The sequence below is a fragment of the Setaria viridis genome, chromosome 1 (assembly GCF_005286985.2).
Source record: "Setaria viridis chromosome 1, Setaria_viridis_v4.0, whole genome shotgun sequence".
NCBI lineage: Eukaryota > Viridiplantae > Streptophyta > Magnoliopsida > Poales > Poaceae > Setaria > Setaria viridis.
This window is the reverse complement of record NC_048263.2, coordinates 35439815-35576314: the sequence shown is the minus strand read 5'-3', so window position 1 is coordinate 35576314 and position 136500 is coordinate 35439815. Positions and strand designations below refer to the sequence as shown.

Here is a 136500-nt window from a genome sequence, read left to right as displayed (position 1 = left end):
CCGATAGGGGGCTAAATCAGGTCGGCCCAGTTTGCTATCGAGACGAGAGGTCCAGAGATTGTGAATCAGCTCTGAAATGGTGCTATGCTCTATCCATAGGCAAATCTTGATTTCAGTTAGTTTTTAGAAGCGTTGTGACAAATCAGCATGATCAAAAGACCGACTGAGAAATATAAGATAAATAAATCAGAATCAGAAAAAAAAACTAAAGAAAGGAAGGAGAGAAAATGGCTTAAAAGGACCCGTAAATGTTCCTCTAAAGAAAGCTGCTGTGATCTACGTTTGATATTTTCACACAGTAAACCTTCCAGATTTCTCCAAAATCCATATTGGTTCATCATTTTCATTAGATAGAGCACAACTGGACAACAAAGCACTTGGTAATAATTCTACATCAACCCCTCTCGTCGCTGCAAAGTACACCAAATTTTGTTCTGCCGATGGCACTTACCTCTAAAAAGATCCTCAAATTCGAAGCAATGCACAGAAGCATTAGGCTAATCCCACTGGATGGTTCATAGATGTTTCATGCACAACACATATAATGACAGAGGAAAAGAGTTTCATTAGGACTATGTATGCACTGTTTCCAAGACTATAATACCTGTTGGAACTTGCATTGGGGGCTATAGAGTTTCATTTCATCTGACCATATTCAATCACATACCTTGTAATTAAATGGTACGAGCAGCCTATGAAATCGTGAAATGAAACTCTACATTGGGAACATTATTTCATTCATCAACTCAAACCTCTTTTGATGACATGTCACTCTTAAAAATCTCTTTCGATGACACGTCACTCTTGAAAACTGTGAGATTTCCAACTACTTCCCGGTGCTGCTCCTTGTACGACTACTTCTACGTTCAGGGTGGGCCATTGATTGAACAGTGATTTTGGGAACTTTTATTGGTTTTGTAGCCATTGCACCCAACTAATATCGAGGTCTGATTTTGGCGCTCCAAATTGACCACCGAACTGGCAATACAGGAGGAATTGGGCCCTTTTGCTGGTTTCAAAGTTTTTTTCCCCTACGTAAGTATTTCATGAAAATAATAAAAATCTTGTTTATTCTCTAAAATCCATAAATTGTTCTTTTCAAATCAGAAAAATATGAAACCATTACCGATTGTTTTCTAAAAATATAATACACATGTTGGTGCTCTATTTGGAGTCATCTAGATCTTATTTATTCATGTCCCTAGTCTTTATTACTAAACCCCTCCTCTACATGAGGTGCTATATATTCCCCCTAAATAGGGATACAGATATATATAGTGGAGTGCTAATCATCACTTGGGAAAGAGAACAAAGATCGAAGCTATTGCTTATGCATTTGCCTCCTAATTTGTCTTTCGAACGAGATGGTTCGTTATTACTAATACATATACGAGTGTTGATCTAGAACTATTTCTTCATCCTCTTGAAGCTAATTCAATTGCCCCCTATGCGACGCCGACGACAAGATGGCGTCGAGCGCCTCCCTGACTTGGGAGATCTCCGGCGCCTTTCCTCCCTGCGCCGGCCAGAACTCGTCTGTTGCAAGAACCTGCAATTGGCCAGTCGACACAGTTAAAATTACAGCAATGGCTAGCTTGGAGCAATGCACAGGCACGCACATAATTAACTGCATGTGCCCTCTAAATTGCTCGTGTTAAGCACCTTGACTTGCAGCTGGAGGAATTTGACGTAGCTGATGGCCTTCTCCAGCATGGTGACCAGGTCGACCTTGGTGCCGTTGGGCACCAGCTCCTGCAGCGTCCGCAGCCGCTCGCTGATCCGCTCCCGCCGATTCTGCAGCAAGAACGACGGCTCAGATCACCGTAGCAGTGCAAAGACTTGAAGCGCTTCAGTGGAAAAAGCTTCAATTTTGGTCGTCACCAAGGTTACCTTGGCAGCGAGGCTCTGGGGATCCTTGGTTGGGATGGTGGGCGCCGACTTGGCCCTGCTGGTGGCCTTCCTGTCCGCGCCGCAGTGCTTCTTGTTGGGGCTCACGGCGGCTGGCGGCTCCACACCCTGCATACACGCGCGCGCAAACCGTGAGGAATTCTGTGCACGAGGGATCCAGACGGAATTGTGTTTGTGCGGCACCTACCACGTACGTCCGCTTCTGCGAGGCGCGCGCCGGCGCCGCCGCCGTGCTCGGGAAAAGCAGCCCGAACGCCCGCCCCGCGCCGCCCGACGATGCCGCTCGCTCCGTCAGGGTGAAGCACCCCGTGGACGCGTCGAAGCCCACCGACACCGTCGGGGTGCGCGCGTGGCTCGCCTCTGGCGCCGCGGCGTCGCCGTAGCTCTGGTCCGTGGAGTCGATCCACGCGTCGCACTCCTCGTCGTCGTCCTCCTCCTCCCCCGACACCGCCGCCGCCGCCGTGGCGCGGTCGAACGCGAGGACGGACGACGCCGCCCGCGCGCCCGTCGGCCAGACGATGTTCCCGCTGTCAGCCGCCACGCAGCCCGCGCCGGCGGCGGCGTATGATCCTCCGCCTCCCCCGAACAGCGACGCCGCGTCGAAGCCCAGCATCGCGTCGTGGCCGTACCCGAGCGCGTCGAAGGCATCGGCGCCGTCGAAGCCACCGTACCCACCGTGCTCCCTCACCAACGCCATGATCACGGTAGATGATGAGACCTCCGCTACAGTTCGCTGGAGACGAACGAAGTGGCTAACTAATCTGCACGAGCACGACGAACTGTGTGTGCTCCTACCCTACGCGCCAACAGACGGCTGCTACGCTGGTGTGCTCTGCCTGCGGCGGAGGAGTGTGCTTCCATTCGCGCCACGGGCCGCCGCTTTATATACACGCGACGCGATTGGTGACGCCATGCACATGGGAGCCAAGGGGGATCCGCGCAGGTGCAGCTAGGCGCATTAAATGCGCGAGCTTAGCTAGGCGATTGAGCTGCTGATCCTTGTCCCCGGGCGGGGGTGGATGGATGGGCGTTGGAGGAAAAGGGGAGGCAGGGAGCGGAAGCCGCGCCGGAGCCGCCGGGGGCGCCCACGTCTCGAGATTCCGGACGCCTCTCCTCTCCCGTCTCACGTGGCCGCGATGCCGCTTTGCCTTTGGCGCGCCTTTATGGCGGGCATGCAAATGGGTTTCATGGTTTTTCTATAATGCAGGAGGAAGCTAGTACTTGTGCATGGGCATCATATCTTACATTCTTAATTTTCCAGATTTCCCTTTACCAGTTTCTTGTTCTTCAATTCCCAACTATCTGATTTGAGGTCGAAAACGGTGGGGCAAACGGATTTCATTACATACTTGTGCATGGCTGCATCAGTGCATGAGGCCCATATTTCCCCGAAATTCCTGAATCCTTTATAGTAGCAAAGAGGGTATGTGACGGTGAAGTTAGCTGACAAGGTAGGCATTGTTTAGTTATATTGTGCATGTTCCTAGTAGTAGTCTAGAACTATAGCTAGTAATCCTTTGTCCACTTATTATTTTTATTTATAATACCAAATTTGCAAGTTTGAATCAATAATTATATTAGTTGCACACTAAATGTAAATTCTACTCCCTCCATCCCAAATTATAAGTCGCTTTGACTTTTTTGATACGTTCACTTTGCTATGTATATAGATATAACAATATGTCTAGATGCATAGCAAAGTGGATGTACCAAAAAAGTCAAAGCGACTTATAATTTGGGATGGAGGGAGTACTTATCTCGGGTCACTAGGTTGACCAAAAATTTATTAAAATAAGCTAAATGGTATAACGCATAATTACTTTATGGGAGAGAAATAAACTAAAATGGCATACCATGTGTAATTAGTTAGCTGACCCAAAAAAAACAGCATTTGGTACCCATTTGCATTTCTACCCTAGAACACCACCAACCTGTATATTTGCTAAACCGATAATCGCGTTGTGTTTGGCGTGGCGCATGCCCTTACAAACTTGAGGCTGCCACGAGTAATTGATCTCTACTAACTAAATGTATACATAATGTTTGTACATGCATCACGCAATGGGATGCCATGCGAGTTCAATTTGGACGATTTAGTGAAAAATTAGATGCCATGGAGGAGGATCCGAGGATGTCGACAACAGCATCAGAACCAGCTAAATCTGCTTGGTGGTGCTGAGCTTGAGGAAGAAATTGCTGGATGTCCATGTTCCATGTCCTCATCCTGTGCTTGGGTTGGCGCACGTTGTGCTGCTGCACCACCAGCACGGAGCCGCAGCCCGCCAGGTCGTCCGAGGCCAGCAGCTCGCCGATGGGGCCTAGCTCCGGGCACTCCTCATCCCAACCCCCCATGTCCCTCGTCATCACGCCTCTGTCGCCGTCGGCCTTGCCGCCCCTGCCGACGACGAAGAGCGAGCACGTCCCCACCATGGAGCTCAGCACGTTCACCGTCTCCGCTCCGTTGCTCACGTGCCTCTCAATGTACGCTACCTGCCCCGGCGCCACGAACCTTCCGTACATGTCCGCCATGAACTCCTCGTCCAGCATCGCCTCCTCCGCCGTGTCCTGGTTCCCCAACAGGCCCTTCCCACTCGGAAGGAGGAACCTGCACACCGTCACCTCCGCCGACGGCTGCGCCGCCATCCGCGCCGCGTATGCCACGGCCTCCCTGTCGTCCGCGCCGCCGAAGAACAGCGCCATCACCTGGAGGTGCTCCCCCGTGACCTCCTGGGCGAAGCGGCGCTCCACAAGGATCCCCACCGTGCACAGCGCCCGCTGCAGGACCCGCTGATTGAGCAGGCGCCGGCCCTCGCCCCGGGACACCATGCGCCCGTCGTAGCGCTGCTCCATGTGGTAGGGCATGATCACCAGCGACGCGCGCGCGTCCTCCACGCTGTGGCGCACGTCCGTGTCCATGGACGTCAGGTTGGAGATGGCCGTCATCTGGCGCACGGGGATGGCGTTGTCGTAGGTGAAGGCGGCCACGGCCTCGGCCACCATGTCGATCTCGCGCGCGTAGCCCCACTCGTCCTCGTCCTCGCCGCCGTCGCGGGCGTGGTAGAGCTGGTGCGTGATGGCGTACTTGCGGGAGGTGACGAGCTCCACGAGGTGCAGGAGGTAGGCGGGGACGGGGAGCAACGCGCTGCCCTTGGAGAGGTTGGCGATCGTGAGCATGGGATGGACGCCCCCGGCGGAGTGGACGCACACGAGCACCCGGATCTCGTCGTCCACCCTGAGGTCCTGGAGGCAGCGCGAGCGGTAGCGGAAGGCGCGGCGCTGCTGGCGGACGATGGCGGCGGACGCCGGGCCGGCCATGAACGTGTTGATGATGGACGACAGGAGGAGCACCACCTGGACGGGCTCGCCCCAGACGTGGACCTTGTTCCCGAAGTTGATGGCGAGGATGTCGGAGTAGCCCTTGACGTTGAGCAGCGCGCCCAGCACGACGGCCTCCCTCGTCGCGATGCCTAGCGCCCGGCACGCCAGCACGGTGCCGGCCACCTTCCCCGCCGCGCTCAGCAGCGTGGTGAAGGCGACGGCCACGATGAGCTGGACGGCGGTGAAGTGCCCGATCTTGGCGAAGTCGAGGCGGGCGCCGATGGCCCCGAAGCAGAGCGGCATGATGAGCTGGTGCACGGGGTAGGCGAGCCGGTCCATGAGCGTCCGCGCCGTGGGGCCCTCGCGCGGCATGGCGAGGCCGATGAGGAAGGCCGTCATGGAGGCGCTGTAACCCAGGACCTGCTCCAGCAGGGAGAGGATCATGACGAGGATAAGCATGCCGCACAGCTCGTACTTGCTGATGTACTGCCGCCCGCGCTTGAGCCGGTTCAGCAGGCGAGCCACCCACGCCGCCAGGCTCACGGCCACCCACGCCGTCGCCGCCATCACCGCCAGCCTCGCGGCCTTGAACGCCGGGGAGAGATCGTCCTCCTTGGGCACCGATTCACCGTACACGGTGTGGGTGACGATGATGACGCTGAGGGCGGTGAGGCTGGCCATGTCGTTGGCGAAGGCGGCGCCGATGGCGAGCTGGCCGGTCTCGGAGCCCGTGAGCTTCAGCTCGGTGACGATGCGGATGAGGACGGGGGAGGCGGTGCTTGTGAGCACGAGCGTGAAGAGCGCGGTGGAGGCGTAGATCTTGTCAGGCTGGAAGGAGGCCTGACCCGGGTGCAGGAGACCGTAGGAGAAAGGCCCCGCCAGCACGGCGAGGACGAAGCAGAGCGCGGAGCCGCCGCAGGCCACGGCCAGCGACCGGCGCAGGTTGTGGCGAAGGTACCGCAGGTCCAGCTCGAGGCCGATGAAGAACATGAACACCATGCGGACGAAGTAGATCGTGCCGCTGAGCGCGCGGCCGGCGTCCTGCATGCCGAGCTCGCGGAGGTCCATGGCGCGGCCGAGCACCGTCGGGCCGACCACGATACCGGCCTGCATGGCGGCCACGGCCGATCAAGAAAACTAATTGTGAGCACGATTAATTAATCGGTGGATCGTCCAACCGCTAGCTGACACGTGTGCATAACATACCAGGATGTGGGAGATGATGCTCGGCTGGCCGAGCCGACGGAGCGCGGAATGGAAGAGGCCGGAGAGCACGAGGACGGTGGCCATGATGCCGGTGATGGCCATGATGCTGGCCATGACGTAGGCCCCCTCGCCGACGGCGGCGGAGCACTTCTCGTCGCCGAGGTCCAACATCGACGACATCCCTTTGGCCGAGGATGGATCATCGGGCTCCGGCGAGCCAGGCCTTCCGCGCGTTGCCCCCCTAGCTATATTTGCTCGACGTGGCGATGATCGCGTTGGCTTATTAGGTGGCGCATGCCCTTATTACAAACTTGTGGCTACTACAAGTCGATCTTTACCAACTAAATATACACATAGCGGTGTATTACATGCATCATCAATTCAGTTTTGGTTGTGGTGGATAATCCGTAGTTGTGGTTAGAGGATAATTTTTGCCGAAATTTTTTAGAAGAACAAAATAAACACATGTTACCAAAGTGACTTCAATTTGGTTGAGTCAATGTTAACTAGCGCAGCAGTACTAGCACTCCGCTAGGGATCTTGATGATAGATGACGTACTAGGGATTAAAATAGCGAGACAATCTGCTTCGGATACTGTTAATCCCCTGGCTTCGATGCTGCACAGCAATGTGCTTCGGATACTGTTAATTCCTGGCCTTGATGCTGGGTTGCTGGCAAATCAAACATCGGAGGCAATTCCTGCTGTTCTCGAGCTGCCTGTTCCTTGTTTGTCTGTAAGGGCGGTTATAGAGAGCAATTCTGTAACTTGGTACACGTCACCTACAGAGAGCAGTAAAGATAAGGCACCCAATGGATCAGCTTTCACACCTACCTTTTCAAACTTTTGTGAACCTCACGATTCAATTTTTTTTAATCACATCTCTCTCCCTGCGCTCTATGTTTGTGGCCGCACGGATGGCCGCCTCCACTGGCCACCGGCCAGCCGCAGCCCTGCAACCACGCACCAGCTCCGCGCCATCCCCTCCGTGCTGGCCCCTCTCCCAAGTGCCTAGGCCCACCCACAGCCTGCCTCCTCGTCCACGCACTGTCCTCACCGGCCTTGGCTGCCTCCCCACACCGCCGTGCCGGCTCGCTTCCCCGCAGCGGCGACCGTGGCCGGACTCGCGACGACGGCCTAGAGCCCAACCTCCGCACGCACTCGGGCTCCTCTGCGATGTCGTCCGTGCACCCACAACTCGTCGGAGCATCTATCGGCGGCGTAGCCCGCGAGGCTCGGTGGCGTGGCGGCAGACGGCGGGGCATGCGGGTCTCATGCTGCTTGCCCTGGCGACGCGGCGAGGATGCCGAGCTTGACGATGTTGCAGCCGACCGCCGGCGGAGCCCATGAGGCTCAACTGTTCATCGCCGCCCGCCCGCCTTGGCTCCCGTGGAGTCCGCTCGCAGCAAGCTCATCTCGCCCCTCCGCCGCGTCCGCTGCCTGCAACACCCGCCGGCCGCACCGGCGGCCCTTCCCACCCCTTCGGCCGTGTTCGCACCCTACCCGCTGGCCGCCGCCTGTGACGTCACCTGCACCGGCGTCCCCTCCCGCGCTCGTGCCCACGGCACCGCGGCCGAGATGCCTCCCACTGGATCCTGTGGCAGCCGTGCCCCTCCCTGGTCCTGCAGCGAGCTCGTTGCGCTCGCCGGCCGCTGCATGCGTAGCTCTCCAACCGCGAGGCAGAGGATGCGAAGAAAGGATAAGCACGTGGTGGAGCCCGCTTAGCACGGGGTGCGTGCTAACGGCCCTCACCACATTTAGCGACACTTTCTTCTCTCTCCTCATTTCCATTTCCTACATGGAGGCTTACAGGAGCCTATCGACACCCACTGCGAGTGCTCTAAGATCAGAAACCCGATGCACCCCTGCTCTTTTTTTTATTACATGCACACGCTGTGATTAATGCATAATCCATGCGCGCCATCAATGCTGCTGGTAGTATTCGCTCCTATCGATCCCCTTCTCCGAAGTTGATGACGATCGATCTGAGAGCAACTAGTCGTCGTCGTCGTAGCATAGCAGGCCCTTAATTGCGAGTCAAGAGTTGTAGCTTGCGTGCATGCACGTCGACGTGTCGAGAGCGAGCTCAATCTCCCCCCGATCGATCATGGCCGGGCTTGCTAGGGCGTCTTGGGGCTCTGTTCGGGTACGGATGCATGCACAGTGCACTGATTCACAGTCAAGTTCAGCGCATACGATCTCCATCCGATTCTGTGCTGGTTTAATTCGCACGTGGCATCGTTAATTTCTCTCACATTTAGTATAACACAGTTAGTGAAGCAGCTACTGAAGCTAATGAAGCTGCAATTACTTTTGAAGTTTTGATCACTCCAAAAAAAAATTTATGAATTGATCACTCCAAAATGACGTGATCAATAAAAATCTATGACATGTGAAAATGTATTAATTTTGGAGTATACTACAGTCGATCTATGAGTACTGTGCTATGCTATCATTAAGTAACGTGTACATTCGTTGTAACCAGTACTCTAATCCTAGTGTGAGTTGGACATTTCTTTTACGGTTTAACTAGTAGATAAATCCACCACCTCAAACCAAAGGAAGAAAAATACTCCAATGTGTGGGAGGATTAGGCAATTAATGCGGCAAGATTACGGCATTAATGGTGCCCGTGCCAGCCAGAGGTTGCTCAAATAATCTAGCCATGCATGTGGAGTTCATTAATGAAGGCACAACTTGCTTTACATGCTTCCTGATCACCAACTAACCCCAAGCGGCCTCACTTTGGCCGTTGCCGTGATCACCCTGGCCCGGACTGCATGCATGTGCATGTGCTCTCTACTCCTCCATCCATCTCTAGGATTCCCCTGCAATGGCGCATGCAACAATGACCAGCTGAGAAGAAGAGGCTAGAAATGAACCGACCAGCTGACACAAAACTAAGCTTGCAGCTCTGGTGGTAGGTTATTCATGGAGCGTGCGGCATATGCCTACCGAACTCAGGGGGTTCCGGCCGGGGTTCACACGTGCATCGCTGACATTTGGAGCTAGGAGCCAAGACCACGCACGCGTGAAAGATCTACTACACACTACTGCCGGTAATGGCAGTTGTTTGTTATAGTGCTACCACTTACCACTATAGCAAGCTTTGGTAGAGTAGATAGTGGTGGTTACTTGTACTGCCTAGTGTTACTTGTTTGGACTTGTGAAGAACTAGTTAAACTATACTCCCTTGGTCCCAAATTGTACGTCGTTTTAGCATTTCTAAATTCATAATTTTTACTATATATCTAGACATAGTGTATATCTAACTAATGAATAGCAAAAGCTATAAATCTAGAAGTGTCAAAACGATAAATTATGGAATGGGGGGAGCAGCATAAAGCGGATGCTCTAGATCCTTAGCTTCTCAGGTTTATCATAATGGCATGTATTTTGAAGGGTCTAAAGATAGATCGAAAGCCAAAAGGAGACAATGGGGTAAGGCAATAATGGGAGATGAGGGGCATCAGTACAAGATGATTAGTATTTTATTAGAGAGAGGTCCTTGACTTACCCAACTTGTACACGAGTTGTACATTTGGAGTTTGTTTGTCTGTATCTGAAGCAGATCATTGGTGGAGCATCTTCGTTTCCTGCTGCTTGTATATGCCATTTCTACATATAGTAATAATTTATGAACAGAAATGGCATCGCTAGCTAGTCGGCAGGGACTAGCATAGGAATATGCCTGTGGTCCTATTTGGGTGGCTGACGGTATGGCCTTTTGATCGTGGGTCGATAAGCTGAAGTGTTGGTTTACTACAAGAATTTGTGAAATGTTGGCTCACTGGAAGAATTAGGTTTACAGTTTACAAGAGTTTGTTTGCTGTTAGTTGCTGCATTATCATTACAAATCCATCTCTCTGTCTCAGTGTACAGCAGAGCTATTGGCTTACAGCATCGTGTGTAGCCCAGCCAATGAAACATTGTATTAATAGGCAATGCACACAACACAATGCAGCACTCAATCATATATGAATGATGGCTCAATTGAAACATCTCAAAGAAATTTGCCAGAGTCAGCCAATTCCAATAGTTACCTAGTGGGGCTACTTTGCAGCTTGATTGATGCATCATTTATGAAGCTAATACCCTAATACATATTAGTGGTGTAATCGGTCAACTAATATTCTACTGATATTATGAGTCGTCGTCGATCATTTGCGACGCGGCGAAACAAGCTAGCTGTTCGGCATCATCAGTGTCAGAGCAACAGCTTCAAGGGTTATGCTGCTATCACCTTTAACTATTCTTTTTTCTCTGACTAAAAATTGTGTTCTGCAAGATCGGCAGATCAGAAATTAATGTGCATCGACCCTGAAAATTCTGACGACCTCGTAGTTATGCGCAGCGAAGGACAAACTGCACAACTCTGCACTGAAAATGTCAAAAAAATGTGCGCACTGAAACATTTACAGGATTGTAATAAGTTCCTTTCAGGAAAAAGAGAAGGAATTGTAATAAGTTTCGAGGGGCCGACAGAACGGACGCCGCTCTTGCTGTTGCGCGGTTCGTTAGCTGCACGCGTGTTGAGCCCTGGAGCCTGCAGGGCGAAGATGCATGCTGATCGCTGCCCTAAAGAAATCGATCGAGCAAGGCGCGCGCGGTGCCCATTCAGCTGCGGAAATGGTCGCCGCACGCTGCAGTGGCTCCATTCGTGTGCGTGAGAATTTCTATGCTCTGGAACCTAAAATACTGTGGGCGCCAATTATTGCCGATGCTGCTGGTGACAGTTTGGCGACAGTGAAACCGCCCGGGATCGTTCGCACGTGTGCTCTTTACTACCGTCCGGTCAACAATTGACTGTTAATGACAAGAGCCATTGATCCATTATAGAAGTAGGTGAACCATCAGTCAGGTCTTACGACTCGAGCCCAGCTAGATGGAGATCTTTTAGCATCCATGATCAGCTCTGTCCACTTCAACAGAAGCCATTTTTCAGTTGTTGGTGCTGGCTTAATTGAGGGGAAATTAGAAACAGGGCATGGAACTGATCAGAGTTTCATGTACTGCTCGTTCTCGAAAAAGAAATCGCAGTGTTATGCAGTGTTCTGGTTGATTCCATCCAGAGTCATATATATGTACATGGAGTAGAGTAGTCGCCATTTGCACTTCAGATTTATTACAAGCACCTTCTAGCTAGTTCATCCACTGCAATCTTCCCGGGATCACTAGCTGCATTCAGAGACGATCGTATTAATGTTCCAAATCCTCTGATGGCGCCGCTATATAAGAGAGTTCACACATCTTACCTTAACCAGAGTATAGCACTGCAAACAGAAATAACAGTAAGTACTTGAAAACATTGATAGAAATATATGGTAATTATATTGCAGGAATACTCATACTGCAGTATTATAGATGAACCATACAACCATTGATCCTCAAAGGCTTTCATGACAGAGTTGTTGAGAAAGTAGAAGTACAAGAAAAACCCACCACGTCAAAAGAAAAAAACAAAAAGAATCATCAAAGACCATAGCAATTTCGTAGTTTTACTAATTATTACTGTTCTATGAGTCATGATGCATCGGTGGCCATTTCAGTTTCGTCAGAAAAGAAAACGCATAATCTTTATACAGTTATATGCTCCATGACGTCTGGATCTGAACAACGACCACTTTAAATGCAGATTCCATCTGATGATTCACCGAATATACAGGATATTCAGAAGCGCAGCCAGCGATCATTTTGTGAGCACTTCTAACTTCAAGCAAAAGATACTGCAATTTGCTTTGCATCCCATAGTTAAGTAACCAATATTCAGATTACCAACCACTCCACGTACAAGCAACTAAAAGCCATGAATTCAAGTCCTAATTAACTCGGTCTAAAAAATACCATAACCTGATTATAAGTATTTTGTATCAATGTCAGGTGCCTTTTCCAGCTCTACAGCAGGCAGATTCCAACTAGAAAAAAGAAAATCAATTATTGGTCGTGTCCAGAGGCAACTATCATCTCCCTGATTGATCAGTTCTTTGACTGAAGGAAGAAAGGAAGATGATACTTTATCTGATTCATTAGTTCTATCTGACTGTGAAGTGCAATATGCTTAAGTAAACACTGGTTTATCATACCTCTGCTGTCAGCAAGCAAGTACTATCTCAAATAATTCCTCGTTGTCTAGATAGCAAAAACTTGCGTTATCAAAGCAATCCGCCAGTGGTTTTGTGACTTTGTCCAATATGAGTTTACACAGTATATTCAGATCACAGCGATCATTTCTTGAGCACTTCGAACTGCAGCGAAAAGATACTGCAATTTGTTGGGAAACCTCCAGTTAACTTACTTATAATAATCACAAGTCTTCAGATCAGTAACTCCACGTAGAGGCAACCAAAAGCACATTAATGCAAGTCCTAATTAACAATGAGTCGATTACAAGTATTCTGGATCATCTGTAAGTGCCTTTTCCGGCCCTGCTGGGGCAAATTCCAACAAGGGGTCAAGGGGTAAAAAGAACAATCAATAATTGGCGCCCAAATGCATTTATCATCTCCCGTGTCCTGTGTCCTGTGTCCTGATCGGTGCCTTGACTGAAGGAAGAAAAAGTAGCAGATACTCTTATCTGATGCAGTAGCTCTATCTGACAGTGGAATGCAAGCAGCTTAGGTTAATACTTTACATAACAATGTGGCTTTATTGATCATACTTCAGCTGTCAGCAACGGAAAGTGAGTATACTAGTTCCACGTACTTGCAACTAAGAACAAGCATTGATGCATGGAGTTGGCTCAAGCCTGGTACGAGGAGGCAGCTGAACTTAGCATTAGATATGGACCAGGCCACCAGGTTCAGTAACAGTCAAGTGCAGTGCGGTCTAACAGGGGGTGTTTGGATAAGGGTTTTTGTTTGAGCTGAATATTCTTCGTCCAAACAAACCTGAACTTCAAACCACCAGAGTTCAGAGTAATGCTGCATTATTGTAGGGCATAGCTCACAGCTGAGTTTTATTGGGAATTGGAGGTGATCTCGCTCGCAGCCATAGCCACTAGTTTGGTGGTTTTGTTTCCAGATTCCTGCGGGCAGGTAGCTCTTGTTCGTTTGAAAATCGTTAATTCCAAGTAGGATCGCAGAAGACTGCAGGGGCATGAGCTGACTTCATAGAGCTACACTCCACAGCCTAAAACTTTGAAACTTTAGCTAGAAAGAACCGAAAGTAAAAAAAGAACAGGAATAAAGGCTGAACTTTTGGTGAAGCAAAGAACCAAATAATGAGCAAAGTAAAGATAAACGTGTTTGAGTTTGATGCTCCTTGCACCTTCCTTTTTCCCATCAAACGTCTGCCTTCTCCTGTTTTACTTTTCTTTTGACCTATTCCGCCTTCACTTTTTATTTTGGAGAGGATGGATATTCCGCCTTCACTATTAGCCCATGATCTTGTCTGGGCCGGTGTCTCACCACCACACAGAACGGGCCTCCCTCCGCTGTCCAGGCCCAGATCCTGACCGTGTGAAAGCCGAAGGCCCAGCTTCCCTCGGCGGTGGCGATTCCGTTCGTTGTGTTGTGCTCTCTGAATCCAAAGAACAAAAGGGCTTCGCGCATCATCATCGTAGGACGCACACGCCACACCCATGTTCTCATCAAACTATCAAAGCATCGCTTCGCAGGCGACAGGTTGTTGCACTGGAAGCCTCTGCTGTCGTACAGGTCTAAAAGGATCATCTTTTTCTTTGCCTTTCTTGGAAATTGCTATTAACTGCTGTTGCGAGATCTTCGTGAGATGAGGATACTGTACTTTACATATAGATTGAGAGCGAGAAAAGCTTCCGCGAGGTGCCTGTTTTGTGTTGTTAAAAAAGAAAGTGCTCTATCCGGTCGGGTGGCTGTACAACTAAATAAGCTTTGCTCTTTTTTCTTTCAGACACAATACCAATACAGACACTCAGAAACATGCACATCCATTGAACATCTACAAGAGTTACGTGAAGATCGAGCGTAGCTCGAACGGTTTACATCTCAATATTGACAGAAATAGTTTGAGTTTGCAATTAAGCTTCAATTTTTGCATGGTTCAACATCCAGCAGATTCATTCCCGTAAACAAAAAACAACACGACAGCAGTAAAGAAAAGATACGATGTCCTGACGTCCATGGCGTTACGAAGGAGAAAAACATGTCGTGAATTATGCCAGGAGCTTTGTCCAATCCGTGGTGGAGAAGGACGTTGTCTAGTACCACTCGCTCCTTAACACCATTCAGATATGATGACGTTTCGTTTATCAAATTGAACGTCATGTAAAAGTTAGAGAAATATTCGGAAAAAAAGGGTATTAGAATCCTTCTCCACTCTGCATTACAAAAGTAAAACGATGTAAAAGTGGCGGTTCTCATTATGTACCGTACTTATGACATCCTTTTTCATGTTACATTGCTGGTAACAACTCTAAATTTTGTTACCCAAAGTCCCAAGAATATCTTTTCACTGCTACAGTAAAAACAACGAAGGGCGGTCCATGTTTCGTCAATTAATGAAAAGGACTTGACAGAGCAGAAACTTTGAAGAAAAGCAGCAGGTGCAAAAACAATTTATAAATAAAAAAAGAGAGAGGTGGGGAGAAAGGGAGGTTTTGTTTGGTTTTGCTTCTCTCTTCCGCCGCAAATTCCTTTGCTTTCTACTACCTGCCATCTGCTTCCACAAATCATATAATGTTCTGTCCTCCAAAAGGAACAGCCGGGATCCGAAGACCGAAGCAGCCATAGCCAAAGATGCCGGAGCCAGGTATGTGTGGCCGACGTCCCCAACACCCTGGCGCCTCGCCGCACCACGCTGGAAAGTTTTGGGGGAAATAAAGGCCCCCGCGCCGCCTCGCCACGCACCTGTCTGTCACAATTAAACTAGCGGCGGCGACGAGATATCGGGCCCGAGCCGATAAGGCGGACACGCCCGCCAACTTTTGGGTGGTCCACGCCTCAGCGACAGCGAGGGCGCGGAGTGACGACGGGTGCATTCAAGTGCCGCCGGCCGGCGCTGCGCCGCAGCGTCACGCAGCGCAGCGAATATTCGAAACCCACCCCCCGGGCAGCTAGCCCCCACCCCACAAGCCCACGGACGCCGCGCGGGTCTGACGGTTCCTGCCCCTACTCGCGCCCAGGGGCCCAGGGGACGGCGCGGCCCTCGCGGCTCGCGATCGTGGAAATCACGCACCCTCCCATTGTGCCGTTGGGCGTTCATGCTTCCCATCCCAGGGAACGTGGCTTGACTGGCGTCCCGTCGAAGCGTCGAAACGCAGCCGATGTTCCTTGGATTCTTTATGTTATATATGTTGCCCATGTTCTGATGAATTGATGATCCGACCAGCTTGTTAAGGAGCTGCGAGTCATGCGAGCATGTCGTGCCAAGTGCCATGCTAGACTTGCTTAATTATGGGGCTGTCTTGATTTGTCTGCATCCTTTTGCCAATCACTAAACTAAGTACGTAATCTTGCATTATTTTTTACTTGGAGTGGTTGGAATTATAATTGTACCAAGAATGCGACGATGCTGTAGGGGTCGTTTTCATCGCTAGCCAAACCGTTGGTTTTATATGAGACGATGCAGGATCAATATAAAGATCAAAGTATATATCACTTGAAATAAAAAGCAATTAGTGGCATGCACGTACTTGTCAAGGGCACAATTGTACATGCGTTTGGATATGTACATTTTAATATTTTTTTGAACAAATATTATCAGTCAATGCCATTAGTTTATATGACGCAACAGGGTATGCTTATTTGACGAACATCTCCCATCTTGAAACACGACCCAAACTTAAAAATGTAATACTTTTCCAACGAGAAAATGTGGAATAGCAATTTCTCTACCAAAACAACTTTGTCTAACACTACTGAAAACTAAATCTTGAGATATGACGCAGACATTCGAAATTAAGAAAACACAAATTATCTCCTCGTACTAATAACCTCGAACACATATTTAAGGATATTTAGGACTAATCTAACAGGTGTATCCTTACAGGCTTATAGCAATCACATATTTAAGGATATTTAGGACTAATCTAACAGGTGTATCCTTACAGGCTTATAGCAATCTTTTTATCAAGCACCCCTGTTCAAAGACTCTCTCTTCAAAGGCTCCTGTCCAAATTTTCTCCCAAAATGGTTTTGATCAAGTTCATCAATCTTTTGAAAAAATTGGTCAACTTCTCTGGTCTCAACGTATGTACGATCAAAGGTTCGTTTAGACCTTGCAACCTTGTTCTCGTTGCTTTAGAAATCAAGCTACTCAAAATTGCTCCGTTTTACATGAAATTCAAATTGCTGCGTTTTTTTGGCTCTACCAGTACGCCGCTTTAAGCATGAAGAAACAATTAAACACGGAACAAACTGCACAATACTTTCCAAACCTAGGTTGTCCAATGTCAGGCTGACAGGCAGTTTGCATCCACTCACATCGATGTCCCCGTTAACCCTCAAATAATAGTCCAATGAGAGGACCCCGAGTCGGATTCAAATGATCACGTCATCGAAAACCCAAAATCTTTGGGGGTTAACGTGGTCATTTGCCGCACCGCACGCTCCCTCAGCGAGCACCGCTTTTTAGCCAGCCGCCAGGAAATTTACCACACTACCCCTCCGCCCCCCTCTTCCTCTCCCCTCCTCTCCCTACTGCCGCTCCCTTTCCCAAATCTGGCCGCACGACGCACCAGCCAGCCACCACCCACCAACCGAACCCTCCCCAACCCGACCCGAGCGCCAGGTCCCGTACACCCCGCGCGCTCGCCCCCCTCGCCTCTGCGCCGCGTCCGGCCGCCGGGAGCGGGCCGGGCACCTCCCGGTGAGCGCCCTCCCCGCAGATCCGTTCGGTTTTTTTTTCTCAGCTTGGTTCTTGGGGGTCTTGGGATTTCGAGGGTTTCTGCCCCCGGGGGTTCAAAAGTTACAGCTTGGTAGGCGGCTTCTTGTTTCTTGGTAATGCGGGGGTTTCTTGTTGCCCCGATGGCAGATTTGTTCGGTTTTCTTGATAATTAGGGTTTCTTGGCTTGGCTTTCATGATAATTAGGGTTTTGGTGGAGGGAGCCTGGTTTGGTAACCTGTGTGTTTTCTTGGCTTGCGGAGTTGCAGGGAGGGAGAGGCGCTTTGGTTCTTGGATGAGCTGTGAAGGGACCGGGGGCAACAGGAAGGCGTGATGTTTACTCCGCAGGGCAAAGGATGGACCGGGTGGTCGACACCGACTCCAGCGAACCAGCGGAGTGGTGGTGGTGCTCCGGCCGCGTCGGCGCCTCTTGGAAAGGGGAAAGGAAGGGTCACCGAGCTTGAGCACGAGGTTTTTTCCAATCTTTGCCTAAGTCCAGTCGATGTAGCCTCTGAATCTGAATTGACCATGTTTCTCTGCTCATCTTTGTTTCGAAATGATTTGGAACTTGGACTCTGAAGTATGTTGAACTGTTGTATCACTGACTATTTCTGTAGAATGTATTCAGTCCGTAAAGGTAAATACACTTTAAATTTGTAGACTTCCAATTGGTCACTTTAAACCCAGGTGCTTTTTAAAAGTATGTTATGGTATCAAATTTTATTAGCATGAAAAAAACTTAGTTACAAAACTATTGTAGCATTGCGTTTGATGGAGTGAGGGGTTTACTATGCACCACTTCTGGAAATAAGCTGAATTTCAGATGGCCCAGTGAACAAATAATTGTGAAATAAGCAGTACTTCCAGGGCTATAGGACTTTCCTAGACCTGTAAAATCTTTTTCCATGTTGGTTTCAGTGATTTGAAAATATAATTACATTGTGTTTTCGATTGCGGAAAGAACTGTAACAAATTATTGCTTAAAAGAAGGTATGCCAATGCCTATGCAAAATGCCTTGCATGATTGCCTTTTATCCCATGCTTCACTCATGCAGTTTTGATTTTGCATCCAATTTCTTATTTCCTTGTTGAAGGTTATTTGCTACCAGGCATTTTTGTGTGATTGCATTTTATCCCATGCTACATTCATGCAATTTTTATCTTGCAGGCATCTTTAAACCTCCAATTCATTGGCTTTTGGTATTATTGTAATGTTTATTCACTTCTGCGCTTTCATTCGCAATCTGCAGTTACATGAATATCAGTACAATATGGGGCTGCTCTTGCTTGAGAAGAAAGAATGGGCAGAAAAACTCGAGGAAATCAGTCAAAGGCTGAAACAAAAAGAGGAGATATTGAAGCGGGAACAAGCTGCGCACTTGAATGCTATATCAGAATATGAAAGACGGGAGGAGAGCATGCGAAAAGCATTGGGTGTTGAGAAACAATGTGTAATTGATGTAAGTTGGTTTACCTAGGAATTCCTTATTCTTGCAGTTCGACCAACACTTCTGATCTGGAAATGCCATTAGTAATAGAGCACAAAATTATGTCCATACTCTTCTGTGTAAAAATGAACGGAATAGGAAGAAAACCATATCCATACCCTTCCACGACCTGTTAATTTTGAAGGTGGCTTTAATAGCCAGAATGATTCCGTATAGTAATTGATAGGCAACACTTTCCCACCTAGTAGTAATTCTGTCCCGGGTCCAGCACGTTTGCCTTTCCACTCTTTTAGTTGTATAGTTAGATGGGTACATTTTTCCTCAACAGCCTTTTGATTTTATCTGAAATATTTCCTTACTGCTGTTTTTTTAATGCGGCAGCTGGAAAAAGCGTTGCGTGAAATACGTGCAGAGATAGCTGAGGTCAAATTTACGTCTGAGAAAAAGATAACGGACGCTCAGTCTCTTGAGGCTAGTTTGGAGGAAAAATCCTTGGAGATTGAGGGAAAACTTCATGCTGCAGATGCTAAACTTGCAGAGGCAAACCGTAAGAAGGCACAAGTTGACCGGGACTTGGAAGAGGTTGAAGCTCGTCAACGTAGATTAGAGAAGGAGAAATTGTATTTTGAGACTGAGTATGTCAGTTTTGCTATTTTATTGTTTCTATCTATGCTTGATTGTGCTGCACATGTGGTTAACTGGCTATATTGTGTTTCATTGTTTTCCCATGTTTAGGCGGAAGGCACGAGAAAAACAACTTAAGGAGCAGGAGGAATCACTGCAGGAATGGGAGAAAAAGCTGAAGGAAAGTCAGAACAGACTTGTTGATTTGCAGAGGTCTATAAATGATCGAGAGGAGAGAGCTAACAAGAATGACCAGCTTTTCAAGATCAAACATGATGAATTGGAGGAAGCAAGAAAGTCAGTGGAGGCAACTAAACTTACTCTAAAAGCTAAAGAGAATGATATTAACAAAAAACTAAATGAATTACATTCAAAGGAAAAGGTAACTATCCGATTTGTGACTGCCTTTTTTTAGGTTTTTTGGTGATCTTGCCCCTACTTTGAAGTGCAATTGTGTTTTTACCCTCGTTTTTTTAACTTTGCAATTTTGCCCTTGGTCTTTGCGTATTTGCCCCTGTTCTAACTGTTGACTAAGGGCAAAATCGCATTAACTTGTAAATAGTTAGAGGGTAAAATCACAAAGTTGAAAAAATGTGGGCAAAATCGCAATTACACTTCAAAGCAGGGCCAAGAACACAAATGCCTCCTTTTATCTGGTATTGATGTTTAACAGTTCAAAAGAATTATGTTTGCTCATTTGATTTGTTTTGCAGGATGCTGACTCAAAGCGCAAGGAGCTGGAAGAACGAGAAAAGAAACTGATTGAGAGAGAGGAGAAGGCTAGTATTAGGGAAAAAGTAAGTGCAACTGAGAATAATCTTGTTTGCCTCATTTTGCTATGGAAACCTTTGATGCCATTCTTTGACACCAGTCTTGATCATGTACCCTTTGCACCTTATGTCCTGTGGAATTTCTGTTATCTTTTGTTCTTTAGTTGTAGCTTGTTCCTGTATTACCAATTTACCATTTACTATATTCTTTATGCCATTTCTTCTGCTATTGTAGCATGCCACATTTTCTGTGAACGTTTATTGTCTCTAAGCATCAATCATTTTGGGCGCACCATGTTGTTCTGTATGTTTTCTTCTTCAATAGACTGACCTTGCCCTCCATTGTTCTTCAGGAGGGGCTTCAGAAGCTTCTTGAGGATCATCAGGTCGAGCTTAAATCCAAAAGACGGGATTTTGAATTAGAACTAGAGAGCGAGAGGAAATCCTTTGATGAAAAGATGACACAGAAGCAAGCGGATTTAGTGAAAAGGGAGAAAGATGTCAAATCTTTGGAGTCTAAGCTTTCTAAAACTGAGCAGGCATTGAATGACAAAAAGAAAACAGTGGAAGGTTGGCAGAATGATCTTGATGCCAAATCCAAAGCTCTGAAGAGGTGGGAGGAATCATTGAAAAATGATGAGAAGAGGTTATTGGAAGAAAAGCAGCATATGGATCAGGAAAAACAGCAAGTTGAGGTTTCAAAATCAGAGCTTGAAAGGATCAAATCCAGACTTGAAGCTGAAAAGGAAAGAATATTAGAAGCGCAGAATAATCTGAAACTCACAGAGGAAGAGAGGCAGGAGCATAGCGTGCTGACAGAAAGACTTAAGAAGGAGATTGAGGAATACAGAATGCGAAACAACTCCCTCTCTGAAGAAATTGAAGATTTGAGGAAGCAGCGGCAGAAGTTCGAAGAAGAGTGGGAACAACTAGATGAAAAAAGGGCTCACCTAGCAGAGGAAGACAAAAAGGTGAAGATTGAGAGGATGAATTTGGAACGGTGGCGTGACAGTGAAGAAAAGAGGTTAAATGATGCAAAGTTTGAAATGGAAGAAAAATACAAGGAACAGCTGGAGAATCTTGAACGCAAGGAAAGGGTTTTGAATGATGATATAAAGCACAAGCAAATGGAGAATGATGAACTTCTGAAGGGAGAACGTGCTGATCTTCAGCGTCAGTTGCAGCTCCATCGGCATGAACTGGAGATGGAGATGGAGCAAAAACAAGCAAGTAAAGAGAAGGAACTGGAAGACAAGGCAAATGAGTTAAACAAGAAAAGGGACTTTGTGGATAATCAACTCAGACATGCAATTGAGTTAAATGAGTCCAAGATTCAGAAGATAATATCAGAGAAAAAGCTGCTGGAGGCGGAAAGAAAAATTCTACTTGAGGAAAGGCAGAAACTGGAAACTGATCAGGCAGATATTAAAAGGGACATTGATAGTCTTCACGGGCTGAGCCAGAGTTTGAAAGTACGCCGAGAAGCATATAACAGGGACATGAAAAACCTCATTGATTTATTTGAAAAGTACAAGGTGTGCAAAAACTGTGGTATTACTCTCTTTGAGGGATTAGATTCCCTGGCGCTAAAAGACAGCGCTGAAATTGAGCACCCCAGTTTGGCTGTTGAGAGAGATCATCGTTCCTTGAATGCTGACACATCAGCTCCAGATACAGGAACACTTGTTAATTCAGGTGGCCGCTTGTCTTTGTTACAAAAGTGTTCGAGGCTGTTCAAGTTCTCTCCTATAAAAAAGGGTGAGCAGCCAACAGAGAACATACCTTTTGGTGCAAGACTGGAGGAAGCGTCACAAAGCGATGGAGATTATGAGCCAACTCCTGTCTATGAGATAGCACATGATTCTTTTGGTGCAGAGGATGATCTCCCTTCTGAAAGTGGAGCAAGGGACAATGATGAGTCCGAAAGGCATGACCCAGCTGATGATGTCCAGATGGAGTCTTCAGTTGGTGTAGCAGATAATAGTATTGATATTCTTGGAGCTCAATCGTTTGATGGTACTAACGATAAAGCAGTTGATGCAACTATTGCCTCTACTGATCAAAATGGGAAGGACCCTGCAGCTCCTGCTGAAGCAGATTTACAGCCTGAAACATCAAAGCAAGGACGCCGCCAACAAAACAGGAAGGGTAGAGGAAAAGGTGGTGTGAAGAGGACACGATCTGTCCGTGCTGTAGTTGAAGATGCTAAAGCAATTCTTGGCGAGACTTTTGAGGAGAAGAATGATGGCCAGGGAGATCCAGTTGCGGCGGTGGGTGGTACACGTAAGCGGCGTTTTGCTGGAGCTACAATAAGTGAGCAAGATGAAGAAGGCAGCGAAGCCCATTCAGAAAGTGTTTCACTTGGAGGGCAGCGTCGCAAGAGGCGGCAAACTGCTGGAGCAGTCACAGAGACCCCAGGAGAAAAGCGTTACAATTTGAGACGCAGCACAGTGTAAGTATTAATCTCTAGTTCATGTCTACTTGGTTTTTTTTTTCTGTTTCCTGAACCAATACTTTTGCATTGTATTTTTCCAAAGTGCAAACGCCACCGCTGCAACCGCCCAAACTGACAAAAAGAAAGCTGCGAAGACAGGAAGTAAACATATGGTACAGGCTACTGCTGATGATACCGAAGGAACCTCAAAGGCTGATGAGGAACCTGCCCCTGAGAGCAAAAGGGCATCAGAATCTGCAGACTATGGTGCATCCCAGTTGCATGAGTTTTCCCAGGTAATACCCTTGTATTATGTTTGTTCTTGGTACTGCTGACATTTACTGTCACTGGTGTAATCACATGCCTTTTCCTCCCAATCTTTGAATGGCTTTCAACATTTGGATACATTTGCAATTTGTCACACATGTGCCTCTTCGCATGTTAGCACATATATGGGACCAGAGTCTATAGCTAACTGGAGCCTTGTCTTTGTTTTAGGCTGAAATTGGTGATGCCCACGCCCCTGCAGAGGGTACTGGTGAGGAAGACGGTGATGTCGTGGACGGTAAAGATGCATTGCCTGATGTGCCCATGACTCCATCTGGAAGTGAGCTTGGAGCAGAGCAGGATGATGAGGATGACGATGACTCGGAGAGACGAAACCAGTCAATCAGCAAAAAACTATGGTCGTTCTTCACCACATGACGGTTGAGAAGAGGCTGCTGAATAGATTGTTTCTAGCTTTTGTGCTTCAGATTCATGATTTCTCATTCTTGGAACTGTATGGCGTGTGCTTTTGGTGATGATGTACGGCTAGATCTTCCACTCATTTGTGCTTCTCTCCCGTGTAATTGAAATATATTTGTAGTAGACAGTTTGATGGCGCTCACAGAAGTAGCTCATGAGATGTACAATGGCGATGATGACTGTAACCCCAGTAGCTTGGTTTGTAATTGCTGTTCCTTTTCCCAGGTTCGGATTACTTAGTTGACCTTACAAATTGTTGTGCCTTTGCATGTTTGTGTGCTTTTTGAAACACGCTGCAAGTCAGAATGCCAGCAGCTTCAGCCAGTTGCCGAAACGTTTATTCTTTGGTGGAATTGTTGTATGGCTTTTGTGGGTACGTCCGGGAGCTTGAAGTCTTCCGTGTCCGAAACGCTACATGGCTTGAGCTGGTTTGAGAATGAAAAGTGGGGACGTCGGCGTTCCAGAGTCTTTCAGTCGTCACACGTCACACGGCTAAGGAATACCACATGCTTATCTCTCTGTTTTTCCTTCGTAAGTAAGGTATGGGCTATCGTGGAACCAAGGCAAGTAGGGAACAAATTGATTCGTTTCCGCTGGGAATCTGGGATGCACGAGGAATCAAGAAGCATCAGTCAATTTTCCTGCTACATATACGTGTATGAAAAAAAATGTAAGAATAATTATGAGAAATTTTTTTATATGATTGATGATTTGTTAAAGCGTGTGGATTTATAAAGGACGCTGTGAGATTTGCTTATGGTTCTCAATGCGATTTATTTCGTTCTCAATTTTAGTAACTGTGCAATGAAACTATGCACTGAGACTGTCCTATACCCAGATATACATATACGTGTGTGAAAAGGTAATTTCAGGAAGATCATGAAAAAAATGTAAGAACAATTATGAGAAATTTTTTTATATATGATTGATGATTTGCTACTTGTAAAGGACGCTGTGAGATTTGCTTATATGGTCCTCAATACGATTTACGATCCTCTAGCAAATATACTAGGACTACTGTACACGGGATACCCGCGTGTGCCGCGTCTGGTTTTCCCTTTTCACCCCAAAACGTGTGCTGCTACAAGGCAACAAAATATCGTCCTATTTTACTACGAGTAGCAATTAACAGTACTCCCGCACATCAAAGCAACAAAGAGTTCTCAGCCACGCCATCAAAATCCATCGTCGTCGTCATCAGCCTCGAAACATTATTCTAGGCTTCTCAGCGTGCCGTGCCATTGCCCATTGCTTCGGCAGTAAGAAGAGTTGGTGGTTGGTTGGGATTGAGCAAAACCCGAGATCGCACCTCTCCGCGTGGCGATGCGTGGGGGAGACGCGGGAGCAGCAGCAGCGGAGGCAGGGTCGCCCCGCTCGCCGGACCTCTACGACTTCTCCGACGACTCCGACTACGCCGCCGCCTCCCATCACACGGTACTGGCCCCCGTCCAATCCATCCGCCCGCCCCGAACTCCGATAAACTCGACGCTACCGTCGTTCATCTCGCTTGCTCCCGTGCCCGATTTGGGGGCGGCGCGAGTGGATTGCTCGATTAGGTCACTGGTTAAGTTGGGGCCGGGGGAGTTGGATTGCTGTACTCTTACGTGGGGGCAAAGTGCTGTTGTCTGTGATGCTAATCACTGCAGCAGTTGCCCGCTCTCTACGCAGTTATATGGATTGGATTGTATTAGTAGTAGAAAATTTCTAGAAATTTGTTGGTTTCGTGGGGTTGTGCGGGTTGTGGAGATGAATATCCTATGTTTTCCTTTTGGATTGAACTGATGTTTGTTTGGTGATTGAAGGCGATGCGGACGGATTCGGTGGACAGAGGCTCGGATGAGACGGCGAGGATTGATGTGGTTTATGAGAAGGAGCGTGTGACAATCCACCTGACGCAGTATGGCTCCGGCCGGATCAGTGGGAAGCTGCGCCTGTTTCTGCAGCGGGGATCATTATTCCTGGTGAGGCAATCCAGCTCATCTCCCTTTGTCATTATCCTTCATATACATAAATAGTCGGTAATTTATGTCTAAATATGCACTGAGCAAATGGAGTAGTTTGCTAGAACATAGCGTATAAAGCAGTCTCAAACAATCAAGTGGAGTTCATACCATAGTGGACATGTAGTCCCCTCAACCTTCTATGAGGACTGAACCTCAGGCCTTTGAATTTCTTAGGATGGCAAACAACGTTACTAAATGAACCATATGTCGTTTATCTTAGGTTAAACTGAGTTCAGCATTATATGTGCTAATAATTGGCCACATGCTACTCTTTGCTTATGTTTTGATCAAATATTTATGACAGAGCTGGGAGCCAAATGAAGGAGCCGACTCTTTGTCAACCAGTTCAATCGGCGTGGAAATAGAAAAATGTATGCCAGTACAGTTTGTTTGTTATCACTGTTAATCATACTGGCATTTGGCAATTGAAGGACATTGATGATGGCTTACTCTCTCAACTTCCTGCTCCTACGCAGATAGAAACCTGTACACTATCAAGGCCTTGCCCTTAAGTGATGTACGCTTCATCCGTAGGCATACCCCAACATTTCGATTGGACTACATAATAATTGTTCTATCATCAGGTGAGGACGTGAGGTGTTCTAGTTGTTTGTTCATCATATCATTAGTTTGGGACGACTCCTGATTACATTGGTGATGCTGATTTGCTTTCATGCTCTACCTTGTTGACACATAATAGCATTTATGCTTTTTCTATCAAGATAAAATCATTTCATGCTCATGCTGATAGAATACTATAGAAAAATGATCTTTATTTTACTTGCTAACTTTTGCAGGCCTGGCTTATCCTCCGTTCTATTTCTATAATGGTGGAATTCGTGAATTGTTTGCAACATTGAAACAGCATGTCTTCATTATCAGGTTTTCTTTTTTTCAATGGTTCTAAAACTCAATAAAAGTGGTTCATTGTTTCATTTATTATTGTATAAAATAACATTTTGGTTTCATCATATGGAAAATTAATGCTGCTTGCACTAAAATAATTGAGTTTTCTGTATGGGTGAATCATCCATACAATAAGTCAGATAACATATTGGTACCATATGAATCTACATTCAAGGAGATAACTACAAATGTTGAATTAGCAACCTATGTAGGAGGGTTTGTTTAATTGTGAATTTCTAGCGTCGACCAAAATCTTGAATTCATTTTTTTAATAACCTCATAGCATTGTTCCGAAGACTGCCCCCCCTGCATATATGATTCAAATGTTCTCTCTTCTATTTCAAGGTCGGATGATGATCCTAATGTGTTTCTTGTCAACGACTTTCAAGATCCTCTTCAGGTGTGTTATCATATTCTAGTCCTTTCTAGCCAAATAAGCTATTTTCAACTCATATTGGAGTTCGATTCTTCTCAGCTTAAAGAGGTTGTAGTCCTATTTGTGAAATAGTTGTATGGTACCTCCAATAGGAAACTTTTTATTGCCTTCTTTGGCTGCTACAGCTGTTCATCTTTCAAATCTGTTATAGATTTGAATTTCAGTTATTCTATCATCTGTGAATTAGCATAATCTGTCTTCTAAAAAGTTCCCTTTTCTGAACCAACATTTCCAAGTTTGAATCCTGGCCCACCCTTCTCCATTTGTCTATGTGTTGTCACCTTGCAGAAAAGCTTGTCATCCCTGGAGCTTCCAGGAGTAGCCTCTGTGGCAAATGCCATGTCAAGGCAAAATTCACTCAGTTTCACTGGGGCAAATGATGAGTCCAGGCATGGGACTGATGGAAGACATGGGGAAGCTTCTAGCATTTCTCAGTATGGCTCAAAGCAAAAGAACAAATCAAACGACCCAGGTCGTGATCTTTCAATTCAAGTCTTGGAGAAATTCTCATTGGTTACAAAGTTTGCACGTGATACTACATCAAGCCTCTTTCAAAACAATAGTGGTGCCCATGCTTATGGACGCCAACAACATGAATATCTTCTGGATAATGAAGCAAGTGATAAGCAAAAAAATCAGTATATAACACCAGAAAAGGCTTCCATGCCCTCAGCTCCACCGGAGGTAATACATCTTGCATTTAATTTGGTATTGTATCACTAAATGATGACTTTTGGAAGAAGCTGTTTACTGCACACAAGATCAATACCAGATCTTTGAATCTGTTTGGTATTTTATCTAAAACTTGGCATACTCATTGCCAATTAGGATCAAGGATTTAAGGTAGTTTTACTGAGCTGAAGACTTCTGCGTGGTCATCTGATATTTTCTAGTTCATGACCACTATGGTTTGATCTGGAAACTAACCTCTGATCATCTAAGTCATTTTTAGACTTGTAACTTCTGTAAATTAGAGAATCTGCCTTTGGTGGTGGTGGTGGTGGCGGCAGCGGCGGCGGGGTGTGTGTGTGTTGGGTTGGGGGGGGGGGATTAGTGGTTGCCTTGATAACGAGGGTTCGTTTATCACTTCTGCATATTAATGCTATTGTGTACATATTGTTTCCTATAGTCAACTTTTAAATATAAATTATTTAAACAACATTTGCTCACAACTGAGTTGAAATAAAAGGGTTAACAAAAATTGTTAAGTGAAAAACATTAGTCACTTGGTTTTGTCTTCTGACCTTCGATGCTGTTGAAAGCTTTAATTGCTTAGCCTTTCATGATTGCAAATTGCACATTCATCTATTTCGTGTAAAATTAGCTTCCCAACTCTTTTTGCAGCCAGATCCATTACCTCTAGTATGGGGAAAACAAAGAGATCGTCCATTAAGTGCCGAAGAGGTAATGGCCCCTCGATTTCTGATATATCTTTTTTGGTTATTCATTTCAACATATTTATATTTCTTTAAATTCAATTGACTAGCACTAGAAGTCCGTGCTGTAGAGCATGAATTTAGTTATTATTAGATCCATAACTGAGTCCATGTGATACATTACTTATGAGTACTATACAATGTGATGAGTCCAAGATGTGGTTTCTGGTATATGTATGAGAATAAACTATTATGATCCGTAGGAATACCAAGTTTTTGTGACTATACAATGTGATGAGTCCAAGATGTGTTTTCTGGTATATGCATTAGAATAAAGTATTATGATCCGTAGGAATACCAAGTTTTTGTTCAATCTTGATATACCTGTCCCCAGATTCACCTCCAGCTCGGACTCTAGGGATGTACAATTTTATTTTGAACTCCTTACTTGCATTCAAAGTAAATGTTTAGGACAGTGGTATTCTAATGGAACTGTCGCGCGGTAATTTCCAAATCATGCGTTTACTGGCAGAACTATATCTTTGTGTTAAGTACTCAATTCTTTGATATGGATAACACCAGTTTTGAAGATAAAGATAGGTAAGTACATGAACCTAAAGCTTTTCTGGAATTTTGTCCCAGTTCAAAATGTAGGTCTTGTTCTTAGTTTCGTGAAACATAATCACCAGCCATCTAATAATATTCCTTCGCTAACCATGTTTTCAGTACCAGTTTTCCTCTCTGAAATCTTCTGTTGTTTGTTTGAAAAATCTTTGGACAGTGGGCAGCTTTCTTAGATCCCGAAGGTAGAGTTATGGACTCGAAGGCGCTGAGGAAAAAAGTTTTCTATGGGGGAGTCGATCATGTTTTGAGAGAAAAGGTTTACACTTGACATCTGATATGAAATTTTGTAACTAGTGAGCATCGCTTTCTTGAAAAATTATTCTGATATTGGACATATAGGTATGGAAATTCTTGTTGGGGTATCATGAATATGATTCAACATATGCTGAGAGGGAATACCATGCTGCCATGAAACGAGCAGAATATGAAGCCATAAAATCTCAGTGGAAGGTTAGTCTGCCTGAGCGGCCATCTCTTTTGTTATGTAAATTACTGATGCTGGATGGTACGTGTTAACGTGATTTAGTATTTAGCACAGGGTTTCATTTTAAGTCTGGGTGAATTTTGAGAATCTGAAACTTATCATGTGCTTCTGTTTAGGGAGCCTGTGGCCACCTTTATTTTCAGCCTTTTGCACTATTTTATCACCAATTAGGGGTTTCTGGATATATCATGTATGTGAAGTAGAACATGATTCTTCAGAATGAGAGTCTTGTAATTTTGGCAGGTTATTTGTGATAGGGATCTACTGCATTCACTTTTGTCGGAATAATGCTTTCACATTTTTGGGCATACATTACACTTCATTTACACAAGTATATGCATGATTATTCTTGATACCATTTGCAGAGTATCACAGCCACCCAAGCTAAAAGATTCACCAAGTTTAGGGAAAGAAAAGGCCTTATTGACAAAGATGTGGTATAAATAATTTTCCTCTTGTCCTTAGTCTTTACTGACATTCTACTTCATTCTGCACTATTCAGCTTACACTGATGTTTTATTACTTCCTCTATCAAGGTGAGAACAGATAGGTCTGTTCCCTATTATGAAGGAGATGACAATCGGAATGTTGTAGTTCTACGTGATATTCTGTTAACATATTCATTCTACAATTTCGACCTTGGTTACTGCCAAGTAAGTTTTCATCTTGCAGACCGTCCATGTAAAATGATTAGAACTTCCTGCCATTTAAGTGGGAAACACAAAACACTAGGCCCACTAGTTTTCTTCTACTAGTTATGTTAAATCACATTTTGGGGAATGATGCTTGATTAGATGCTTTCATTCTCATGATCTTTACAGACGATGACATCACATACACATGGAATATTAATGCCTTTTAGATTTATTCATTGTTTAGGTACATTCACTTTTGGATATATTGCTGGCTTGCTGCTACTGCTAAGTTGTTAACAGTCCTATGTGTGCTATCCTAGTAGATTTTTTTTCCCTGTACAAGATGTAATCTTCTGGGCATTTACCTTTATATTTCTGTTGTACGGAGTTGCTGACTTCTGCAACAACTTTGTGTCGACGTATTGTTGTTTGGTTTTTGATACTAACCCAGTAAATCTCGTTTCTTGTAATCTCTACAATATGCTGGAGCTGGACTGATCATTTGCGATTCAAAAGTTCAAGTTTAATTTCTTTTACAAAAAATATATTCTTGTTTCCTGAAATGGTGTTCATGATTGTTGATATTTTTTGTCGTCTTCCTGCAATGTTGGTGTTTGTGTTACAGGGAATGAGTGACTTTTTGGCTCCCATTCTTTATGTCATGGAGGATGAGTCTGAATCATTTTGGTGCTTTGCTTCCTTGATGGAACGACTAGGAGCCAATTTTAATCGTGACCAGAATGGCATGCATGCTCAACTACTTGCATTATCCAAGGTATATATAATATATTCATCATGAAAGTGCTGTGGCAGAGATTCCAATAAGGAGCCACTATCATCTAGATAGAAAGATATTGAGCGCTCATATCATGGGGAAACAAACGTACAACTTGGCACACAATTTAGTTTAAAATGCCAAGGAGCTTTATATAATTTGATTAAAGTCGTTAAAATCTTAAACCTTTTCACATGTCCTTGCGTCCAAAATGTCTAGCTTAAGGCATGCAGCAACTACTTTTCTCCATACACTAATTTATTGATGTGCAGTACTAATTTCTTTTATTTTTGTTCTTGTGCCTCAGCTTGTGGAGCTGCTTGATCCTCCATTGCATAACTATTTTAGGCAGAATGACTGCTTGAACTATTTCTTCTGTTTCCGCTGGGTTCTCATACAGTTCAAAAGGTAATATTTTTTTTCTTTTCAAGTTGCAAGTGCTTTGGATATACATGTGAAACATCAGTTTGTATTTCATCTTTAGCATTATGTTTTAGGTTCCTTGTTTTGTGCCTTTGACTCTAGCACACTGATAAATATTTTCTTGCCTGCAAGACAGGTAAAAAATGAGTGTCCTAGAGGCAAGAAAATTTTTAACAGTGTCCTGCAAACAAATTCATGAACAAGTTAATGCCCCCCCCCCCCCCCCCCCCTTCCTCCACACACCCAGAACATGAAAGCAAAGAAAACATCACCTCAGCCACCCATAAGAAACCACATACAAGTTCAGGATTTTAACGACCAAAAACTACCCTGGTCAAACTTGCCACAGACTTCCTAGCCCTTTGGCACCTGCTGTAATCCACAGCTGAGCCTTGCTTCGACTCTAGGGAAGGCACCGTCAAATAAACACACAATCATTACGATGAAGCTATACTGCTTCTAAGAAGTAAGGTCATATTTCACCAAACAGTCCAGCATCATGAGTCTTCATAGTTCACATCACCGGGGTGGGATGATTGTTACACTACCTCACCTGTGCTCCTTGCAGTAAAACTATTTGTTGAGAAGCTCAGTACCTTCCAGTTATTCTCTCTGTCTTACCTGGCAAAGCATTGACCAGTGATCATCAATCATGATGTTAGTACATTTAGATAACTACATTTAGAAAAACCTCAGTTTTTCTGTGCTCATGCAATCAGTCTGAGTTTAGACCTGATCTAACCACTTGGCAGTTTATAAAAGTGGTAGTCTAGTTTTCGTTATTTATTCGGCTAGCACCTTCTATCCTTTTCACAATATGTTCTGTTAACTAAAATGAATTGTACATGAAATCGATTAAATCAGTAAATCCCAAGCAGTTAATTAATTACTTGAATTCATGAAAATGTACCTTAGCTTTCAGTCATCTGGTCTCATTTTTTATTCTAAGATTCTCCTATTTTATATGGGTTGCAGGGAGTTCAGTTTCGACCAGATCATGCTCTTGTGGGAAGTTTTGTGGACCCATTATTTGTCAGAACATTTCCACTTGTACTTGTGTGTAGCAATCTTGAAAAGATACCGTCAGCGTATAATTGGGGAGCAGATGGACTTTGATACCCTCCTCAAGTTCATCAATGAGCTCAGTGGTCAGATCAATCTTGACCGGGCTCTCCAGGATGCTGAGGCATTGTGTACTATTGCAGGAGAAAATGGGGCATCTTGCATTCCACCTGGAACCCCACCTTCAATGCCCATCGAGACCGATGGTGGCCTGTATGTGCAACAAGATGATGTCTTGTGAGATATCACCAATCACCTTAGAAAATAACTGCACAGGACCACCGCATCGGGTTTTTTTTTCCTGTAATGGTTTCGTCGATGTTATAAATGTTACCAGTTGTAATTTTATACCAATGGAAGAATCTTGAAATCTTAGCGTTGTGTGTATATACTCCATTGACCCTCAATAAACCTGTAATTTGACACTTGCTTTCACTTAATGGATACAGATTCTCTAAGGAATCCGGGGTTTTTGCCTCAGATAATTTCTGCGGCCCAACCCTAATTGGTGATGAATAGGCTAGGTTGTTTGGCCAGTACCTGTTGTTCCAGCTTAATTGCTTATGGGCTCCTACTGTGTACCTCAGGCTCTTCCAATTGAGGTGAAGATGATATTATAGTCAGGGGTTTCTGACTGTATCTCGTCTGGAACAAAGTGAAGATTAAAAGATTCGGTACAGAAAGGGTGGAAAGCGCAAAATTCTGGGTGAACTGTCCGGGTATCAGATGCCTGTCTCAATCTTTTTTTTTAAAAAAAATACTCAATCTTCGTCTTGAAGAACAGGAAGGCTAGAAATTTGTATTGAAAGCCTGCCAGTGTTGCCAGCTCTAGTTTTGGAGACGCTGGTTTAGCCTGGGCACCCTGGTGACGTGAGCTTGGATGCCTCCTTCCACCAGCGCCTTGGCAAAATAATTTGGTCGCGAAATGCGGCTTGAAAAGAACATTTGCAATGATGATTGCTATCAGGAGACAATACAATTTGGCGTGCCCGTCTGCGCATTGTGATATCCAAGACTAGTTGTAGGGACATAACAACCGGGAAAGAAAGATCAGTTGTCTTGCAGGGGGGTTGTGATTTAAAATCTTTGGGTTTCAGGACCTTATGATTCGGCTCAATGCCTAAAAGACGACGCACCAAGCTGTCGAAACTTAGCAAAATTTCGCTTCAAACCTAACGCTTTTGCCCCAGCAAAACCCGGAAAGATCACACAGGATTAGGAATTTCCACCGAAACTTGTGAACGACACGAGGCCACGAGCCGAATGCCGCGCATGGTTTGAGGAGCAAAGTGGAATCTTGCGCTGGATCTCTCGGTCTGTGCAGGTGACTACACGGTAGCTGTCCATCGGTCCATCCATGCGCGGCATCAAGCACGACGCCAAGACAAGATTAGATCCCTCGGGCCCACGAAACATTCTCTCTGCTGTGCGCTTCGCTTGTCGTGGTAAATGAGGAGGAAACCGGAAAGCAAAGCAAGCGTCACTCCCTCTCCTGTGCAGCAATCAGCAAGTGCCCTTTTTTACTTTCCTGAAGAATACGGTGGACTTCGTGAGGTTGGTCGCCATGGAAATGATCAGAAAAGCGAGAGCAGGCAGGAACTCCATCCATGGCTGTCTCTTGCTCACGCTCCGATTGGACTTGTGCGTCGCCTTCGCCGGCCGATGGGCGATGGCTATCTACCTCTCCGGCGTCGCCGTCGTCAGAGGAGTTGACGTGCAGAGTTGGTTCGGAGGGTAATGATAATGCTGGAGATGTTGCAAACCTGCAATGAATCCACAATGATGTTCAAAAGATAATGCCTGCTTGCATACATGATCAATTAGTGGCTTCGCTTGTGAGCTTCCACCATGGAAGACAAGACAACTATGCTTTACTAGTTGATTGTATATACTAGTATGCATTATTGACAACTGTGGATAAGAGAGAGAGGGAGAGTGATGCTGCTGCACATTCCAAGGCAGTCCTTAATCCAAGGACTGAGGTGCGCACTCGTGCACAAGCTTGTAGTAGCAACTGAGCTCTACTTTCTGAATACCGACAGTGCCATACTTGAAGGCACAACTTGCACCAGAAAGGTCCCAGTGCTAATCATGCATGCATTCTGAATCCCCAGAGCTTTTTGCTGAAGAGCAGCGTTGCCCAAACGATTCAACCAGTAGATGAGTGAGCATTCGATGGCTGGATACCACTGCAGATTCCAATGAGTTCACTTTACGACATAGTGACAGCTCCAGACACAGTGATTAAGGAAGGGATTATAGTAGAGCACAAAGTGAACGGTGACGACGCAGGCCATGAAATCGAGTGGGGATAACGGAATATTACCTGCTACTGCTTCTTCTTCTTTTTCTCTCTCTTGTGGAATGTGCAGTCAAGATTGGACGGCGAGGTATAATGTCGTTGCATGTGCAGAATTCCACTTCTGAAAAAAGGGAGCTACTACTACTCCAAGTCGTGTGATTATTTAGTGCCTAATTCTAGCACTTGTCTCTTGGTTTCGAGTAGGCCGCGACGCCAGGCCTACCCTGATGTACGCTGATTTGAGGTCTGTCGGCCATGACATTATGCTGTGATGTCATGTCTGTCCGAAGCAGCACAAACTTTTGTGCACATCTGATCATCTCTAACACTAGCCGTTTCATTCTCTGCATCCTTCCAAATTTGACAAAGCCTATGCTGAGTTTTCATTTTGCACGGCTTGAATCTGTAGCCACTTGCGCACATGCTGGATTGTCCGATGGGGAAACTTTGAATGTTTGGTTTAAACTTGAACCAGACCTCGCAACTGAATTCAAATCTCCCCCATCCAAACATCGAAACATGCCTCAAATTCTCATTGAGAAAGGGTACCCATTTCTCAACCCGACAGCCGCGCATGCGTGCGGTTGCCGTCGCTCTCGTCCATCGGCCGGCTCACCTCACCATCCCCCAGCTCATCAGCGTCCCCCCACTTCCATTTCGGCGGGGTGCAACAAGATATGACAGGTGGGACCCACGCCGCCGGGCAAAAACGGAGCAAGCGTGCGAGCGACAGCTTTACGCGCTGCGACGCAATGATGCGTGCGCGGGAATATCTCGGCCGTTGGCGGCTCATTTAAGTAACGATTATCGCTTGGGCTTTAAAGCTTCCCCTTTCTTTCTTTTTCCAGGGCGTAGGGCCTTTCTTTTAGGGCTAACAGTTTAAAGATCCAACTGGTCTCTCCGTGGCCCAACAACCTGGGCAGTCCTCATGACATTCCTTGGGCCATGCCAATCGCCACGCACTCACCTGGCCCACCTGGTCCCTTCTTCCTTCTTTTTTGCCCCGGCCGGCGAAACGCAGCGTAAAGCCGGCAACGGCATGGATGAAAAGAAGAAGAAAAGCGGGAGGAAAAGGGTGGTTCCATTGTTAAGCCCTAATGATGAGGAATAATTGGCAGAATTACTCGGGATTTGTAAAATGTAAAGGACACTTTCAGTTGCGCCTATCCTTTTGGATAAAAAAACTCGTTTAGGCTCCACGGCCTGAAATAGTCCTTTTGTCTTTTGATTAAGGTAGAGCAAGAGGACCCATGTTCTTGAATAGTTGTAAAATATTGCACTTCAGTTGGTAGTACAGGGCTTTGCGGCCTGCCAAATTCCTTTCAGTTTCAGATATCATTGTGTAATTCTCGTTTCAGTCGTGCCAGGTTTAGCCGTTCTGATCATCATTGCAGCTACTTAGTGCAGTTTGATGATGATAAAGGAGTACCTGTAGTGTAAATTAACAAGGACAAAGGAATGGAATATACTTATAATCTTATACATCAATCATGATTCAGGAATAGGAAGCTGTACTAATTAAAGGCCCCATGCATCAGGTTTGGTACACCAAAATTTCAATAATTTACCACGAGTCGTTCTTCTTCAGAAGAAAGAAACAATAATCCTCTTCTGTACTGCACCCACACGAGGCGAAGGCGAAGGGCAAAGGAACGGATATATCCGGTGTGATTTTGTCAGTGTTATAATACAGGAGCAATAGTAAAGATTTATTATTAACGTTGGTTAAAAAGAAAATAAATGGAGAGAAAACGAGAGGGAAAAAGAATCTTTCAAAAAAAAAAGTTCAGAGTTTCTCATGCCTTACAGTGCTGGCTGATGAGATATGATAAGGAGTTGAATCTGACTCAACCGGTGCAACTTGTTGACGTACTCCATAACAGTACTATAAGATGTCAGTTTCAATACATACCTCTTTTTTGGAGGAATAGATGCAACAAAATTTAAGCAATCACTCGCATCATATCACACTTATGGCATACAGCAGTTGCCGGTATATTTCTGTTGAACAATTAACGGATCAGAGAACCCACACTGCACATCCACGTTCTCGATAGCATCTTATCATGCAACAGAGGCACTGATATTAATTATTCCCAAGTTTTCCAAGCCGTTTGATCACATAATAACCAAAGAGAAAAATGATCTCCAACCTAGCTATCTAGAAGTAACCACACCACCTCACACCAAAAACTAATCACTCAAAGTAATTAACCATGTAAGTGATCAGTTGTAGCATTGTACATACACCATTTTCCAAGACCTCCAGATTACATGGGACACAACTACACAAAGCCCAACCAGATTATGCATGCATGCATGATTACATACAGAGTGGAAATGCAAGCTGAAGCGTTGTCTTCTCAGGCGGCGACCGGACGTCGACGGCGATCAGACCCGTAGCAGGTAGATGCTGAGCTCGGGGCCGCCGCTGCCGTCGGGGTTCATCATGTAGAACGCCTCCGAGTCCCTGGAACCCACCACCCGCTCGAACCTGGCGCGCATGTACATCAGGTCGCCCTCAGCGGCGCCGGCGGCGGCGCCGGAGACGTCGTCCGGGAGGACGCCGGCGCCCACGGAGACGGGCTCCACCGCGCCCAGCACCCGCCACTCGTCCGCGCCGCACTCCCGGCGCACCGCGAACCCGCACTTGCGCCCGTTGCAGTAGGCGCGCCACGTCGGCTCCTCGAGCAACCCCCGCCGCTTCTCCCCTGCACATTATTTCGGTGCAGAAATGAAGTCAACCATTTGGCCTTGGCGCGGGGCGTGTTGAAGTGTCAGTGACTCAGTGTGGCTCGGTGCACGTACCGGCGGCGAGCGGCGTCTTCTCGCACTCGAGCGCAAGGCGCACGAGGCCGGAGGACATCTCCCTGACGAGCGCGCCGGTGGAGTAGGCGGCCATCTCGACGAGCAGCACGGGCGCGGAGCGCGGGTCCGTCTGCAGCGCCACGTGCACGCGCCCGCGGCGCCGCCCGAAGATGGTGCCCGTGACGCAGGAGCCCAGCTGCCGGCGCCGGCGCCGGTGCGTGATCGCCGCCAGGAACGCTGCCCGTAGCCGCGCCAGCGCGTCCGCGCGCTTCCTCGACGGCGACTGCTCGGCGGAGGACCCGTCGGCGGGCTCCTCGCCCTTGCTCTCCTGTCCGTCGCTCGGGCCGCCGCGCTGCGGCGCCGGCTTATTGCTCGAGCTCTTCTTGGTCAGCCACGGGAAGTTCCCCCTCCCGCCGCCGCTCGTCACGGCGGCGGCGGCGCCCCTCGAGCTCGGGAGCGGCAGCGGGGAGGCCGCGCGGAAGGCTCTCGCCATGATGGTGCGACGGATAAGCTCGCTAGCTCTTGAGCACAGCTCCCCTGTGTGCGTGTGTGCGTGCGCGCGGCGCGTGATGGCAATAATGGGCGCGCGCGCGGCGCGAGTATTTGATGGGCTTCTCCTAGTGGCCGAGCCGGAGCCGAAGTGCCGAGACGCTTTAAGAGGTTGGCGGGCAACCGGGGTGGTGCACTGGTGCATGCGCGCGGCGCGGCCCGAGCGCTAGCTTTTGGCAAAGCGGCGGGGCGGGGGCAGTGGCTAGCTAGCCGCGGGCGCTGGGGACGCCTGCACTGCCGGGCGGCCGGCGTCTGCGTGAATGCACTGGCGGTCTGGCGCGGTCGAGAGGGGAAGGGAGGGGAGGACGTGCGCGAGGAGAGGCCGCACCGGCACGGCGGCACCGACCGGCCGACCGGGCTGGCAGGGGCGCGTGTGGTGGGGGATGGGGTGAAACCTGAAGCGGGCGCGCGGCGCGCGGGTATACGTGCGGCGGCGGCAGATGGGAGAGGGCGTCGGGCACGGACGATGGCCGCACGGGGCGTGTCGCCGTGTCTGGCCCGGGCAGTCTGGGTCACGGCTGACGCTGACACAGGGTGACGCTGTACTCGGTGTGCTACTCACTGTTGGTCACTCTAGTTGACTAGTTGGTTCGGTACGAACTACGATGGTACTAGTACTGTGCTACTGTACTGCCTGAGGTTGTGTCACCGGGAGCTAGCTACTGTGTGCAAGTGAAATCTGGAATGCGAAGGTCCACCAGCAGGTTCGACTGTGAATGTGCGATTCATCCATCACAGTCGTGTATCTTTCACTTCATCGCTTGTGTTCGATCACTGGTTGTTGACAAAGACAACTACCGGTTCACGCTGTGTGCCGACGTGAAGTTCAGCTTCTGTTCACTTGCAGTTGCAGGTGGTTAAGCCGGAGACAATCGAGTTTTATCAAAAGTTGAGCACGGAGACGCATTCTCTTCAGGTGAGATGTCGGAGGGCTTTTCTTTCTCCTTATAAAAAAAAAACCCACGCAGCTTTCGCGAATCACGAGCAGGAGCAAGCTCAGAGTTGGTATCAGCCATTGAGGTGAGGCCGCGCCGCGGCGGTCCCCAGAGCCCGGAGCCCCGATGATGCATGTCCGTACCTGCGCTCGTCTCGCCGGAAGCCCGGTGGAAATGCGTGATCGATCGGTATTGGTGTAGGGAGGGAGCAGCATAAATGAGGGTCACCCGCTTTGGCGGCGCCGGGTTAACGCTTGGGGATCGCCTGCCAGATCAGGGCTCGTGCACGTAAAGGCGGCGAGCACTAGCGGCCTGTGAACCCATCACGCCTCCAAGGTGGTGTGGTGCTCGCCCACGGTCACGGACCCTGCTACTCCACAGGGTCAGCGCCGTGTCGCTGCCTCCCATGGATCATGATCCGCGTCAACTGAGGTGTCCTCTTCTCCGCTCACGCGCCAGTCCGTCGTGACGGTGTCATCGATCGACCCATGAATCAATCAGGAAGCCTAATTCCGTAGCAGCGTCAAACTTGGGGATTCTCTCAGGAGCCGTGCGCGTGTGCTGCTGTGCGTTTCCCCGCGTCGGACGGAGGGACATGCCGAGATGACAGACAAATATTTGGCGTACGCCCGGGCCTGCACGTTGTCCGCCCAGAAGCCGAGCACGGATTGGGCCAGGCCACACAGCCGTCGTCACGGAAGGCCAGAGGGGCAGGTTTCCGTTTTCTCCGTGGAGAAAGGGCTCCTACGTAGCTTCCATGCGCTGGATGAGTAACATGTGAACTAAATTTTAGACTCTATCTTGTTTGGTTTCATAGACTAAATTTTGAACAAATCTTATTTGGTTCCATGGATTAAAGTCCATTAGTACAGTTGAACAAAGACCATTTTACCCCTCTGCTACCCACCGCCTATTACCTTTGCGCCAACTTTTGGTTCGGGTGCTCCCTCTTAGCCTCCCCTCCCCTCCTCCACCCACATGGCGCTCGAGGCGCCAGCCTCCCCGTCGCCGCACCGCTCCCCGCCGCGCGCGTCAGATGTGGCGGCGGATCTTCCGGCATGCGAGGCGGCAGCAGGGGATGAGTGCCCGACGCAGATAGATCCCTCGCCCTAAATCAAAATCCCCAAAATACAACCCAAAACACGGGCGGCCACTACTCCTGCTCCTCCGCGCCGCGGGGTTGAGCACCGACGAGCCCCTCAGCATCGCCGCCCTATGGCTATGGAGGTCCGCCGCAGGCTCATGCCGCCGCACAGGGGTGCCCCGGCAAGGCACCCGCGGCGGCGGCCGTCGGCTGCGCCCGGGGCCGAGGGGGGGCGGGTGTGGGTGCAGGCCGGGGACGCGCTACCGCTCCCGATCCGGCACACCAACCTCATTTTCTCGGCCTTTTTTCGCGGCGTCGCTCATCTACCTGATGCGGTGGTGGCGGGAGAAGATCCGCGCCTCCATGCTGCTTCACGTCGTCTCCCTCGCCGAGATCTTCGCTATCTCCGGCCTCGTCGCCTTGCTCATCTACCTCCTCAGCTTCTTCAGGATCGCCGTCATGCAGTCCGTCATCTCCAACAGCAACGACGAGGAGGACTATATCATCGACTCCTGCAGCAGCCCGCGCCGGCCCCGTGCGCGCAACAGGGGAACCCCGCCGCCGCGCTGGAGAAAATGCTGGTGGAGGATGAGGAGATCGTGACCGCAGTCGTGGCCGGGAAGATCCCGTCTTACGTGCTGGAGACCAGGCTGGGGACGGCCGTCGTGCGGCCGGGATCCACCGCCGCATCTAGCGCGCGCGGTGGAGAATGGGCAGGAGTGCGGCGGGGGCTGGGCGAGAGGCGGCGGGAAGGAGGCCGACGGAGGGAGCCAGGCGGGAGGAAGGGTAATAAATGAGAGGGCAGGGGTGTCCCTAAGACCCTTTAGTCCACCTTAGTCCACCCCATATGGACTAGAGGACTAAACACTTTAGTCCACATTTTAGTCCACCTGTTTGGCACTTTGGGGACTAAAAGTGCCAAAAATAGTGGACTAAACTTTAGTCCTGGTAACCAAACAAGCTCTAAAACTCATTAGATCCAAATTAGAAGATTCAATATTTTATATCAGATTCAACATTTGTTTAAAATCTGATCAACATTTGCAAAACACTTGATTCAACATTTTATAAAATATACATTTAATATTTCGGAACACATATTTCAACATCTTGAAAAATATATTCAACATTCTTCTAAACCTATATCAATATTTTTTAAGAAAATGTTCATCTTCTTCGGTGCCAGCAGGGCAGCCACTAGAGGGTCGGCGGGCCGGGGGCAGCCATGGGAACCCGGCCATGGGTGCGGCAGTGGTGGCGCCAGCGGTGGAGGCGGTGGTACAGCCCCGCTGCCACCGCGGTGGCAGTCGTGGCCGGGAAGATCCCGTCTTACGTGCTGGAGACCAGGCTGGGGACGGCCGCCGTGCGGCCGGGATCCACCGCCGCATCTAGCGCGCGCGGTGGAGAATGGGCAGGAGTGCGGCGGGGGCTGGGCGAGAGGCGGCGGGAAGGAGGCCGACAGAGGGAGCCAGGCGGGAGGAAGGGTAATAAATGAGAGGGCAGGGGTGTCCCTAAGATCTAAGACCCTTTAGTCCACTTTAGTCCACCCCATATGGACTAGAGGACTAAACACTTTAGTCCACATTTTAGTCCACCTGTTTGGCACTTTGGGGACTAAAAGTGCCAAAAATAGTGGACTAAACTTTAGTCCTGGTAACCAAACAAGCTCTAAAACTCATTAGATCCAAATTAGAAGATTCAATATTTTATATCAGATTCAACATTTATTTAAAATCTGATCAACATTTGCAAAACACTTGATTCAATATTTTATAAAATATACATTTAATATTTCGGAACACATATTTCAACATCTTGAAAAATATATTCAACATTTTCCTAAACCTATATCAATATTTTTTAAGAAAATGTTCATCTTCTTCGGTGCCAGCAGGGCAGCCACTAGAGGGTCGGCGGGCCGGGGGCAGCCATGGGAACCCGGCCATGGGTGCGGCAGTGGTGGCGCCGGCGGTGGAGGCGGTGGCAGTGGGGGATGGGGGTGGCGGGGCACGGGGAGGGAGCTAGGGTCGTGGGAGATAGCATCCAAGGGGTGGAATTGTTTGCACGAATCTCAAAGGGGGGAGCTATCGGAAGGCGGATAGGATTACCGGGGAAAAGGGCCGGTCGTCATGCTTCGCCCGTGGGCTCGGGATTGCGTGGCCCGGCAGGCGTGTTGCTGGGCTTTCTCGTGCAGAAGTCCAACAGACATCCCGAGACGGACCATTTTCAAGTTTCTTCTTCAGCCAATCAGCCTCAAATGTGCATCATGGTGGTGCGTCGTAGTTTCTTCAGGCTAAAATGTGTTTCGAAGCGATAGACCAAAACTTTGAAGCTGAACTGGTAACTCGGCGATTTGCCTGGAGCCAGCAGTTAATGGAAACACATGTTTCCTATAAGAAAAAGTTTCTTCAGCCTGCCGAGTTTACAGCCGGATCAGTCACTGTCATTACCCACTCAACCCGGTATTTCTTATTGATCTCGAGACCAATTCCGGAGGCTTGCGTACATGCGTGAGCAACCGTGACAGAACACAGCAAAACCAGATTGGCCGGGGCCGGGATCATGCATGATTCCGACGGGAGAATGGTAGTTGGTGGTGGCAGTCGTCGTCGTCGTCCACGGATAATTCTAGCGGCCATGTGGGGGGCAGGGTAGGAGTGCATTCTTTATTGTCGTCACCGAACCATGCCATGCTTACCTAACTTTGGCAGCACGATCGGCCTGCAAATCTGATACAATGCAAATGACAAAAGAACTATCATTGCAGTTCTTCTGCGAGACTGCGAGTGTGGTGGTTCACTCTGCAGAAGAGGACTCGAATCGTCGTCTCCGCTTGCAGCTTCAGGGCTCAGTCTGGTATGAATTCAGAGCTGTCAGTTGAGAGGTGCCTTCTTGTACACTGAAACTGTCAAACTGCTGCTCATGAATTTAACAGTTGCTCTGTCTCTTCAGTTCGAACCATGTGAGGATCAACGGATCAGACATACGCTTATAACTCTAACTGATCAGAGTACACCAAAAATTTCGAAGGCCGAGATCTTAGAAAAAGCATTATATCTTTGCAAAAGAATTTAAAACAATGCTCATCACGAGTGACGCAACGAACAGATGATCAAACAGCATATAGCACCTTCTTGTTGATTCTTTCTCCTATAATACTATCCGACTAGTTATCGAAACTCGGAAGAGGACAGACAAAGAAAGGGGCCATGAACCTCGCCGGCGCCAGCTTCTTCACGGCTCCTCCGGCGGTGGCAACGCGGCGGGAACCTCCACCACGGACACGGGCGGCGGTGCCTTCGCCTCCCGCTTCACACCGCCGCTCCGTCGCGGCGCCCGCCACCCGCTCCACCGCCGGGCCAGCCTCGTGCAGTCGTACACCTCGTCGGGGCCCTCGGCCTGCGCCGCGCACACCCGCCCAAAGACGCAGGAGAGCAAGGTGAGCACCAGGACCGCCGCGAACACCCCGAAGAACGTGCCGATGGAGCCCGATGAGCTGTGCTGCGGAGGCTCGGCGCCGCCCGCGGCGGAGCCCTGGTAGCCGTAGCCCGGCAGGGGCGTGACCGTCGCCGGCATCGTCGGCGTGCTGGTCGCTGCCATTCTTGCATCCAGAGCGAGCAAGATCGACGATGGAACAGTAGCTTGCGACTAGTGAACCTGACTGTTGGAGGTGGTTATGCACGTAGGACTGGAGCGATGAGCATGGGATGGGAGAGGTGAAGGCAACAAGAGGGTTCGGCAAAGGCGTCCACCAGACCACCACCAGCTGCTTTGTGACCCGGCGATGTGTCAATGGGTTAGAGGGCGGGCGCGGTAAAGTTTCAGGAGAAAGTTTGGCTTTTTGTGTGGATCGCGCGAGTGGAGATCAACATGGAAAGGGCGCTCAGTGGGATGGTTGGTGTGCTTGGCAGTTGCCCATGGTACATTGTGTGATTCAGAAGAGGAGCTTTACAAGGGCGCACTGAATACACTATTTTGGAAAGATGGTAAAGAATGTGAGGAAAAGCAAGAGAAAGTACTGCAATCTACAAAACATTTTTTTGGGTCATGCATGGTATGGATGATCTGGTTGTTTATTTATATCGCTTTTGTTTGCGACGATGGAACGCAGTCCCCGTTCAGAGATGTTTAGTAGCACATCGCGAATACAGATGTACCGAAACATAACGTGTCGGCGTGTTGCGTGGGTGCATCTGCCTGCCTTGACAACTTTCCACGGGAAAAACTTTGCAAAAGGCAAAAGGGTCACGGTTGTTTTCTTAACATGCTAGGTTATCTGTGAAATGTTTTCCACTTGCTTTACTCGTCGTTGCCTCCGTGTGTTTCGGAAATGCTGTTTTCTTCTGTCTCCGTAGTTGCGAACACATCTGTTTCGTCTCAAGTTTCAACGCTTTTCCATTGCGCTGCCTTTACAATTCTGAAATCTGAGAATGCTGTTGTTCCCTGTTTAGCAAACCTTCTGCTTCTGATTCTTAATCAAAGAAAAAAAGGGAGAAGCCATGGCGGCAATCGGCAGGACTGCGCATGGGCTGAATCTTGTTGGATTATGGAAAGGTTTACGAATCATCATCATCATATCCATTTCATCTCGTGCCATGAGCCCATGTGGCCGAAAACTGAGCCCATGGAGCTGAAATAGGCCTAAATATCTGCCCGTGATGGCCCTAGTTGCTAATGTACAGCCCATGATCCGAAACGGTCAAAGAGTTTGGGCTTCCTGGGCCGCTCTCCGAGAGCTGTGTGGGTTGCCCTGGCTCAAGCCTCTCGCGTCGCGCATCGCCTCGCCTTCCTCTTTTTCCTCGCACTCCTCAAAACCATCTGACCAGCCTCCTCGTCTCGTCCCCGATCTCCTCCCACCCGCACCCAAGGGTTTCGCTCTCCAGCGTCGCGGAACGAGCCAGCGAACAGGGATGGCGGCGGCGCGGCACCTCAGATCCGGCCTCCCCCTCCTCCGCGCCCACCTCGCGGCCTCCGAATCCGCGGCCGTTGCCCAGGTCCCTGCTCCCCACCCCCTCTCTGTTGTCGAAGCAGATCCATTTCTGTCGATTTCGATTGGCCTTCTATCCGATCTAGGGCTGCTCTGTCTCCTGATGTCCTAGGGTATTTTGCAGGGAGGATGTTTGAGTCATCCTTGTGATTTTGGGGGGACTGACGTTTTCGTTCTGATGCAGGGTTCGAGGGGCTTCTCGTCGCAGGTGGCCAAGCCCAGCGGGAAGCAGATCAAGGTACTTGTATTCCCCCTGATGCGCGAATGTAGTTAAGAAATGGGATACATATGTTGTATTATTATGTACGTCAGTGGTGATAGGTTGCTCTTATCAATGTATTATTGGCACTGTGGGGATTATGCAATTATTTCTCTATTATCCTGCCTATCGTTGGGAAAACCTAATGCTGTACTAGGGTTGGATACCATTTGATTTTCTAGTGAATGTTATTATGCACACACCAATCACTTATTTAAGGCTCCCTTTGGTAGGGCTCCATGAGGGACTTCTCCAACAGCTTCACATGGAGCCCTACCAAACGGTGTCCAACAAAACTGCTTCGATGGAGAAGCCCTGCAATATCCGTTTACAAAAAAGGAGAGGGAGCCGGAGCTAAAAAAAACCTGCTCCGCGCGGCCTCTCCCCATTCCCGCAGGCGCTAATACCAATTTGCCCCAAAACTACACACCAAAATGCCACCCCAACTCCACCTACCTCGTCATCCTTCTAACGCGTCCGAGGCGGGGGCGTGCTGGCCGGCGAAATTGCACTAGGCGAGGGAGGTGGGCGGGCCGGAGTCGCGCTGGGCGGAGGGAGGGCGCGGGGGCCAGCATCGCGCGAAGAGGACAGCCGCGGCCGACGGCATCGCTCAGGGTGGCGGGACCGCTGCCTCCAACTCGGCACGCTCCAGTTTCCACCACAGACGAGCTCCTCGTAACCCAAGCGATCGATTCCACAACGTCCAGATCTCCTTTACTCTGCTCCGTCGATCTGAGCTTGAGGGGCTCGACCATGGCCGGCCACGAACGGAGAGCAGAACGCTATCTTATCTCCATCTCTCCCTCACACTCGTCTCTCTTGGGCCTAAAAGACCATGGATCCTTGGCCCACTAAGACGCATGTGTCATATGGACCGATAACTCATCCAGGCAAATTATTATTATTTTTTATTTTTTTAATTTCATATGAAATCATAAACTTAGGACAACACATAAACTCATGTATACGACAAGTTATGGAGACAAGGGCATATTGGTCATTGGATCACTTCTATCCATTCATGAAAAAGATGAGAAGTCGTTTTGCCAAACGTTTTCCAAAACAGTTTTAGCTCCACCAGAGAAGCCGCTCCATCAGAGAAGCCACAGCCGGAGCCGTTTTAGCCACAGCCACAGCCCTGCCAAACGAGCCCTAAGTCATACACAAAGGATGAACTGTTGAACTCGAGTTACTTATTCGCATATTTGGTGAGACAGTTTCTTCATGTTGGACTGTGCTGTTTGGTAAATAAACTTCAGGGCAAGTAGACACTCTGTGTTGTTCGGTTTACATTTCTCGGTTTCCCTTGATATCTGTCTAGTTTTATGCGAGTTGCTGCATAGGTTCTCCTTTTAATTTAATAGGTCGTCGGCAATTTGAGACGTGTGTCATTCGTCCATCCATGTCACTGGTAATCTAATTGTTTGTCTGACTTATGTCTTTAGGTTCCAGAGGCTCTGTATGGTGGCACGGGCAACTATGCTAGTGCACTGTTCCTTACAGCAGCCAAAGCAAACGCATTGGACAAAGTTGAATCTGAGATTAAAACTGTTGTAGAGGCGTCCAAGAAGAGCCCGCTGTTTTCTCAATTCATAAAGGACTTGTCAGTTCCAAAAGAGACCAGGGTGAAGGCCATTACTGAAATATTCGCTGAAGCTGGGTTTTCAGATATCACAAAGAATTTCTTGGGTATGCTTCCTACTCATTTTGTATGCTTGATTGAGTTACTATGTTTCCTTGTAATGTGTTGATTACTTGATTAAGATTCAATACGCCCAAGTTTGATAGGAAGCTGTTGTTCTGTACATGCCTCACTGACAAACTGTGTAAAATGCATCGAACCATTTTCTTGTGTTATTGGTTCCAATAGTATATTCCATATTAATACAGAGCAAATGCTTTTTGTAGCCTTCATCTGTAATTCTGTATGATAATTTTTATCATGTGCAGTAGTCTTGATTAAGATTCAATACGCCCAAGTTTGATAGGAAGCTGTTGTTCTGTAAATGCCTTACTGACAAACTGTGTAAAATGCATTGAACCATTTTCTTGTGTTATTGGTTCCAATAGTCTATTCCATATTAATACAGAGCAAATGCTTTTTGTAGCCTTCATCTGTAATTCTGTATGATAATTTTTATCATGTGCAGTAGTTTATTTGTAAGGGCAGCTTTATTATTTATCAGCTATATATTTGTTACCAAACCCATTAGTTGAGCTATTTCTCTCAAGAAACTGGTTTGAATTTTGAATTTTGGTACTCGGTATGATGGATAAATGGATATCATTTGTTCTGTACCATGTATCTTGGCAGTGCCTAACTTTTTGTTGGTTTATGAAGCTGTCCTGGCGGACAATGGCAGACTGAAATTTATTGAGCGCATTGCCGAGAGATTTGTTGATTTGACCATGGCACATAAGGGGGAGGTGAAGGTTGTTGTCAGGACAGTTATTGTAAGTTGATTTTCCAACCCATTTTTCCTCTTGCAACTTTGAAAACAATATCTGGTTGAATATCTCAATACCATTCTCATGTTAAAAGAAATGTTTGATGATGCATATATAGCTTTCTTTTGCTTGATTTGATGACAATATGAAATAAATCGTGATGGATAATGTTGCTCGATGTGAATTTCTTGGATTTCTTGTCTTCTTAAGTTTTTTTATGGTCTCTGCTGTTCTATTTGGCATATTTTGTCTTTCAAGCTGAAAATAGAAATACATTAACTGTGGAGCCAAAAAAAGTTTTTTTTTTCCTGGGGGTGAATATTGTATGATGTCTCCAGATTACATATGATAAATTTTGCCAGGCAGTTTTATCAAATTCATGTCTTTGAAGTTACAAACTAAAGAGAGTCTGTAGTTTATTCATGGCTGGCAGCGGGTAGTGCTATAGTGCAATGATCTGAATGGTATTAAGTACTCCATATCAGCGTTTGACATGCATAATTTGTTTTGGAGTTGACATGCTTAATCTTGCACGACCAACTTAAGAGGCATACCATGTTCCTATCTGTTCTGTTTGCTATTGGGTTCTCGGTTTTTTTTTCTTAGCCTCAAAAGGTCAAGGGGGAATGTCTACATATTTTAGGGTATTTGGTTTGCATCTGTTGAAGAAAGCCAATTTGCAGAGCAAAGGGGCCAGATAAGTGGTGATCTTTGCATTGAAGGTTGGCGAAATCGAACTCACCCTGCAGTTCTCCGTGCCGCTCAGAGTTGCTCTGTTTTGTGACGGCCTCGAACAAGCTGCTACATCTCTTATCACACAATCACCCAGCAAATTGTGATAACCTTTCATTTCTACAAAATGAGGATAAATCATTCCAGAATTTTATGAAGCTTGCTTACCTCAGATGATCCATAGGTCGAGGGTTCCTCACTGCAGATGCATTTGTAGTTCCTCGAGTAGGTGACATGTCATCACTTGATTTCTTTTGCTGACACATGTTTCTTTTCTGTTAGCCACTTCCGGAGAAGGAGGAGAAAGAACTCAAGGAGACCTTGCAAGATATCCTTGGGAAGAACAAAACTATTTTGGTTGAACAGAAGGTAACTACTTGGTCCACGAGCTAGTCTGTAGCCTCAAAAGTAAAATTTGAAGGAATGTTCCTCAATTGTGCTTTCTCTGCAGATTGACTACAGCATCATGGGAGGACTTGTGATTGAGTTCGGGCAGAAGGTGTTTGATATGTCGATCAAGACTAGGGCGAAGCAAATGGAGGCGTTCTTGAGGCAACCCCTTGAAATCTAACTGCCTTTTGGATAAAAGCATCATCAGAATACAGTGGCTGTGCTGCTGAAGGTTTCCGCATGTTGCATTGATCCAGCCTTTGAATAAAATGTTTCCTGTAACAAGAGAATGGCACTATTTTTATTTGTCTTGTGGGCAAGAGGCCTGCTGTACAATTTATGTTTATTTCTTTGTTACTTGAAGTTTGCACCGAAAACATGATGGATGCCATAAAAAGTTTTTCATCTCCAAGTCATTGGAATATATATTTTTTTCTTAGAAATGTATCGTCCTTGTATTTTCAGTGCACTATCTCAAATAGTGCACTTGCCCACAATTCGTGTTATATCGAATATATCTGGTGTCTTTAGCTCAGAATGCACTATCTCAATAGTAAGTTTTGATCTTGCTATATCTTTACAGCCAAATAACAGCACACATCTGTGCGTTTGGATGAAGTCATGTTTATCAGTTATCTCAGACGACGTCAACAACAAAGCCTTTGAGCCTGAAGCAAAATATCATGCTCCCTTCTGCTTGTTACTCGTATTTCAGAAAGGGAAACAAGTTGCTGCTCACTAGATATTGTGCTTTCTTGTGGCTCAACTCGTGCTGTGAAGGGGAAGTGGAGCAATCGGCAGTAATCATCATCCACGCAAGTACGCAACTCGTGCCTCTCACACTTCCAATCATTTAGTTGGTTATTGCCAAACCTCACTGCTTTTCTGTTGTTAGATGTTTATTATGTGTTCCAACAGAAAACATACCAAAACATGTTTTGTAGTCACGGAATGCGTGTGCTTGACCTGACGCGTGCCCTTGCTTTCCTCCCTGTCTTGAGGCGTAGGTCAAGCTTGAGAACAAGAAACACCTATAGCCCCTAGCGACGGGCCAGGGTGAGTTGGCTTGAAAGAATGAACAAAATCGATTCTCCAAGCCACTGCTGGGGCAGCTCAAGCAACCTTAACCTCTGGCTCACTCTTCCAAGCAACCCATGCAGCTATGCTAAGCTCCCCAGCTGGTTCTTCTTCCCCATGTCCTCGTCACCGTCTCATCTTCCTCCCTATTCATCATTGCTCCTGTGGTTCTGCCTCCACGGTCCTCTGCCCAACAATGGCGTCGTGCGCGGCGGAGACCGGCCTGGTGGCCATGGACTGCCTGGTGGTGTGCTGCTGCTGCCCGTGCCTGGTGCTGCAGGTCACTGTCTTCCTCTTCGTCAGGCTGCCCAAGAGAGTGGTCGTCAAGACCAAGCGGATCATCCTGAGGAGATGGCACAGGAGGAGGCCGTCGTCGCCGATGGCGGCGTCCAAGGGAGGAGCTGGCTGCGCGGCCGCAGCAGCAGGCTTGAAGCTGGAGGAGCTGCTGGACCTGGACGACGGTTTTGAGGCCGCGTTTGGGATCCGAGACGGCGGCGCCGATGGCTGGAAAGAGAGGTGTTTCGCCGTCGACGGCAACGACGACCATGACGGCGTGTGGGAGGCGATCATCGAGCAGGAAGGGCTCTTCTGGTTCGGGAGCTTCTGGGGCCGGCCGGAGCAGGAGGGGCCAGCTGCTGGAGGTGACGATCAGATGGGAGGAAGAAGCTTCAGGTTGCCTGTGAGCTTAGAGAGTGTGTGTGAGTAGCTAGGCTAAACGGTTTGATTCACACGACGATGTAAATATGAGGCTTTTTAAGCCAAAAGGATTGCAGTCAGAGTATGTTCACGGCAGAAACTCAAAGAATGTTCAGAGCAAAATCGAGATGTAAATTCAAATTCATCCGAAAAATCGGGGTTCCTTCCAGTGAAGCAGCGGGGTGTCCGGTTGCTGCGGTCGTTTGGCGGTCACCCGGTCAATCAGCTGAGAATCCGGTTATCAATCACCTTCAAAGCCTCCTGTTCGTGAAAAAAAAAGCCTTCCAGTTTATGAAAATACGTCGCAAGCATCACATGTCTCTGCGAAATGGGTTTAACAGCTTACCCGCTCGCACACAAATTTCAAAATACATGAAGCATCTTAAATATGTTGGATACATGTCTGCCTAACTTTTGCTGGAGGATGTCATCATTATTCACATCAGCAGAAAGGATTCAGTTGCTCGGAATTTTCACCAGTTGCTTCGTTCTTCCCCATTCTTCAAGAGCCGCCATTCCGTCAAGCCGAGCGTAGTAGGCTGTTGGGACTAGACGAGTGGATAATTTGTAAGTATGATGGAAGCAATCCAATACACAAGGCATAAGCAGAACATAAAGTAGCATTTACTAGTAAAATTCATGGCTGTCATACCAATGTCTATTTCTGGGTAGCGCCGACGATCATGGCTGCATTTGACAATGTCTAGTCGGTCAGAGGTGCCAACTAATAATAGTGGGTTGTAGCAAAGCAATTCAAAAAGGTGCAGTTCAAACTTACATGCTGCAAAGCTTTGAGGCTAGAGACTGAAGTTCACCGGCTGGAAAATTGTTCTCATCATGAACAACGACGTGATAACAGACCAGTTTGGAGAAATTCTACAGTCAACCAATATAATAGCTCAATAACATTTTTTAAGAATAGCCAGCCGTGGATTCAGCAAATTAAAAATCCACTTTACCTTGCCACCAGAATGACGACACCAGAACTTATACCCAGTCAGGTCCGCCCCAGTTCCTATAAAAGAACACCCAGTCACCAAGCTATGTGAAGCGGCATGCATATGCGGATAAGCCCTCAGAAGCTGAAGTAAAGACACTAACCAATTTTGTTGGCCATCCCCATCGTTGCATGAGGCAACACAACCACATATGTGATGCGCGGTTCATGTCCGTCCATGAAATAGGCACAAGCCTTTCAGGGGAAGAAGCACACAACCATCAAAATGAGCTAGCCAAAGCAAATCAGATACAGGAGGGCGAAACACACTGTATTCCTACCTTTTTAATAGCACTCATCTCTTGATGGCAAATGTCGCCAAATTGACCATCCTTTAACCCATTTCTGTGCAAGGTACTGCTGTGTGAGCATATCTGACTCAACTGGACAAAATATGGAAGGAACACAGGTACTTACCTGAAGAAGATTATCTTCTCTACAGTTCTCTTTGTTGTCTTGCTGAAGGAATAAATAAACTCACTGGAAAAAATGAAGGATGTCAGTTCCCCAAATAAACAATGTGGCAATGGGTAGTCACAGAGATTGTATAAAACACAGAATTACGTGATCGTGGAACCAAGCCTAGCAGACAACATTGATGGTCCCTTCATCATGTGAGAGTCGAACAGTATACCGTCTGAATTTTGGCCAGTCCAATGAAGTCGCCACCTACATGGCTAAAAAAAAATGTGATTGCCCACTGGAACGTAGCAAAAACCGAATCAAGGAAATGCTAGCTACTGAAAGAGACATACAGATGAAATATAGTCTGAACCCTCGTCTCCTGGCGTACAACGGAAGACGTCAGCACCAAAAATAAGCATTGGGGCTTCTGACACAAGGGGTAAGGCATTACAACCTGATTAATAAACCCAAAACATGATAATTCTGTAGCAAACAAAAATCACATCGAATAGGGAAGGAGGACCTTAGACTGTATTGCACGTGCGATTCTCTTAAGATGCCCCTTGCTTGGATACATAGCTTCACAAGCACAACAATGGCAGAATGTAATTCCAAGCCTCTTACACACCTCTTCCACTTTGTCTGCAAAACATCAAATACGGCTGTCACCCCAAAAAAAACAGAGAACAAAAAAAAAGCGAATATGACACATCAATAACTTCCATACCGTAAGAATATTTATCCTCTAGCAGAATCACAAGTAGAATCCTAACTGTTCTTCCTTCCTTCCACATTTAGTTGAGTGATCAATGATCTTCCCATGCAGATCCAACAAAGTCCTTTCTATATCAGTAGGGGCTGCCTGGGCCTCCTTTATTGGTGACGGAGTAAATTCCTATCTTGCAGATAATCAAAGTCAGATGTGTCTTGCGTGATTATTAGATTGCCTTATTCAAAGAAAGAATGCAGACTTTACCATTCCGATGGCTACACATGTATCTACAATCCTAGTGACAAAGCGGCGTGACTCTTCTTGACTCAAATACAAAAAATCTGCACATGCCCAGTTTCTGACGATTCCACAACCTTAAAGGGAAAAATTGCAGAGGTTAGAGAATTCTTTCACGGGATATTATGAAGGATAAAGAGTAACATCATCAAGAACCCATTTGTTAAATTATACACTCAAGGATGCTAACCCCTGAGCCAGATATGTCTTTAAGTAGCTCCCATCATGTTTGTCAATGCTTATGGCAAATATTAGCTTCGGACTTTATACCCCTGGTTTTGAACAAAATTTTCCGATTCTGTGGTTCCCATATTGTTTTAAGTTGTGTTAGAAGACTTGTAAATTCACATGACGCATGCAACATTGACATCATTCAAGAGTTAGGAACACAAGCTGTGCAGAGCATATCTCACACAAAGCACCATATGATGCATATTTTGATTGAGCATGCATGACATAAGTTTGATGCAACTCAGAACACCATCGGCAAAATACTTATTCTCACTGCATTATTTGAACATGAGTAAAAAGCCAAACATTATAATAGATCAAATGTATGTGATTCGAGAACAGAGAATCACATTGATTCAACCACAGTATCATGGCACTAATTCAAGTAACAAATTAGCTTATCTATAACAATTTCTTGAGTGAGGCTGAAATGAGTAATCAAATCTCTCTTCTTTGTTACTCACTCACACGAAATACTTTATATTGTTTGTTTTGTCACATGTCAAGTCTATAATTCCATTTAGTTTAAACTTTGAAGCTAGTGAGATGTTGAACTTGTCATTTCATAGCAAACCCCAGGATCCGTCACTGGTCATTGATACAATATATGCAATAATTAATTGACTTGATTCTTAAGAAACAAATGCCATGCCCATGATACTACGCATAAAAATATCCAACAACATGGTAGCTTTGGAGAGAGTGATATGATACAGTGCATTGCGATTAGCCTTAGCGTATTCAAAAGTACTTTTTACGAATATGATTTCGTATCACATAAATGATATATTGAATTAGTATTTGTCAGTTAAAATCTTGTCCTAATGAAAATGCGCCTTATATTTCGGTATGGAGAGAGTACATATTTGTCTGACAAAATAAAGGTACAATAAAGTTTAACAAATCTAACTGAGTACAAAGCTTTTGATACCACGCCAATGTCTAAAACAACTTTCTTTTGTGATTGGAGGTTGTACGGAACAGTAAAAATACCTGCACCACGTCCTCATCCCCAAGGATATCAACTTTCTCCTCACTTGCTAGCTTCCTAATGCGCTCGCGTTCCTCGCGTCGCTCCTCACGAGGTTCATCATGATCTTTTTCTTCTTCCATCCACTGGGGCTGTTCACATACACCATATTTTCCCATGTGCTTCTGTTTGGATCCTTCAGCCACTATCAATTTCTCGTAAAAACAGTCGACTCTTCTGAGGAATCATCTTCCTCATCATTTTCCTTCTCTCAGTCTAAAAAAATATCATCTTCCATCTCATCGTCCGTACTATGGAGTCTGCCTTCCAAGTAAACCCTTGTTTACTTCACCCCCAACTCCCAACTTTGGCACTATGCAAAAAGAAGATTCCGCATCACATCAAACTTGCGGTACATGCATGAGTACTAAATGTAGATGAAATTAAAAACTAATTGCACAGTTTTGTTGTACTTTGCGAGACGAATCTTTTGAGCCTAATTAGTCAATGTTTGGACAATAATTCACAAATACAAACGAAACGCTACAGTGTGCTACAGTGCCGGTACAGTAATGTGGCACTCCCAATTTTAGCAACTAAACAAGGCCTAAAATGAGTCCGAGTCAGAATCTCTTATATCCATATAGAAGTGAGCCATATAGAAGTGAGCCATCATCTTCTCCCATCTCTAACTCGGATTCCTCCTTCTCTAAAAGAATGTAACACACTGCATTCTCTGGAAGGGCAGCAGCAAGCCAGCAAGTTCAGAAGTCAGAACCCAATAGTCCGAGTGAGGGGGACGACGAGGTACCTGGCAAAGCTTTGACGCAGTTTCTTAGTTAAAAGCTTTTTTCTTACCAGGCTTTTCCGCAAAGAATTTTTTGCACGTCCACCCACGGAGATCGAACATGCCTGACCATGCACGAGTGTTTAACGTTGCCGCCGCGTTAGGGTCTTGATGATTGGGTGGAGAATTGGATTCGTTATTTGACGTTGGTATTAAACGAGGTCTTCCCTTCCTTTCTTAAACCTGGGGAAATTTGAACTTCCTTATTTTAATAAGGGTCTGCTTGGTTTCACATGCTTATGCATAAGCAACTTAAAATAAACAAATAAGTTGCTTATGAAACCAATCACTCTTGCTTATGGGGTTGCTTATTATAAGCAAATAAGCAATTCTTGGGTCGCTTACGGGGACTTCCCGATGCACTTTACACCTCTTGCCCTCATTGAATGTCTGGTTGCCCTCCCTCTCTCTCTCAATGATTAGGGGCAAACATGACAATATCCACCTCATTCAATGCTTATAAGCAAGGGTATCCAAACAACTGAAAAAAAATAAGCAACTCCAAATAAGCAACTTTAAATTGTTTATAATAAGCAACTCAAACCAAACATACCGTGTTAGGTCCTGGTGATTGGATCGCGTCACCATCGGCAGTGGCTTGTCAGATATATAGTCAAGCACACACGACTACTCCACGCGATCGATCGATCCAGGCGTCAAGGAAATGAGCGAGGTTCACCGGGAGAAGCGATCGCGTGCGTGCCTCCCAAGCACGCAGCACGCATCGGGAACGCGCGCGCCCGGTGGCCGGTGGCGAGAACGATGAAACGGCCAGGGATTCGACACCGGGGCACGGTCGCACGGAGAAATCCCAGCTCTGCCCTGTCTCCAGCGCCAGCCGTCGATCGGGTCCCTCGATCCGTGCCGGCACGAATCCTAAAGCGCCTCCAAAGCCGTGGGGTCTCCTCCGGCCGGTCCTCACGTGCGCGAGACGGCCCCTGGCCCCTGTCATCTCACTTGGCCCTCTGCGAACCAACTGGCCAGCGAGCGAACTCCTCCCCACTCGGCGGCGCCGCTTCGTTGATGGATTGGGCCACCCGGTTCCGCATCCGGAACCCGTCGCCGGCTGCCGCCTCCCACTTCGCAGGCGAGAGGCGGCGCCCGGGAGGCAGGGCGTCCTTCCGCCCCATGTCGTCGGCGGCTCCGGTGGAGGAGCCGGCGGCGTCCGAGGCGAAGCGGCGGCCGTCCGGTGAATCCTTCATCCGGCGCCACCTCAGGACCCTCGCCCCGTACCAGCCCATCCTGCCCTTCGAGGTATGCATAAGCGCCCCCACTGTTGGATTCCCTTTGTGTTGGGGAGACGCCGGCCTTTTGCTACGCGCGAGGTGCTCGTGGAAATGCCCCGCGGCGAGTTGCTCTGGCCTTTGTTGAGAATGGAATGTAGCGCAGCTCAAATTACTGAGTGCGGCAATGTATTAGTTTTTCAAGCTTACTTTTGATGTTGCTGTGATATGATACTGTGTAGTACTAGTTTTAAGTTTGCTGAAAATGGAAGCTCTTACCAGGTGCTATCTGCTCGGCTTGGGCGTAGACCAGAGGACATAATCAAGCTCGATGCAAATGAGAATCCATATGGTCCACCCCCAGAGGTGAGTTCCACTCTTCAATATAAAGATTAGTCCGATGTAACCTATATACTAGTATTTGAAACACTACTTTCTTAACCATCATAAGTTAGGCTTTGGGAACACGAATCATTTCTAGGAAGGAAACATGAAATTCTATTACTCAAAGCTGTGATGATTCGTGCACAATAATAACAGTTTCTCTTCGCTGTATGTAACTAAAGCGTGACTTCCACTCTGTAGGTGGCTACAGCATTAGGTAGTCTTAAGTTCCCCTATGTGTACCCTGATCCGGAAAGCCGCCACTTGCGTGCTGCTCTTGCTGAAGATTGTGGAATTGAATCTGAATACATACTTGCTGGATGCGGTGCGGATGAACTAATCGATTTAATTATGAGGTTAGCGTCCAGCTCATTTATGTCTCATTTTCTAAAAAAAATATTACCTCACCAGACTATCTCATAAATGGCGCAAATGCAGATGCGTACTTGAACCAGGTGACAAAATTATTGATTGTCCTCCGACATTCACTATGTATGAGTTTGATGCTTCAGTAAATGGTGCACTTGTCATCAAGGGTGGGTAACTAATAGTTCTTTCTTAATTTTTACTTATACTTTTCTAACCTTCCATGATTCCTGAATTTATTGTCGCGTCTGTCCTAAATTAATTCTGTCTTACACTCTATGCAACTTCTGATTCTTCTTCCTTTTTTTGCATGCCATTCACCGTTCTTTGATATAGTTCCAAGGCTTCCTGATTTTTCTCTAGATGTCGATCGTATTGTTGAAGTGGTAAAACAGGATAACCCAAAATGCATATTTCTGACATCCCCAAACAATCCAGACGGAAGGTATATCTTTGTCGTTCATAAGTGGAGCTATTCTATTTGGCTGCTGTCCAAAAAACGATATTTTACTCAATTACTTTTTATTATATTTATTTCAGTGTAATCAACAATGAGGATCTTTTAAAGATACTTGATCTTCCGATACTTGTAGTGCTGGATGAAGCTTATATTGAGTTTTCTAGCCTTCAGACAAGGATGTCATGGGTTAAGAAGCATGATAATTTGATTGTTCTCCGAACATTTAGCAAACGAGCAGGTTTGTGATTTATCTTTTTGTCCTTGTTAGTTAACACGTAAAGATTAATGTATTTGGAGATCTAGGTTTATTGTTTTCTGACCTCACGACACTAGACTTTGATAAGGAAACTGCTAGTCCAACCATTGGTTCTACTTTTTTTTAGCTCATGTCAGCTGCTATGCACCAGTTATGAGTTACTTGCGTTGAACAAAACCATAACAGAAACTTTTGCAGTTTTGCTACAAAATAGATGAAAATAAAGTTAGGAAATGTCTTACAAGTTATTGACGATGCAGGTTTAGCTGGTCTTCGTGTGGGTTATGGAGCATTTCCTCTAAGCATTATCGAGTATTTGTGGCGGGCCAAGCAGCCTTATAATGTTTCTGTCGCAGCAGAAGTTTCAGCATGTGCTGCGTTGCAGAATCCAACCTATTTGGAGGTATCACTTTTACAAAGTCATTCTAATATTCTTTCCATAGTTTGACTTTATCTAACTCAGCGTGCTCCTGTTGAACGTTGTACAATGGAAGAATGTGAAAAATTTACTGTTACAAGAGAGGGAGAGGCTGTTCAATCTTCTAAAAGGGATACCATTCCTGAAACCATTTCCCAGTCATTCTAACTTCATTCTCTGTGAGGTTACATCAGGAAAGGATGCAAAGAAAATAAAGGTTTGTTTTTCTTCTTATTGCACAATCCACGTTTCTATCTTGTTCCATTGAGGTATCAGTCACTTCTATTGTGATTTTGAGGTCAGAAAATGTCAGATATTGGAACCTGAAGATTAGGCATCTCTCATCTCTGTCTCTTTCCAAACCAAGATTGGTCGTCTGCAAAAGAATATCTCTGCTCACATTTTCTAAAAAATGCACAAATGATTGAACAGTATGGATTTGCACATCATTGATGCCTTCTATTAATAACAAAATTTCAGGAAGACCTTGCGAAGATGGGAGTGATGATCCGCCACTATGACAAGAAGGAATTGAAGGGGTATATTCGTATTTCGGTCGGGAAACCTGAGCACACTGATGCACTAATGAAAGGCTTGAATGCACTTCAATTATGAGCACTTGCACGTCATCACTATTAATGGAAGCATTGAAGTACTTGACCCAGTATGCATGTATGCGTCAGGCTGGATGCAGTCTACAAGAGGAGATTTGCATCATTCCAACATCTGTTAAGCCCAAACCAACAAGGGCCGTTTAGTTTTCAACAACCATTTTGTTTAATGAGTCGCAAATGCAGTGATCTTAGCAAGGTTATCGTTCAGAGCAAGGCTGTAAAAGTTGATTTCCTTGTGGTTATTTTCTGGTTTATCGGCTTGTTTGGCTGTTGATAGAGAACTGAAAATTCTGTAGGTAAATAAATGCCAACATAGCCATGCTGTCTTACTTTGGGCAAAGGTTATTGCACATTGCAAGCTTAAACCAGATATATTAAGGAAACCGTTAGATTCATTCATCTCCATGATGGCATCGCGTAAATTGCGTGATTTTATTTATGGTGATTGACATGTATATAGTCGCAGAGAAGGCCGAGGCAGCAGCAGGGTTCCCACCATGCAGCTGTGTCTTGACAGGTGCTCACTGGTACTGGCCGGCGAGCTGGCCTTCCTTGACGATGTAGTTCTGCACCGGGAAATCCTGGCCCTTGAAGTACCTCTCCAGCATGTCCTTCACCCCGGCCGCGTACCTCAGCTGCAACAAATCGTTTGCCATGGGAATGCTTATGGCATCACCAAATCAACGCTCAAGAAGCATAGCATGTTTTGCAGCTGACCTGGCCATCAATGGTGGTGCCGGAGATGTGAGGGGTCATGGCGTTGTTCGACATGTAGCGCCATGGGTGGTCCTTGGGCGCCGGCTGAGGGTGCCAGACATCGCCGCCGTATCCTGATCATCATCAGAAACGCAACAATTTCAAACACCTTTGCCATTGCCAGTATTAAACCAGCTGAAAATGAGCAGCCTGTCGTGGTAGAGCAGCCTGCAGCCGAACGGCTTGAGGCGCCCGATCCGGCCGGCGCCGACGGTCTTGCCCTCCAGGTCGTGCGCCCGGCGGCGGCCTGGCGGTGGACCGGCAGGAAGTTGCGGACGAGGACGAGCACGCGCATGAGCTGGTCCTCGGCCACCGACACCGTGTTGCTGCCGGTGACCTCGGCGACGGTGAGCCCCGCCGCCGCGGCCGCCGCCAGGTCGACGTGGTCCGACCCGATCCCCGCCATGAGGAGCAGCTCCAGGTTCCCCGCGCGCGCGATGCGGCCCGCGGTCACGTACGCCGGGTGGAACAGCGTGGTGATGAGCACGTGCCCGTCCGCGATGTGCTTCTCCAGCTCTGCAGGCGCCAGAACCATAACCACGTGTCATGCGTGTAATGTGACGTGGCGTTCTGCACAGCGATTCATATGAAGAAGGAACGAACGCCTGAAGTAACTAACTGGAGAGGGAGGTGGTCACCGGAGTTGGGCCCGTCCTTGTCGTCGGTGACGACGTACTGGTGGCCCTGGGACTCGAGCCAGCCGCGGATGCCGAGGGCGTTCTCGGCGCAGTCGACGAAGTTGGGGTTCCGGTCGGCGTACTCGCCGCCCTTGTAGAACACGCCACGATCTTCTTGCTGCCGGCGGACGACGCCTAGTGGTGGTACACAATCGAAACAGAGTAAACGTTAGGAAAAACTCATCGTCACGTACGGTGACCCAAACGATACGATTGCAAAGGCGTCGCTTACGTGAAGGCTCCTCCCGGGCGGTGCGTTGCGCAGGACGTGCGGCCCCAGGGCCGAGGCCACCTGCCGCGCCGCTCCCCTCATGGCCATGGATGGCAAGCGGCGGAAGTGTCACCGGTGCTGGAAGGACTAGCGCTGGAGCTAGCTCAGCTGTTCTGTGCTCACTGCCACTGCTACTATACGGATGTAGATGCGAGCGTGTGGGACTCTGGGTTTAGTGTGGAGGAACCGGCTGGTATATATGCAGCTCGCGCGGCAGTGCGGCCGTCGCATCGGTGAGGCGGCGGCGAAGGGCGCGAGGGTGGGAGTGGGACGGGTGAAACTGTGTCCCCGGCTAGCGCGGGTGCACGGGGGAGGTCGCTCTCGCGCGCGCTCGTGGTGTGCGACTTGTGTCACGTCCTGCAGCCGCGCGCGGTGGCGCAGCCGGTGATCATTTCGTTTGCCAACTTTATGTCACTGTTAGGATCGATAAGGGCCACGATTTCTTAAACCAGCATCAAAGAAATCTTACCAATTGAGCTATGCTAATTTCGCGAATGCCGATGTAAATTGAAGCAAACAAGTTAAAGCGCTATCATGTCATGAAGGTTTGAAAATTGCTGCAGAATAACATGTGATCTTTGAACCTCTTTAACATCTAAAGAAGATGGCAGATATCTAATATGCTCATAATAAATAAGATTCATGCTTGCATTCAGTTAATCTCGGAGGTGAAATGACTTATAATTTGGAAAGGAGGAAATACAATGCATGATTTAGTCCAATTAAAAAGGAGAACGGCACATTGTGCTGTACGGAGAGGTGATGCTCCATCTTGTGCTGTATGGAGTAAGTGAACGTACTTCCTCGATTGATTAATACTCTCGTCTCACTTAAAGAAAAGGAATTGCTATTTTCGTTCACTAACTGGTACCAGTAGTAGCCTAAAACAGGCAAAAAAGCATTCGATCCTTTCCGTGGCCTCGCGAGGCGAAGACACTACACGCGGCCTCCTGTGCCCATATTCCATCCTTCCTCGGCATGGCGCTTCATCAAAAGGCAAAGTTTATTCCCGCGAACCCTCTTCCAAATCTCCCCAAAAAACCATTGCCTTCGCCGCTTCGCACCAACAGTGATGGCAATATCGATGCATGATCCATCGATTTTATCCCTTATAGGACCCGGCGAAACATTGTTATTACAAAAAGCCCCCTCCCCGGCATCAGCAGCTGCAGCTCCTCCGGGATGCGCATGCCGCGGCTGCCCCTCCTCCTCAAGATAGCCGCGGCGGCGGCCGCCGGGGCGCTGGCGCTCATTGTCGCGGCGCGCCTCCGCCGAGAGGACGCCGTGGCGTCCCTCCGCAGGGAGATCCGCGAGTGCGTCTCGGCCCTCGTCGAGGAGGGCGACGGCGACGGCGGCGGGGGCGGGGGCGGGGGCGCCAAGGAGGTCGCCTCGTCGCCGGCGCCGTCCGTGCTGATCACGGGGTTCCGGGCCCACGGCAAGAGCTCGCTGGTCAACACGGCGTGCCGCGCGCTGGCGGCCGAGGACGGCCCGCTGCTGCTGCGCGCGGAGGCCTCGCCGCCCGGCGGGGGGACCGACGGGCCCAGGCGGCGGCGGAGGGTCAAGGCCGTGGTTGCCGGGGCCGACGGCGACGGCGCGGGGGACGGCGACAACGTGGTGGACCTGCTTGACGCGCCGCCGCTCCCCGAGGCGGCGAGGCTCTCCAGGGATGACATCGATGCCGCGATCATTGGGGGGAACCCGGAGTGCGTGGTGCTCGTGCTGCGCTGCGACGCGCCCGCCAAGGAGCGGAACGCCGCCATCAGGCGCCTCCCGGAGATCTCTGCTGCCGTCAGGAACAAAGGTCAGTCAGCTTCCAGAAGGTTCTGGAACTTCTCGTGGGCTTTGCATCGCAGTATTTATACTGAGCCGTCTCCTAGAGAGGCCCAACCCATACAGGGAGAGTAGAAACGTCAACGACATTGGACCTGGATTTTCTGCAGAAAAAAAGAAATGGAACCATATGGATTAGTAATCGTCATTTTGCTATCGATTTAGGGGCTGTTTGGATACGAGGTGCTAAGCTTTAAGAGGGTCACATCGGATGTTCGGACGCTAATTAGGAGAACTAAACATGAGCTAATTATAAAAATAACTGCAGAACCCCTATACTAATTCGCGAGACGAATCTATTAAGATTAATTAATCCATCATTAGCAAATGGTCACTGTAGCACCACATTGTCAAATCATGGACTAATTAGGCTTAATAGATTCGTCTCGCGAATTAGACTCCATCTGTGCAATTAGTTTTGTAATTAGACTATATTTAATACTCCTAATTAGTATCAAATATCCGATGTGACAGGTACTAAAGTTTAGAAGTTTAGGAGGGTGTATCAAACACCCCCCTTAAAAGGATTTGTGTAGGGAGGAGGCTGTTAAATTTCCCTGTTCAAGTGTCCTTTTGCTTATAGATCCCAAGCTTTAAAAATCAGCTTATAGTGAGTCTTGCAAGTAACATTGGCCCTGTTTGTTTCTTTAATTTCTTTCACACAAAGAGAAAATTGATCTGCCTTCGCAGAAAAGAAAGTGAAGATTTCCCACCGATGAGATTTTTACTTAACACTTTAACATGTGCTTTTTAAATCTTGTCTCAAGGCTGGCTCTAATTGTCCCTAACATCTATTAACAGGGCTTAATTTGATCGTTGTATTGACTTTTAAGAAGGCCATGAGATCAATTAGGCAGGCTGAAGAGCTACTACGGGAGGTTTCGTTCAGGGCCCGAACTGATTGTGTTTACTTCATCGAGAACTACACCTGGAGCAACAATGGGCCCAACCTCCACCATCCACCTGTCATCAAGAATGACTTTGAGACACATTTCACGGTGCTGACAATCATTCGACAGTGTCTTGAGTTCATCAAGCTAAATAGGAGCCAATCCAAGGACAAGGGTGACAAGCAGGCAAAACCGGACGAGCCCAAACCTAAGAATCCACCCGCAGAAGCTAAGCAATGCCGGAAATTCAATGACTCCAGTGTAAGGCTCTTCTTCAACAGCTCAGAAACTTGAATCTTCATTTCGCACAGGTATGGTCTACTGCAGGCTAATGTAGATATACTTGTATAGCACTGAGATAGTCTGACACGCTGCACAGAATGTACAATCGTCCATTCGTTACATGTAGATAAATGTCCTTTTTATCTGCCTTTGGCGTATAGTTGATGTACTTCTGGTTTTCTCATTTTCTGGATTCATAAAGCAAGGTAAAAAAACCCTCTTGCCATATAATATCATTAAGATAATATCACTTCTTACAGCTCTAAATCACCAATATTTATATGAAAGCGTTACATGTATATATGTTATAATTAACCCCAGTATAGTCAAGCCGCAAGCTATTTGTACATCTAAAATTATTGCCGTAGACGGAATATGAATGGACCAACAATGTTGGCCTGCCTTATTCGCTTTATAGCCGATCAATTTAGTAATCCAGGCACCAGCAATAATAGTCTGATGCTGAAAGTGCCAGCAGTTCTTCTGGGCTCATCCTCTCCAGTTCTCTCTGCCTCCAGGCTGGGTAGTTGTTCTGGGCCTCACCTGAACCGGAGTTATAATCTCTCGGGTGAGCCTGTGATCTCATCCTGATGTACAGCCTCATTGCTGCCACACAGTCCTCATAGGGATCCTGAATGCCTGTTTGAATATCATACCTACAATAAGATGCAAAAACAATCTATTTAGCATTACGGAGATACTAAGTAGTAGGCTGATTGTTTAGAATAGCCTGCTAGTGACATACCCAAGATATGCTTGTGTAAGATACTTCAGGGAGTTACTCAGTTTGCTAGTCTTCAACAGAGGCGGGTATTTTGCAGTGTCCCTGCACATGCGTCAATGTTAGAAACCGTAGCAACTTTGACTCTGGATTCCTAAACCATAGCTAGGTAAGCAAGATCTATATATGTTAGAAAGCAGATAGACTACAACCCACTTAGTTATCTAGTTCTCCTCACCTGATCATGAATGCGGGGTACTCCAACCCTAGGCGCTCAAGATCATGTTCCAGGCCATGGCCAACCAGGATCTTTGCCCTTCCATAACTCCTTGGGCGTAACTTCCACAGCGGCTCCCCGTTGCACAAGATCTCCTGGATCCTCCTCTGTGCAACCTTCAGTGGCATTGCGTCCCTCAAGTACTCTGGCCTTACCCCAGTTACTTCATACCTGAACACACAAATAATCAGCTCGTCTCATTTTAGAAAGTGGTCCATGCAAATCTCCTGTCCAGTTTCCAGCATAGTGTCCACTCAATGATCGCTAATGCTTTCTTTCTGGTTTTTTTCGCTGGTTTGATAATTTCTCTTGTACCATCTATTACAAATGGGAGACTACTGGTATGCAGGAAAAGTAATGGAATGAAATGTTACCTGTAGTTGGTGACTGGAGCTGTAGGTTTGACATAGGTCTGGAAGATGATATTCTCGTCTTCTCCAATGAGGCACACCCTTGCACAAAGGTCCACTGAGCCGTCACTCCCTCCTCCAACCATTTTACAAGCCAGAGCAACCGCACGGCCAGTTATGCCACCCCTGGGCATCTGGGACCAGATGGAAAGGAAGAAAAATGTTAGAATCTAGCATCAACCAAAGTCACAACAAAGGGATGTCTATGCATCTGAGTTCTGAAATGAACTGAATATATGGTAATATGAATGAATAGAGTAGAAATCAGTAAATCATTACCGGAGCAGCACGAGTGTATTGGCAGGCTGCACGGTGGTATCTGACGGCGGCGTTGCTGTCGAAGATGTTGAGGCAGATGCTGCAGCCGCGGACGCTGAAAACCCGCGCGCACTCCACCTTGGGCAATGGCCCTAAAGATTGAGAAGAGGCAGCGTCAGAAACCACGATCGTTCAGCTGTGAGCTGCTGTCCTTGGTTCTCAGTTTTCTGCGTACCGATCAGATGCTCCCTGAGCGACTCGAAGGAGCGGCAGTGCTTGCCGCAGACGCCGCACCTGGGCTCGTGCACCGAGTGGTAGTTCACCTTCATGTGCTCCACCAGGTGCTCCATCCTGTTGTACTGCCTGTAGCAGGCCGCGCATTTGTTCCTGATCATGGGAGACATACATGCACATGCTTCAGTTACTTTGATGCATAGATTAATCTAGCTACACTTCCAGATTACTCGGAGCAGCGGCTTGTATAGTTCTGCAACCGCAATCTGGCTGGTTTCACGTGGTTACAGTAAATATAATGGATATGTTTCAAGCCTTAGATTGACTTAGATTGATTGTTGAGGTGCCTTGATGGTTTCTGCATATATGCCTACATCTCTATAAGGGTTAGGTGCAGTGTGGGATGAACTTGAGCCTGGAGTGCATGTTCATCGAAGCGCGCATATCAATGCTGAAAGCTGAAAGAAAGAATAGCATCTCTTATCATCTTACCTCAAGGTCTCCGAGGACTCCCTCCTGCCCATCATCATTCTCAGATTCCAACACTTGGGTCAAAGGTCCCTGAGAAGAGATCGAGCTCGAGGCTGGCGAGGATGGGCGACGCTGGCCGGGAGACTATTTATAGGCAATGCAGAGGGATAGAACCTTCACGAGGGAAGACCCACAGCCTTTTCCTTCAAAAAAAAAAGACCACAGCCTTGGCATTCTGGAAAATAAAAGTTGCAGTTATCCTAAGTGCCCAGGATCTCCCTTTTCTGAGCATGTTAAGTACATAGTACTATAGTACCTTAACACTTTCAGTCCTTCTCTTTTAGGACGATGGTCTGAGAGAAAGTACACATGTTTAGTACCTAGTGAGCAGCAGCATTTGCACTATCAAAAAGTTTTTTACATGCTGCAGTATCGAAAGTCCTAGGCAGTTAGCAAAGAAGACTTGCTGTTCTGTCTTCTCAATAAGTAGATTTGTTTTTCGTCTTCATTTTCTCTCGTGAATCCACGCGACAGGAGCACGGGCCTTTGGAAACAAAAGACTGCTGTTAGCTGTACAAAACATCCAAACACCTGTGGAATTACCACTTTGTCATTAGCCAGCTTAGGTAGTTGCTGAAATACTTTCCGAAGTTCTGCTCATAAACACTCATTTCCTCTATATATCTTAATCTTTCAGACGCAGGAATAAAGATATCCCAGTCGTTGCATCAACGTAACCAAGGATTCACAAAGCTGTTCCTCTATCTTAGTTGAGTGGCAGTGCTCGTGCCTTCTTCTAAAACAAAGGTTGGTTGGAGAAGTACTCCAGATTTTTCTCTTCGAATCAGTTGATAGTTCACTACCGAGAGCTACGTACCCGCTAGCTTGTCCAACAGTGCCGACCTGACGACCTTATTGGTCCATCGGATGCTCATTGCTCTGACCTGAAGAACGCTATCAGATAGGCCATTTAACATGGTCGTCGCTTTTCGGTCAAGATCACACGCACAGTCCTGCCGGCCCGTCCTCTAAATGTCTAAACTCACCATGCGTAAACTTGGGATCGATCGAGAGCTCTACCAAACAGACCCTTGCAAGCAACTTACCCGCGTTGCTTGCAAGCAACGCGGGCTGAGATCCTGCGTCCGTGGAGGCTGGAGCTCGCTCCCAATCCCAGCACCTTGCTGTCCACTAGCTGCTTCCGCTGACCACACCAAACGGAAGAAGCTAGCTCACGTAGACAACTGGCCAGTACAGCGATGGCCCACATGTCGGTCTCCCTGTGTGCAGCAGCCGCGCGCACAGGTTCACCACGAACGTGGAATTAAAGCGGCGACGACCGTTCATGCATATGAGAGGAGGATCGGGGCCGTACGTGCATGCGAGAAAGCACAGGGGTGACGGGCATTCTCCTGCCGCCGGGGCTAGAGGGTTCGCTTCGTTCTCAGCTGCTGGGAGGGATCGGAGGGACGGTCATGGGCGAGAAAGGAGGAGATTCCCGGTCAAAAAGACGGCCGTGGAAAGGCGGGTGGGCGACGGCGACGCCTGCATCTCTCTCCCCGGCCGGGATGGCTAAAGATATGGTGCTCCATCTCTCGTCGAGAGGGGGAAGACGGTAGCGGAGCCGGAGAGGAGCTGAGCCCTAGTCAAAGGAAAACCCGGGGCGACGGCGACGGCGCCGGATTCCCTGCACGCCCCGGCGTCTAGCCGATCGGGCTCGAGCCCGCGACCGGCGCCGGCCCCGCGCGGCATCAGGATCAATATCTCCAATTCTTCTGTCTCCTGCGCGCCGTCCCCGCTGCATGCTGCTCCTAGCGTCCTCCATCGCGCTGCACTGCCGCTGCTTTGCAAATGATAGGCCGGTAGGACCCATGGCTGCTGGCTCCTTTACAGCATGGCAAGTGTCAATGTAAAAGAAGCTCAATCACGCTGGCTTTACGCCTTGTGTCGCGATGACCAGAGCGTCTCCACACCTTTTCTCAGGCCTTTGGGCAGGGGCGAAGCTAGCATCAAGATGAAGGTCGTGCACAAATAATCAAGCAACTAATGCACGAAATTTCCTTCTGTTATATGGTGAAAATCAGTCAAGTTACTAAAAAAAAATTATTCACCCTAGTGCATGTGCACCATGGTAGCATAACGTGGCGTCGTGCCCTCGCCCTCGCCATAGATCAGCGGCCTAATGCGTCACATTCCCATGCTTGCTTCCAAACTAATACGTTCCCAGCGGCCTAATACAATCCACTAGGCTTTCTGGGCTACCAAAGATCTAACATAATAACCAAAGCTTTGGTGACAAACCTATCATCTAAATTCCATCTCTTACACCACTTGCAAATGAGTAAGCAAGCTCCTCGAGGCCCATCTATTAGTCTATATCGGGTGTAGCAGATCCCTGGTAGCTGGCATCACAATCTGCATAACCTTACCAATGCGCCCCACCTGCTGATCAAAGTGTACTTCAGCCACTAGTAGTGCCTTGTGCTTTTGCTCCTCACTCAATTTTTTTGTTATCGAATTCTTTCGTAGGAGACGTTTCTTTTGATGCCCGCACATTGCACGTATTTACCTATTCAGTTACAAGTATCATATACTATATGGTCATCTATAGACTACACGAAACCTAACTTCTCTAATTATTTACATGTAAGCTTGTCTCTTACTATACAAATCTTTGCATATGTGTGATGAATATGGTGATAATTTTATCGTTTTGAACTATGGACTAGCTCTTAGACAAGGGCTAGCATTACTCTCTCTTTACTCAGTGTCTATGATGTATTTAATTAAAATAACATAGGATAGTTACAAGTATTCCTACTATTCTTTACTCAGATTCCTTAACAACTTTAGCAATAGAATTGGGTGCAGTGGTTCTCTCTCACACAACTGCATTACATGAAATTAGTTGCGGTTGATGCATAAGATTCAATATACACAGTTCTAGAACTAATTTTTCATGCTTTCACGTGGTTGCATCCACTTGGTTAATAAAGCTTCCCCTATTTAAAGACGTATTAGAAAAACAAAGTAATAGTCGTCATAGGCTTTTTGAACATATATAGGATGAAGTCAATGGAAGGGAGTGTTTGATTATGACAATAATGGTCACATTTACTAAAATTCTGGTTCATATAATTCGAGATTTGACAGATAAAAAGGTGCATTCTGATTTTTTTTTCCTGTTCTGTGGTGGCAGTTGGGGGAAAATAGAGCTGGCAGAGGAAGAATTGAACAATGGGGAAAAAATGCAGTGCACACCATCAATTGAAGTTTGCTCTCTTTTGGAACTTGTTTTGCAAAAGGAAAAAAACACTCTTTTGATTCTTTTTGGGATTGTGACCCAACAATAGCTTACAGGATAGCTTAAGATATTGGACTACAGTGGAATCCTGTGGTAGTTATATGTTCCTGATTTTATGAGAGAACTCAGTGAACATTATCTCAAATTCTCTCTTTTCTGGAAGATAAAAAGAAGCACTGTAGGAAGTGATGCTCGATCGCAACACTTTCTTAGCCCTAACTTTTGAAAAAGACCAAATTTGTCACAACATGCCGCGCTCTAGATGCATGAACTAGAGAAATCTTGCAGGAATAGGCACAAAATGTATATGAATTTTCTAAAGTAAAGTGCATTGCCGGATCTTAAACTCGTCCGACTATGTGCCTATGTCATTTAGGTTAATGTACTCTCGAACTCCAAAGAGAGTTTCTTATAAAGTGAATTTCATCTTAGTGTATGTAGAAAGTTATGATGAGTGACCGAGAGTATAGGGATATAAAATTCTAAATGACACCTGAGACCTTTTTTTTGGGTGGGTGGGTGTGTGTGTGTGGGGGGGGGGGGGGGGGGGGGGGGGGCAGATTTGCAATTTGAGGGTACATTGACGTAGGTGAAATAGTCAGACAAATTTAAATTCCAGCCTTGCGCTTTACCCAATTTTCTATAAAAAAAGGAAACCTTTCTATGTTAATTTAATAAATATTTCAATCCTAAGAAGCGAGCTATTTGATCTTATGTTAGTATGTGATCAGGTGACTAATGCAATGTGCGTCTTATCGTGGTGACACGTGGGACTAGTCCTGTTGCACTGTAGCATTCAACGATCCAATGCATTATGTAGGCCAACTTTTTTTTAACGGAATATGTAGGCCAACTTTGAGGTTATTCCTTGTAAAGCTGTGGAGATTCATACTCAAGCTACCAGATATGCAAAGGGAGGGTGAATGAGATTCCCTCGGTCGCTACACCCTTCACCTTAGGAGTGATGCTTTACTTATCATGTTCGGGCCTCATAGTGACTAGTACCTTTACAATTCTGGTCGAATCATTGTGCGATTTGGCGAATCTGATGATATGGAGATAATGCAGCCGTGCTCTTGACTTCGTTATTAAATAAATATATACTAGTCTGAAAATTTATCTATATGTAACTGGCCCATCAACCCATGCATCTACACGTGCTAGCTAACAATATTTAAAAAAATACTTAATGAGTAATGTATAGTCATGGAATGTTCTTTTTTTTTTTGCACAATTGGAAGACCCGTGCTGTGCTGAGTCGGTCCTAAATAAGTCCAAGAAAATACAGTCACCCGTGATGAGTCTTGAACCTGGATGGATAGGTTTCACCACAACAAATTTAACCACTTGAGCTCACTCAGTTTGCCCTCATGTCTATGGTTTATGATTTTAGAGGTGATCAATGTATCTGCATGATCACGTGCCTTACTATATTCTCCACCGAATCAGAATCTTGCGCACGGTTATTTTTTCTTAGCTTTTTTCTCATGTTCGCCATATCTATTATATGGATATCAGTCCATCGTATAATATTTTTATTTAGTCTGGTCTCCATACTCCCCCAAATGATTGAGAGAGACGTTTTTCTATATAAAGAAAAGCATGGAGAGCAAACCAAGACAGGGACATTTTATTAGTCTTGTTACAAAGGTACATGTGGACAATTCGCAAATAGGTATTTGGTTTATTTGTGTTAGTTTTCCCAACGGAAGCTGTGGGTCATTTAGAAGTACACATTATTGGTACTTTGTTTGATTCTTGTATGATGGCAAATGTGGATAATAATTTAGAGAAAGATTAAATTCGATGGCTATTTTTTTAGTGATGCTAGGGTCCATAAATGATCGTTGGATATTTTGCTTTTTATGAGAATTTATAGGATTTTCCCTTCTTTTAGGATTTCTCATCTAAGAAAATGCTGAAGCTCTAAATAATCCACCAATTCATATTTGGTAATTCAAATATGTGATTTTTTATCACCTACAACGACAATTGCAACCTTGGTTTTACACCTATCTACATTACATATAATGAATTATCACTTCCTAAAACAACTAGACCTGTCATGTGTCGTCATCTAATATGTTTACTATAACGCAAAATTTGAATTGAGATGGAGTGTATTATAAATTTCGTCATTGAGGGTCCGCTAGATGTGCTAGCCCCATGGAGCACATGCATGTGTTGCTGAGGGGGGGAAAAGGGCGGTCAATGGGGCATCGGACCCGGCCGTTTTTCTTGCATCAGATGCTTCCGTCTCTGTCCGGCGCTGAAAACATGCCGTGCAGCATATGCATGGATATCCAAACAAAACAAAAAGGCTGACGGATCCGGTTGATAGTGCTGTGCGCTGTTGAGATAAGAGTGTGCTACATGAACTTCAACACAGACACCTACATCTGTTCGGCTGGACTTATAAGCCGGCTGAAAAGCTGAAATGGTTGATTTGTTGTGAGAGAAAAATATTATTTGGTGGCTGATAAGTCGTCTGATAAGCTGAAGCGAACATGCCGGTTTAAAGGAAAAAAGAAGAAGAAGAAGAGAAAGGAAAGGGCACAGTACAGCGTACAGCCATTTGACAGAGCCCATCTGGCGCCTAAGCAAATCTAAGCAGCGATGCCAGGCGGCAGGAACGAACCAGCCTTCCGGTTAAAATCAAATAGTAGCTTGGGCGCTTGGCTGTTGTTTTCGTAGGAAGTCTACTGGGCTTGGCTATGAACAGTGACGAAACCCCTGGACCCGCTCTGGCTTGGCTCCTGAGTCCTGAGGCCAAAAGAAGCCAAAAGCCATGCACCGCCGCTCCACTTCCCCGTACTGCACGACGGCGACATGTCACCCAGCTTGGGGTTTCTTCCTTCTGACAGGTCGGGATGACATGAGAACGCCCTCGAGCCTCGAATAATAGTTACTGCCTGTACATAGTTTTGTTCACTTGTCTTTTTGCTAGCGGACAGGGTCGGCTTTTGTTTCACAATACAAGCGAGAGGGCGTTCTGACTTTTTTTTTTCTTCTCTTTGTTTGTTTCCCCGCGCCACTCGGCCGGTGACCCCGCTTTCTTGAAAGGCCGGTGACCCGCTTAGGCGCTCTGTCTGCCATGTGGGCTGTCCTTGGCGTTTCTTGCCCTTTTTCGGCTGCGAATGGGCCTGCGCCTGTCGGCGTCGTATTGTTGGGTCGGGAAGTATCTTGGTGGGCCGGTTAAATCGACTTCACACAGACTCACTCCTCTCTCTGCTTGCTTGGCTCTCCTTTTAGTTTGGTTTGGTGGGCTGGTGGTGATCTACAGACTACAGGTGGTGGTGGTGTTGCTGCTGTTCCGTCTCCACCTCGATTTCATTCGTGTCGTCTCCATGCTCTGTCGTGCCGGGATTGACGACGGCTCGTCGGCTACAGCGCGTCCAGTGCAAAAAAATGAATTCCCACCCTTCTTCGGCTTGGACTGTCCTTTGTATTTTGTTGAGGAAAGCCGCGGCCTTCTAAACCCGAAAAAAACATTAGGACGACCTCTGCGGCCTGCTTTGGTTTAGTTGCTGGAAATTTTGAAGAGGCGCCAAAAACAGGTCTGACTCCCCATTCCCAAACCCCGCCCAAAATATTTCGCGACCAAAAGCTTTTTCCCTCTCCCAAAATTCAAATCCACACCGACTACACTGCCTACTTTCAAGTTTCAGTTCGCTCTAAGATTTTTTAACAGAGCTAGAACGCAACAACAGGTTCATCATGCAAGAAGCTGGAATTTGGAAGAGGGAACATTGGACTCGAAAACTCAAAACCCATACTCTAGTACCATAGTTCAGAAAGGGGAAATCAAATTGACAACACCTACAAATCGGAACCACAAACTGCTGAGAGTTGTATACTGCCAAACATATCTAAAACAAGAATTAAAGCTTGTAAATTACTATATCACGAATCACAAAACAAGCATAATATGATTATGATTCAGATAACAATAGCCTTCCATTTCCACCATGACAATTCATACAATTCAAAAGCCACCGCAACAGTTCACTACACCACACCAGCCAAGTCTCTGAACTACAACTACTAGCAGGAGACGAAGCACATCACAGCTATCCTCAAACGAGCCTATCATCATATAACCTAAGACGAGGTGAACTTGGTCACGGCCTTGGTGCCCTCCGAGACGGCGTGCTTGGCGAGCTCCCCGGGGAGGACGAGGCGCACCGAGGTCTGGATCTCGCGGGAGGTGATGGTGGGCTTCTTGTTGTAGCGGGCGAGCTTGGCGGCCTCCGCGGCGAGCTTCTCGAAGATGTCGTTGATGAAGGAGTTCATGATGGACATGGCCTTGGAGGAGATGCCGATGTCGGGGTGCACCTGCTTGAGGACCTTGAAGATGTAGATCTTGTAGGTCTCCACGCTCTTCTTGGCCTTCTTCTTGCCCTTCTTGTCGCCGCCCTCCTTGCCGGCGGACTTGCCCGCCGGAAGCCGCTTCTCCGCCTTGGGCTTCTTGCCCGCGGGGGCCTTCTCCGCTGGCGCAGCCTTCTCCGCGGGCTCCTCCTCAGCGGGCTTCTTGGCCGCCGGCTTCTTCTCCGCCTTGGGCGCCATCGATTCTGCTCGGATTCTCTCGGTGCTGGGAAACGAGGGTTTGCTTTGTTGGAATGCGAGGATGCGCTGGGAAGGAAGATTTGTGGGGGAGAAGATGGGGACGGGGGCGGTTGCTTTATAGAGGAAAGCGGTGCATGCTGATTGGTTGATGGGTGGATGCCGCGGATCGCTGGCGTGGAGGAGCGCGAGGCGTTGCTGGCTTTTAGCCTGGACGGCTCAGATGCGTTTGAGACCGGGATCGTTGACGTGGCGAAAGCGTGGGCGGGAGGAGACGGAGGGAAAGTGGTTTCGGCGGGCGCTTTCGTGACGCGGGAGTGGACCCATAGGTCATAGACAGGTGAGGTGGAATTTCCGTTGCTGGGCCGGACGCGGGAGCTTGATGGCAAGCATTGAAATTGACGAATATTTTAATATTTATTATACCGAAATTTAAATTTTGCGAATACTGCTAGTAATTCTTACCAACAAAAGAAACTTAAATTTATTACGTCACTAAGATCACTTCTTTTTCCTCGAAGAAAAAGATCCTCACCTCTTTGTTCTGATAGCCATCATGCAATTAGGATAACTATGAACAATACACGCACCATGCCACAGACCATGCGCGCAAAAAACGAAAAATTGGGATAACCGGTTTAACTCACTTCGATGATGGTGCTCATGAGCAGTAAAATTTGAATGAAGGTATTTTACAATGATAAAGAATCTCACCTACACGCAATAGCAGCCTGAATTGCTTTCATTTCAGGCTGCGTCTAACAAACAATCAGTTAAGCATGATGGTACGACGACTAAAATCAACATCTATGGTGTGCCACTGTGCCTAATGCCTGCTTGTAAGTCGTATATCACAATCCCTATTGGTTGCATGAAGAGATCCTACCCCTGCACTCGGAGCTCTAGAAAAAAAACTATGCTAAACCGCTCTGCTGCCTACAACTGTTTAAGCTTCGGAAGATCTGCAACCGAGCGTTGGACACTTCCTTATTGTCTTCCTGCAAATATCAATAGACACGGCCTCGGCAATTCTTGGATCCACAATGGCAGGGGCAGCCATCGCCTGGTACAAGCTTTTGTCGGTAATCATATGCGAGTTCTTCTCCCGCAGCAATCTGAAGAAGAGCATAGCAACAATCAGAACCGGTCGAAATAAAGACCCAATATATTGGAAATGAGATATATAGATTCTTACATCTTGATTAGCAAACAAGCCAATGTGAGCAAGCTGGCAATCTTTGCTCTCCACCAAAACCAAACGGGTACTGAGATTTGGGGAACAGCTGTTATCAAGGCAACAGGCACAAATGAATACTGTCTCCAGAATAAACTTGTTCCAGTAATACAATAGTTCAATTACCTGTGATTAATAAAGCGGGACACATTTCCAGATCTTGTGGCATCAATCATGTATTTGACAGTCCCTACAGTCTGAACTCTTTCCCTATCAATCTGAGAAGCAATGTCAAACAAGTAACTGCACTCACTACTTGACATCCTGAAATTAAGAAATTCTCATCAGTTTCAAAGAACAAATAATTATACATCATAAATCCACTAGAATTGCCAGTATTGTATTAGAGGTCAGTTTTGCTTGGCATGAGAATTCAGGTAGTGTTTGGTTGGGGTGCTGTAAACGTAAATAGAAACGGTATCTAATCACAGCGGTAGTGGAAAAGAAACTCATGAAAACGAGCTTAGTTTGGTTCAGGAATGTAACGGTCCCCATAATCAAATCGAAACACGCAGCTGAACAAAATCCAATGCAAATAATATAAATTTGTACACATAAATTCTGAAGATTTCCACGAGAACACAACAGAGAAACATATAAAAAGGCAACAAATCCAAGAAGGCAACTGAAATTTCCCATCCTCATCTCATTGGGCTGCTTCCGTTTCAACCGGAGGCGCAACTGCAAATTGAACTTGAGATCGCACATTATATTGACAAAAATTAGGATAAGGAATCTCGTGAGGTGTAACGTCGATGAGACCAAGCTGGGTCGCTGTGGAGATGGGTGCAAAGCCTGGTTGGAAGCCAAAAACGTTGCTCGTCGGAGGAGACATCCATTAGATCTCTTCCCAGGCAGCAGCATCTGTAAGAGGGAAATGGCTGAGGCAGACTGGTGGAGCGGAGCTGGAGATTAGAAGAGGCGGGGAGGCAGGGAAGCGGTGGATCCATGCTAGGACGTGAGGAGGCAGTGGTGATGGGTGGCACTGACAAAGGGGGCACAAGCTTGACGAAGACGCCGGTCGAGCCGTCGAGGGGAGACAAGTACATGAAGTGATCTGATTACACCCAGGCGTGAGCGGTATCGGATTTCTACGGGGCCATATCGCTTTACAGTGTGACCCGATTACATATCAGTTGCTTTACGTAATCAGATCCCGTTACAAAACACCTAGCCAAACACTACCTCAGTGAAATGCATCCCATCAGTACAAGAAAAGGAAGCCATTCAAAACTCACATACCAATAACTCAAATCCACCTAGCTATGGCACTCGATGGTTAAGTGCACATCTCCAAAAATGTTAGATGAACTAGCCATTGGATAATGAATTCAGCATTTAGCTATGCATGTGCTGTTATGAACAAGATAGTGTGGAAATATAACAATGGAAAGTTTCTTGAAGGTCATTTTCTGCACAACGTAACTTCCATCAATTATTCTCAAGTTCAGATAAAAAAAACATAGGAAAAGAATGACAAACCTTTCTGCAGTCTTCATGGCCTCATCGGTCTTTACGACTTCACCAACATACTCGCAGACAAAGGTGCCCTGTGGAATAGGTTCAGCAGCTCTAATAGCCCAGCCCTGCACAATTTGACGGCGTTAAAATAAATATCAAGGGGCAGTAAGGTGCAGACGTGGATCAGTAAATCCATCTTGGGGAGTACTTCACCTTATTCTCAGTTCTGAAGAGTTCCAACTTAACAAGCAGCCCTTTCTGCAATACTTTATTCTGGCAGGATGAGTTGCAAGTACATGATGAATTGCACTCATATATTGGATACCCTTCCTGCCAATCAGTAAGTACACAGGTACAGATTAAATAATATAGAATAAGAAAGAAAAAATAATAAAATGGTGGAGCCCAAGTTATTCATAGTATTACGAACAAGGTGGATCCCAAACTATTCCGAGTATTATGAACAAGTACTAAAATGTATAACCTAATTAAAATAGCCTACTACCAGAAGTGTGGACCAAGACCACGTCATTTAGGCCCCAAGCCTTAGACGAAGCACATTAGTTTTAACATCACTTTCACATAAAACGATATCCACCACCTTATTGGTGTATGATAAAGTCGGGAACAAGAATGAATAGACTAATCAGACAGTTGAAAAACTAAATACTAAAGCCAGTTGTTTGGTGTAACTTTTTTCATATGGCAATAGAAAAATCTTGAACTAAAAGATGTGGTAATGCAGATCATTACCTGTAAAATAATTTTACTATCTTCATCATATGCAAATCTGCCATGCATTGGTGTCCCATGGATATCCACCAGGTTATCGTACACACCGTCAAAGAGACTCACGTGATCACATTTCTCAGGGAAACATTCAGTATGAGAACATGCACACCCAGGCATAGAGTTCTGCAGAAACACAACTTGTTAGAAAACATTTTTCTGAAGATGAATAAAGTGACATGAGATGTGCATATATCCAAAACATAGGCCCCTTTATTAAACATGTTCATATATATCAATTACTAAAAAGATACGATAATCCAAAAGAGTACCTCTGAATCAACAAGAGATGAATCCATCACACGCTTTGTGATATAGTGCAAACCTTGCCACGGCACAGAACTGCCATGTGGCAGAAGTTCTTCAGGCTTCGTACTGAAAGAATCTTTTGCATCGACATCAATGACACAGACAATTGGAACTTCCTCCCTGCCAAAGCTTACATCTTCACAGAGAACAACTCTCTCCTTTTTAAGCTTCCATACAAAGTGCTTTGAATCAAGAACATAATGATATTCATCCATGTCCCACATTTCATCAATATTTGGAGGATCAATCACAGAAGGAGCTTCTGGAAAATCAGCTGACATGAGCTGTATAGGAGGCAAAGCATTTGAATTATATCTAGACTTGCAACCTTTAGGGCAAACGAACTCCTCGTGATGCCAATCAATTTGGATGCCATTGTCACTACATAGCTTCGCAGCTTTCACAAATATGTTCTCAGGTAGAGATCCATATTTAACTTCCAATGCAGCAAGAAGATTTGTCTTACAGCATACAGAACGGGCAACAGATAAAATATCAAGGTTGCTTGGATGGGGTCTTGTCTTTTGAATCTTGGAAAACAAAGTTTCTGCGACATCTGAGCATTGGAAATCTGGTAACTTGCCTAGGCTGGCTGTTTCAGATTCAACTGTTTGTGATCTTACCATAGATAGGCCGGAGCTTTGAAACTTGAAACTTTTCTCAATTCCAGAGCTACTACTCTTCTTTAATGTACTTGTTGGCCGTAAACTTTTCTTGAAAGCAGAATAGTAATGTCGACCACGGTTAAGCTGATACTTTCCACATCCCGGTGGAATGTTGCCCACAGCACTTGAGTCCATATGAGCGACTTGATGGTGGCGGCCAAGATCTGGTAGAAGATCAAATCTGAGCCCGCATAATCTGCAGGCGAACTTCTGTGAGCCATCATCCTTCTCAACGTTGTGATTATCATAAAGGAGCATACCACTTGTCCCTTCTGTTTGTTGAACAGATCGACCGTTAGGTCGTTGAGGGACATCAAGAAGCCTGAACTGTTGGGCATGATCAGAAACTATGTGTGGGTACAACAGATCTGTGTTCAAAAAATTGCTGTTGCATGACATACATCGAATGAGAATTGAATACTGGAGGTATTGAGCCCCATGAACATCCTGCACATGTCTTTCAAGAACTTTCTTGTTGGTAAACGATTCCATGCATACAGCACAAGAATAACCTCTGAACAGCCACCGGGATTCCTTTTTGTGGGCAGATGTCCAATGTAATCCAAGAGCTTGGTCATCAGAGAACTCATGAGTACAAATTTTGCACTTCGGACCGGATGAAAGATTAGCTCCCTCTTCATGCAACAACACCGCAGATCCTTCTTTGTTTTCAGAATAGATTTGCTTAGATCTATTTGTACCAAAGCCCCAGAGATTTTCCAATTTCTCTCTCTCAGTAGATATCAACTTCAACAAAAACTGTCCAACATCTGGATTTTTAGACGCTTCAACCAGTATCTGGGGCATATGGTCACTACCAAGACCGGTGCGTTGATGAGAAAGGTTGTTTCTCAAGAACCAATAAAGAAATTCACAAGCTTGGTGTAAACAAATTTTATCTTTCCTTGATGTGCAACCCTTCAGAAGATTGACGAAGACATCTTTAGAAACAAGTCGACTCTTTCCATTCCTGGCACGTTTAAGAAACTTTGGAAGGTGCTTCTCACAGTAAAGAGTATGTCGCTTGGCATAATCTTGGCACTCAACAATACTGTCATGAGAGCGAATTCCAATACAAAGAGGAACATCATCAGTATTTGTGATGGAAGTTGACGCAGTGCACAGATCAATTTTCTCCGTTGCACAAGCTTTTTCACCTGAGATCTCTGTAGCCACAGTGGGCATCAATTTCACTTGCATAGCAGCCTGGACATTCTTATCTGTTTCAGAGTCTACGCTGTACATTGTTTGTGACTTAGAAACTTCTTCTACCCACTTATTCGGAGATTCTTCCCTCATATGGGGTACCTCAGATGAACCCAACAGATTTTCAGGGTGCATTGCATCCAAGTTTGTCCGGAGGCGGTGCTTTTTACAAAAAGTAGTACCATGCTGAGCTCGATGCTTGCATTTTCTACCCATATTAGTCATACCACTGCACAATGGAGCTTCAACAGTAAGTGCCTTGTCCTCCCTAGAATGGTCAAGAAAATGCATACTTTGGTGCACGCAACAGTAAATATCACCATCATTTGCCCACCTACCACACTGCCTTCCCTTTGCTTCAATGTATGCAGAACACTGCCGTGAACTCTTGAATGAATCTAACTCAAGTCTAGCATTCTGCAAAGCTGGATTGGCACTACCGGATGCTGTGGTCTCATTGGCACCAGAATTTCCAGGGAATGTGCCAGCATTATTCTGATTTATTACTTCCAATGCACCTACAGTTTCATGCATGACAGAGTTACTAGGAAGATTATTTGGGTTTGGGTCCTCTTTTGCAGTCTGGCCAACCTCCCCCATGTGTGAAATTTGTGTCTCTCCTCTGCGGACTTCAAGTTTTGGACGCTTTCTACTAACTTGTTGATCTAAAGCTGGATCATTGTAACAATTGTTTTTCTCAAAGTTGCCAACATTACCAGCAGGATGCAGTGGAAAGTACTGTTTCATGACTTCTTGTTTCCATGTTTTCCACTCAGGGACTAATTCAGGCTGCACTGATGCATTCTGCAATTCCTCAACCTTGCTCCAAAGAACAGACTGCCTAAGTTCCTGTTGAAGAAGAGAGGAAATAAAAACGATTGGCTACACTTTCATCAGAATAAGAAAATTAAGTAACAGGGAATAATCAATATTAGACACCGGAACTCTGGAAATAGTACAGAAAAAACACAAAGACTACCATATCTCAGCAGTAAAGAAAAATTAAGAATGAATCCAGTTGCTTCAACAAAATCAAATTACATAACACCAATTGCATTTTTGACATACCTGATGATACTAAAGGGACGTCACGATAGAGCGTAATTTAACAATTGTTTGTCAAGAAATGATCTAGTTGTTGTAACACAGAGAGGATTCTACTTGTGATTAAAAAATATACTACAATGAATGACAAGGCTTGATGTTTTGAAATAAAAAATTGTCAATTGGCTAAATAACCAAAATCAACACATAGAAAACAGAGTTACCAAGCTCTTTGTAGGTTCACCTTAAATGTAGCACATATGCATATACAAAGAAAAATACCAGTCAAATCTTAAAATTTTAATTATGTCATCTAAACACCGTTTCTACCACTAAATCTAGAACAATGTATGCATACATGTAGTAGAAAAAACATGCAGCCACCTAAAAATGCATAAACCTTATGTTTCAGATGAATTTGGTAAGAAACACATAGCCACAAGTCACAAAAACAATCTGTAGGGCAAAAACTACGAGTGCTTCTGCAGATCTTGTGTGAGGAATTCGAATGATTTTTAACACAACCATAAGTATTTCACTGAATAACTAGGGTTAGCATACAGAATCCTATTCCTAGCCACCAAATAACTTAGGTATTTCTAAGAACGCAATGAAGTAAAGAAGTTGGAATGTAAAACATAGAGAAACAAGACATTATCCAATAACATATTAGGAACAATTAAAACAGAGGTAATCATCAAAGAAAGTAGATGCAACTGGGCTGGTTAGATACACCCATGTATTTGCCACGCATGGCCAGAACCTATTTTCATGGAACCAGATAGGCCTTGTGGGTAACCCATTGATGACAAATCTCTACACAGCAGTCAGTAAACACTGACCAAAGAGGAAAGATCTCTACTAGCAGAAAGGAATTTAACTAAGCAAGAGAAGATTAGGCAAGCAATTGTGGAGAATCCATGAACCAGCTAGCTGTTAAAAAGAAAAATAATCCAAGAAACAAAGGCTGGTAAACTCCACACAAAGAGGCATAAATCCTATCCATCTCCACATCCGTTCTATTCCCAACAAGAATCATGACTGCTCATCCCCCTCAACTATGCAACAGAACCACTGAGCAAGAAACCAAGATCCATGGCTGCGAGCAGATGCAGATCTGCCTTAGCCGTTGCCACGCGCTATCGCTGCAGACCACAAAGCCGTAAGCGCCCCTAACAAAATGGTCTGCAGTGTACCTCTGCTTGTCCCGCCAGCCCCCTACGTTCCCCACGCGCCGCCGTGGCCACAGTCTGCCAGATCTGGATGTGCTAGAGAAGAAAGAATGAGACGGTGGCGACAAATAACCGGGTGGGGGGGTGGGGGGGGGGGGGTTAGGTCTTGCGAAGGGATAAGACCGCAACGAAAAGCAGGTGAGGATATTGGGCTCCGGTTGGATTGTGCCCCATGAAGGCAAAAGTTTAGGGGCAGATCCATGGGCCGACACACCCTTTTTGCAGTCTTTAAATCTAAGGGCCTCTATGGTTCATGGCCCACTTTGCAATAAGTATAGATAAATCCACAAACAAAACGGCAGCCACAAATGAGGGAAGTTAGCAAAAGAACTAATCTAGGAAACATCAATTATTAGGCTTACGAAAGGGTAGCAAGCCAAATTTGTGGTAGTCTAAAAACAAGTCTATGGCACATATCAGGGTGATATTACATGCCACAGTTGAGGCAACAATCCATATACCTATCTAAGAAATTGTGGTCCATGTGCCTAAGCTTAAGAATGGCAAAGCTAACCTTCGAGCTGAACAACCACTAAATCACAACCTTCCAAACAAATGATGCAGACGAAGGAGAATAAAAATGTATTGTACCTCATAAAGCATTTCAATAGTCTCAGCATCCTTTGCATTCATACATTTTTGTTTCCACATGTCAAGATTTTGTAGCCATTGGCAGCTTATGTAGTCCGGAAGAATCATCTGAAATTAAACGATTAAGGTGAAACAATGCTGAGAAACATCACATAGAAACAGTTGACGGGTTTTAGATGCGTGTGTGCCTTATATTTGGGGACAGAGGGAGTACTAATAATAGAAGATCTATTGACCTCAAGGGAGACATGAAAAACTAGTCCTATATGAATTGCCTTTGTATAGATGGATTAAAAAAATATCAGGATAAGTAACATCAGCGTGCTGGAGATTAAGCAATCACCCAAACGACTGATGATGATGATGATCATTTAGTTTTGCATAGAAAGAATTTAAGGCTTGGTAATTTCCTTAAGTGTTAGCAGGCTCAGTTGGTGACAGTTGTAATGTACACACTAGGTTTGAGTCCTCTTCTTTTAGGCCCTATTACTTCATATTAGTTCCTCCTAGGTTGGTTGAGATTTAAAAAAAAACAAATCCTAATATTGTTGCATAAAAAGGAAGGTTGCTCTTAGCCTCTTAGTACCGCCTGGTATTCCACCAATATCTAATATAAAGCTCCAGGTATTTTTTTTTTAGGAGGAGGAAGACTGTCTAGGATAAAATTATGATAAATGCAAGATGTAGGAAAGAAAGCGATGTTCTTTCTTTCTGTCTGTCTCTCTGGTTCTTATGGCCCTTGTTGGGTTTCATCTCTAGCATACCCCAACTTGCTTGAGATTAAAGGCTTTGTTGTTGACGATGATGCTTATGGTAATAATTATTTGCAGGCTCTATTTCATGTTATGGGGATTGTCATAGCAGAATTCTGTAATACATCCTAGATAAGATAACTGCATACGGTACACATGATTGACTATGGTTCATCCAGTAAACGCTAAGGGAAAATGGTGTGTAGGCGTCGACAGAAATATACTACTTAATTTACTGCCATTGAGGATACAAAACAAGTAGGCATGTAAGGTCATCAAGAGATAGGCCATAGTTAGTTAGTCACATGGAAAAAAAATTCCATAATACAATCAGTAGACATGAGAAAAGATCAAGAGAGTTAAAAATCATCAAAGGTAAGAAGCACCGCAAAGTTGACGAGATGCTCCATGAAATATCCACATGAAACAAGGTTCTCAGATTTACATTTTGAAGTTTGACGAGCATCTTCCCAAGATCACTGTAATCTGTACAGCAAGAGGCTTCCAGAGCAAATTCTTTCCAAGTTGTGGCTTTCCGAGCATTATCAATTACAGCCTAATAAACATACAAACTGTGTCAACAATAACAATGGAGCCAAAAAGTAAGAAAAAACATGTAAGAACGCAACCAACCTCAATATGAAGCTCATCACTTAAATTTAGCATTGAAATGGCAAGTTTCTGCATGATGTATCGTCGAGGAACGCCCAAATCCTTCACCAGCTTTCTCCATTTACGATGAGTTCCATTGACAAGTGGTGAAGGACATTCCTCTATCGGAAGAACAAGTAGCATGTCTACCCAAGAATAAGATCTTGTCCGTGGGAAGAAAACAACAATATAGCTCTTCCTGTCATGTGTTGGTTTTGCCTTTACAGTAGTTAAAGGATAGTCTACTCTACAGCATCGAATTCCTGTTTGCCATTTTCCTCTCCACTGTTTTCACATGAAAAGAGTAAAACAAGTTCATAGATAAGATACTGGAGAAAATGAAAACTCTCGATGTGCCCAAACAAAAGGTAGCAAAAAATATCATCAGAGTATTAGCATGTCAAGCTTGTTGATCTTGCAAGAATCAGCAAACAAAAGTTCTCCTTTTCACTTTTGCTACTAAATAGCACCAGATATGTTGTTTTCATTATGCATAAAAGGGGAACATATTCCTGCAGTAACTAAAGCTCAGTGTTTGTGTACAACTGTACATAAAATGATCGTTTGAGTTTCAGCAAACCCCATGTCCCCATCTTTATACACTATTTATCTAAACAGAAGAAAGCAAGTGTACCAATTTTAGGGGGGAAATCCAGCAGAATCTATATCACAAAATTCTATCAGAATCATGAAGAAACGTGATATGGAAATTACTAAGAAAAAATGTTTATTAGGCCACAGGAAGGTATTCATTCTAAGACCACGTATGAAAAGAAGCCCCACCTAATCGTTCTAGTCAAGACTTCCACCTTGATCTCATGTTACCTTTTTGTAGGACTAATAACAGGAACTAAAGAAGAGACTTTACATGAATCATTCAAATCTTGTATTGTTTAACCGAAAGATGGTGTTAACTTAGGCTACAGTTAAAAATTCATGCATAGCTATGAGTTCACAACCCCAGCAGTACATGGTGTACCTGTTAAATGTACAGGTAATGGACCTTAAACATGACAAATATCTCCTCATATAACACAAAAAAAGAATCTACAACTATAAGGTTAAATAAAGAAAAGTATACCTTCACCCAAAGTGCTACAGCATGATCTTCATCTCCAGAGTTCCCCATATCGAGCTCTTCTCCTTTATAATTGGTATCACCATTACAACTATTGTTATCAACATTATGGCCTGTGTCATTTAATGGTGAAACAGACGTATTGGTCTCTTCCTGTGGAGAAGATTTATTACGTGCTAAATCAATACTGCAGGCTATTTCTGATAGATCTTGTAGCGGGCACTGCAATTCTTTCTGCCCTGCATGACATCCTATCAAGTCAGCTCCGACTTCTTTACTTAGTGCATCAACATTTCCATCCACTTTGACATGGTCTTCTGCTATTTTCTCTTCTTGAGAAGGCATGGCATCTCCATTGAGTTTGCATGAACTTGGTAACGAGATTGTGGTGGGAGGATGATGTATGATTTCCTGAGGATGATGCCTATCCTCCTTACAGAAACTTTGTTTATTAAAGTTGCCATCATCACTTTGCAAGCCATTATTATTTTCGGTACTTACATTCAACTGAAGCTTTACATCATTGGAGTAAGAAACGTCGCCATTCTTCTTTATTTGTTCTGTCCCCTGAGGCAAATCGCCCAAATTAATAGGAGATCTTTTGGAAGAAGAATCTGATACATCATCTATGCCCATTTGAGAAGCATTGTTAACCTCAACTACCTCAACTGGGTTACAGATTATTGCATCATTTGTTGGGTGGACATCAGAGCCCGTCCACCCATAATCACCGTGTGAGGTGGTCAGTTTCCTATCATAGGATGATGTTTTTTCCACATCATTTTGCAACTGGCAGTCCACTTGCATAACAGGAGGGTCCATCAGCATTGCTTTGGCAAATTGGCAGGTTCTGGTCTACAATCCACTATGAAATAAAGCAGAACTTCCAAAAGAAGTGCATGAAGCCCATACGCACTGCCGATTTTGTTCTACATGGAAAAACAGAAGATTGCTGAGCATGCAACACTTTAGAAGAAAAAATATTATGGAGGGGAAAAGGAAAAAAACTAAATACCTCACAAGAATCTAACAGACTTGCATTTTAAACAGAAAATTTAGATTATACTTAAATGTAACATTCTATTTAACAAATCTGATAAGTGTTCCAGGACAGTATTATTTTTGCCTCCCCCCCCCCCTATTTTTAAAATTTCGGAAAAACGTGGTGTTTTCGAAAGTACTACGCTAGGCGAGCAGCAGGTTGGTACCTTGTGCCTGATCGCTGATTAGGCAGGCTAGGTCACAAGGAAACTATGCGTGTGAGGGTGGGGCTTAGGGCCTGGAGCCTAGGCGGGCTAAGCAGCCGACTTTTGAAGCACTGAGTTTGATTCAAGCTTAAATAAGAAACAAAGAAAGGATTTGTGCTCAGCAGTTGGCAGCACGTAATAAATAACTTGTCATATATGACAGCATTGTCACACGAATACTTAGACAAATAACGAGCTCCCAGCTGGAGTCTAAGATACACTGGATCCTTTCGAATCTGACAAGAGTACATTAACCAACATGCCACATCGACTGCTAACATGCAGGTAAAGTTCGTTTAGATTACATGCATGAAATCACAGTGTGGCATTTTTTCTGAAATAGCTAAAACAAAATTTCAACAGGGACATACTGCGCCTGTTAAACGCAAAACTGCAGAAAATATAGTGGCATTTTCGTACGGATATCAGGGTCGTTAAATACCTGCATCATAAAACCCTAACGACCTGTTCCAATGTGTATAGTGAAATTGCCCTAGTGAAAAGAGAAATCTCCTAGGTGTTCGACGTGACCGTGGATTAGGATCCATGAGGCGATTTCGGTCATAGACTGGGACCCTAGATTTGCTAGAATGCTCAACGGTCCAAATCCCAAACAAGCCGAACGTGACCGATCCTTAGGAGAGGGAGTGGAAAGGGAAAATACCCTCCGTGACGACGCACCGCGAAGGAGGCGGCCTCGGCCCCCGCAACAGGCCGCGCCCCCGGCTGCGGCGAGGGCACTCCGCGACGCCCGACGGCGAAGGCAGGTGGATGCGGCAGAGACCACAACAGGGCGCCCGAGGATTCAGCGGTGGGAGCAGGTAGCCGGGACGTAGGGTTCCGGAGAAGGGATGCGGCGGTGGCGCGTGGAGGGGAACCGCGGCGGGAGGGCGGTGGTGGCGACGAAGGGTTTGCGACGTGCGGGGGAGGGAGATGGGGGAGGTGGGCGGCGTGAGCGATTCTCCCCCGGTGAAAGAAAACGGAGAACGGGAAAAAAAAAACTAGAAAACTCGCCACCTGATTTCATCGCATCCGGATTAACCGCTTGGGCCGGTTTGGGCCTATCAAAACAGCTACGCGATGCAATCCGAGTAGTTTCTAGCGAAGTGGGCCTGAAAATCCAAGAAAAAAGACAAAATCTATCCACCAAAAAGGCTAGCTGCAGTAGTCATCGAGGTGGGCCTGATCCGAATATTGTCAACGGCAGGCATGGCCCAGCTATTCCTTCCCATTTCTCGCGGGCCCGTCTTGAAAAAGCGCTGGCTTCTTCCCCGCCCGGGCGAAAGAAAGTTACATATCATCTATTCACGCGGCCCGACAAAGAAACAGCCCATGAACGGCATCCGGCCTGTTCGCTTCAGCTTATTCAGCCGGCTTATCAGCCACCAAACAGTGTTTTCTTCTCACAACAAATCAGCCGTTTCAGCTTTTCAGTCGGCTTATAAGCTGAAGCGAACAGGCCCATCATCTTCATCCCAACACGCGCGGTGCGTCGTGTGCGTCCTTGTTACACCCAATCCAAAAAAAACATACTGACACACGCCGATAAAACCTATATATCTCCCGCGAGTTTTTCTTTCTAATAATACTCTCTCATTCTCTTTATTTTAATAGGTATTTTTATCAAATTCAAAAAAATCTCTTTTGACAGTTCTATTTCAATCCAAATATTTATCCTCTCAATGGTTATCTCACGCATCAAGAAAACTTATATATCTCCCACGACCTTTTTGTGTAATACTCCCTCCATTCTATTTTAATAGGCATATTTCCAAGTCGGAAAAAATCTCTTTTGATAGTCCTATTTTAGTTCGACTATTTATCCTTTTAATGGTTGTCACAGATCGGATGCATGATGCATCGTTCTCCCACGTGATATTGGTTGCGTGGGTATCGAGAAGTCTCGAACTTAATGAATCACTTGTTTATGAGAAATAGCTAACGGCATGATTAAATGAATGATAAGTGGTCATTGTGCTAAGGTGAAATAGAACTATCAAAAGAGAATGGAGGAGTATATGACTTCCATTATTTGAAAAATATGGTGGAGTAGCAGCAGCCAGCGGAACAGAGTATCAACCGTGGAGCGGGAGTTCAACATTTAAAATTGTAATTGTTCAATATTTCGAATGAACTCATTCAACATCTTAGTCATACTACTTCAACACTCTCACATTTAAATTTGATGGTTCATGCTCGTGAATCTGGTACTTTTGCGCTCGAATTCTATACGAATTAGCCTACCTGAGATGTTAAAAAGAGGGTCCGCAGATTGTTGCATGTGTAAGGAAATGATGAAGCACACCCGCGCTAAAAAATTGTTGGCTAGAATAGTCAGCTAAATAGGATTAACAGGCTTTGGAGTTTTTCCACAAGCCATATAGGAGCTCCCAGGCACATCTCCTTCTCCTCCTCTACCGCCTCTCTCGCGCCATGTGTTTCCTCCATGTTTGCACACTTGAGCGCACATCCACACTCTTATTCGTACTCCATGCCGTCTCTCCTTTGCTCCCCTACATGCTGCAATCTTATACCATCTATAGCGGCTCTCACCATCAAATCCTCCGTCACAACCTACCGCCGTCCTAAGTTAAGGAGTTCGTCACCATATCCCCACCTACCAAATATCTCCCACCACACAAGATCAGTGCGTCCGTCTCCTCGTCATTCGCCCACACCCCGCTATCACCATCAGCTCCCTTCTATCCAAAACCCTTTATCTATAGCCGGGACCTAATTGGCGACTACCTCAACCCTTAAACCCCAAACCTCGAAATCCCCGACCCTAACCTTGCAGCGGCGAGCACAGGGATTTGGTGACGAGTAGCGATGCTGACTTGTGGGATCCACCTGGCAGCGACTGACGACAGGTTTATCTGTCACGCGCGCGATGTATAGTTGTAGCGGGTCATACACGTCCCCGCCGCCCTCTCCCTCTCGCCTCTCCTCGCCGCGAGATGCCATGCCGGGGCCGGGGCCGCTTCATCACACGCGCTCCCCCGTACGCACGCGCACGGCACACGGCCATGTGCCTCAGATTCCAGCGTGCCGGCCGGCTCTACGGGGCACGGGCTCGACTCACGGCGCGCTGTCCTGTACCACGAGTCCACGGCGCGCCATTCGGGGCGCCACGGAGGCCAAAGCGCGATCCCCGCGCCGAGGACGAGGCATCAGCGCACCAGCACGGCATTCATTCGGTGACCGGAAGACGCATCTGGAGCCGGAACGGGAGCGGGATCCGGCAAGCCGCAGTCCGTCGCGTCTCGTCCACAACCAAGTCAGGATTCAAGAACACGCCGCTTGCATCGCTTTTCACTTTCAGCCGATCAAGCGATCAACTGCTGTTCCAGCAGCTGCACGTCTTCAGAGAAGAAACTAGCTGCAGCGTGCGCTCTCATATCCTAGTAGTATTTTTCCCCTTCTCTACTTTTATCACCCTGGGTGCAGTTTGCTGACGGGAAAAGGACAACCCAACGGCACCGATCCGACCGGTTGTTAACCTTTTGTTTTCCCTTCAGTAACGTCGACGCACCAATCCATCAAAGACCTCATCGACCACACCATTTCACCAGCACAACGACCATAAACGCGACGCGTCCGGTTTGTCGTGACCCACGCCACGCCGGCCGATCGACGACGGAGGCCCGCGCGCCGGTGTCACGGGCCATCGGTGGCGCGCGATAAATCATCGCGCCGGCCGCCCGGTACAGGCCGTCCAGCGCGAGGATCACAGGCATTGACCAACCACTACATGCCATCTACGCCGACGGATTCACACCATCACGCCGTCCCTTCCATTGTGGAATAATAACGGTACAGTACGCGTGTCCGTCCACCTCGAGTCCTCGACCCAACGCGGGTGATGCTGATGCGACGGCGGACGCGTCCGTCTCGGACGGGGGTGGTTCAGGGAAATCCATCCGGGCATCCGCTCCGCCCGGCCAGCCAGCCAGCCAGAAAAAAGCGGCGGCCGATCGAGCTCGCCGGCCGGTCGGTGACGAGCAAGTCTCGCCTACCCTGAAGCTGCCGTCCTGTCCTCCCCTCGCGCGCGGCTGCAACTAGTGCGTTGTTTATGTTTGTTAAGCGTCAATGGCAACACGACAACCTTCGTTTCCGCCGCCCCGTCGCTTTCGTGCCAACCGAACGTCCACTCTGGCCAGCTGCCGCCGCGGCTAGCTGCACCTTCTCTCCTCCTACTGACAACCGAAACAGCAAAGCCAATTCCTGACCTTTCTTCAGACATGCAAAAATAAAAAGGAGAGCAGCTCTACCAAAGGATCTTCCAATCATACGCTACCTGCACAGACCCATACGAAAACGGTGCTACCCAACTTTGGTGTATAACAAGAGATGCTGTGAAGTGTGAACAAGAACATTGTGAGATCTCCTGTGGGGATTTGGTTCACTGCAGCTGCAATACCTGCAACAGATTGCATCAACTGGTGTGGAAATGACCATTGATATGCCGACCAATGGAGGGGATGCTACATCGCTGTTGTGCACTCGCTCCTCTAGTCACAACTCACAACCATTGACAGACAGAGGTGTGCACTTGGCTTCTTTCCCTCCTCCACAACCACAACATGATCTCTTTAATCCCCATGTCCCTCTCCGTCTCCTCGTAATTTCGATCTTAATCCTGACAGGTGTTTTGATCGGTAGTTGAGGTGCCCAATTCCAACGAGAAATGTCGCTCGCAGCCACACATAGCAAGACGTGGCCGGCCGGTTTCGTTTTACCAACCGCGCACCCTGTATTTCCTAAAAGGAAAACACAAACATGTTCCGTGATGACACAGGAGAACGATACTTATAGCGAGCGCTTGATAAATACCGTGCCCTGATTAACAAGTCGGTGCTCAACATCAATGGGCATCGGAGAGAGTTTGCAAGAGTTGGGACTCGGGACTGATGGATAGATAGGCAAAGGCAAGTTGGCAGGGCGCCGCTTTCTGAAAACCACTTGATGCAATCCATCCTATCCAGCCGTAGAATAGAATCCCTGGAGATTTGCTACCATAGTACCATGCCATTCTTAAAATGGAATCTGATGAAAACTTGAAACCTGAGCCTTGTTTAGAACTGATGGCTGCTCTAGGGGGGTGTTGGGATCCTCGAGCTAAACTTTAGCTCCTGTCACATCGAATGTTTAGATATTAATTAGAAATATTAAATATAGACTATTTACAAAACCCATTGCATAGATGGAGGCTAAATGAAGAGACGAATCTATTAAGCCTAATTAGTCCATGATTTGACAATGTGCTGCTACAGTAACCATTTGCTAATGATGGATTAATTAGGCTTAATAGATTCGTCTCATCGTTTAGCCTCCATCCGTGTAATTAATTTTATATAATTAACTCATATTTAGTCCTTCTAATTAGTCTTCGAATATTCGATGTGACACGGATTAAATTTTAGCTTCAGGATCAAACACTCCCTAGAATCTAGATTTGAAGACGGCATCTGGAGACCAAATTGTCCTATAAATAAGCTTTGTTAAACGAAATGCTGGACATAAATAAAATCAATGAAAGGCAATAAGGCATTATGGATGCAATTGAACAGAGCACAGGTAGAAGTAGAAAAATGAAGCAATGGATGCTTGCATTTTAGCCTAAGCAACCGATGATTTGTCATTTGTGGATCAAACAATCCGGTATTTTACCACCCGTTTCTTTTCCCTTTGGGTTTGGACCTTTTCTCTCGCAATCGACTCCGGACGCACCTGTCGAGATTGACCAAAACGCCCCTGCCCGCTCGTGGGATGGCTCATTTGTGGTCCGGTACTCCGGTCCGATTGCACCGAGGCGCGAGCCATTTTCTCCCCCTGCCCCACCTCCGCCGCACTCGTCTTCTCATCTCCCCCACCGTCACCACCTCCTATGGCAAGGCAGCCTCCCCCGACCTCTTCCTCACCTTCCTACCAGGCTCTCCTCCCGCAGCGGACCTGACGGTTCATTCCTCCATCGGCCTCCCCGCCGCACGAGCTGCTCGACCCCCTCCACCGCGGCCGGCAGGCACACGTGCAAATGCCGCGTGGATCGAGCTGCTGAGCGCTGATCACGGTGAGGCCACCCAGATCCACCCGATTGCCGCGTCTTCAACTTCCCCTTGCTGCTATTTTTCCGCGGTTTGGCCTGGTGGGGTGCGTTGGTGTGGGCGGCAATTTGCGCTTTGCATGGTCGGGGGAGTGGGATCCCGCTTGGTTGTTGCGAATTGGTATTCTGCCCCTCCTCCTGATGCCTCTGCTGCCGAAAGTTGCAATTTTGTTGGTATTGCTTTGTGCGTTTCGTTCCATTGTATGAATAAATCCGATCTGATGTTGTGTTGCCCGATTGTTCGGCATTAATAGCTTAGCTAATGTGGAAGTTTATTCGTTAATTGGTTCGTACGGGTTCAATTTTGAATCATCTACATGTCACCTTAATAACTTTGTTCCATTTCTTCCAGGGTGGAGAGCTGGAGAGCTAGCCATCTGCTTCGGTTTCCGGGATTAGAACGTTTTTGGCGTAATTTTCGCCCAAGATGCCTGGAATTACAGTGGATGGGCTTGTCACAGAGGAGGCGCTGAACGGGGTGAATTCCCCTCAAAACAACGAGCATCTGTCCGCTCCAAAGTCGACGGCAGCTTCAACAATGGCGGCAAGCATGCAAAGCGAGGCACTTGAGATGCATGTTGAGGGTTCCGGTGCTGGGGAGCCCTCAATTGAGCAGCTCTACAACAATGTGTGTGAGATGGAGAGCTCAAGTGAGGGTGGGTCCCCATCACGTGAGAGCTTCGGCTCCGATGGGGAGGAATCAAGGATTGACTCAGAACTTCGCCACCTTGTTGCCGGGGAGATGGAGGCCATGAAGGTGATTGAGGAGGAAGAGGAGAACGGAAGTGTTAACAATGCGCTCCCTCCTGCAGAGAATGGGACCCCAGTCAAGGCGCAGTCTTCCAATTCGTCCAAGAAGTCGAAGAAGGCCTCAAAATCACAGCTCGAGTCTGATGCCTCTGTTGGCCCTAATGGAAAGGCGTCTACTGAGGATGGCGAGAGCGAGGTCAGCAAACCAGCAAGCCGAGTTGGCCGTCGGCGGAAATCAAATGCCAATCCACAGAATGGAACAGAAGATGCTGGACTTGATAATCCAGACCTTGGTCCATTTCTTCTCAAACATGCAAGAGACTTGATTGCCTCGGAAAATCCACGGCGGGCATTGAAATATGCTCTCCGTGCCACCAAGTCATTTGAGAAATGTGCTGGTGGAAAGCCGAGCTTAAACTTGGTGATGAGTTTGCATGTTGTTGCAGCAATCTACTGCAACTTGGGAAAATATGAAGAGGCTGTCCCTGTGCTGCAGCGATCCCTCGAGATCCCTGTAATCGAGGAAGGTCAGGAGCATGCTCTTGCAAAGTTTTCTGGCTGCATGCAGTTGGGGGACACCTATGGCATGCTAGGTCAGACTGCACTCTCACTGCAATGGTATGCTTCTGGGCTTGAAATTCAGAAGCAAACATTGGGAGAGCAAGACCCAAGGGTTGGAGAAACTTGCCGGTACTTAGCTGAAGCCCATGTGCAGGCATTACAACTCGATGAAGCACAAAGACTGTGTCAGATGGCCCTTGACATACACAGGGAACACGGCGAGCCAGCCTCACTAGAAGAAACAGCTGATAGGAGGCTGATGGGTCTAATTTGTGACACCAAGGGCGACCATGAAGCTGCCCTGGAGCATCTAGTGATGGCTAGCATGGCCATGGTAGCCAATGGTCAGGAGACAGAGGTGGCCTCAGTGGATTGCAGCATTGGTGATATCTACCTCTCCTTGGGTCGATATGATGAGGCTGTGTTTGCTTATCAGAAAGCTCTTACGGTATTCAAGACCAGCAAAGGAGAGAATCATGCAACTGTGGCTTCTGTTTTTGTGCGTCTAGCGGATCTGTACAACAAGACAGGGAAGCTGAGGGAGTCAAAATCTTACTGTGAAAATGCCCTAAAGATTTACCAGAAACCTATTCCAGGAACTTCTCTAGAAGAAATTGCCACTGGTTTAACTGATGTTTCAGCCATATATGAGACAATGAATGAGCATGAACAAGCACTCAAGTTACTTCAGAAGGCCTTAAAAATGTACAACAATTCGGCCGGCCAGCAGAGCACAATTGCTGGAATAGAGGCTCAGATGGGTGTTCTGCACTATATTCTGGGCAATTACGGAGAGGCCTACGATTCCTTCAAGAGTGCGATTGCGAAGCTCCGCACTTGTGGTGAGAAGAAGTCTGCCTTCTTTGGGATTGCCCTGAACCAGATGGGGTTGGCATGTGTTCAAAGATACTCAATAAATGAAGCTGCAGAACTGTTTGAGGAAGCCAGAACTGTTCTGGAACAAGAATACGGGCCATATCATCCAGATACTTTAGGAGTGTATAGCAATCTTGCTGGAACTTATGATGCAATGGGCCGGTAAGCTCCCTACTTCTCCTTACTCAATATTGTTGTCTCAATTAGCTGTTGATGATTTGTCCGTGCGGCCGCTTAATGATTCGCTTTCTGTTAAGTGATTTCCTGGAAATAGTATGTGGTGTGTAGGGTAAAGGTACACGCTTTCTGTTAAGTGATTTCCTGGAAATAGTATGTGGTGTGTAGGGTAAAGGTACACTAGTAAGTCGGAATTCTTTGGTATTAGTCATCTCCTCTTCCAGCTAGGCACATGATTGGCATCTTAACCAGCTTTTGCTACTCGAATTAGTTGATCGGATATTGATTGCTAATAAAGTTGGATCAATTTAATTGGAGTAGGGCCATCTTGCGTCATCTTTAGTTGCTTTTCGCTGTCTGTTCTGTAAAGAAGGGCTGTACATACTTTATCGTCTTACTTTCCCTTTATCTATTTGTTTTTTCTCCCAGTTGTATGTGTGGAAACTTCATGCTACTTTGTAAGACATGTGGACTGTTAGCTTTATAGTCTGAGTAGAAGGGTACAACAACTGGCTGGATCAGAAATGTCAACACTAACTTAGCTGTCTGGATCAGAATTTTAAAGCAACAATGCTATCTTACTGTTAGCTTTGTAATCTGAACAACAACTGGCTGGATCATTGATGTCAGCACTAACTTAGCTGGCTAGATCAGTTTCCTGAAGCAACAATGCTATATTCCTGAATCACTTTCCAAAACTTACCACAGGGAAGAAACATCACCCATTAGCACCCTTGTATCCTGATAATGTTAACAGTTTGTGTTTCATTTTCACGGCTAACTATCAGTTAATATTCACATTTTGTTTACCAGACTGGATGAGGCCATTGAGATCTTGGAATATGTTGTTGGAATGCGCGAGGAGAAGCTGGGTACCGCTAACCCAGACGTCGACGACGAGAAGCGGAGACTTGGGGAGCTGCTTAAGGAGGCTGGCCGGGTGCGAAGCAGGAAGGCGAAGTCCCTGGAGAATCTGCTCGAGACCAACCCATACACTGTCACCAAGAGAAACACAGTTGCGGCATAAATGACTGCTCTGATGAAAAGTGTGGAATGTTACTAAGGTATATTCAATTGGTTTGTTCGAATGGGGCAATTGTAGTGGTGCTTGCCTATCTAGAAATATGAAATGTTCAAATTGATTGTTGTAAAGTTTCAAATGCTATCATTGTTTACTTGTTCAGTGCCTTTATACTGTCCTTGTGAATGTGAGCGGTGACTACTGTTTCTCCTTTTCTACCTCTGATGTGCGAGCTTTAGTGGCAGATCCGCCGTGTCGAACCGTATATATTCATCGCAGTTATAACTGCATTCTCTTGGATGGAATAAAAAAAATAATGCAACAGCTCATTTGATCCAGCTTATAATCGCATAATCGTCGCCAGCGAAGACTCTTTTGGACAATGATTGAAATAGCAAAACAAATGCGTGCCAGTTTAGCGTCAGAACCAGTTTGATTTGCTGAAGATGGAGATCGGAAATTTACGCAGGCCCGGTGCTTCATCTAGTCAAATAGTGGAATTTCGCTGCAAATTTCTCTCTAAAGTTGATACCATTTCATTGTGTAGCTCAAACATCGCAAATTCGTATGCAGATAAAGGGAACAGGAGAACCACACATTGCTATACACACCAAATGCTACTTAATTTCTGCAAACAGAGACATCCCTCTACAACTTAAAGCGAGGAAAGAGTTGCTGAACAGTGCCTTAAGGACGGTTTAAACCAAAATTCGAGCTTCAGAAACATTAACCATCCATAGCCTTCTTCAGAATCATCAGTTACGACTACTGCTAAACTACTTGAAACATGAAGCAGCTTCATGCCAAAGCCGCTACTATCTAGTGACCATACTTCTGGAACTCCCACTCGCTGTTGTCTGCATACAAGGTGAGACAAGGTGGACCAGGCATCAGTAACAATCAGATTGATCAAAAGAGAATTGACAGGGATACTGACCTAGAGGGCACACTTGACGGGTCTTGAGCCAACGACTGATGCAGTGGAAGTGGAATGCATGGTTGCAAACTCCTGATAACACAAACATATTTATCAGTTTTTTGGAAATCAAGTGACTCTGTTAAGAATTAAAACTTTCAATACTGCGCAAAATACAATGCAAGCTTAGTAAATCCACAATCAGAATCAGCCTGGGAATCCAATTAACAAACAAGTGATAAGATTGAGGAGAGAAATATCACAGTACACACATAATCACAAAAGTCCAGCTACCGCCCAGATTTTGCTGCAGTTGAGGAAGACACAAAAAAAACGTTTGGTCACATAGAGTGGCCTTGTTTTCTTGAGGAAAACTAAGATTACAATGCATACTTAAACATGTAGCTAGATAAGATCAGCCAAAGCATCCAAAATACATCACTACTTTATCAAAAAGGGATCCTGTAATTCATGATCAACACAAGTGATGCAAAATGCAAAGACTAGCACAAAATTAGAGCTGTCCAAAATTAAGAGGTAACATGCAAAAGATCACATATGAGCGTTTGACAATGATTTCCATCAATTTATGAATGATTTGTGTGACTTGGTAACACATAGCACCTAAAATTGAACTGGATTCCTGATGTGTGATATAACAGGACCTCCTAACGCTTCAGTCATTATACTAGAATGGCATGCAAGAACAATCTGATACAACACTCTGAATATTTTTGTTAGATTACACAGTTAAAGGTACAACTATACTAAAAGCATATAAATCATATCCATGTACTTATAACTGGCAAACTACGCATTACAACTGCTACTCAGTAACATCTGCTCTTATGCAACTAAAATTAGGTGTTCCAACCAGGATCCTGGCTCCAAGCAAAGTAAACCCCTTCAACACATCCCAGGACACCAAAGGTTGGAGACTAGGCAGAGATAACGTTCGGAGATTATAGTCAAAGGCTACACACTAGGTCAAACAAAAACCAACATGTAAACCAACGCTGATTTTAGCATGTAGATGTCTATCTGTACTTATAGTTCACTACTGTGTTTGACTTTGGCAACCAAAACCATCAGTGATAAATAAGATCAAACACTTGCCAGTTGCCAGTAGCAAACCCTTTCCAACTACTCCACCATGGGTCCCAAATAACACATCTAATTTCAAGCCACAACCATCACCAAATCTAGTAGCCACTGTAACGCTACTAGTCACCGCACCACAAAAGACTTCAAAGCGGCAAGTAAACCCTGCATTCGCTAGGGTAATAATGGGGGGAAAAGGGTAAGCAGATGGGAATCGTACCCCAAGCGACGGTGCACTCCTCGCTTGTGGCGCTCGCCTGGTTCGCCTGGCACTCGATGCCTGCATCACACGCAAACGCGAAATCCGACGCCATCGCGAGGTCAGATCAACAAGCAGAAAACCATAACAAACAAATCGAAGGGGGCGGAGCGGCGTGCTCACAGAGGTCCATGATGTGGTTGCGGCAGATGGCGCAGTTGTCCACCACGATGTCTGTGGGCGCGCACAGCGCAAACGAGGACGAAATCGAGTCAGATCGCACGAATTCAAGCGAAAAATAATTTTAAAAATCGAGAAGGGGAGAGGACATGTATCGATTCGTCCGTACCCCAGGCCCAGAGGGAGACGGCGTTCCACTTCTTGATGTCGAAGCGTTTGGCCTTCTTCCCCGCGGCAGCGGAGGAGCCCGCCGGGGTCGGGGCAACCGCGACGCCGCCCTTGTCCATCGCGAGAGCGGCGAGAAGAGGGGAACCAACCCTAGCTAGGATCACGCACGAGAGGGGCGGAGCGGAGAGGGGCGGCGGCACTTGACTTCCGGACGGACGTCACCGGATGCCACAGATTTATAATTGTGGTAGCGCATTGGGTTTGGACTTTGCAACAGGAAACGGACGGGCCGGTGCAATTTGCAGAGTGTGGGCCGTTCGGAAAGCCCAAAAGTACCCTTTCGCATTGGGCCGGGGTTATGTTTCCTTCTGCGACGACGCACCTTTTCCATTTATTACGGAGGGCAATTTTATTTTTGGGGGTTCAGCCGAAAACTTTTTTTTCTGGGTGAAGCAGCGCATCCGATGTCATCATCTAAAAGAAAAAGGGCAAAACGTGATGTTCTTTCCGTAATGCATAACGGATTATGTGTTTTTGGAGCTGAATTTGTGACTCATTAATGGTTACATGCCAGCTTGTGTAGCTCGTTTCAGAATGAGGAGAGGCAACGCCTCATTAAAGCGTCCTGTTTGAATACAGGTGCGACTTGTGACCAGGCGAACTTGGTGAGCCAGAAAACATGAGACACACAACAATTTCCAGCAAGATTTTCTCATAATTTCATCGACATTATCTGAGGATTATTAATCTATTATCATCTCCAAAATTTATTGATACTGGGGACAGCCAGTATCCGTTACAGAAAAGTATATGCCTCTGGTACACCATTTTTGTGAGTAATTCTCTCAAAAACGAAGGCTTTGTTGATTGTGATGGTATATGACTTTATCTTAGGACCTTGTAAGCTGTTAGATATGGTCTTCCTGCTGTAAGCGTTTGTGGGTTGTCTATCTTTAGCTTGCAGGAGAGAACATCAGTATGGAATCTGAACTCTGGGGTATGTATTGCAGATCAGTTGTGATGGTTGGCTTCCTCCTGAACTTCACCAACCGATGGTAAGCCTCAGAGCACATGTTTGGGCTGATTCATTTTGGTCAGCCCCGGCTGAGACCTTTAAACATGAAGTACCCAACACTGGCTACTGTCAGGCAAATAAGTGGGCAGATGACTGAGTCAATATCCAGCACTCCGTTCCTGCTGGCGGCATTTGCTTGTCGCGTTAAGACCAAATGCTCATGAAGCAGGTTAGTCAGATTGTCAAGCTGATGTATAACTTGGCGCTGACCTCTTGATATGTTCATAATCTGCTTAGGAAACAAAGCATCAAACATGAAATTCAAGTCAAGATATGTACAAATGAAGTGTTATAATAAGATACTAAATAGAATTTCACAACATATTGAATAACCAAAAAACTTGCTTATACCATTAAAATTTAGCAAAGTCAAGAGTACCATATTCATTCAGCCTAGGCTTTGCACAATACATATCTAAGATGAAGAAGAAAAATCGAGTTCAAGAGTCCTGTCATGAAGAAGCTTTGCCACAGGAACATTTTATGCCAGATTTTTTATTTTCTGAAGAGAAGGTATGGGATTGTTAACCTGCAATTCAGCTGAATGTTGCAGAAGGTGCACATGAGTTCAATTAGTTATATGGTACTCCCTCCGTTCAAAAATGTAAGAAGTCAAATTTCTCTAACTTTGACCAAACTTATTGAAAAATACAGCAACATCCACAACATCAAATTAGTTATATCAAATAAATCTTGTTAATGCAAATATCTATAATCTGGTCAAAGTAAAAAAAAAAGTTTGACTTAGGCCAAAATTTAAATGTCTTACATTTTGGAACAGAGGCAGTATTTGTTGAAACCATGTGACATTTGGTTACTTTTTTTGGGGGGCGTTGACATTTGGTTCCTTCAATTTTGTCAGTTTGTGCATGAATACTAAAAGTACATCTTGTTGAAACCATGTGACATTTGGTTCCTTCAGTTTTGTCAATTTGTGCATGAATACTAATGGTGCATCAAACTAACTTATGAAACCATGCAATTATTCACACTCGATATGTGGTTTTTCCAATCTAAATATGATTTGATATTTCATAGATATATAGTAACATTGTTTTTGGACATCGCTAAGACGCTAACTATATTGTGACACTACTTGTACTAGAAAAGGAGCTGAATTACTTGATTTTCTTTTTATTTGTTTTGGACTAGATAAACTCAAACATGATCGAATTTGTGACCCACATGTCTACTCTATTTGAGGAAATCCATGACAACCCCTGATCACTGCTATTTTTATCAAATTGTTATGGCCTGTCTTTGAGGTCTCAAAAATTCCCTTTGAACTCTTGAGCTATTAAATAAACTGGTATTAAAACAATGTTAACAGTACTAATACATCTAATTCCAACAAGCTATGAAAAATATAGGGAGGGGAGGGAGACCTCTTCTATCATAGGGGAATCCTTTGCAAGTTGGTTTGACGATGAAGAATGAGGTATCAGAGTACCATTGCCTAACTGAGAAACAAAGAGATTCGTAGGTGTGGAACCATTACAAGCATCGTTTGGAAGAGCCAAATTCTGTTGACTGGGTAGATGTTTCTTCACTGTAAGCTTTGAATTAAGTTCTTCAACTCGAGAGGTAAACTCGTCCATCCTTTCATTCAATGTTGATATCTGCTCAGAAAGCTGGGTGATTGCACCCTATGAAATACAAGTGGAAACAAGAACATTTGCACATCAGTGTTCCATATGTCAAATATAGGCTTTGGATTACCACGTTTAGTTATATATCTCTTTACAAAACTCACCTGGTTGATGGCAGGAGGTTCAGGGGCTCGTCCTCCACCAAACCTCCTGTTGCTATCTGTCAGTTTACTCAATTTCACTATATTTTTGTCTCCATGCGTTGAATATGAATGAGATAGACCACTGGACAATAATGACAAAAAAAAATCAGCTAACTTTATTCAGGTTCCAAAGTTAATATTTAACTTTACAGGAGCAACCGTTTAAAATGGAAACAGGTATGTTATTAAGAAACCTCTTCATAAGTTTGTTTCTTCTATCCGCAGAAACACGGGAAAAGGCTTCCTTTGGACTTGAGACCAGCTCATCATCAATGCTGAGCTTTGTCTTCAAATCCTCTGGTAATGCCTGCATATCAGTCAGACCCAACCGATGACTAAGCAATACAACTAGAAGTAATGCTAATATGTTGTGTAAGCGCATAACTAATCAAATGCATACCATAACATCGTTTATCAATTTCTCTAGCTGAATTTGCTCAATATATGTGCGTGGTATATAAGAACCATCCAAACCTAACTGCTCTGCTACATATTTAACATAAAGCCGATCTCTTCCTTGCACCTAAAAAAAAGAAGCAAGGTTATTAAACAGTTGTTGAGATACAAAAAGTAAAGAATTAGATAGTACTTAAGAACTCGAGATGTGAACAATAACACTGAGAGAAACTACAGCAACCAAACGGCAAAGATTATGCTCACTTGTATATACTGCCGGTTAAGTTGCTCCAGCCAGTCAATTTTAATAGTTGCCTTGCCATCAGAAAAAACACGACTGCTTCTCTTCAGTATAGCTGCAATAGTATATCCCAATGCCATCAAACCACCAAGAAGACGTACACTGACTTCAAAAGTGATCCTTGGTGATATAATAAAAGGATTGTCGGTCACCCATTCCTTCAAGTACAAAAAGAACACAAGGGGGTAAGTGAAAACCAGGGCTGACAGCAAAGGTTTGTTCATCGCACTTAGTTACAGGAATCCAGGAACAAATACATGTGAAAAAGCCAAAGAGGGTAGAACAAAGCCAACTGCGTAGAAGACTGAGAAAAGTGTTCAGTTCAGCAGTTCTAGTAAATATAGAAAGAGACATACAATTAAGAGTCTTACTGCAATGAGAAACTGAACTGAACTAAAGTTCCATGTTTTAGCAAATTAAAGATTCCTGGGCGTATGTGTATGGAATAAATTACATGGAAGCTAAAGAATGGTCTTAATCAAAAGAACCTTACAATACTAGCAATCTAGCATTAGAACATGAACAACCAACAATGTCCTTCAAAAATATAATATGCAGCCATTAAAGATAAACTGAAATTCCATTCACTAGAGAGAAAAAAACATAAAACTCAAATTTTATCGATGAGAGGAAAAACAAAAAACTGATATACCTCAAACATTAGATTATATTTCCCTTCCCTATTCCGCATTCTCAAATAAGATTGGCATGCTTCTGGGTCTTCACCAGGTGGAAGTAGATATATATCATAAGTTTCTTCGTTGCTTTCTGTATGATCATCACCAAGCACAGCCTTGATTTTCTCAGGTGTTAGAGACCTTGATGACTGCAAGTACAGACAGCCAATGGTAAGTTATACTGGCAAAATCATAAAAAAAAATTGTTGTTGAAACTATGTCGTTGGTGCACAATTCAACAATTTTCTATTAGTTGTTTAAGCTGTCTTGTGATCAGACGAGAACCAAGATTGCTAGGACATGGATGAAAAAAAAAAAGAAAACGAGATGTTATTAATGCATACCTTTAGAATGTACATGGGATTTTGGAACCCTGAGAATGGATTGAACTTGTTGATGATTTTAATATGTGCAGTCTCCAAATCTGGTTCAATGAAAGCCTTGTACATTGGATAAACCTGGAAATGCCATCTTTCATTAAACCACACCGATTGCAGTAAGAGGTAATTCACATGTTAACATGAACCATAAGACTGTTTATGAAATGTATAGCCAATTTGGAAAATTCAACCTACCGTTTCTGAGATCTGATGAATTATTTCTTCAGGCTCCTGGCCAGCTCGCTGTATGTCCCTTAAAACCCTCTTCACCAGGTCAAAATGAACACCACCAGTGACAGAAACACGCAAGTCCATAAATGGCCGTAACTTCTCACTCAGTGCATATATACCTTCGATAATAACAATCCGGGAGCTAGGGGCATCAACTGTTCTGTTGCACATAAGAAATGGTAATCTTAGAAATGAATAACAAAATATGGACCTAAGCTTTATGCTGAAAGATGGCAGCGATTATTTACCTATACCCAGTCCGGCAGCTCGCCTTAAAATCGTATATTGGAACTTGAACTGACCTTCCTTCCTTGAGACCATGAATGTTTTCCAACAGTGTGTCATAGTCTGTTAGACGTGGATCTGAGCAAGTTTGAATATGCGAAAATATCAATTTCTGTGGTTGGAAAACTTATCACCTTAGAGAATGCAGCTTGCAATAATCTCATACTAACATTGCATCATAAAGCATATAGGATAATAATTATCACATTATTAATGCAGAGGTATGCAGTTTCCAAGTGACCAGATGTGTAGACACACTGCTCAGATATATGTGACATCAACTATCTTCCATTAGTTTTTCAGAAATTTTGTTGTTGTGAAGGAAGTGGCATACATATTAATAAACAATAGGACAAGATGCAAAGTGCTTGGTGATTAGGACTACCATCAAAATTGCCATCAACTATGCGAGTTGCGTCATTGTAGTTGTCCATTGATATCACAGCAACATTAGGCATGAAATTGACGACCTTCTCAGTAAACACTGTCTTCCCAGCACCGGAGGGTCCGGCAACACCCACAAATATTATCCCTTCATTGTGCTGTACCAGAAGCTGGCAGGCGCGGATTACAACAAAGAAGCCTTTCTCAAAAGACAATGGATCGTGAAAGCGGACAATCTCATAGCGGTTTGAGTCCTTCCTTTTGACCAGTTGGACCTTGTCTCGCAGAAGGTTATACCGCCTCCTTGGCGAGTCAGCCAAGGAATCATGCTGCTCCATCCAAATGTTGTCTTCAAAATACAATTGTGGCCTGCACATCAGGTAGGAAGGAATATTAAAGAGATAATAGAGCTGTGGAAATTCAGTGCTACCTAAGAAACTCTAAACACAGATCGATTGGCTTCAGACTCAAAATTTGCTGAAACAACTGTTTTCCCGACCTCAGACATTGTACTTCCTACTCCCAAGCCCCCTTTTCCATATTTCTTTCACTGTTTTTCTTTCTCCAACTTTGTACCTTACTTTCTTGTAACTTTGTACTTGCACTTTACTTTTAACGCAAATTCTACAATGCAGGGAGAACGGCCGCCTATTCAATGAAGAACATTAATTGGGCTCCAATGAAGAACATTAATTATCAACAATCTTGATAAGACAGTGTAAGAAACGGCGGGCAATTTGGTTGAACACCCAAACTTTATAGAAAATTAACTGCACACGCCGCTTAAAATCAACGGACTCAACTGAGATCGATCTAGCCTCGCTGAAGAAAGCACCTGAACGAACTGAACCAGAACCGTGCATGGTAAATTAAACAAGCACCACACCATGCAGCGAGGAATCCCGCTAGTAACTGGAAGAGATTCGGAATTGATTGCTCGCTGCAGTTAAAACGATTCCCCAAGAACAACACCCGCTAAATCCAAGAAAGTTAGGGTTTCCTCACCCACGAGAGAAATCAATCACAATTCCCAGGCCCGGATGGATCACGCTAGTCCGAAACCGGCGGCCGGGGATTGGACAGGGAAGCGAGGACAACGACGGCCGCGAGCTGCAGAGAGTGTCTCTGGGTGGCGGCTACCCGTGCTTGGGTCGGTGCCTGGACTCTGGGGCGAGTTCGATCGGCGGCGCTGGCACGGCCGAATATGAGCACGACGGTGTGGGCAGAGGATGCTTCGAGGTTAGTGCCGACCTAGGGGCCGGGAAGGACGTGGCTAAGCCCAAAGGCCGATACTGAATTTATATACCATTATTGGAAATAATGACATGGTTTCCAACATAGTACTCCAGGCCGAGTAGCAATTGTAAAATTAAAGCGGAAAATAAAATTGAGTTATGATTGATTTGGAGTCAACCTACGAACACATTTGGACGAGACAAATTGATGGTGAAAACATAGTACAATGCGGTGGTCAAAGAATGATAATCGATGCATCGCAAAAACCAAAAGTGCACTGGCGTCTCGATTGTCATGTTTTTTCTACTCATTAATTTCTTCTTTCAATTGCCTTACTTTTTTTTTGTTTGCTTCTTTTCAGGTTACTGCTCTTTGATCTAATAAGATAAGCTTGCCTCACCCCACCAAGAATGATCGGAAAACCTGGAAGGCGGATTCTCTCGCGCACTCTTTTCTTAGAGAGTGATGGTGCTTACGACCTACAACCAAACACCTTGCAAAACGAGGAAAGGGACGGGTAGCGAGCTGCGGGAGGAGACACGCAGCAAATTCCCAAGTCGCGTGACCTCGACTAATTGCCGAAAACAGACGGTGATCGAAAAACAGACATCCCAACCCAACTCAAATGAATCTGGCAAACCCACCCAGCCACCTATCCACTGGCAGCGCCAACAGCTAAAAAAGAACCCTAACCCCTTTTCCCCTCCTCGTAGAGCCGTCAATCTGGTCAGATAGAGCATCTGAAAGTGCATTCCGGATAAACGAGAAAGTTTTCCATCATCGGCGTACGCGCGCACGCTGAAAGATCTTCGCGCCACTCACCAAAAGCTGGATGGTTTTCCATCATACATTTAAAAAAGTTGAAAGCAACGTTGTGCATATCTGATTAGCCTGGAAAAACAAAAGTATCCCTTGACCAGCCTCTATTACTCGCTGTCCGTTCTTTATCCCTACTGATGCTCGTCATCACCAGCTTTACTTGCCGGCAAGAAATTCGCAGGGCATTAGTGCACCGCTTCCGTACAGTTTTGATAGTATGAAGCATCTTTCTGCAGTAACAGGAAACTCAAGCAGGTGATTTCATGGTACAAAGTGCAGAGCATCTTATTCTCAAGTCCTTTCGACCCCCAAAAAATATTCAAGCACAAGAACATCTGAAAGACGGACACTACAGGTACAACAAATTCTTTTGAGCTTGGTGCAAGGGAGCACCAATATAATTATTGACCTTCTCATGTACTCTCCACTCCTCACAATCTGTTGCTCTTCATGAGCTCTATAAATTCACCAAAAGCTGTAAAGCACAAAAGGTGGATAATAAAGTCAGCTCAATCAAACTAAGATAGCAGTGAACTCCACAACATGTTGTACACAGAAGAGGCTAGTACTAAAAGAAATGTACCTGTGTCGGAGTCATGCGGCCCTGGTGACGACTCGGGATGGTACTGGAGAGACATCAGCTTCATCTTGGGGTACTGAAGGCCAGCACAGCTATTATCGTTGAGATTGATGTGAGTTACTTTCGCTCCTTCTGGAAGTGAATCTGGGTCAACTGCGTAGTTATGGTTCTGCAGGGAAACAAATTGTGGTTTAGGACAATGCAGAGCATGCAGACAGCTAGGAAGCATAACAAGTAATAAAAGGGATAAAGAATAGTCATTTCAGACTCTCATAGACACAGATTAAGGAAAGGTAACAGCACTGGCATGGATGCTACCATTCTACTAGGAGGTAAAACATGATTTTCTTGGTGGAGCAGCCAAGTCACTTTGATCAACATCAATTTTTATATCACAACTGATTTGTAATATTCAACCTTTTCATCTAGCAGGCTAGACTGGCAAAGTGGATACAACATGATTACCTAAAAAAATTTACAATTTTGTATGAAGAGTCTGGGCAGTTCAAATTTACTGAAGGAAAGCGTGAAAGAAGTGCAGCACCTCTCAACAAATAGGCAGGTCATACAACAGGAAACTAAGTGAGAGGATCAGTACTGTATCAGTCAAACAAAATTGGATGATTTTTAACAGACATGATTCATATCAGGCAGAAAAAAAAATCAAGATGTCGGAACAAACCTGTGCACTTATGTCTACACGTCCACTTCGGAGATCACAAACAGGGTGATTCCCCCCATGATGACCAAACTTCATTTTGAATGTCTTCCCACCAAGAGCCTGCCCAATCAATTGGTGGCCCATACATATGCCAAACACAGGAACCTTCCCAATTATTTCTTGTACTGTCTTCACAGCATAGGGAACTGCAGCTGGATCTCCTGGACCATTGCTAAAAAGAACACCATCAGGCTTCAACTTAAGTACCTCTGAAGCAGGCCAATTCGCTGGAACAACAGTTATCTTGCATCCATATGATGTCAAGCGTCTCATAATATTATGCTTGATTCCAAAATCATAAGCAACCACCTATATAGAAGAAAAGCAAGCCAACGTCAGTTGCAAGATATATTTTGATGAGCACAGGGAGCGAGGGAGCCAGGGAGGACGCCAATACTGACATGAAAAGTTTCACTCGACTGATCCTTCTTGAACTCCCATTCTGAATCTGTTTTGTCTGACCATTCATATGGAGCATCACATGTGACACCACTAATCAAATCAACTCCTGCATAATATTAACACAAAAGTTACTTCCATTACAACCAAGAGACAACAGCATAAACATCATTCAGAGGTCATTTGCAGCAATATAACAGAACAAGTACTGAAGAACTACCATTCCCATGTGCAACAAAACAATGCCAAGATGAACTAAGTCACTCAATTGAGACAGTAACAAATCTAAGTTGCTCCAACAGATTTAATAAAAGTTAAAACTTAAAAGCAGATATTTTTAGTTGCTCCCTTGCTCTTTTTCAACTCTTCTTTTCTGAAACATGCACTGAGATATTTGAAGTGATGAATTCATCGATGATATTCAATGGCACTCAGTTCCGACAAAGGTCAACAGATATTGTCTAGCAAAGGCCCTAAAAAAGATATTATGTAGCATTTTACCCAGCAATAGCTCAATACATTTTAAGGTAGTTTGTACTATATTATGTTGGGAAAGAGCAATATGTTATATACAAGCTAATCATTAGGCAGTCATTTAGGATCAGGTTTATCACTGGAGACTGATAATGAAGTATGTTGAAATTTTTAGAATCATACAGATAATCAAATATGGGGGGTTAAAAAAGGGGCAGGTTAGTTCCTGAAGGACTCAAGGACATCACTGCTTAAAGAAATCTTAACATACCAACAATTTTCCACTTCTGGGCCATTTCCAACAGCTCATCGTCCGTCCGAGATTGATCAGTACTCAGGACGCCAATAAGACTACCATCTTCTCTTAATCTCCGTGTTATGGCACGTGTATCCACGTCATCTGAAAAAAAGGGCAATCCAAGAAGAAGTTAGAGATCTATTTTATTTTACTTTTTGTGCGTGCATGTGGACTAGAGATAGAGAAGACATGTTAGCTTCTATTACTTACATATTCCCATAATGTTCCTCTTAATCAGATACTCTTCAAGTGTTTCTTTGCATCGCCAGTTGGAAGTACTACAAAAGAAATTAAAAGTTTAACAACAAGAAACTGGGGGAAGTTCTCTCAAGAGTATCAACTTATAATAAAACAGAAAAATTTACCATATGCTTAGATTTCTTATGATTAGGCCACCAAGGAAACATCTGCTCGATTCTTCATCATCTGCAAAAGCAATACAAGTTATTTCATGCTTAATTTTAGAACATCTTACATCTTTTAAGGAAGGGTAACAAACCGGGATTAACGCCAGTGTTTCCAATATGGGGATTGGTCATCAGGACAAATTGACCAGCATAGCTCGGGTCAGTCAAAATCTCCTGATAGCTGCAACCACGAATGACACATAAAGGACGATTCTTAGTCTAACATAAAATGGTGCTCGCATCACCAAGATAACCAAGGCTGCTGGGTCATGCATGAATTTAAAACAAACAATCACTCATGCTAGAGTAATACTGTGGCAAGACAGCCTTGCAGCATTCACAATGTAAAAATGAAAACTCTTGTGCGATAATACAAAGAAGTTTATTGAGGAATGGTAGCACTCTGAAATCTGAGTGCCAGATTAGTAGAATCCCTGGGTCAACCATCCAGACAAATATGCCTAGCTAAAATCATCTTCTGTGTATTTTCTAAAAGAACTTATCATCCTCAGTATATCGATGCCTGAGTAGCTCTACCAAATGTGATGAACAAAAGTACCATTCCCCGAATTATCTGGCCTCAAAAAGGCACATATTTTTTTTAATGTAAGGAATACCAGGATCCAGCAATTCATCCCTAATGGTTATGCCGCACCAAACTCCGATGTACTCTTAATATCGTAGAACTGAAAATTTCAAACAAAATGGATTGAAAAGAGGATGGAACAGGTTTTTTAATATTTCAGCTCATTTCTTTGATATAACAGTGACTAGGCTGCAACATATATGCAATACCCGTGCACCTATATGGCTATATGAGATAAGTTAGCTCTGGTAGGAGTAACTGTCAACTGACCCATCAAATATCTACTTAGTTTTTCAAGAAGTATCTACTACTTAACTTCCATCATGAGTAAACCGTCATCTTGACTGAGAAAACAAGCAGTAATCAACTAGGACATGCAAAACATGCCATCACTCAGACAAAAGTAAAAGCAAGTCCTAGAGGATTTACCCTGTCAATGACGTGTTGAAAACAACTTCACCAACTTGTGTTCCTGAAGCACCAAAAGACTTGGCCTTCCACGCAGAACCATCTTCCAGAACAAGGCGAGCATCACTCAGCTTCCATGGCCTTTCCACTGCACAAAAAAATTTCATAAGCAGCGACAAAGAAATCACCGAAGCCCAAAAATTGCGCCGTTACACAATTGATGAATAGTAATACAAAATCGTACGCGACGGGTACAAAACACGCTATCTGAATCGGCAAGCAAAGGACAACTCACCTCCATCATCCACCACGCTGGCACCCTGCACGCCACTGGCAACCTGCGTGGAAAAACACAAGTTAACTCAAGTCTATAGCGGACGAACGCATAGCCGATTCAGAATCCCACGTTGCCACGGGATTGGGATGACGGGACCACGGACGGTTTTACGGTAAGCACTGAACACGCCGAAACAAGTCAACGGCATTTAGAACCGCAGCGGTTAAAGCTGCAGAAGCGATAATATGGCCTCACGCTCACCTTAGCACGGACGGAGAGGGCGCGGCTCCCCCGCGGCCGAAGTCCCTCCGGAGGCGCCGCGACGGCGAGCGAGCTGGGGCTGCGGAGGGCGGCGCAGCGCGGCTTGGCGCCGGACAGGCACCGGGACGGCGCGGAAGCCGTGGCTGGAGTCGCCGCCATCAGACTACGCGGTGCGGATACGGAGTCGGGGGGTGCTTTGCTTTGGTCCGCGCCGCCTGACCGTGGTGTGTTCTCGCCCCCGCCGCCTTAGGTTTTGTTGGTGCGCTCTTTGACCCGCGGCGTCGGTTGACGGTCGGCCTCCGTGTACTATTACTACTCGCCTCGGACGGACTCGCGCTCCGCTGGCCGGAGATAGACATCTGTGGGCCCATGGGCGGATCCAAGGTTTCGGTCGCCCAGCCCACCGGGGTGTGGGTGTGGTGTAACGAAGGCCCAATTGTGAAGGCCCGGAGAGGTACCCGAACCGGAAGTGTGGGCCATGCGGCTGAAGCAGCGGGCGGGGCCGCATTCACACACACCACCAACCGCTGGCGGCTAGAGCGGGGGTGGGTGGGGGCTAGAGGCACAGACTGATTTTCCTCCTTCGAAAAGGACACTTAAATTATCCTATTTTGTACGATCTGACCATGGTCTTAGATGGCGTGCTGCGTTAGATGGTCTCACGTCATATCGACTTTTCTGGATATTTTTACTAGGCATAAATATATATGCATATCAAGGATAAATATATATGCAAGGTTATGTAACTAGAAAAATCAAAACAAATGGTAATTTGAGACGGGGGAGTATGAGACATCGAATATCCAGAGTGTCCACATCAAATTACCCAATGTACCTCTAAGCATACATAATTAAGCGTGCCTTCTCCATATTTACCATCAACACTTCCAGGTTAGTCATAACAAAATTCATCTATGCGATCATGAACCAAAATTTACCATCTATTCTTAAAAAAGAGGCGTATACATGGTTGCTCTCAATATTAAGGTGTGCTCTACATATAAAGTCACTTAGTACAAACCAATAAATGAATATCGTCCGAAGTCCTCTTGTAGAAAACCAACACGAATGTCTGGTGTCACGATGGCGATTTGGCACACATGATGATGGCTACAGCCATAATGCTCTTTGCATCCTATGCCATTGTCGGTATCTAATCATCATCATCATCTTCTCTTGCCATTAAATTTAATTTATTATTAGTACTCCCTCCGACCCAAATTATAGGTCGTTTTAACTTTTTTAGATTCATAGACTTTGTTATGCATTTAGATATACTCTATGTCTAAATGCATAATAATATCTATATATCTAGTAAAGCCAAAACAAATCTTATAATTTGGAACGGAGGGAGTAGTAAACACACATGGTATGCCAGCATGCATGGTTACCACCAAAAGATTAAGGACTAGATTGGACAAACATCGTTCAAGACTGATTTGACCCTGGACTAAAATGAGCCTCTAAGCAATCTTTGGGGACTAAAAGTGCTATTAAGCCGCGCATATATGTATACTCTATCTCTATGAGACTATGAATATCTTTGAAAGATAAGGTTGGTAGATTTGAAATTGATGACATTATTAAAGGATGACTCTTGGTCCACGGACATGTCGTCTGCTACTTAAAAAATAACACAATTTGTTTCTTGAATAAATCCTCAAAAGTGTGAATACTCTTGCTGAGTCTTACCAAATAAACTATCCTCATTTTGTGGTCACGTGTAGAAACCTCACAATCTGGTTTTGGTGAGGCTTCCTAAGGATGTTGCTGTAATTTAGAAATATAAACCGCACATTGTGGGCTTTCAAAATCGTAATGGAAAATTGACCCCAGATGGTGAAGTTGGCAACAGAATTTGACTCTTTGAGCGCCAGCTTCATGTTAGAGCTTGCAACATGCAAAACTGAGCTCCCATCTGTGACCATTACATTTCTTTTCTTTTTTAAAAAATGGATAAATATCCGGTCTCTGTGACCGCATACATTCTCAGTACATCAGTTGATCACACAAATAAGTTAAATAGTACGCAAATGACATGAAGAAATTGAAAGCAAAGTCTATTATTGTTTTTCCATCCATTCTTGGCAAAGATATCTAGGGCGACGATCTTGAATGCCTTGCTTACCAAATAGATGGTCTCCCTTGCTTCGTCACGCTGCGGTAGGGACCAATATCGCAATCAGCATGCACCCCTAAAAATAGCCTTCATAGAAGAGGTTAATCTTTTTTTTCAAAAACCACGTCGTTACGCGTACACCAAATTACCCACATCAGAGCTGCAAACCCAACGAAAATCAAATTCCTATCTTTTTTATCCATGTTTGTTAACCAATTTACAAGCAGTGTTGTATTAATCTTGGTGGGGTTAACCCGGTAGCTATAGTTACAACCCTTCAAATTATCTTAGTATGTTGACAATCAAAGAAGAGATGCTTAATTGTTTCGTTACAATTATTGAAACAACATTTTTAACTTCTAGTCTAATTTCTCTTAGTTATGTTATACTTTGTTAAGATAACACGTGTTGGAGATACCAGAGGAAGATGTTTATTTTTAGAGGAATTTTTTATGGAGGATAGTAGGTGAAACTGGCTGTTATCATGTAAATGTCCAGTCCTCTTGTACACGTAAAGAAGTCTGGCGTAGCAATCATTGAGCAGCTCTACCGTTTCAAAGAAAGAAAACAAAAGATCGAGTCCAATCGGTAAGCATCATAATTCAAACTTTTGACAGGAGACGATGAACAGAGGCCGAAGACAAAAATTCTTCTCAGATCAGATCCTAAAGGTGCTACGGGCAGCGAGACCCACGTGTAGCAGGAGGCGGTTGCACGGCCTCTACGTGGAACAAGCCTGCCGTGACTCGTGTACTCGGGCCCAGTCGTCCGTATCAGCACGGGTCTCGCTTGTTGCCACGTTGGTCCGTGATGACCACGAGATCTGGGGCAAATGAGACTGGGCAGCTGCTACACGTCTCGAAAGTACTCATGGATCACAGTGAGATCGGTAGCAATTAAGCGATCATAACTGAAAGCTGATAGCGCTCCCTGCACACCAAAACGCACCCAGAAATCTGCAGTGGGGTTCTTACTCCGAGTATATGGTTTTCATTAGACCAAAAATATCTGGAACATAGTGATCCCAATATAATTTATCAAAAAAAAATAGTGATCCCAATATAATGTTATTTGGCAGATCCGTCAAGGCAGCCTAATTTTAAAGTCAACTTAAATAGAACAAGCAACAAGATAGTGCAATAGCGATGACAATTAACGATGACGTAGTGTTAAGGTGAAAAGAGGAACACGTTAAGATAAACGATCCAAAACAAGACATGGCTGCATGATAAAGGTAACACCTCAACGTAGGTCCTGTTTGGGAAGGCGTGTTAAACTTTAACACCCTACTTTTAACACTTTTAAGTAGGGTGTTAAAGTTTAACACCCATTTTTTATTAACATATGGAGGGGGTGTTAAAACTTGCTAAAGGTGTTAAAAGTGGTCCCCTAGTCCACTTTTTTCCAGGTTACCTCTTCTTTCTCTCTCCTCTCTCTCCTCCCCGCCACCAACGCCGGCCTCCTCCTCCTGCTCATCCTTTCCGCCTGGCCGGATCCGCCGCGCCGCCCCTCCTCCTGGCCGGATCCACCGCGCCGTCCTCCTCCCTCCTCCGCCGCGCCGCCCTCCCCCCTCCTCCGTGCCACGGATCCGACCAGATCCGCCGCGTCCTCCCCCCTCCTCTCTGGATCCGTCCGGCCTCGCTGCCTCCGCTCGGCACCGCCGGCCTCCTCCTCCTCTTGGCGCCGACGCCATTCTCGTCCACCTCCTCCTCGTCCCCCTTCTCTGCCGCCTTCCCGTCGCCGCTGGCGGCGTAGGCGGGGCCTCGTCCACCGGACCAGCGCGCGCGGGGAGGGAGGTGACGTAGGCTGCGTCGTCTTCGCCCTCACGGATCTGGAGGAGCGGGGAAGGAGCGGTCGCCTCGGCTGCGTCGTCTTCCTCCGCGGGGAGGACGTGGACGCCGCCCGCGTGGCGCGCATCCTCGCTCGCCTTGGCCACCTCCTCCGCGGGTACCCCGCCGCCTCTGCCGTGTCCTACACCTGGCCCCCCACGGCCATGGCCGCCGCCGCTGCCACCACCCGACGGAGGGTGCTGGGTGTTCGACCTCTCCGCCGCAGCAGCGACCGCGGGGAGAGGGCAGGCCCTGCCAGCGTCCGACGAGGGAGGCGGCATGACGTCGTCGTCCAAGGAGGACATCGAGGGTGGTGCGTCCGGGTCGGCAGCGGCCGTCGCCGCGACGGCTGCGGGTGGTGCCGCGGGGGAGCAGAACCGAGTGGAGCATCGCAATGTGCTTGATTTTTGCAGATTAGGCAAATTAGGTAGAGGGGTATTTGGCTGCCATTGAGAGGAGTAATGAGGGGTAAAGTTGTCAATTACAACCTAAGGTGTTAAAGTTTAACAAATGATCCAAACATCCCAATGTGTTAAAGTTTAACACCTCATTTGCGGGTGTTAAAGTTTAACACCCTGTTAAACTTTAACACCCCCTTCCCAAATAGACCCATAAAAGATACAATTGTTCTTGCTCCTTTAAATACAAGTAATAAAATAGGCATGTAGACATTTTGCCTTGATGGATCAAAAAGTAGCATGGAAGCTTTGACTAATTGTCACGTGAGAAGATTTATATAAATCGGATCAAGAAGCGGGCATAGTAAAAGAGTGGGTGATGAAGGTAAATAATAGGTTTTATAGTGATGGAAGAACAATATCTTATGGTTTAATTTTGCATCTCTAGCTATATCTCTATTCTAATATTAAAGTGCGATTGTTTCTTCCGACGGTCGTGGTTGTTTTGCAAAAAAGTCCTTTAACTTTTTTTGCAATCTACCCGCAGTCCCTGAAATATTTATTGATAATTTTGCAAAAAGGTCCCCAAACTTTACTGCAATTGACCTAAGGTCCAGCCTTTGCTCCTGTTCTTCTGTCCCGCCCACACAGTGCGCTTGCTGGCGGCGGCGCGAGACGCGCGCCACTGCTCCGTCGCTCGCGTGGCCAACCCTCTCCGCGCTCACCACGCACTACGGCCACTCACCCGAGACCGCACACCCCCTCTCAATGACGTCCATTCCATTTAGATTCGAGACTAAGGCCTCGACATCTAGCTTTGGAGGCTCAATTTTGCACTTGATTGGAACGATTTGGAGTGGATCGTAGAAGGAAGGTGGATGGAAACAAGAAGAAGAGGAGAATACACTCCTGCTCGTGACGGTCAGAGGCGTTGTGGCCTAGCGCTCTAAGCGGGAATGAGGCTAGGCACGAGGAGGACGAGTGCTAGCCTGGGTGACGGCGAGGACGGCAAGATGCGTAGCGCCTGGGCGACGGCAAGGATGAGGCAAGATGGAGGTGGCGCCGATGGATGAAGAGGTAGCAACTAGCTAGATGATGATGAGTACGGGGAAATTGAACGAATGGATAGAGCGGAGGTTAAGCGATGATTTTTTTATTTCCATGTGTAAGTGTCACGTAATAAACAGATGGCATCAAACTATCCACAAATATCTTCTACTACTATACTTGCAAAGAGAGAACTACCACGGACAACGCACCAATATATTGTGAAACGAAACCAACATATTAGAAAGAACGTGAGAGCAAGTAAGAACCCGTAGCAACTCATCTCCACTAGTATGAATCTAATATGTGAAAGTAGCCACGCGACAACTTTTGTATCTCAGCTTCCGTCCACCTCCAGATTCGCTTCTTAGTTTTAACTTTATTTCTTAAAATACATAATGCTTGACAATATAACTGACACAATTAGATAATTATATTGTTATTAATCTTTGTGGTTTGTGTTGCACCTAAACCTAAATATTGCAAGAGATCAGTTTGACAAATATGCTTATCAAAGACATGTTTGGGAGGGTTTATAGTAGCTTTTGGCTTCACATGTTTTATCAAGGTATTATAGTAAGGATTCATTTTGCAAATCGAGGCAAGAATGAATTATAAGCCGGATGACTTTTTTTAGTTTTATCGGCTGTAACTTCACTTGCGAAGCAGATAGTTTTTTTTAAAAAAAAGAAATAGGGCAGCAGCTTGTTTTTTTAGGCAGTAGCGTATTCCTAGCAAAATTGAGGGCAGCTTGTCCTCTGCTCAAAATTTCCCCCAAAACTTCTCTTCTTCTTGCCGAGGAAGGCAGCCCGAGCGATTGAGGCGTGCGTGCGCTGCAATGGCGGACTCTTCGGCGCCGACGCGGGTGATGATGGCGGTGAACGAGTCGTCGCTCAAGGGGTACCCGCATCCCTCCATCAGCTGCCGCACCGCCTTCGACTGGACGCTCTCCAAGCTTGTCCGCTCCAACCCCGGCGGCTTCCACTTCCTCTTCCTCCACGTCCAGGTCCCGGACGAGGACGGTACGTACATTCGCTTGCCCCGTGCCCCTGCGACATGCTCTCTAGTTTGATGCGCGCGTGCTGCTCGAAGAAATCACGAGAAATGCGTCTGTCCTCTTCCGATTCGCGCGTCAGCGTTGGTGTCGATTTAGTATGTGATGTCGGCATGTCGATATGTGGTACTAGCTCTCTTGAGGGCACGTGTAGTAATTGGTGCCACGCACTCAAGGTGTTTGATGAAATGCGTTACAGTGCTATTTAAAGTAGTGCTTCCTGCAAGCAGAACTTTAAATAGCACTGTTTGTGGAGGCGAATCCGCGAATTGTTGCAACCCGTGTAGTATTTGATAATCGTAGTTAGCTAGTTTCAGCTTCTTGTTGAGCCTTTTTATGTTCGCATCATCCAATTCATCTGCATAGTGCTATACTGTTATACGACTAGGTACATTTTGTGGATTGTGGAGCTCGTTCTGTTTCAGGACTAGCCAATGTTATGGACTTCTGAAGTAGGCTCTATAGGCTGTTTGTACTAGGCTGTGTTGGTTGTTGTTAATTGGTCCATCATCTCAAATTCTGGATTAGGCATACCTCAATCAGAATTGTTGGCGGGTGTGTTGAACATCTCATCTTCAAACCTCAAAGGCTAATTTCATAATTTGATTTTTCAGCAAATTATAATTAAAATAATCAGAAAACTGGTTCTGATAATTTACTTAATGCTAAATGGCCCGCCTCTTATTGGTAAGGTGGGATGCTGGTGTCTCAGAAGTTGCATAATTGAAAATCTGTAGACCTTTTCTCTTAGCTTGAAATTACATATCCAAGACTAGTGTGTTGTTTGAAAAAAAATGCATACCTATAGGTTTGATGGTAAGCAAATGTGGTCACCTTATGTTTTTTTAATGTATGTGCCACCTTATAAATACTGGCTTACTGGTGGTTTCTGCTAGTATCTTTCGAGGATTGGGATGGCATTTTGACAAAGAATGTTTTTAGAATGTGGAGGCTTATGATACTTTGTATTATGACATTCAGCTAAGCGGATGTCAATGCTAATGCAAGTACAACTCTTTTGTACTGGAACATGGTATTGTTTGTTTTTGCGGAGGAATGAATTACTGTGCTACTGCTTGTGGCCATGTTATTGTGTTCATCTCCAATTGCATCAACTATGCTCTAACCACAGGCTTATATCTGATTTCTTTTTACCTCCTTTAGACCATCCCTTTGTGGTAAGATCATATGCTGTTGACCGGATTGGATTTTTTGAACCTTACAGGTTACACTTTACTTATTTTGAGACATTGTATACCATGTCACTTTGCTCAGTTTCTGCTATCAAGATTTTTGTTAGACTCGTTGTCTTTTTGAGAAATGTTTCTGTTGGCTCTGGTATTTCCATGAACTATCTTTTGAGCCCATTTTGAGATCTATGGCTACTTCCTGTTGAAAACCTGGCATGTCAGGAACTTTATGAGGATCACGATACACTTTAGCTGGCATCAGAAATTGAGTGGAGGATCTATCCATCATGAATGTTTGGAGGGAGGATTCTTGACGTTTTAATTTCTTTGCTTTGTTTGTTCCATGCCCTTTCTTTTGTTGTTGCTATACCATCTGCGCTAGACTATAGTTGACGCACAGAGTGCTTCTTTTTGCTCATACGGATTTTATGTTACAGCAAAGCATAGCTGATATAATAGCTAGAACAAACAAATGTTGTGGTACACAGGTTCTGCTTGGGATTTTATGAGGCTTAGGGCTCATTCGATTCATATATTTGGTTATGATCTGTAAAAGACTCATTATGAACTTAGCCAGTTTGTGTTTGATGTTGTATAATATGAAACGATTCATATACTGCTATGTGATCTGGATAGAAAAAATATTTTGTTTGTTGGAGTATTTTATTAAAAATATCATAGCAGATCTAGGAAAATTGGAGCAAACTAAGTCAATACGAGTCCTTCGTAGAGTTCATTGGGCTCAGGGACCTTCTGTTGCATTTGTTTGGAAATCAGTTAATTATTTGTCCCCTGAACTTAGCTAACCTTCTGTGTTTTTTCCAATGTCCAATATATGAACTGAAACGAAGAATTCTGAAACATGCATGATGCATTAGCCATTAGAGGTTTTCAAATATTTTCCCGGTTCATCTTTCTGTACCATGGGTGGATATTGAATACTTGCTCGAAATGTTGATATGCATCACTATCTATGTGTCTTAATAGATACCTTTGTTTTTGTTTTGATGCCAATCAAAAGGATTTGATGACATGGATAGCATCTATGCATCACCGGAGGACTTCCGCCAAATGAAACAGAGAGACAAGATAAGAGGGCTTCACTTGCTTGAGTACTTTGTAAACCAATGCCATCAGCTAGGGGTAATTGAACTTGGTTATTGATCAGAAAAATTACTGATTTTCATCTGTAGTGCAAGGTCCAGCCAGAAGCAGATGCCTCTTTGGTGTATAATGTCTTTTTATCTATTTTGTGTTGCAGATAAAATGCGAGGCATGGATCAGACATGGGGATCCAAAGGAGGTCATCTGCAGCGAAGTGAAGAGAGTCCAGCCTGACCTTCTAGTTGTCGGAAGTAGGGGCCTTGGGCCATTTCAGAGGTAATATATGTCAGCATGACTCAGTGTTTCTGCCAGATTGCACAGCATTTTATTCAGAATTGTCATAGGCAAAAAATGCATACCACAGTGTCTCAACCTCTCGCATTATCCTTTTTCCCGTTCACTGACTTTGGATATGCTAAATTTTCCTTGTGCTTTGATTATCCAAGGATCTATGATTACATGTGTTGTTGTTGCTTGGGCACTTGATTTAATTGTAGTTGCCAGGCCCAGTACGATTTTTCCACTCAGGCCAGGGGATCTGGATTGACAGGTGTTAAGGCTTGTTGCCCATCCTTGCAAACAGTACACAAAATGTTATATCTTTTACTAATAAATATATTCTGGTGATATTTTAGGTAATTATTATTTTTATTTAAAAGTAATAACATATTAATGTTTTGGGCTTTTTCTGGGCTCTGTGCCAGGCCTCAAGCTTACTCATGCCAGTTCAGAGAAGGCTTTGGGCTTTGGCTTAGCCCGTCACATTAACAGATCACGCCACTACTAGAATTTCAGAATCTTGCTTCTCTCTCTCTCTCTCTCTCTCTCTCTATTATTTTGTACCTTGATGTAGCACTAGGAAAATGTTGCTCCTTTTCTAGGACTTAAACTAATTCACATAACTTTCAGATTGGATGAGGGGTTATATTTCTTAAATATAAATCTCAATTTTCAACCTGTCAGATAGTAAATAGTTATCCTCTTTTCACTTTTCAGAACATGTTCAATTGAGTATTTTGCTTATATAGTTCTAGGGGAATCCAGGAAAGAGGGCAGAAACAATGGGGCTTTAAAAGCTTCAAGCTACATGGGGAAGAGTTTTGACCTGGATTTACATTGAATGCCTTGTACATAAAAGAATTGCGGCTAACATCTAAAAGCACAGTTAATATTGAATTGGTAGAGCCTGTCTCTCTAACTTGCAGATAGGAGCATTAGAGTATGAGATCCTATGCTTGATTTGTGAACCTTGATTAGCAACATGTTAAAATGATATATGCACTTCAGCCTTGTAAGGTGCTGAAATGTGGTTTCAAATTAAGCTAACAAGGTCTGTGAACTGGATATCTGTCTCTCTTTATTCCTTTGTTAGGTATGTTAAATACCGCACAGGATAGGTTTGTGTGTTGGTCCCATAAAACTTTATCTGAACCCTATTGAATTGTCCCATTCTAATTGGATGAGTTGCACCTCATCCTTTGCAGTGGGCATCTTCTTGTAGAAAAGATAGGTACAGCTTTACCTTTATAATAGAAACCTTTTAAATTTTGTAAGGTTTAAAACCAAAATAGTGGCCAAGCATATGAATTGCTTTTTCATGACAGTATTTTGAAAACGGTAAAGGTACCAGATGAAAAAAGGGAAATCTTTCTTTTCTCAACTTTGCTATGCTATGCTGCTTCTACTGAAGTGTAATTATGGCCTTTGTTATGATCATGTCATTCTTTTCCCTTTGGTTGTGTTAGTGGCTTACTGGCTTGGTTCCCCAAGCTTTAAATCATCTCCATAGTCTGCTTCTCAACTTTCCGATTGAACAGTGACTTCAGGATGCTGTTTTCCATTGTTATTCATTGTGCGCATGCATGTTGTAGTGTCCTCGTATGATTATGGCAATGGTTTTTGATATTCGTGCACTCTAGACAAGATTGTGCCGTACAAATCAAGCAGCAGTGGAGCGTGCCTGTTGTGAAAGGCAGATGCACTAATCCTAATGATAAATAAACGCTCCTTTGGAACTTTTGGATAATGTACTAATAGAAAGATTTCAGAATTACATGGCCTATACATGTAGAGCTAATCATATCTCTTGGTCTGTCTATCTAGAACTAGTCATATAGTCTGCATTAACAACTTTCATATATTTTCTTTCTAAATTTGAGTCTTGAAGCTTTTTAGCACAGTTTAGTTGATATAATTGAAAGAATGCTTGATTTATGTTTTTTTTTTGTATTTGACATGTTGTGATGGTAAGCTGCAAGAGTCAAGACTAGTTATGTGAATTGACTAAAAATGCTTACTGATTCATTACGTGTCTGCAATCTGATTTAGTTTAATCTTGTGTTGCTTGTCCGGCAACTCTAGAGGATGCTGTTTATTTACTGTGAGCTACTACTCCCTCCGTTCCATATTGTAGGTCGTTTTGGCTTTTCTAGGTCCATATTTTTTGCTATGCTCCTAAATATAGTGTGTGTCTAGAGAAAAGTCAAAACGATCTACAATTTGGAATGGATGGAAAATATCTGTGAACCTAGAAAAGCCAAAACTATGCTCCTAAATATAGTGTGTGTCTAGAGAAAAGTCAAAACGATCTACAATTTGGAATGGAGGGAAAATATCTGTGAACCTAGAAAAGCCAAAACGATCTCCGTTTAGTAATATATACAGTACATTTAATTATGCACATGTGGTTGTACCTAGGGTTTGGGGAGTTTTATCTCCAAGAACGAGCTAAATAGAGTTATTTTTCTTTATGTGTGAGTCTTACTGCGAAAATTTGTTGCGGCACTAAATGAATCGCAATATCATGTTCATCAAATTTGTCCTGCTCCTTGAAAATCCATAGGAAATTTAAGTCTGAATGGTTTGTTGTTGCTGCTTGTAGGGTTTTCGTGGGCACAGTGAGCGAGTTCTGCGTTAAGCATGCTGAATGCCCCGTCATCACCATCAAGAGGAAGGCTACCGAAGCGCCGCAGGACCCGGTCGACGACTGATGCTTTCAAGCCATGCCACTGAGAATGAGATATTCTTCACTGCTTAATGGGTTCATGTACAAACTGCAATATGGAAGTGCCTGGAACTAGTAGTACAAGCTTTGCACACTCCGCCCCAAAAAACTAGCTATAGTGAAGATGGAGACCCTATCGTTGGCCCATGGGATGATGAGGAGATTGTACGTATCATGTGTGATACCATCAATCGAGTTGTGAACCTAAGCTACGTACTTGCTATATGATCATGTACTAGGCTTTGCTGGAATGAATGCCCCGCCCCTTATCTGGCCCTGCCTGACCACGGCGTCCGCGGGGTATCTGAATCCCGCGTACTCCTTGGGCACGGCGTAGCCTTTGGGCATCATGCCAACAAGCTGCGGCTGAGGCTGATGGCCCTGGTGGTGATGGACCTGATGCTGCTGCTGCTGCTGCTGGCGCCCCTTGTTGTTGTCAGCCTTGCCGTCGCCCTTCCACGCCGCGGGCTTCCCCGGCGCGAACTTGATCTCGAAGCCGTCGTCGATGTCGTGGATCATGGCGCGGGAGCTCGCCATGGGCTTCATGGCGGGCGGGTACTTGACCTCGAAGCCCTTCTCCAGGTCGCCGCCGACGGCGTCGGAGCCGTAGAAGTCGTGGTCGGCGGCCTTCTTCCTGGAGAGCCGGCGGCCGCAGAGCCGGCCCACGACGCAGGCGGCCACGGCCAGGACGGAGATCACCGAGAGCACCGCGAAGACCGGGCCGAACGAGCCCTTGGACGACGCGGCGGTGGACGGGTGCGCGCGCAGGATGGCGTTGGAGGAGGTTGGGTAGTACACCGTGGGATCAGGCAAGGAAGCCATCTCCTTCCTTCCCTCAGCCTCTCAGCTCTCTCGAGCAGCCAAGCTACTCTGCTCTGCTCTCCCTCGAAGAAACGGTCGCTCCTCTGCTCGCGCTGGTGAGCAATGGTCTGACCGTTTGGGTGTCTCTTGGGCACGGAGCGAATGTGGTCCTTTTATGATGGAGCCAACTGCCAGCCAAAGGGTAGGGTGTGGATTTTGAACGGAGATCAATTCCTTTGCATTTTCCACAAGCCAAGTGCTCGGCTGAGCCGCAGCTGGTGGCACGGCATGATGATGCCTTGCCTGCCGCCCGCCCATCTTTGCACTCCCCCCCTCCTGTCATTCTTTTGTTTTCCGCAGAGATCTTTGAACGCATCGGACCGCGAGAAAGGCGGGTGCTTTGGGATCCCTTTGGAGCAGTTCAATGCGAGCTCGGAATAACGTCTCGGTAGGGTAGCAGCTAGCTACTATTCCGTCTGCACCCGCAGCAGCCTGGTCTCACTCCCTGTGTTCCCCCTGTGCGCTGTTGCTTTTGCTTTTGGGAGGACGTTGCATTGGATCAAAGCAACCGCGGCAGCAGGGACACTGGGACACAGGCAGGCACAGGGAGAGACGAAGGGCCCGGGGGCGCCGATCGCTTTGGTCTCCCTCTCTCTTTGGTTGCTTTTCCCCGTCCGCTTTCGCAGGTAGTGGGGGCGCCGGCCGCCGGGGAATGAGCGCCCCTCTCTTGACTGGTCACCTTTCTTGGGCACGCCGTCGCCGTCGCCTCCTCCAGGCCCCCTTCGCCGAACGAATTCCCTTGAGGTGACCGTGACACACTGACACTGACATCGGAAATTCGTAATAGGCATAGACCTGCTCATTCGTATGGTATGTCCAAAGCCTCCAAGGGCATCGCTCTTCCCACGATGATGTGCTCACGCTCCACCTGAATCCGGGTAAGATGATGGATTTGCGAGCACGATTATTAGGCCTAGGACTAGCGCTCGTAGGAACGTGGAACTAGTCGCCATGATGCGTGTTTCCGGACGTGTTAGCGAGCCATAGCTTGTTTGGACGTTGCATTGCAATGATAGGCTGAAGGAACGCAAAACAAATTATGACTTGGAACCGTAGAGATTAAGGCTCGGACCATCCGGTGATGGTGAGTTTTCGGCGAGGTAAGGATAGCAGAAGGTAGCTTTTCCATGGCAGAACGCTGGAGCGAATTTTGTGAGCTAGAAGGTGACACTGACGTCTTCTTAGGCCCTGTCGCCCATTCGTGATTCGTATGTCTATGTCTAAGGGCATTGCTCTTTCCATCATGTGTCCACGCACACACGAACCCCGCCGGGCACGATCATTAGGCCTACGGCGTGTAGGGACGTGGAGCTTGGTTCATGATACATGCTTGAGACGTGCTACTGCAAGTACCACTCGTCCACTACCACCACTCTATCGATTGGATTGGACCCCGACGGGACGAGGAGTAGGCTTTGCAAGCATTGCTTCAACAAGTGCAAGCAGCTCTTGTCACTCAGCAGGTGAGGATTAAGGTCAGAATCAGACGTCTTTCTTTCAAAAAAGAGAGAGAGTTAAGGTCTTCAGATGATCCCATTCTCATGGCTTTTTTTTTGGGCAACGCCAAGTTTAGCGACCGGTGGAGCAGAGATGGAACTTGGAAGGAGATGAATTCGTACGGGTCATGGCATGGGTAGGGGTGCACTGTTGGATCGACAGGGGGGCTGGCCCTGCGGCGGGCCTAGCTAGACTATAAAGTGCTTCCGTTTCGGCGACCGGGAGCGCAGTGGCATGATGCCGCGTTTCTGTAGGGCACGATGTGGTCGCGTCACGCCGAGTTGCCGCCGCTTTGCTCGGCCGAGCTGCCCCGGCCGGCCGCACTCGAGAGATTCCTGCCTCCGCCTGCCTGTCTCAGGTCGTAGGTGTCGCGGTCTAGTATGCCCGTGTTGTCACCTCAGGTTTGGGCGCGGACGCCCGGCAAAGCTACGGCGTCTCGTACACCCGCCTACCAGAGGCCAGAGCACTTCTCTCGCCGCTTTGCCAGCAGGTCGTAATGGTGTTTGATCTTTAATCCGGATTAAAATTCATGTCACATTGAATATTCGGAGGTCAGTTAGAGAATTAAATATGAGCTAATTTTAAAAACTAATTACACAGAAGGAGGCTAATTCACGAGACAAATCTATCAAGCCTAATTAATCCATCATTAGCACATGTTTACTGTAGCATCATATTGTTAAATCATGGGCTAATTAGGTTTAATAGATTCGTCTCGCAAATTAGTCTACATCTATGCAATTGATTTTGTAATTAGTCTATATTTAATACTTCTAATTAGTATCTAAACATTTGATGTGAGAAGAATTTTAGGAGGGACTACTGTGGCCAAGCCAGCTCCTGTGGACACGATTCTTGAGGTCCCGTTTTGAACACGAGAAGAGAATGCCATAGAAAACGAGAAAGACAAAGCTTGACAGTATTGCCTTTGCTCTATTCATCAACGTAAAGAAAAACACTTGCACGCACAAGTACTCCATCCAGATTACCGTGTAGGAGCAGGGATATTTTGGTACGCACCGGGGGTAGGGCACTCTGCCGCAACTGTCACGAGCCGTTCTCTCTGTGACTCTGTCCTACTGTCCTGTGGGGCCACCAACTGGGTTTGCGTACCTGCATTGCCGGGTGCCCACAAGGCCAGGGGACAACGAGGACGGAGGATCTAGGGACTAGGGTGGCCTCGTAGCAAACGTTGCAGCAATGTTGAGTGCAGATTACAGAATGATCTGTCTGTCCTTGTGTATTCGTGGCCTCTCCAGTTCACGGGCATCGAAGGTGTTGCAGTCTGAAATCGTAGCGGACCGGTAACATACTCGCTCTACGTTAGCAGCGAACGCTTTGTTCTCTCTAGTATCCATGCAGACTGACTTGGAGCTAGGGCCAGCATGCCCTTCAGTCCTTCGGCTCCTCGCAGCCGCTGTCTTGGCTTTAGAGCACGTGAATAAGGCCCTGTTTGTATACGCTTTTTCTAGCCACGCTTGGATTATAATCTAAGCGAAGATTTTCTCGCTTCTCGCTTTTCGCTTCTCGTAGTTCAAATCGTTGAAGCGGCTTACCACATAAGCGAGAATCGGTGGAAATAAGCAAAGCGTTTGGCGGGATTCTCGCTTATTTCCACCGATAAGCCGCTTATAAGCGGATACAAACGGGGCCTAAGCCGGCTGGGAGAAATCCACATAGGCAGAAAAACAGGCCACGTCGGAGAGACTATGGAGTCGGCGCTTCCCATCTCGCCAGACTTGAGCGCAAGGTACGAGAAAAAATTAACTCTCCTAGCCTTCTCCTAGCCCGCATACGAGCGAGATGCCGCCGCTTCCGTCTTCTATCCTTGTGAACATTAAATCACTGCAATCTGTACGTAATCTATGCTGCAGCCGGCCAAACAGCTAGCTTGTTGTATTAGTTGGCTGTATAACTGGCTGCAAATGACGTGGCATGGGCTTGCAGCCGGCTGCTGGCTAAATTATTGCTCTTGCTCTTATCTGGTGAGATTGCAGCAGATACGGAGCAATTAGGCAGTTGGCCGCACAGCCCCTAATAACTAATGTTCCTCATTAATCAGCTTGTTCGGTTGAACTTATAAGCCGGCTGAAAAGCTGAAACGGCTGATTTGTTATGGGAGAAAAACAGATCAAACTATTCGATTATCGTCCTTGAATGAAATATGGAAATTCTTAGGATTGAAGTGTTTTAGCAATCTTGAGATGAATTTCGACACATTTAATAATTGTAAATTTGGAAAAGGGATTAAATCAATTTATCCAAATAATTCATTTGCTTCACTGTTTGGTGGCTGATAAGTCAGCTGATAAGCTGAGGCGCACAGACCGCAGGCTAAATACCAGGTTCTCCTCTACGATACCTGCTACAAATTAGCGAAAGCACTGCGCCGAAGAACGTGCTCCGGCTTTGGTGCCTGAAGTTCTGTTCTTCTTGGGTGGCGGCGGCGTCAAAAGGCGGCCAAAGGAGAACGAAACGAACACGCGCTGAAAAGAAAGACGAAGACGGTAGAGAAAAGAAAATCCCCCACCATGGGCTGGATCTACTCTTTTATCAGAGAAAATGCCCATGGGCTGGATCTACTACTTCAGTTCGGCCCGCTTGAGCTAGGAAATGGTCGGTGTCTTTCTTTCCTGGCCTGTAGTCATTTCGAAGTGGCCTGCCAAACCGAAGCGCAACCAAAACCCAAGCCCAGGTCTTCTATGAGATGAGCCGACGAGGGAAACGAGAAGCCCATGATGGAGATTCGAGAGCGCTTTGACTGACAAGTGGGTTCACCATCTGTGGGACCCAAGTGGAAGACGAAGACCAGAATGGTGTCCGAGGGGGAAGAAAAGGAGATCGTCTTCCACCTCCCGCTATCGAGATCACGCTCGATCCGCTCACATCCCGGAGTTGATCTCGCCGGAGGCCAAGGGTGGTGACAGGACGAGCCGTTGTGATAGTGCGCGTTCGGTTTTCCTTTCCTCGGCTGCTTTCCTCCTCCTTTCTCCGCTCCACCCTCTCGGCCTTGTTTCCTAGCGGCGAGTCCGGCGACGACAAGGCGAGCAGCGACCCCACCCAGGTCTTTTGTCGGGCGACCACCTGGGCCTTCGTCGGGCGCCCGCGAAGAACATCCGACAGGTACGCCCGCCAATTCCCTTCCCTTCCTTCCTGCGGTGCGAAAACGAACCCCAGAACCCTGATGTATGCTATTTATATTTGGATCTGACCATTTATATCTCCTCAACTTCGAATTTTTTTCAAGCAATTATCAGGATGTCCTAAACTGGATCCGCCCCTGGATTTCAGATGTTCCACAGCAAGTCCCTCCCTAGGCCCAAGGACACGTCGGTGGTCGTGGTCGTCTTGGAGACGACCGAGGTGAACATTGTGATCAGCTTGTCGACGAGGGCCGATACTCAGGTATATATGTCGACCCGATCACGGGCGCCCTGCGCTACTTGGGGAAGCACGGGGAAGATGTTTTCGATTCTGAGGCGGCAGCATTGAACTACATCACTGATGGATCAAGGATTTTATCCAAGAGCACCACCTATGGGAAAGCAGTGCTGGGCTATGCAGTGTTAGGAAGCTATGCTTTGCTTTTGGTTGCAACACAGCTGAGCGCAACAGTTCCCAATCTGCCTGGAGGTGGGTGCATACACACAGTGGCGGAGAGTCAATGGATAAAGATCCAGCTGCAAAACCCTCAGCCCCAGGGGAATGGAGAGCAGAAAAATATCCGTGAATTGGCTGATCTTGATATTGACGGGAAGTACTACTTTTGTGAGACAAGGGATGTTACCAGGCCCTTTCCAAGTCGTATGACAGTATGGGAACCAGATGAGGAATTTGTTTGGAATGAGTGGCTGTCAAAGCCTTTTAAGGACATCGGCTTGCCAGGGCACTGTGTCATTCTTTTACAGGGGTTTGCTGAGTGTCGAAACTTTGGAGGTGCTGGGCAGCAAGGTGGGTTAGTTGCCCTTATTGCACGTCGGAGTCGGTTGCATCCTGGAACCCACTATTTGGCTCGTGGACTGAATGCATGTTCAGGCACAGGCAATGAGGTAGAGTGTGAGAAACTTGTTTGGGTTCCACAAAAGGGTGGAGGGCGCATCCCTTTTAGCTCATATATCTGGTGGCGTGGAACTATACCGTTATGGTGGGGTGCAGAAATAAAAAATGCTGTGTCAGTAGAAGCTGAAATTTATGTTGCTGATGATCCTTACAACGGGAGCTTACAATACTACCAACGATTGAGTAAAGATACGGCAATAAATCATCTGAAGCGAATGTATCTAGGCAAAAGAAATCTGGAATGGTTCCCATTGTTTGTGTTAACTTACTAAGATATGCTGAAGGTAAAACTGAGTCAGTTCTTGTTGATTGTTTCAAAGAATCTCTACAGTACATGAAGTCTACTGGAAAGCTTGGAAGCACGTGGATTCAGTTGATAAATTATGACTGGCATGCTACTGTGAAGTTAAAAGGACAGCAGCAGACAGTTGAGGGCCTATGGAGACATCTTAAAGCACCTACAATGGCCATTGGCTTCAGTGAAGGGAATTACTATGATGTAAGACAGCAGCTTAAGGAATGTAAAGGATCGATTATCTGCAATGACGACATAAATGGTGGATTTTGCATGGAATCTACTCAAAATGGGGTGATACGTTTCAATTGTGCCGACTCCCTTGATCGGACCAATGCTGCTAGTTAATTTGGGGCACTTCAAGTTTTTGTTGAACAGTGTAGTCGATTGAGTATCTCACTTGATGTAGATGCAATGTTTGGGTTATCAAGCAGATATTCTGAATATGACAGTCGAAATGCTCGTTCTTTGCCCCCTGGATGGGAGGAGCGCTTTGACTCTGTTACAGGGAAATCATTTTATATTGATCATAATACACGTACGACCACACGGGAACATCCATGCCAGGAGGCTCCACAGAAGCCCTGGAAGAGATTTGATATGACATTTGATCAGTTCAAAGGCTCAACAATGCTTGCTCCAGTGAACCACCTTGCTGAACTTTTTCTTTTGGCTGGCGATATCCATGCTACATTGTACACTGGCTCAAAAGCTATGCACAGTGAGATTCTGAACATATTTAAGGAGGAAACCGGAAAGTTTAGTAAATTTTCAGCTGTTCAGAATGTGAAGATTACAGTGCAAAGAAGGTTCCACAATTATGTGAATGATAGTTCCCGCCAAAAGCAGTTGGAGATGTTCCTTGGATTGAGGCTATATAAGCATCTCCTGTCCATTCCTATATTCCCTCTCAAAGTAGGTAAACTTACATTATCAGTATATTTCTTCCAAATTTACATTATTGGTCTTGATTTCAGTATTACTATTATATTATACTTTTTTTGGTAACATCCTGGATCTTGAAATTTTAGGTGCTATCAAGGCCATCTGGATGCATGTTGAAACCAGTTCCTAGTATCACCCCAGTGGCTGATGGTGGTTCCAGTCTTCTCAGCTTCAAAAAGAAGGATCTTATTTGGGTATAGTTCTCCTTTAAGTACACTCTCCAGTAGTACTTCCTGATTGCTATCTGGTTTATTTAATTATAGTCTTGATCTTTTTTTTTTCACATAGCATGTTAAAGACTTCTGCTCCTGCAGGTATGTCAGCAAGGTGCAGACTACGTTGAACTTTTTATATACCTTGGGGAACCTTGTCAAGTCTGTCAACTGCTTCTTACTGTCTCCCATGGTGCTGAAGATTCTTCGTATCCAGCATCTGTAGATGTTAGAGTTGGCTCAAGCATAGATGCCCTTAAGCTCGTGGTTGAGGTCCTTGTCTCTATCTTACCTCACTGGTTTATTATCATATGTATTTTTTTCTTTCTTCAGTTGTTTCATCAAATTTCTTTGCAAATAAAAAGTTAGTTTGCATATTTTTACGATTTGGCTTACTGAACTATCCCCCCTGTGCCCAAACTCAAGATTGCAGACACACAGAAATGGAAGTTTCTAAAAATTGAGCTTCACCTGATCTGATCAAAATCTGGGTTTAAGACACCTTGCTATTTAGCGATTCCAACAATTTGAACTACGGCACATGACTTTGCTTGGTTCAGAACCAGAGTTAAACTGCATGCCAATAACTTTGGCTACCAAATGATATGGATCGACTAGGGATAGCAGGAAGAAACCTGCTAGTCACTCTCCCTCTTAGGGTTTCTTCTTTCTTGATTACAACTGATGATGCGGCTAGGCACTTATAGACATCTCCCTAACAGTAGATGCTAAGTTGCTAACCAATTGCAATAAACCTATCTAATCTAAACCAATTCTGCACAAACTTAAAATAAGTGTGTCTGGCTGCTGCGGCTGCAGAACTGGTTATGTTTACTGTAGAGCTGCATGTCATTTCATTAATAGAACAAGAAAAGTTTGTTAGGTTACAGGCCCTTACTGCCTACATTACACTTATAACATACACGCAACAGACATGTAAAAGACGACCATACTATCAAAGAGAACGAAGGATCTTATCTAGCTAAAAGCACACTGAGATCCCCAGCTCAAGCCGCGCACCACAGAGGGTATTGTAGATTTAATTTGTTTGTTGCTCCATCTGATATTGGTTTCATCGGATATATTTATGTCATTGTTAAAGTATCATTTTGTATTTTTCATCAGTTATGCAATTACTTCTCTACACATTTTCTGTGTATGCCAGCTGCTTGAATTTGAATAAATCATATTTTCTTGTCTATGAAATCCAATTAAAGCATGCAGATGCATTAAACTTATTTAATTTTTCAGTAGAACTCTCCTCTTTTGAGGCATTTTTTCATTCCTTACTAGCGAAACAAGGCCCTGCTCATGTGATTGTTTTCATTTGTTCCGTCTGCTGTATTTTGAACGTCATATTTAACTGGTGGATGAATATTAATTGGGAGATTACTTGTTTAGGGTGCTTGCATTCCACAGTGCTCAAATGGCACAAATTTATTGATACCACTCACTGGAAGAATTGATCCAGAGGACTTAGCTGTTACAGGGAAAAGTGCTAGGCCCAATGTTCAAGAGAGCACTTACCTTCCTTTGTTATATGACTTTGAAGAGCTAGAAGGAGAACTAAACTTTTTAAATCGGGTTGTTGCATTATCTTTTCATCCATCTGCCATATCAAGGACACCCATCACTCTTGGTGAGGTAAATTTTTATGAATTTTTTAGACTGAGGCACTTTGAAAAGTTATTCTCTATATCTTTTTCTTCACGAGTTTGAAAACCTTTTTTAACAGATTGAAGTACTTGGAATTTCTCTTCCATGGGCAGACATGTTAAACAATAGTGGACGTGCTCCTGAATTTATGGAGCTTCTCCATAAAAAATCAAGCGCTCACTGTGATCTAGGTTCGAAGTCTTTTGCAAATTCTTCGGGGCCTGTGAATGATTCTCTTGGCAGTGAGGGGTCTTATACTAAAAGTTCATCATCAGCTCAACCAGGTGGTTTAGAAAATTTGTTGGAGTTTCTCACAGGTGATTTTGACATGTCGAAGTCACATATAACTGAAAATACATCTTTTGGTAATGGGGAACAAACAAACTTCTTAGATGATGGATTTGATGTTAACCCTTTTGCCTCTGCTTCGGAAGTGCCTGTTCCTACAGTGAATAACCAGGTTGAAGAATGTGGCAGCACGCAGCTTTATCTTAAATTTTTCGAATCTTTTTCTGGCTATAATAAGGTATCCATCTGTAAGAAAATCATCTTATTTTATTATTTTTCTTATCTTATTTTCTTGTATCTGTGTTAAGCATTCTTTTTTTTTTAAAAAAAAATTGTGTTGAGCAGAGCCTGTCCTGAAGTTACCAGTAATATCTTGAATTTCTCTTTTATCCGATAAATGGGCAAGATTGTAGTTTCTAGTAACAACATTATCAAAACACAGCTTTTAATTTTTTTTTACAATGTTTATAAAGTACAGTAAACCTATCATGAGATTACTTGTCAAGACAAATCTTCTTGTTTCCAAATATCCAAAACTATGCGTAGATTGTAATCTTACACAATGGAGTAATAATCAGGTTAATATTCTTGGGAGAAATGTTTTGATTCCTTGGATTTGGTCGAGTATGGTTTCACTCCAATGTCTCGGCTGGGGCTGTTTCGCTTGTGATATCCTAGAAGGCATAATTCGAGGTCTGCTGACTGCTTGGTTTGGGTCGGACTCCAGTTCTTCAAGTTGTCTATGCCCTGCAGCCGTGACTGGGAAGGCTAGCGTGCTGCAGGTGGAGAACCCGCGTGAATTTTCTTCCAGTATAAGCTTAGTACAACTTTGTGATTTTTCTTTCAAACGTGTCTCCATCAACTAGTGTTTTGGTTATATTATTTACATTACAAGGGCAACCGGTAATGTTTCAATCAATCATGTGTTACAGCTTGCGAAATTTACAACTCTATAAACAAACCGCCTTATATTTTTAGTCGAATATATTGTTTGGAGGAGCCGCCACGCTCATGCTCAGGTCAAACTTTGTGGAAGCGACCTGCCGTGCGGCGGGCAGCGACTCGCGACCAAACCCGATCGACGGCCGGGGGCGCTGTGCTATGAACAGAACAAGGCGAACGTGACGGGAAGCTAGGCCTGTCACCTCATCGGATCGCGCACGAGCGGGGGTCCGAGGGGACACACGAATCTGAACAGAAAGCACGAACGTGATTTTTTGATCGCGACATGGCGCGGCGGGGCGGGCGGACCGCGGATGGAGCGCACCCGCCAACCGGCGTAACCGTCGACGGACGCAAGCATCACCCGCGCGGGCGCCGTCGACGCGACGCAGACGCTCGGACCCCCGCCCGTGCGAAGCCACGCGAGCGACACGTCGGGCGTGGAGCGAGACGCGGCCTTCCTGTGCGTGCCGCCGGAGGGGGTGGGGGGACGACCGCGACCGGCGGCCGGGTTTTAGATGAGGTGAAGCCAGCACGCGCCGCCGACACGCGCCACGCCGGCACGTGGGAAAAGCCGTCCACGCTCGCGCTCGTGGCTCCACCGCCCAACCGCAACCGGTGTCACGCCAGTACGGGGCCGCCGCCTGCCGACACGGTTCGGTGGGGCGTAGTTGCAGACTTGCAGGCTATGGCTACAGTGCGTACGGGGCGACGGCAGGGTAGCGAGCTGCGCTCCGGAACACGCGCGCGCACGGGCTGGTTGGTCGGGTGGTTTGTGCGTTGCGTTTAGCTGCTGCGCGCATTGCATTTGCACCTCCCCGGGGGTCGTTGCATACGAATGCTCACGCGTGCTCGCCTCCACTCTGCTGCACGGATGGCGCCGCGGGAGAGCCTGATCAATCGATCGTGCTACGGCGAGCTGGCGAATGCATTGCTCACCAGTCAGTAGAGTAGACTACAACGAGGGGAGGACTACGATGATCTAGGATGGCCTGGTAACTAACGTCGTAGCAATAATGTGTTTGTCTACACAATGATCTGTCCTTGTGCAGCGAACGTAGCCCTATGAGATCATAATTTGTAATTTTGTGATTGAGTGATAATATAGTTATTAGGACTAATCAAAAGCTTAGCACAAGCTTAGAAGAATGTTTAGTGCTAGGATAGACCTAGAGAAGAGAGAGTGCAAGATGTTCTGCCTTGTGATCGGTTCAAAGAGTGAGCCACAACTGTACAAGGTGTGCCGGCGCCTTGGAACCTTGGTGGCTCGCTGGCAAGTCTTCAACCCTTCGACTTGGTGTGGAGCGGCGTCGACGACCGTGTGCGGGAATGAGGAGACCCCTTTCTTGTGGAGAAATTCCGTAGCGAAGATGGTATCAAGGTGACTGGAAGAGAGGGAGTGGTGAGCTTTGCCTTAGTGGCAAATTTCTCATCCAGCTTAGCACGAGCCTTTGTGACGAGTCCAAGACCTTGATCGGGAGAGACGATGACCGGGAGCAGATCCTCGGTGGAGCTCCAACATGGACTAGGGGTAGTATTTGACTACCGATACCACGGGATAAATCGTCATGCCCGAGTTTGCATTCTTCCTGACCCACTCCTTTACGTTTCCGCATTTCATATACAAATTGAGTGCTTAACTTACTAGAGTAGAATCTTGATAGAATTGGTTCTATGTTACAAAACTTGTTTTGTGTGGGAAGAATCATTTGATCAACCTTAGATTGCACATTTAGATAGCATGATCTAATTTATGTTTTGAAGTAAATTGTGAAAGCTATACGCTAAAATTTTTAAGTTTACCTAGTTCACCCTCTCCTCCTAGACTACAAACACCGATTCGTTGCATGCACCTTGTATATTCGCGGCCTCTCCACTTCACGGGTGACGGGTCCTCGCATCGTAGGGGTTGCAGTCTGAAATCGCAGCGGACCGATACGACGGTACTCTCTCTTCTCTAGCAGCGAACGCTGTGTTCTCTCTAATGTATCTGCCCTTCAGTCCTTGCCTCCCTCCTTGCAGCCGCTAACTAATGGTCATGCCTAATCAGTCCATTTGCCTGGTTCTATTGTACGACACCTACGAATTAGCAAAAGCACTGTCATCTTTGGGGTTTCTGTTCTTGCTTGGGTGGCGGCGTCAAAAGGCCGAAGGAGAACGACCGCACTGAAAAAACGAACGACTACAGAGAAATCCCCCCATGGGCTGGCTGACGCGTGCTGTTTTAATCCGGCCCTCTTGAGCAAGGAAACGGTCATCGGACAAATTGATCCCAGCTTGTTATTATAAGACCAATCTATCGTAACTCCTTAGAGCAAAAATGCAGGACGAATTGATCCATTTTTCCTCTCGGGGGAATTTTTTTTTTTGCGACAGAAATATGTGTGCACAATCGTGATGTAAATCTGTAATGGTCACTCACACAATCAATCAGTAATCACATTCGACATGCCTTTCACTTGGCATAGAAAAGAAAACTGCTTAGATACGACAACACGCGATTACGCGGAGTCGTCCTTGGAGGGACAGAAGCCAAGCGGGGCTAGCGCCTGAATTCAACCCAGCCCGCACGCCCTGTCGGGGACGGCGACGGGCAGCCACCCAGCGTCCCCCAAGATACCAGCCGCGGATTGCGATCGCGCTGCGCTGATCCTTGATTTGGACACGAGAAAACTGACCTGCAAACGGCGGGTGTGGGCCTCGATCAAATTCTCCCGAGTGCTATGCTATCCGTACGAGCTCGACGGCGATTTCTGTTTCTGTTTTATTATGAGGTAGCTTTAGGCTTTTGGGGGCATTTGATTACTAGGAAGAATGGTTGGCGTAGCGTTGCATGCTTGATCACACGCAAGATTGATTTCGATGCTAGGTCAAACGCGCTGCTGGCCTAATGATGCATGCTCAAACCAAGCGGGCGGCATCTATTGTACAATATCAGAGCCAGTTAAAAAAAGAACAGCCTTATTTTCACTGGAGCAGTTACAGATCTGTCCAGAAAGAAATGAAGTGCAACGCTTTATCTTTAGCATCCTATCCAGATAGCCCAAGCAATGCAACAAATTTTTGTGTGGAAATAATCAATACAGACAGAACATTTATTTCCTGTTTGATGTACTTGAACTCTATTTTAGCAAGTTTCTGGCAAGTTACATTCCAAATAGAAGATCCTGTACATTAAACTTCGTAATCTAAAATTAAGGCTTAATGGGAAAACAGCTTATTGTTCAACTGGTTAATTTGAAGTGTACAACTGAAAATTGAAAGAAACTACAACTTATGCACAGAAAAATACAATCTCTACTTCTCGGACTTATTAAGTATTCTAGCCCGAGATCATGAAAGTTTGCATTCAGCTTATGTTCGACTTGTCATGTATGTGTGGTTACCTATCCAGCAGAAACATGCCCTCCACCTTTTTGTTGACTTCACATATGGCTTCAACAATAAGTGTCTTCAAACATTTTGAATGCAAGGACGAATCTGGCAGTGTGAAACTTTGCTTGCATGATGCCAATTGGATTTCTTTAACACAAAGTAAATATATACTTAAAAGGTCCTAGATGAAGGAAGAAAAATGAAAGACCGGAAAAATGCACACATAACACAGACTGATTAGAAATTCAGCATGCATTCCTTCACCGAACAAAAATAAGAAAGTGTGTGAAGTAGAAAGGGAAGTGGAACCTACAATTAAAAATTTGCTCATTTGAGAATATCTTGCAGGTGATTAAATAGAAATGCAGAAATCTTGGTGAAATAACACTTCTGGTACCAAAGATCACTCAGTTTTATGAGATGAATCACAAGTAGTAGCTGAACTGGGAGCGACTGAGTGCATTGTTCATAGTGTTGATAATTTGTAACATTTCAGGAAAACCAAACAAATATACATAAACATTTTATTGCACAAGACTATATAAGGTGCATGCAATCTTCAATATATCTCATGTTAATTTACTAACAAAACTGTAGGAGGTATATGATCCAACCTTGTAGGCAACCGCATAAAAAAGAAGATATGAAGTGGGAAAAGAATATATGTGGAACACAGTCCAATTCTTAGTCAGGTAAGATTACAAAAGGTTGTTCTGTCAACCCTTTCATTAGATGTTTCATTCACCTTGCATATCAGCCTAGCCTCTGTGGGAGAAGCTTAAGATCCAATAACTTTAGATGACCACACTGGAGCAAGGTCGACAGTACAAAAGTGCTCATAGTAAGCATTATCAGTCCTGATTCCCATGTACCCAAGATAAATATTCAGTTTTTTACGTAATGAAGCTTACTTGGGATATGCATCAAGTATGACAGAAGAAGAGTTACTGAAAAGTCT

At 45.7% G+C, this 136500-nt stretch overlaps 20 protein-coding genes, 1 non-coding gene and 1 pseudogene across 24 annotated transcripts; 10 read left to right on the top strand and 12 right to left on the bottom strand.

Moving 5' to 3' along the window:
• Positions 1-1324: 1324 nt before the first annotated feature.
• On the bottom strand, positions 1325-3084 carry LOC117865914 (uncharacterized). Its single transcript, XM_034750187.2, has 4 exons — positions 2096-3084; positions 1891-2016; positions 1663-1794; positions 1325-1549 (listed from the first exon to the last, which is right to left on the bottom strand). The coding sequence occupies exons 1-4, from the start codon at positions 2603-2605 to the stop codon at positions 1430-1432; spliced, it is 888 nt and encodes a 295-aa protein (XP_034606078.1). The 5' UTR covers positions 2606-3084; the 3' UTR covers positions 1325-1429.
• Positions 3085-3691: 607 nt separating this feature from the next.
• LOC117841378 (cation/H(+) antiporter 1) lies at positions 3692-6691 on the bottom strand. The gene is made up of 2 exons (XM_034721729.2): positions 6433-6691; positions 3692-6333 (listed from the first exon to the last, which is right to left on the bottom strand). Exons 1-2 carry the CDS (start codon positions 6610-6612, stop codon positions 3988-3990), a joined length of 2526 nt encoding a protein of 841 aa, XP_034577620.1. The 5' UTR covers positions 6613-6691; the 3' UTR covers positions 3692-3987.
• A 10367-nt stretch (positions 6692-17058) lies between these two features.
• LOC117835298 (nuclear matrix constituent protein 1a) lies at positions 17059-23507 on the top strand. The gene is made up of 9 exons (XM_034714662.2): positions 17059-17216; positions 17501-17702; positions 18482-18691; positions 19061-19314; positions 19415-19685; positions 20017-20100; positions 20427-22525; positions 22611-22803; positions 23006-23507. Exons 2-9 carry the CDS (start codon positions 17565-17567, stop codon positions 23210-23212), a joined length of 3456 nt encoding a protein of 1151 aa, XP_034570553.1. The 5' UTR covers positions 17059-17216; positions 17501-17564; the 3' UTR covers positions 23213-23507.
• An 891-nt stretch (positions 23508-24398) lies between these two features.
• LOC117835308 (uncharacterized) lies at positions 24399-32436 on the top strand. Its single transcript, XM_034714670.2, has 15 exons — positions 24399-24688; positions 25057-25215; positions 25562-25628; positions 25734-25841; positions 26055-26139; positions 26509-26563; positions 26888-27283; positions 27944-28003; positions 28757-28855; positions 28939-29049; positions 29449-29520; positions 29620-29736; positions 30344-30493; positions 30801-30901; positions 31892-32436. Exons 1-15 carry the CDS (start codon positions 24578-24580, stop codon positions 32217-32219), a joined length of 2019 nt encoding a protein of 672 aa, XP_034570561.1. The 5' UTR covers positions 24399-24577; the 3' UTR covers positions 32220-32436.
• Positions 32437-36341: 3905 nt separating this feature from the next.
• LOC117842346 (uncharacterized) lies at positions 36342-37900 on the bottom strand. Its single transcript, XM_034722761.2, has 2 exons — positions 37089-37900; positions 36342-36991 (listed from the first exon to the last, which is right to left on the bottom strand). Exons 1-2 carry the CDS (start codon positions 37780-37782, stop codon positions 36672-36674), a joined length of 1014 nt encoding a protein of 337 aa, XP_034578652.1. The 5' UTR covers positions 37783-37900; the 3' UTR covers positions 36342-36671.
• Positions 37901-44469: 6569 nt separating this feature from the next.
• On the top strand, positions 44470-48915 carry LOC117835231 (ATP synthase subunit O, mitochondrial). Its single transcript, XM_034714603.2, has 6 exons — positions 44470-44650; positions 44828-44881; positions 46348-46591; positions 47244-47356; positions 48365-48451; positions 48534-48915. The coding sequence occupies exons 1-6, from the start codon at positions 44567-44569 to the stop codon at positions 48651-48653; spliced, it is 702 nt and encodes a 233-aa protein (XP_034570494.1). The 5' UTR covers positions 44470-44566; the 3' UTR covers positions 48654-48915.
• On the top strand, positions 48033-48158 carry LOC117841756 (small nucleolar RNA snoR86). The gene has a single exon (XR_004637345.1). It is a non-coding gene; the product is annotated as a small nucleolar RNA snoR86 (small nucleolar RNA).
• Positions 48916-49053: 138 nt separating the features above from the next.
• LOC117835239 (uncharacterized) lies at positions 49054-50399 on the top strand. Its single transcript, XM_034714614.2, has one exon. It carries the CDS (start codon positions 49635-49637, stop codon positions 50253-50255), a length of 621 nt encoding a protein of 206 aa, XP_034570505.1. The 5' UTR covers positions 49054-49634; the 3' UTR covers positions 50256-50399.
• Positions 50400-55658: 5259 nt separating this feature from the next.
• LOC117836665 (histidinol-phosphate aminotransferase, chloroplastic) lies at positions 55659-58824 on the top strand. Its single transcript, XM_034716135.2, has 9 exons — positions 55659-55958; positions 56210-56293; positions 56513-56667; positions 56750-56847; positions 57014-57122; positions 57218-57375; positions 57654-57796; positions 57888-58028; positions 58292-58824. The coding sequence occupies exons 1-9, from the start codon at positions 55728-55730 to the stop codon at positions 58424-58426; spliced, it is 1254 nt and encodes a 417-aa protein (XP_034572026.1). The 5' UTR covers positions 55659-55727; the 3' UTR covers positions 58427-58824.
• Positions 58825-58941: 117 nt separating this feature from the next.
• LOC140220095 (formate dehydrogenase 1, mitochondrial-like) lies at positions 58942-59259 on the bottom strand (the record flags this gene model as incomplete). Its single annotated transcript, XM_072291432.1, has 2 exons — positions 58942-59060; positions 59143-59259. Coding segments are annotated over 2 exons (231 nt in total), but the record flags the coding sequence as incomplete, so codon positions are not given.
• On the bottom strand, positions 59169-60177 carry LOC117856294 (formate dehydrogenase 1, mitochondrial-like; annotated as a pseudogene).
• Positions 60178-61100: 923 nt separating this feature from the next.
• On the top strand, positions 61101-63390 carry LOC117842282 (uncharacterized). The gene is made up of 2 exons (XM_034722677.2): positions 61101-61930; positions 62761-63390. Exons 1-2 carry the CDS (start codon positions 61312-61314, stop codon positions 63141-63143), a joined length of 1002 nt encoding a protein of 333 aa, XP_034578568.1. The 5' UTR covers positions 61101-61311; the 3' UTR covers positions 63144-63390.
• Positions 63339-65815, bottom strand: LOC117842273 (uncharacterized). The gene is made up of 7 exons (XM_034722666.2): positions 65524-65815; positions 65033-65184; positions 64819-64949; positions 64504-64673; positions 64091-64300; positions 63877-63957; positions 63339-63787 (listed from the first exon to the last, which is right to left on the bottom strand). The coding sequence occupies exons 1-7, from the start codon at positions 65559-65561 to the stop codon at positions 63559-63561; spliced, it is 1011 nt and encodes a 336-aa protein (XP_034578557.1). The 5' UTR covers positions 65562-65815; the 3' UTR covers positions 63339-63558.
• Positions 65816-72744: 6929 nt separating this feature from the next.
• Positions 72745-73465, bottom strand: LOC117850930 (histone H2B.5). Its single transcript, XM_034732852.2, has one exon. It carries the CDS (start codon positions 73370-73372, stop codon positions 72908-72910), a length of 465 nt encoding a protein of 154 aa, XP_034588743.1. The 5' UTR covers positions 73373-73465; the 3' UTR covers positions 72745-72907.
• A 528-nt stretch (positions 73466-73993) lies between these two features.
• On the bottom strand, positions 73994-86601 carry LOC117835199 (histone-lysine N-methyltransferase SUVR5). 2 transcript variants are annotated; one of them, XM_034714582.2, is made up of 13 exons: positions 86293-86601; positions 85045-85310; positions 84385-84948; positions 83286-83588; positions 83098-83208; positions 81901-82008; positions 77126-79882; positions 76818-76979; positions 76278-76394; positions 76086-76189; positions 74730-74867; positions 74565-74652; positions 73994-74484 (listed from the first exon to the last, which is right to left on the bottom strand). In XM_034714582.2, the coding sequence occupies exons 2-13, from the start codon at positions 85207-85209 to the stop codon at positions 74377-74379; spliced, it is 4725 nt and encodes a 1574-aa protein (XP_034570473.1). In that variant the 5' UTR covers positions 85210-85310; positions 86293-86601; the 3' UTR covers positions 73994-74376. The 2 variants fall into 2 exon arrangements, with proteins under 2 accessions (XP_034570473.1, XP_034570465.1); XM_034714574.2 differs by having other exon boundaries at positions 84385-85310.
• Positions 86602-91443: 4842 nt separating this feature from the next.
• Positions 91444-95287, top strand: LOC117835100 (protein KINESIN LIGHT CHAIN-RELATED 2). Of its 2 annotated transcripts, none has more exons than XM_034714466.2 (3): positions 91444-91698; positions 92084-94080; positions 94909-95287. In XM_034714466.2, exons 2-3 carry the CDS (start codon positions 92159-92161, stop codon positions 95120-95122), a joined length of 2136 nt encoding a protein of 711 aa, XP_034570357.1. In that variant the 5' UTR covers positions 91444-91698; positions 92084-92158; the 3' UTR covers positions 95123-95287. The 2 variants fall into 2 exon arrangements, with proteins under 2 accessions (XP_034570357.1, XP_034570365.1); XM_034714474.2 differs by lacking the exon at positions 91444-91698 and adding an exon at positions 91727-91852.
• A 433-nt stretch (positions 95288-95720) lies between these two features.
• Positions 95721-97897, bottom strand: LOC117835140 (uncharacterized). The gene is made up of 5 exons (XM_034714516.2): positions 97682-97897; positions 97516-97566; positions 97354-97413; positions 96054-96125; positions 95721-95973 (listed from the first exon to the last, which is right to left on the bottom strand). Exons 1-5 carry the CDS (start codon positions 97797-97799, stop codon positions 95936-95938), a joined length of 339 nt encoding a protein of 112 aa, XP_034570407.1. The 5' UTR covers positions 97800-97897; the 3' UTR covers positions 95721-95935.
• Positions 97898-98375: 478 nt separating this feature from the next.
• On the bottom strand, positions 98376-104481 carry LOC117835113 (inorganic pyrophosphatase TTM1). 2 transcript variants are annotated; one of them, XM_034714487.1, is made up of 12 exons: positions 104207-104480; positions 103203-103570; positions 102781-102895; positions 102497-102692; positions 102266-102379; positions 101897-102070; positions 101208-101402; positions 100948-101070; positions 100742-100854; positions 100509-100629; positions 100141-100401; positions 98376-98984 (listed from the first exon to the last, which is right to left on the bottom strand). In XM_034714487.1, the coding sequence occupies exons 2-12, from the start codon at positions 103537-103539 to the stop codon at positions 98775-98777; spliced, it is 1959 nt and encodes a 652-aa protein (XP_034570378.1). In that variant the 5' UTR covers positions 103540-103570; positions 104207-104480; the 3' UTR covers positions 98376-98774. The 2 variants fall into 2 exon arrangements, with proteins under 2 accessions (XP_034570378.1, XP_034570386.1); XM_034714495.2 differs by having other exon boundaries at positions 98788-98984; positions 100254-100401; positions 104207-104481.
• Positions 104482-105515: 1034 nt separating this feature from the next.
• On the bottom strand, positions 105516-109930 carry LOC117835130 (carbamoyl phosphate synthase small chain, chloroplastic). The gene is made up of 11 exons (XM_034714506.2): positions 109668-109930; positions 109425-109467; positions 109151-109277; positions 108228-108316; positions 108094-108154; positions 107939-108006; positions 107702-107830; positions 106959-107065; positions 106519-106866; positions 105840-106005; positions 105516-105731 (listed from the first exon to the last, which is right to left on the bottom strand). Exons 1-11 carry the CDS (start codon positions 109824-109826, stop codon positions 105688-105690), a joined length of 1341 nt encoding a protein of 446 aa, XP_034570397.1. The 5' UTR covers positions 109827-109930; the 3' UTR covers positions 105516-105687.
• Positions 109931-115784: 5854 nt separating this feature from the next.
• On the top strand, positions 115785-121663 carry LOC117835085 (universal stress protein A-like protein). The gene is made up of 4 exons (XM_034714449.2): positions 115785-116082; positions 118326-118447; positions 118566-118684; positions 121290-121663. The coding sequence occupies exons 1-4, from the start codon at positions 115899-115901 to the stop codon at positions 121396-121398; spliced, it is 534 nt and encodes a 177-aa protein (XP_034570340.1). The 5' UTR covers positions 115785-115898; the 3' UTR covers positions 121399-121663.
• LOC117835074 (uncharacterized) lies at positions 121418-122517 on the bottom strand. The gene has a single exon (XM_034714437.2). The coding sequence runs from the start codon at positions 122232-122234 to the stop codon at positions 121641-121643; it is 594 nt and encodes a 197-aa protein (XP_034570328.1). The 5' UTR covers positions 122235-122517; the 3' UTR covers positions 121418-121640.
• Positions 122518-126568: 4051 nt separating this feature from the next.
• LOC117835067 (probable phosphoinositide phosphatase SAC9) lies at positions 126569-131157 on the top strand. The gene is given in 8 exon segments (XM_034714426.2): positions 126569-126893; positions 127028-127173; positions 127176-128012; positions 128015-129039; positions 129156-129263; positions 129384-129554; positions 130683-130920; positions 131017-131157. Coding segments are annotated over 7 exon segments (2496 nt in total). The 5' UTR covers positions 126569-126893; positions 127028-127061; the 3' UTR covers positions 131022-131157.
• The last annotated feature ends 5343 nt before the right edge of the window (positions 131158-136500 follow it).

Coding starts and splice junctions, on each gene's coding strand:
- LOC117865914 (XM_034750187.2), bottom strand. CDS start 2,605: ATGGCGTTGGTGAGGGAGCACGGTGGGTACGGTGGCTTCGACGGCGCC. Junction 2,017..2,095: donor CGCAGAAGCGGACGTACGTG/GTAGGTGCCGCA, acceptor GCGTGTATGCAG/GGTGTGGAGCCGCCAGCCGC. Junction 1,795..1,890: donor CCCAGAGCCTCGCTGCCAAG/GTAACCTTGGTG, acceptor TTCTTGCTGCAG/AATCGGCGGGAGCGGATCAG.
- LOC117841378 (XM_034721729.2), bottom strand. CDS start 6,612: ATGTCGTCGATGTTGGACCTCGGCGACGAGAAGTGCTCCGCCGCCGTC. Junction 6,334..6,432: donor GCATCATCTCCCACATCCTG/GTATGTTATGCA, acceptor GCCGCCATGCAG/GCCGGTATCGTGGTCGGCCC.
- LOC117835298 (XM_034714662.2), top strand. CDS start 17,565: ATGTTTACTCCGCAGGGCAAAGGATGGACCGGGTGGTCGACACCGACT. Junction 19,686..20,016: donor AATTACATTCAAAGGAAAAG/GTAACTATCCGA, acceptor TTTGTTTTGCAG/GATGCTGACTCAAAGCGCAA. Junction 20,101..20,426: donor AGGCTAGTATTAGGGAAAAA/GTAAGTGCAACT, acceptor ATTGTTCTTCAG/GAGGGGCTTCAGAAGCTTCT.
- LOC117835308 (XM_034714670.2), top strand. CDS start 24,578: ATGCGTGGGGGAGACGCGGGAGCAGCAGCAGCGGAGGCAGGGTCGCCC. Junction 24,689..25,056: donor CCGCCGCCTCCCATCACACG/GTACTGGCCCCC, acceptor TGGTGATTGAAG/GCGATGCGGACGGATTCGGT. Junction 30,494..30,800: donor AACTACTTGCATTATCCAAG/GTATATATAATA, acceptor CTTGTGCCTCAG/CTTGTGGAGCTGCTTGATCC.
- LOC117842346 (XM_034722761.2), bottom strand. CDS start 37,782: ATGCACCAGTGCACCACCCCGGTTGCCCGCCAACCTCTTAAAGCGTCT. Junction 36,992..37,088: donor GAAGACGCCGCTCGCCGCCG/GTACGTGCACCG, acceptor AATAATGTGCAG/GGGAGAAGCGGCGGGGGTTG.
- LOC117835231 (XM_034714603.2), top strand. CDS start 44,567: ATGGCGGCGGCGCGGCACCTCAGATCCGGCCTCCCCCTCCTCCGCGCC. Junction 44,882..46,347: donor CCAGCGGGAAGCAGATCAAG/GTACTTGTATTC, acceptor TTATGTCTTTAG/GTTCCAGAGGCTCTGTATGG. Junction 46,592..47,243: donor TATCACAAAGAATTTCTTGG/GTATGCTTCCTA, acceptor TGGTTTATGAAG/CTGTCCTGGCGGACAATGGC.
- LOC117835239 (XM_034714614.2), top strand. CDS start 49,635: ATGCTAAGCTCCCCAGCTGGTTCTTCTTCCCCATGTCCTCGTCACCGT.
- LOC117836665 (XM_034716135.2), top strand. CDS start 55,728: ATGGATTGGGCCACCCGGTTCCGCATCCGGAACCCGTCGCCGGCTGCC. Junction 56,294..56,512: donor CATATGGTCCACCCCCAGAG/GTGAGTTCCACT, acceptor TCCACTCTGTAG/GTGGCTACAGCATTAGGTAG. Junction 57,123..57,217: donor CCAAACAATCCAGACGGAAG/GTATATCTTTGT, acceptor TATTTATTTCAG/TGTAATCAACAATGAGGATC.
- LOC117842282 (XM_034722677.2), top strand. CDS start 61,312: ATGCGCATGCCGCGGCTGCCCCTCCTCCTCAAGATAGCCGCGGCGGCG. Junction 61,931..62,760: donor TGCTGCCGTCAGGAACAAAG/GTCAGTCAGCTT, acceptor ATCTATTAACAG/GGCTTAATTTGATCGTTGTA.
- LOC117842273 (XM_034722666.2), bottom strand. CDS start 65,561: ATGATGATGGGCAGGAGGGAGTCCTCGGAGACCTTGAG. Junction 63,958..64,090: donor TACCCCGCATTCATGATCAG/GTGAGGAGAACT, acceptor ACGCATGTGCAG/GGACACTGCAAAATACCCGC. Junction 63,788..63,876: donor CTTACACAAGCATATCTTGG/GTATGTCACTAG, acceptor ATCTTATTGTAG/GTATGATATTCAAACAGGCA.
- LOC117850930 (XM_034732852.2), bottom strand. CDS start 73,372: ATGGCGCCCAAGGCGGAGAAGAAGCCGGCGGCCAAGAAGCCCGCTGAG.
- LOC117835199 (XM_034714574.2), bottom strand. CDS start 85,209: ATGCTGATGGACCCTCCTGTTATGCAAGTGGACTGCCAGTTGCAAAAT. Junction 79,883..81,900: donor CTATTGAAATGCTTTATGAG/GTACAATACATT, acceptor CTTCTTCAACAG/GAACTTAGGCAGTCTGTTCT. Junction 76,980..77,125: donor CATCTCTTGTTGATTCAGAG/GTACTCTTTTGG, acceptor GTGTTTCTGCAG/AACTCTATGCCTGGGTGTGC.
- LOC117835100 (XM_034714466.2), top strand. CDS start 92,159: ATGCCTGGAATTACAGTGGATGGGCTTGTCACAGAGGAGGCGCTGAAC. Junction 94,081..94,908: donor ACTTATGATGCAATGGGCCG/GTAAGCTCCCTA, acceptor TTTGTTTACCAG/ACTGGATGAGGCCATTGAGA.
- LOC117835140 (XM_034714516.2), bottom strand. CDS start 97,799: ATGGACAAGGGCGGCGTCGCGGTTGCCCCGACCCCGGCGGGCTCCTCC. Junction 97,414..97,515: donor CAACCACATCATGGACCTCT/GTGAGCACGCCG, acceptor CGTGTGATGCAG/GCATCGAGTGCCAGGCGAAC. Junction 95,974..96,053: donor CCGTCAAGTGTGCCCTCTAG/GTCAGTATCCCT, acceptor CCTTGTATGCAG/ACAACAGCGAGTGGGAGTTC.
- LOC117835113 (XM_034714487.1), bottom strand. CDS start 103,539: ATGGAGCAGCATGATTCCTTGGCTGACTCGCCAAGGAGGCGGTATAAC. Junction 100,855..100,947: donor AATTGATAAACGATGTTATG/GTATGCATTTGA, acceptor ACTGATATGCAG/GCATTACCAGAGGATTTGAA. Junction 98,985..100,140: donor ATTCCCCTATGATAGAAGAG/GTCTCCCTCCCC, acceptor TTTCCTAAGCAG/ATTATGAACATATCAAGAGG.
- LOC117835130 (XM_034714506.2), bottom strand. CDS start 109,826: ATGGCGGCGACTCCAGCCACGGCTTCCGCGCCGTCCCGGTGCCTGTCC. Junction 108,155..108,227: donor AAACACTGGCGTTAATCCCG/GTTTGTTACCCT, acceptor TTGCTTTTGCAG/ATGATGAAGAATCGAGCAGA. Junction 107,831..107,938: donor GAGGAACATTATGGGAATAT/GTAAGTAATAGA, acceptor CCTTTTTTTCAG/ATGACGTGGATACACGTGCC.
- LOC117835085 (XM_034714449.2), top strand. CDS start 115,899: ATGGCGGACTCTTCGGCGCCGACGCGGGTGATGATGGCGGTGAACGAG. Junction 118,448..118,565: donor ACCAATGCCATCAGCTAGGG/GTAATTGAACTT, acceptor TTTGTGTTGCAG/ATAAAATGCGAGGCATGGAT. Junction 118,685..121,289: donor GGCCTTGGGCCATTTCAGAG/GTAATATATGTC, acceptor TGCTGCTTGTAG/GGTTTTCGTGGGCACAGTGA.
- LOC117835074 (XM_034714437.2), bottom strand. CDS start 122,234: ATGGCTTCCTTGCCTGATCCCACGGTGTACTACCCAACCTCCTCCAAC.